The sequence below is a fragment of the Pan troglodytes genome, chromosome 18, assembly GCF_028858775.2.
Source record: "Pan troglodytes isolate AG18354 chromosome 18, NHGRI_mPanTro3-v2.0_pri, whole genome shotgun sequence".
NCBI lineage: Eukaryota > Metazoa > Chordata > Mammalia > Primates > Hominidae > Pan > Pan troglodytes.
The window spans coordinates 5,852,872-5,991,931 of NC_072416.2; the positions used below are offsets into that span (position 1 = coordinate 5,852,872).

Consider the following 139,060-nt stretch of genomic DNA (forward strand, 5'->3'; position numbering starts at 1 on the left):
AATTAGCCAGGCATGGTGGCACGTGCCTGTAGTCCCAGCTACCTGGGAGACTGAGGCAGGAGAATTGCTTGAACCCAGGAGGCAGAGGTTGCAGTGAGGTGAGATAACACCACTGCACTCCAGCTAGGGCGACAGAGACTCTGTCTCAAAACAAACAAACTAGCTTCGAAGGACTCGGGCTGCGCTGACCTGTCAGAGTTGTCTGGATCTCTGATCTTCATCTAAAGTAGGAAAGGGTAGAAACCGATATTTTGGACCAAAAACCGGGCTCGTCCGCGATTTGAACCCGGGACCTCTCGCACCCTAAGCGAGAATCATACCCCTAGACCAACGAGCCACACGCCTTATTTCCTACGGCTTGTCTTTGTGGCCTTCGTGGAGTCCTCGTGGCCAGAAGTGGGGACCCAGCAGAGCAGAGCTAGGAGGAGACTCCGATTTCCTGAAGTCTGGAAGAGACAAGCTCAAGCGCGGGTGGGCGCGGAGAGAGCCCTGAGCCCCCGCTTCTCCCTGCGCCGCACAAAATGGGGAGCATCCCCTGTGCCCCCACAATCCGGGGCCCCCCAGGCCCTCGCCCGCCTCCGCCTCTCAGCCCTGGGCTGGGGATCCGCGCGTCACGCCGCGTCGCGTAGTGAGGAGCTCCAGCTCCGGCGGGACATGGGAACCTCTCAAGAGCTGGCAGCGGCTGCGCTGAGGGTCGGCGAACCGCGACCACTGGACGCCCGCCTTGGAAACGCTGCAGCCCGGCGGCGTGGTGCAGATGGGTGGTCAGTAAAGGCCTCGCGAGTGCACCAGGAACCAGCCACCAGGCCCCCTACCACGACGCGCCCCACGCTTCTCCCGCTCCGGTCCTCCCTTCTCCCCCAGGGAAGCCAAAACCCAGAAGGCGAGCTTCCCACGTGGAACCTCAATTCAAGAGGCTGACACTGAGCGTCGCTTCGCTCCACCAGACCCGCGGCGCCCGCCGGAGTCAGCGATGTACCTCCTTCCCTTTCGCTGGGGGAACTGGCGGAACCTCCGGTCACCAGGACGTGGGGAAGCAGAGGCCCCTTGGGGCAGCAGAGGCCGCGTCCAGGTGTCGGTTCCGGGGCACCTTTTACTGTCACTCTGTCCTTCTCTGTGTCCAAATTTCACCCGGAGCCCGAGAATTCGGCAGGTCTGGACTGAAAACGTCTCCCCATCCCCTCCGGATCCAAGCCTCGAATTTCCTGGCTCAGTGGGAAGGCCTCAGGGTCTGGGCGTGGAGACGGGGCCCGAGACCCCCACCCCGCCAGGGCCCACTAAAGTGCTGCCAGCTGAGCCCCGGCCTTCGCCCCTCCTTCGTCTCTCCCTCATTCCCCTCCCTCTGGCACCCCGCCACATACATTACTCCCCGCAATACCATGCAATTTTAAGCTAGGGTAGGGCTCACCTGAGACTGGAGCTGCCATACCGTCGAACCCTACGAAAAATTTATGCCCGTAAATAAACAAGCCCGGCGCATTCTTCCTTATTCTAAATAACCTCTTCCTGCTGCACGGGGTCGTCGCCTTTAACCACGGCTACCGCAGCTGGTAGTGCTGGATCCCATTTCAGGGTGATGGGATGCTGGATCCCATTTCAGAGTGATAGGACCGACCGCAAGGCGAACGATTCAGGCCCGTCCGTCTGCGTCCCGGGACCCCGGGAGGTCTCCACTGAGGCCCTGCCAACAGCAGCCTACTTCCGCCTTCCTAGTCTCCTGTCCTTGCTGAAAATGCGAAAAGGGGAAAAAGAGAAGGAAAAGGGGGCTCGTCCGGGATTTGAACCCGGGACCTCTCGCACCCAAAGCGAGAATCATACCCCTAGACCAACGAGCCGCCGCTTGCTCTGTTGTTTGTTGTTGTTGTTGTTGTTGTTGTTGTTGTTGTTGGTTGTTGTTGTTGTTGTTGTTGTTGTTGTTGTTTGACACGTCCTTCCGCCTCTGACGCAGAGCGAGACTCTCTCCATAGCCCCAATAGCTCAGTCCTTAGCGCGCGCACCTGCGAATCTGGGCTTGTGGGTTCGCGGCCACCCTCAGATTTGCGAGGCAGGCTTTACTGCTGCTGGATAAACCAACCAGGTTATCCGTTGAGGTTATGAGCTGGTGGTTTCAATGTCGTGCTGATATGAAATATAAGTGCATTTGCCAATTACTAAGGTAAAAGGATTTCCAGGCAGGATAGTGATGTCAGAAATCACAAAGGAAATGTACAGATTTTACCCAAGTTTTTAAAACGGCAAATGGCAATCCAAAGAAAATACAATCTGAATGACAAATCAAGGGCTTATTACTGGGCTTCATAGTTTTCTTTTTTTGTTTTTTGTTTTGTTTGTTTGTTTGTTTGTTTTTTTGTTTTGAGACAGTTTCGCTCTTGTTGCCCAGGCTGGAGTGCAGTGGCACAATCTCGGCTCACTGCAACCTCCGCCTCCTGGGTTCAAGCAATTCTCCTGCCTCAGCCTCCCGAGTAGCTGGAACTACAGGCTTGAGTCACCACACCCAGCTGATTTTTGTATTTTTAGTAGAGACGGGGGTCTCACCACCTTGGCCAGGCTGGTTTTGAACTCCTGACCTCAAGTGATCCACCCACCTCGGCCTCCCAAAGTGCTGGGATTACAGGTGTGAGTTTGAGACCAGCCTGGGCAACATAGTGAGACCTCGTTCGTACAAAAAAATAAAAATAAAAAAATTAGTCGACAAGACATGGCGGCTCACTACTGTAATCCCAGCACTTTGGGAGGCCGAGGTGGGCAGATAACCTGAGGTCAGGAGTTCGAGAGCCGCCTGGCCAATATGGTGAAACCCCATCTCTACAAAAATATGAAAATCAGCCAGACCTGGTGGCAAACAGCTGTAATCCCAGCTACTCAGGAGACTGAGGCAGGAGAATTGCTTGAACCTGAGAGGCGGAGGTTGCAGTGAGCCAAGATCATGCCACTGCATTCCAGCCTAGGCGACAGAGCAAAACTCCGTCTCAAAAAAAAAAAAAAAAAAAAGTTAGTTGAGTGTGGTGGCAATCACCCATAGTCCCAGCTACTCAGGAGGCTGAAGTAGGAGGATCTCTTGAGCCCTGGAGGTGGAGGCTTGCAGTGAGCCATGTTCATGCCACTGTCCTCCAGCCTGGGTGACAAACCCTGTCTCAAAATTATAATAATAATAATAATTTGGATCTTGGATAGAGGCATACACAAAGGGAAGATGGTATGAAGGCCCAGGGAGAAGATGGCTGTCCCCAAGCCAAGGAAGGAGGCCTCAGCACCAACCAACCCTGCCCCTACTTAGTCTCAGACTCCAGCCTCCAGAATAGTGAGAAAATAAATTTCTGTTATTTCATCCACTCAGCCTATGGTACTGTTATGGCGACCCTAGCAAACTAATACAGTATTATTCAATAATACTAAATATTATTCGGTCGTAATTAGGAATGAATTATTGACATATGCAACAAGGATGAACCTTGAATACATTATGTTAAGTGAGAGAAGCCAGACATGAAAGACTGCTATTGTATAATTCCATTTATATCAAATGTAGAGAACAGGCAAATGCGTGGAGACAGAAAGCATACTAGTGGTTGCCAGAAGATTGGAGGAGGGAGGAACAGGGAGGACTGCTAATGGGTACTGCATCTGTTTTGGGCTGATGAAAACATTCTAGAACTAGATAGTAGTGACTGTTGCACAATCTCATGAATATATAAAAACCACTCAATTACACACTTTAGTGAATTTTATGGTATGTGTAGTATATCTCAATTATCAATATACTGAGTCAAAGCATATGCCAAAATTGGAGAATTCTGACATATAGCTATTCCCCACTGGCTTCTGTGGTAAGGCTATGAGATAAACTAGGCCTAGAATGGAATTGATGCAGCGGGCAGTTCAGAAAGTGGGGAAAGAAACTTTGCTAGTGAGGTGAGTGGTTTTTCATGTTTATTGGCCATCTGTGCGTGTCTCTGTGTGTGTGTGTGTGTGTGTGTTTGTTTCCTTTTTCTGTGAATTACCTGTTGGTGTGCAAAGACAGCTGTTTACATGGTTCTCTAGCCAGACTTTCCAGGGCACTTCTTGGCTGTGTGAACTTGAACTAATTCCTTAACCTTTCCAGGGCTCCAGTTGTGTCATCTGTAGACATGAAGATAATGGTGTACTCCTCGTGCATCTGCTGAAAACAACATGAGGCTGGGTGCAATGGCTCACGCCTGTAATCCCAGCACTTTGGGAGGCTGAGGCAGGCGGATCACCTGAGGTCAGGAGTTTGACACCAGCCTGACCAAAACAGAGAAACCCCGCCTCTACTAAAAATACAACAATTAGCCTGGCATGGTGGCACACGCCTGTAATCCCAACTACTCGGGAGGCTGAGGCAGGAGAATCTCTTGAACCCAGGAGGCAGAGGTTGCGGTGAGCCAAGATCATCCCATTGCACTCCAGCCCGGGCAAAAAGAGCAAAACTCCGTCTCAAAAAAAGAAAGAAAGAAAACAGCATGAGTTAGTTCATGGAAACCAGCAGAGTCCAGTCCCTATTCAGTAACTGACGAGAATGAGCAGTTGGAATCTATTCTCAGTTTCCTTTTTTCTTTCTTTCTTTCTTTTTTTTTAGACAGGGTCTCACCCTGTCAGGCTGAAGGGCAGTGGCGCAGTCTCGGCTCACTCTAACCTCCATCTCCCGGGTTCAAGCGATTCTCGTGTCTCAGCTTCCTGAGTAGCTGGGACTACAGGCACGCGCCACCATACCAGGCTGATTTTTGTATTTTTAGTAGAGACAGCGGTCTGGCATGTTGGCCAGGCTGGTTTCGCATTCCTGGCTTCAAGTGATCACCCGCCTTGGCCTCCCAAAGTGCTGGGAATACCGGCGGGAGGTACCGCGCCCAGCCTCCTTCACTTTTCTGTGACTTCCAGAGCAGACAATACATAAGACCCCGGGAGAGATGCCTGCAGGTGAGTAGACAGGGTTCTCCTTGGCTTCCTTTGAGTCTCAAGGAAGTCACTGAAGCAGCGGGCCCAGCTGCCTTTTACGCCTCACGCCAGCCTCCAGACACACTCATTGCACCATGTACTGCTACTTGGCAAACTTTGTCACGGAAATCCAATGTTTCCAGTTTCTGGGTCCCGAAACTCTTCCCATGCAAGCTCTAGGACAATCTCTTTTTCTCCAGTCTCCACTTCAAGGCTCAGTTGTTTTCCACCTACGGCCCTTAGGGCCAGCCCGAGGCTACACTTGCCAGCCAGAGAGGCTGCGGCAAGCAGCGTTTATGCTCCATAGTCCCAGGTAAGGAAGACGAAGCCGTTTCTGTCATAGATCTTCATTTCTTTTCTTAAATGTCTTTTAAAAATATGCCTATGTGATTTTTTAAAGGATTCGAAATCTATGTAGCCCAGTAATAAGCCCTTAGTTTGTAACTTCGATTGTATTTTCTTTGGATTGTCATTTGCCGTTTTAAAACCTTGGATAAAATCTGTGTATTTCCTTTATGATTTCTGACATCACTATCCTGCCTGGAAATCCTTTTACCTTAGTAATAGGCAAATGCACCTATATTTCATAGCAGCACGACATTGAAACCACCAGCTCATAACCTCAGCGGGTAACCTTGTTGGTTTACCCAGCAGGAGTAAAGCCTGCCTCGGAAATCTGAGGGTGGCCGCGAACCCACAAGTCAAGATTCGCAGGTGCGCGCGCTAAGGACTGAGCTATTGGGGCGATGGAGAGAGTCTCGCTCTGCGTCAGGGACGGAAGGACGTGTCCCCCACCAGAAAAAGAAGAAAAAAAAAGAGGAAGCGGCGGCTCGTTGGTCTAGGGGTATGATTCTCGCTTTGGGTGAGAGAGGTCCCGGGTTCAAATCCCGGACGAGCCCCCTTTTCCTTCTCTTTTTTCCCTTTTCGCATTTTCAGCAAGGACAGGAGACTAGGAAGGCGGAGGGAGGCTGCTATTGGCAGGGCCTCAGTGGAGACCTCCCGGGGTCCCGGGACGCAGACGGACGGGCCTGAATCGCTCGCCTTGGTGAAATGGGATCCAGCGCTGCCAACTGCGGCAACTGCGGTTAAAGGAGACGACCCCGTGCAGCAGGAGGAGGTTATTTAGAATAAGGAAGAATGCGCCGGGCTCATTGGTCGCTCCAGGGGCATAAATTTTTTCTAGGATTCCGGAGTATGGCTGCTCCAGTCCCAGGTGAGCCCTCCTCCGCTTAAAATTCCAGTTTATTCGGAGAAGGGGAGAATACTGGAAGCGGGGGAGAAGGGAGGGGAGTGAGTGAGAGGAGGGAGGCGGGGAAGACCGGGCATCCGCGGGCAGCACTTCAGTCGGCCCTGGCGGGGTGGGGGTCTCGGCCCCTGTCCCCACGCCCAGACCCCGGGGCCTTCCCACTGAGAGCGAGGGAGTTCGCGGCTTGGATCTGGAGGGGACAGGGAGCCCCTTTTAGCCCAGATCTGCTGGATTCTCGGGAGTCAGGTGAAATCTGGATACAGGGAAGGGCAGAGTGACAGTAAAGGGTGCCCCGGAACCGACGCCCGACGCCTGCTGCCCCACGGCCTTCATTCTTGCTCCTCCTCACGTCCTGGGGACTGGAGGTCCCGCCAGCTCCCCCCAGTGAAGGGCAAGGGGGCGCATCGCAGAATCGCCCCTGGTGCGCAGGGTAGTTGGTGGCCTAAGCCGTCTTCTCCGAGAGCTCAGCCATCCTGGGCACTTGAGGCCAGGCAGGCGCTGCGGGGCTGGTTCAGTCGATGGAGAAAAGAGACTCTCAGCGTCAGCCTTTAGGGTTCGAGGCCCACGTGGGAAACTCGCTTTCTGGGTTTTGGCTTCCCTGGGGAGAAGGGAGGACCGGAGCCGGAGAAGCGTGAGGTGCGGCGAGGTAGGGTGCCTGGTAGCTGGTGTCTCGTGCACTCCGTCAGGCCTTTATTGAACACCCATTGGTGCCACGCTGAGGGACTGCAGCGTTTCCAAGTCGAGCTTGCAGTGATCGCGGCTCGCAGACCCTCAGCGCAGCCGCTGCCTGCTATTGGGAGGTTCCCATGTCCTGCGGAAGCTGGAGCTCCTCACTGCGCGCCTCGGAGACGCCGAATCCCCAACTCAAGGCCGAGTGGCGGTGGCGGGCGAGGACCCAGGGCCCTTCTGGATTGTGGTAGCGCCAGGGCTGCTCCCCATTTTGTGCGTCGCGGAGGAGGGGCCGGGGATCTGGGCTTCCGCCACACCCATCCGCACTTGAAATTGCCCCTTCCAGGCGGGTCTGAAATAAGATTCTACTCACTGGGTCCTGCTGGGTCCGCCCCAGCCGCCCCCAGGATGCTGGGACGCCCACAAAGACAACCTTAATGCGTAAGTTGTGTGGCTCGTTGGTCTAGGGGTATGATTCTCGCTTAGGGTGCGAGAGGTCCCGGGTTCAAATCCCGGACGAGCCCGGCTTTTGGTGCAGGGTAAAAGTCGTTTCCTGCTCTTTTTTAGATTCGGCTCGACTTACAGACTTCAGCGCAGGACGTGGACGCCCTGCAAAGGTAATTTGTACAAAGGTCTCAAGCTATGTTGACGCCGCCTACTATCCCACTACCTCTTCTTAAAATTCATCTAGAGTCCTGTCACCAGTGTTGCCAGAGCCCTTTTGACAAGCTATTTTTTGTCGTTTGTTCGGTTTTTGGTGGTGTTTTGTTTTGTTTTGTTTTGTTTTGTTTTTTGTTACTTCTGGCAGTGCAAACTCGAGGCACCGAAGAAGAGACAAGTCCCTGTATACAATAAGAGCCGAATCTTCACAGTCAGACGCCTTAAAAGGTCCAGCCTGGGACTCCCACCCACTATCCCTGGTTCTAGCAGTCGCAGTCTTAATGAGAGAGTGAGCCAGGCACTCGAGCAGTGGAGATAGGCTATGGGTGTTTGCGTCTGGGGTCCAGAGACCTCTCCCTCCCCACATCCCGTCACTCCTCACCTGCGTGTAGCCTCTTGGGGCTCCTCTGCTCCCCCGTCCTGGTTTTGGAAGGAGTACGGTCTGAACCCTGGAGCCCGGGTACCCCGTCCTGAGTCCCAGCGCCCACCAGGACTGGGGCCTCCTCTGGTCTACTCTGAGGACAGATTCTATTGGCAGGGACTTCATTTTTGTTTGGGACGCTGGGTTTGAGAACGTGCTATGAACCAAGAATCAAAGAAATTTACAAGGAAAATGGACCCAGCACAAGGAGGCAGGGAGCAGTGGCTCACGCCTGCAATCCCAGCACTTTGGGAGGCTGAGGCAGGTTAATCACCTGATGTCAGGAGTTTGAGACCATCCTGGCCAACATGGTAAAACCCTGTCTCTACTGAAAATACAAAAATTAGTCGGTCATGGTGGCGGGCGCCTGTAATCCCAGGTACTAGGAAGGATGAGGCAGTAGAATCGCTTGAACCCCGGAGATGGGGGTTGCAGTGAGCTGAAATGGCGCCAGTGCACTCCAGCCTGGGTGACAAGGTAAGACTCTATCTAAAAAAAAAAAAAAAGACCGCAAAACAAGGTATCATGAACAACAAGTCATCAACAGTAGGCAACAGACACAAAATTGCAAACATTTTGGATGCAGACTATTAGGAAGTTTGTAATACAATTATCCTTAGGAAAGGCAATAAAGAAAATATCTTTGACAACGGGACCTATGTAAAATGCTCTCCTTTCAACCTTCTAGATTGAAAAAAGAACCAAATAGTTCTAGATATAAAAGCACACAGTAATGGAAACGGAACAGCTACATGCACGTCACAGTAGGTTACAGTGCGGAGCGACACCTGCGAGGGCTTCTGTGAGCTCCCAGTGAGCTTCAGACATTCTGTCTGCAGCTCCAAAGATGGGTTAATTTGCCCGATACACAGCAGAATTCTCCTGTTCCTGTAATTCGAGCGGCCTCCAAAAAGAGGTTGTCGTTGACTCTCTTAGGCGCGTGCAGTGTGGGTATGTTTTTTCTCTTTCTGAAAGGAGGACATTTCAGCGGACCGCAGAGAATACAGATTTATGCCAGCGCCCTGCGGAAGGAGCCTCTGGCGGGTCATCCCCATTTATGGGAGATCGCAGAGTGGTGAGCAAAGTCTTGCACCAGCGGGGATGTCGGGGTGGAACTGAACCTGTTGTAGGGGACCACCAGTGTGCCCTGGTTTCTGGGGCTGATTCATTACGTCACTTAGTTTCTACTATTCTCATGCCACCCCACCAATTACTAGACATAAAATGTTCCCAGGGAAGCCCGGCTAGCTCAGTCGGTAGAGCATGAGACTCTTAATCTCAGGGTCGTGGGTTCGAGCCCCACGTTGGGCGACTTGTTTTCTTCCTTGCTACCTTGGAGTTCTGGAAACAGCCAGCATTTAATGAACACTACCAGGTGCCACATCGCGCTCTGTGATGGTATCCCCTCAATGATTGAATTTTGGTCTCCGCGCGCTCCCAGCAGCAAGGATTGTCAGTGAAATGACCAAAGGCAGCACCGGGACGGGCTGGTTGCCAGCCAGGGGCAGAGGGGCGGGGGCGGGTGAGAACTGAGGGGCCACAGGATGGGTGTGAGGGGTGCAGGGGCCTCTCCCCACTTTGTGCGGTGCGGAGAGGGGCCGGGACGCTGGCCCACCCGCTGAGTCTGCAATCCCGGTCTCCTCTCACTTTGCTTTCGCAGGCTTGAGCTTTATCGCTCCAAGTACTCCACGACTGCCCCAAAGAAAAGTAAAGAGCTTGCTGCTGTGGCTCGTTGGTCTAGGGGTATGATTCTCGCTTAGGGTGCGAGAGGTCCCGGGTTCAAATCCCGGACGAGCCCATCTTCTTAATTTTGAGACAGAGTCTCGCTCGGTCGCCCAGGCTGGAGTGCAGTGGCGCTATCTCAACTCGGTTGAAGCTCCTTTTCCTGGGTTCACGACATTCTCCTGCCTCAGCCTCCTGAGTAGCTGGGACTACAGGTGCCCGTCACCACGCCCGATTAATTTTTTGTATTTTTAGTAGAGATGGGGTTTCACCGTGTTAGCCAGGATGGTCTTGATCTCCTGACCTCGTGATCCGCCCGCCTCGGCCTCCCAAAGTGCGGGGATGACAGGCGTGAGCCACTGCGCCCGGCCAACAGCCATGCACTTTCAAGGGCTCAAGTCCAGGGTTTATTCCAGTGAGACTCAACCCCTCGGTCCTGGATTTCTCTGCTTCAATTTATAAAATATAAAGTTACTGGGGGAATTTAGAATATGGGTTGTATATTAGATCGCCTTGTCGCATGAGTGTCTGAGGTCCCGGAAGCCTCATTGGTGGGATGAGTATCTTGAGCAGCTCCAACACTGCTGAATTTTTACCACTAGGTAAATGACAGTCACAGCGGATTCCAGGGGTCGTGTCCACGATCCCGGGGGGCGTCGGCTTTGAGCAGCCTCAAGGGGAGGGTTTTGTCTGGCTCCTTGCTTCCTCTCGCGCCGAGCCTGGAAAAGCGAGGTGCAGGGTAGAATTTCCCGGGCCGCCTCCGTGTCCCGGACGTTGGCCCAGCTCTGAGTCGCGGCGCTCGGCCCTGGGGTGCGGCGCGGGAGGCTGCTAGGAGGGCGCTGACTTGGGCTTGCAGTTGACCTTCTGGGGGTCCGGTGGGGTGTCTGACTCGCGCCGTCTGCAATCTTCCTCCCAGGTACTGTGCCCTGCGGGATTAAAAAAAAGAGTTTTTTAAAAATTTTTTATCTTTTTTGAAATGGAGTCTTCCTCTGTCGCCCAGGCTGGAATGCAGTGGAGCGATCTCGGCTCACTGCAGCCTCCGCCTCCCAGGTTCAAGCGATTTTCCTGCCTCAGCCTTCCGAGTAGTTGCAGGAGCCGCCACACCCGGCTAATTTTTGTATTTTTAGTAGAGACGGGGTTTCGCCATGTTGGCCAGGCTGGCCTCGAACTCCTGACCTCAAGTGATCCACCGCCTTGGCCTCCCAAAGTGCTGAGATTACTGGCGCGAGCCACCGCGCCTGGCCCCTGCAGGATCTTTTGTCATGCCCTGGACCCCAGGAGGACCTGACCTTTATTAAACACACAGTAGGGCTGTCAAGGGCCTCGCGTCAAGGCTCAGCGCTTCACCGACGCACCCAGCCCGAGTCCCTCCGTTGCTCTCTGACTCCGAAGGAAAATCTAGTTCCTTCGGGCGCCTGGGACTCCTTTCTGGAGGATCAGACGAGTCGGGCTCCGCGAAGCCCATGCGGGCTGGAGGATCGGAAACCACGTGGGAGAGGATAGCGCTGGTGGCGCGAGGACGCAGACTGCGGAGCTCTACGGGAAATGGGAGTTTTCTCTCGTTCACTATGGCGTCCCCGGCGACCCGAATGGAGGCTGCTGCGTTGCAAGAACTCAGCTAAGACTATTTTTTTTGAGACGGGATCTCACTCCCGTCGCCCAGGCTGGAGTGCAGTGGCGCCATCTCGGCTCCCTGCAGCCTCCACTTCCTAGGCTCAAGCGATCCTCCAGCCTCAGCCTCCCAAGTAGATGGGACTGCAGGCGAGCGCAACCACAACCGGCTAATTTTAAAATTTTTGTAGAGACGGGGTCTCGCTATGTTGCTCAAGCTGGCATACTTCCTTGAATAAATGCCCAAACCAATTCTAGGGTCATTTTCTAGCCACCCGCGATAAGTTATTCTGTCTTTTAATATTCTCAGTAGGGCACGTGGTAACTGCCCCAGTGGCCTAATGGATAAGGCACTGGCCTCCTAAGCCAGGGATTGTGGGTTCGAGTCCCACCTGGGGTAAGACAACACCGACCGTAGGTGACTTGGGGTAAGGTATCATGCTTTTTAAAAAGGACAAAGCATGGAGACACATAGGTAGAAAAACGTTGCAAGAATAAGAAGATAACGGCATGAATTTGGAAGAAAAACAGGGCATTAAGACACGCAATCTCCTCTCTCTCTAGGATGAGAAGAGTGAAGATTTTACTTACCTCTCTCCACATCAAAGGGACAAGAAAAAGCAATGTGCAGCTTTTGTATATATCAAAGTGGGAAAATGTTGGAGGCTGGTTTTCTGTTTTGGTTTGTTTGTTTGGTTTGGTTTATCTTTCTGTTTTAGAAAGCACCCCTTGTATACACACCTCTTTGGCCCACACGTTCCATTTCATAGAAATAAAAGTACCATGTATGTACAAAGATGTTTTATTGCAGTAATTTTGTTCAAAAACGGGAAGGGAGATGACCATGAATAGGGGATGAATTGAATACAGTTTGTTTCATTAATGTTGTTCAACCTCAGAAAAGAACGTTCAATCTATCCTGGTTGACTTGGATATCCCCCACGGGAGAGATGTATGACACTTTACAAAACAAGCAGCGACTCTGAGGCCCCAGATGTTTGTGTATGATCAGTGCCAAAGGCTCTTGGCACTCGGGCCAGAGGAGAGGAGGGGAGAAAAAAGAGATTCTAGTAAAATGGAAAAATATGCAGATCAAAAGTAAACAGGAACAGTAGAAAACAGAGGTCTCTTTTGGAATTTAAGGGGGGCACTTGCGGAATTGGAAGTGAGGTGGGCAGATGATCATGTGGACTTAATGTGGTTTATGATCGTGAGTGATTTAGGTCTCGCTATGTTGTTCAGGCTGGTCTGGAACTCCTGGGCTCAAGTTATCTTCCTGCCTCGGCCTCCCAAAATGCTGGGATTACAGGCGTGAGCCACCGCCCTTCTTCTGTGACTTCTGATAGTGACTCCTGGGCATGAAAGACCTCGAGGGTGGAGTCTTGGCATCGGTCCAGGATTTGGGGTCCAGCAAGTGCTGTCCAGATTGGCGTGTCACTCAGTGAGCACTCTGGTGGCGGAAGGCCCCGTGTCCCCCGGAGCACAATGCCAGCCGTGCTCCGGGAAGCGCATCCCGGCCCAGGAGGGTGCTTCTTGCTCAGAGCCCGGGTCCTGGACCCAATCTCAGACCCTGCGCCTCCGGCGCTCTCCCCCCGTTCCTTCCCTTCCTGCCACTACGGAAACAGGAGAGAATCCTCCCTAAAAAGACAGGTAACTCATTGTGCTAATTGCGTTTACTATTAAAAAAAAAAAAAGAAAAGAAAACAGAAAAAAAGGCAAAAAACAAAACAACAAACAAACCAAAAACAGCTACCGCGACTTGTGTGCGGGTTAAACGACGCACTAGCTTCAAATGCGGGCGTCCATCCCAGTGAGAAAGGAAACAGGGCCCGGCGCGGTGGCTCAGAGAGGCAAGGCCGGCAGATTACCTGAGGTCAGGAGTTCGAGACCAGCCTGGCTAACATGGTGAAACCCTGTCTCTACTAAAAATACAAAAATATTAACCGGGCGTGGTAGGGGTGGCCTGTAATCCCAGCTACTCGGGAGGCTGAGGCAAGAGAATCGCTGGAGCCCGGGAGTTGGAGGTTGCAGTGAGCAGAGATCACACCATTGTATTACAAGCCCGGGGGACAGAGTGGAACTCAAAAAAAAAAAAAAAAAAAAAAAAAAAAAAAAAGAAGTGAAGACCAGCAACTGCCTGTGATACAGAATCCATCTTCTTTCTTTTTCTGTTTTGAAAGTCCACTTTGTTAACTGCTATATCCCCAGTGCCTGGCACACAGAGGCACTCAATACATATTTGAGAGCATGAATTACTTTATTGGGCAATGTGGCCCCCAGTACATCTGGGCACCCCTTGGGACTGAGAACATAGGGTGGGATGTACCCTCCCACCTGGGTGCGCAGCCCCACCAGGTGGGTTTGGTCACTGAGCCCCTGCCTGGGGCTTCCAGGACCCCAGAGTCTCTGTGCCACTTGCCAGCAGGACGGGTGGGTCACGTCTCTCCTGGCGGACTTTGTCTTCTCCTGGGAAGGGCAGGACCCAGCGAGCAGTTGGTGGCACTCCCTGATTCATCCTCACGTTCATGTCAAGTGGTGAGCACACACTCCATTATCAGAAAACCTTGCAGTTATGCCCAGCTAGCTCAGCCGGTAGAGCATAAGACTCTTAATCTCAGGGTCGTGGGTTTGAGCCCTGTGTTGAGCACATGTTTCCTTTTCCTTTGCAGCCCTAGGCTGCAGAGAAGGTTGAGACATGGAGTACTCTCAAGTCTTTGCCCAGTGAAAGTTTTTGGATGAAGGTTAGTAACGTTTAGCAAGACTTAGGAGATGCTAATCAGGGCCATTAAAGTTTTAAAGTAAAAATATTATTATTATTATTTTGAGATGGGGTCTCCCTCTGTTGCCCAGGCTGGAGGGCAGTGGTACGATTACAGCTCACTGCATCCTTGACCTCCCAGGCTGAGGATATCTTCCCACCTCAGCCTCCTAAGTAGCTGGGACCACAGGCATGCACTACGACACCCAGCTAATTTTTAAAATTATTTTTGTAGAGATGGGATCTCACTATTGTTGCCCAGGCTGGTCTTGAACTCCTGGGCTCAAGAGATCCCCCTGCGTTGGCCTCCCAAAGTGCCGGGATTACAGATGTAAGCCACCACGACTGGTGGTGAAATTAATCTTTTTTTTTTTTTTTTTTTAATGGAGTTTCGCTCTTGTTGCCCAGGCTGGAGTGCAATGGCGTCCTGCAACCTCCGCGTCCTGGGTTCAAGCAAGCCTCCAGCCTCACCTCAGCCTCCCAAGTAGCTGGGATTACTGGCGCCACCACCATGCCCAGCTATTTTGTTGTTGTTGTTGTTTTGTTTTGTTTCTTTGAGACAGAGTCTCACTCTGTTGACCAGGCTGGAGTGCAGTGGTGCAATCTCAGCTCACTGCAACCTCCGCCTGCCGGCTTCAAGTGATTCTCCTGCCTCAGTCCCCCAAGTAGCTGGGATTACAGGAGTGCGCCACTGCACCTAATTTTTGTATTTTTTTCAGTAGAGACAGAGTTTCACCATGTTGGCCAGGCTAGTCTCGAACTCCTGACCTCAGGTGATCCGCTCTCCTCAGCCTCCCAAAGTGCTGGGATTACAGGCATGAGCCATCACGCCTGGCATTTTCTTTTTTTTTTTTTTTTGTATTTTTAGTAGAGATGGGGTTTCACCATGTTGGCCAGGCTGGTCTGAAACTCTTGATCTCAGGTGTTCCACCTGCCTCGGCCTCCCAAAGTGCTGGGATTACAGGTGTGAGCCACTGTGCCCAGCCCAAAACTAATCTTAATAATACATTTTATTTGAACAAATGTTTTATGTCACAAGTAATCAATATATACATTATCAATGAGATAGGTTATGTTGTTGTTGGTTTTTTTTTCTCTCATTCTAAACCTTCAAACTCTGGCATGCTTTCCTCTAAGGCACATCTCAATTTGGACAGGCCACATGTCAAGGGCTCCAGAGCCACCTGCTGCTGGGGGCCAGTTCCTCAGACAGCGCAGTCCTACATCTGACTACAAGCTTAAATGCAGCTGGGGAGAGAGGGAGAGGGAGCGGGAGAGGGAGAGGGAGAGGGAGAAGGAGAGGGAGAGGGAGAAGGAGAGGGAGAGAGAGAGGGAGAAGGAGAGGGAGAGGGAGAAGCAGAGGGAGAGAGGGAGAAGGAGAGGGAGAGGGAGAAGGAGAGGGAGAGGGAGAAGGAGAGGGAGAGGGAGAAGGAGAGGGAGAGGGAGAAGGAGAGGGAGAGGGAGAAGGAGAGGGAGAGGGAGAAGGAGAGGGAGAGGGAGAAGGAGAGGGAGAGGGAGGGAGAGAGAGACTGAGAGAGAGAGACAGAGAGAGAGATTATAAGGAATTGGCTCACGCAGATGGAGGCTAACAGGTCCCCAAGTATGCAGGGTGAGTTGGCAAACTGGAGACCCAGCAGAGCTGATGGTGTGGTTCTAATCCGGAGGCTAGCAGGCAGGAGGCCCAGGAAGAGCAGGTGTTTTCATTGGATTCTGAAAGCACGAAATAGCTGGTGTGCCATCTGGCTGAGGCAAGTAGGCTGACATGTTTCCCCTGTTGGTGGTGGGGATGACACATGCAGAGAGAGGACAGGCTTAACCCCTTAAGCAGGGGAAATGCTTGATGAACATGGGTGTTTTAGGGGAATCAACACAGTTCTGTACAGATACGCAAGCAGGGACAGGGAACAGGCATCTCTCCTGGGGCTGGTCTATGTTGGACCTGATGGTGGCAGCTGGCAGGAGATGAAAGAAAACAACAGTGAGACTTTGTACTTCAGGTGAAAGGGTAGTGGCGAGGTCCTGCCTGGTAGAAACCATAAGGTCTTCTGACCCTTTTTGTTTACCCTTAAGAAATCACAGCGGTGGACGCGGTGGCTCACGCCTGGAATCCCAGCCCTTTGAGAGGCGAGGCAGGAGGATCACTTGAGCCAGGCGTTCAAGATCAGCTTGAGCAATATGGCAAAACCCCAGCTCTACAAAAAATACAAAAATTAGCTGGGCTTGGAGGCTGTGATGGGAGGATCGCTTGAGCCCAGGAGCTTGAGGCTGCAGTGAGCTGTGTTCACTCCTCGGCACTCCAGCTTAGGTGACAGAGCAAGATCTTGTCACAAAAAACGAAAACAAAAACAAAATCAAAACCCATTAAAGAAGGTGAGGATGGTGGCTCACGCCTATAATCCCAGCACTTCGAGAGGCCAGGGCAGGAGGATCACTTGAGCTCAGGTGTTCCAGACCAGCCTAGGCCACAAGGCGAGATCCTGTCTCTACCAAAAAAAAAAAAAAAAAAATTACCTGAACATAGTGGCATGTGTCTGTAGTCCCAGCTCCTCAGGAGGCTGAGACAGGAGAATCACCTGAGCCTGGAAGGTTGAGACTTCAGTGAGCTGTGTTCATACCACTGCATTCCAGCCTAGGCAACAGAGGGAGACCCTACCTGAAATAATAATAATTATTATGATGATGAAAATAAAAATATATAACAAAAGAGATTAAATAGCTGGGCACAGTGTCTCATGCCTGTAATCCCAGTATTTCAGGAGGCTGAGGTAAGAGGATTGCTTGAGCCCAGGAGTTCAAGACCAGTCGAGACCAGCCTGGGCAACATAATGAGACATCATCTTTACAAAAAATTTAAAAATTAGCCAGGTGTGTTGATGGTGTCACTATGTCGCCCAGGCTGGTCTCAAACTCCTGAGCTGAAGCCATCCTCACACCTTGGCCTCCCAAAGTGCTAGTGTTGACCACTGATATGATACCTTGGTTTGTGTATTCTTGGTTTAAAAGAATTTAAACAAGAGACACACAGCAAAACAAATGCGGCATAGAGTAATTTCTTGCAAAAGAAAAAAGGATATTTCGAAAGTTATGGCTGGTTGCGGTGGCTCACACTTGTAATCTCTCAGCACTTTGAGAGGCCAAGGCAGGCGGATCGCCTGAGGTCAGGAGTTTGAGACCAGCCTGACCAACATAGAGAAACCCCGTCTCTACTAAAAATACCAAATTAGCTGGTCATCGTGGTGCATGCCTGGCAATCCCACCTACTCGGGAGGCTGAGGCAGGAGAATCGCTTGAACCCAGGAGGCGGAGGTTGCGGTGAACCGAGATCATGCCACTGCACTGAACCCTGGGCAACAAGAACAAAACTCCATCTCAAAAAAAAAAAAAGAAGAAGAAGAAAGTTAGGTGCAGAATAGACAGTACACCCTGAGAGAGAGGGAACTGAGGGCAGGCCGCTTGTAAGAATGAGACAGCAAAGATGCACGAGGGAGACTCCCTTTATGGGAGCCTTAAATGGTTATTCATAAGGAGATGAGAGAGGTGTTACTAGTAAGCCTGTTGGGTGGTCTTCTTGTCGGTGCACACGTGCTGTAGCTGCGAATGCTTGTTCATAGGTTGCATGTCTCGTTAGCATCTTAAATCTCCACCCAGGGATATGTTTTTTACTATTAAAATGAGGAAAAAGGCTGGGCATGGTGGCGCATGCCTGTAATCCCACTTTCGGAGGCCGAGAGGGGCGGATCACTTGAGCTCAGGAATTCGAGACCAGCCTGGCCAATATGGTGAAACTCTGTCTCTACTAAAAATACAAAAATTAGCCGGACATGGCAGTGCATGCCTGTAATCCCAACTACTCGGGAGGCTGAGGCAGGAGAATGGCGTGGACCCGGGAGGCAGTGAGCCAAGATTGTGCCACTGCACTCTAGCCTGGGCGACAGAGCAAGACGTCATCTCAAAACAAACAAACAAACAAACAAAAAACGAATAAACAAACAAACAAAGAACCAGGAAAAGGTCAATTTGAAGACAGGTAAGATCAGAATGCACATGCTCTACAGAAGGGAAAGTACCTACTGAAGATAGCTTTGCTTGAATGACCTCAATTACAAGGTGAATGCTGAGGCTTACTGTGTGGACTGTGTGGTCACCACAGTTGCTGTGTCCCAAGAACATGGTCACTTTCTTGACTACCTATCCTGCCTCACTAGGATTACAGGTGTGACCCACCATGCCTGACCAATGGCATTAATTACATTGACAATGTATGCAATAATCACCATTATCTGTTTCCAAAACGTTTTAGTTTCAAACAAATTCTGTAACCATTAAGCAATAACTCCCCACATCCCCTTCCCCAGCTGTTAATAACCTTTAATCTACTTCCTGTCTCTATGGATTTGCCTACTCTAGACATTTCATCTAAGGAGAATAATACATTATGTGTTCTTTTGTGTCTGGCTTCTTTCACTTAGCATAATGTCTCAGGGTTCATCCACATTGTAGTGTCTGTCAGTGCTTCATTCCTTTTTTATGGATGAATGATATTCCATCATAAGGATCTACCACATTTTGTTTATCTATTCATCTGTTGATGGATACTTGTGTTATTTTCACATTTTGGCCATTGTGACTAATGTACAATAATTGTTGTACAAATATCTGTTTGAGTCCCTGTTTTCAATTCTTTTGGGTACAAACCTAGGAATGGAATGGCTGGATTGTATGGTAATTGTATGTTTAGCTCCTGGGGGAACCACCCAACTGTTTTCCCCAGCAGCTGCATCATTTTACATTCTCACCAGCAATGTAGAGCTCTAGTTTCTCTACATCCTTGCCAACACTTGTCATTTTTGTCTGCTTGTTTAATTATTGCCAAATACGTGGAGGAAAAGGTGAATTCCTTATCTCCTCCATTTAGTCCTGGTGACAATGTCCATCACTGGATTCCCGCCTGGAATGGATTGAGTTGATGATCCAGAATGATGAGAGTACCCTGTTCTTCCATGCAGAATGGTTTGTTCAGGTTTGGACACATGACCCACGAAGGGATGATCACAACCTTACCTGGAGTTGAGGTAGGAGACAGGGCTCGGACACTGGACCAAATTGAGGATTAGCTAAAAGAGATGGGGCGGAAGCAGCTTTCCATAAGACATACCCACCAGTGACACCCAGGGGTCACTGCCCCTTTCCATGGCAATGACTCAATGACCCAAACGTTATTACCCCTTCCCTAGAAATTTCTGCATAAACTGCACCTTATTCTACATGTACTTAAAAATGGGTATAAATATGGCTGCAAAACTCCCTAGAGCTGTTACTCTCAGCACACTGCCTATGGGGGAGCCCTCCTCTGCAGGAGCAGTCAGGGAGCTGTAACACTAACTGCTGCTTTAGTAAAGCTGTTTTCTTCAACCACTGGCTCGCCCTTGTATTCTTTCCTGGGCAAAGCCAAGAACCCTTGCAGACTAGGCCTCACTTTGGGGCTCGCTTGTCCTGCATCGGTACAACGTTATTAATAAATAAACATTGGTAGAGGGAAGTTTCATGTGCCCTGTGGCTGCTAGTCTGGAAGGATGTGAATTTGGAGCCACTGTTGGACATCTTGCTGCCACATGAGGAGAGGTAATCTGCAGAATGAAGCTGAGCAGAAGCCAATGCAGTAGTGAGACAGAGAAATACAGGGTCTTGATGTTATTATTCAGCTCCCTGAATTTGGTCTGGCCTGAAACACAAAGGCTTTGCAAGAAGACACCTTGGATTTTGTAATGACGTTAACCTGTCATTTCTCCCTAGGCTGATATGAGTTGGTTTTCTATCGCTTGCAAACAATGTCTTTGCTAATTCAGTGTCCATTCTCCTCCTCCTCCCCAGATCTTTCGTAATTAGCTTTATGGGTTGTTTGTTGTTCTTGTTGTTTGTTTGTTTTTAAGACGAATTCTCGCTCTGTTGCCCAGCCTGGTGGGCATGGTAGTGCACGCCTGTAGTACCTTGCCTGGGCAACAAGAATGAAATTCCATCTCAAAATAATAATAATAATAATAATAATAATAACAATTTAATATCTTTAGCCTTCACCTAGTGGACATGGTCTTAGCCCAGTGCATTGATGAGGTTAAGAGTCACGAGATATTTAACATAAATTACCTAGTTTAGTTATTACAACCCTACAAGGTGAATATTATTTCTCCACTCTATAGATGATGGGAGCTGGTGATTCAGTGGAGGTTACTAGCTTTTCTAAGGCTATACAACTGGTAATGGTGGATCTGGAAATTGAGTGCTGGTCTGTGAAAATCCAAAGGTTATCTTCTTAATCCCAGTACAGCTTCATAGGTATCTCCCAACAAGATCAGCATCCCAGCTGGGTGGGGGATAAAATACAGGGTCATGAGTTTCCTCTAGCAGAAGGATTGTTGCCAATGGTTACCCCTTAGATTGCATCACTTTCAGTGTTGCCAAGTGCTGAGGCAGGAATTACGTATGACAAAGTTTTATCGTCAGTGTTGGACACAAAAGAGCCAAGGAGGGGAAGGGACAATTACTCTCTGCTTTTCTTAATGAGGCTCTCAGGGAATATGACCCTAGTGGCCATGGAGGCTCCTGTAAAGAGCTTGCCCTGTGATTCTTCCAAACATCCTTCCTGCATCAAGGGCTGAGTCTGTGCAGCCCAGCTCCTGATTCATGAGATACTCAGCCTCAAAGCTCCAGTGACGAGTCACCCTCCCTCAGACAAATAACCTCTGGCCAGGTCTGAAAAAGGGAAGCCAACCCAGGACTTCAGGAGACAGTGAGGACTGCTGCTCTTTCTGGGTAAGAGTCAGATCATTGGCCTGGTGTGGTGGCTCACGCCTGTAATCCCAGCACCTTGGGAGGCCAAGGCGGGCGGATCACGAGGTCAAGAGATAGAGACCATCATGGCCAACATGGTGAAACCCTGTCTCTACTAAAAATACAAAAATTAGCTGGGTGTGGTGGCACGTGCCTATAATCCCAGCTACTTGGGAGGCTGAAGCAGGAGAATCACTTGAACTAGGGAGATGAAGGTTGCAGCGAGCCAAGATCTCGCCACTGCACTCTAGCCTGGCGACAGAGCGAGACTCCGTTTAAAAAAAGAAAAAAAAAGAGTCACATCAGTGGGACTTCACTGATAACTGCTTGTCAGGACTTAAAGCCTCAGAGGGACCCTCCTTCCTTTCAATTATGTGGAGCCAGAAAAACAGTCCTGAGCTCAGCAGCAGTCCCTTGCAATCACCCAGTCAGGACCAGCCTCTGTCCCGTCTGTCTGACATCCTGAACTGTGGGGAACAAAAACTGACTGAGTTTCTGCCCAGACCTCTGGGTTGTTCCATTTTAATTTTACAAATTGGACTCAGGGAGCTCCGTGGATATAGCCAAGAAGGCCTGGCTCAGACTTCTGTAAACCTGAGCCCTGAACATAGCAGTAGCAGCCCCAGCAGGGTTGACAGTATTATCATTTACATCCTGCAAGCAAAATTCTACTGCCATTCCTGTGCCCCATCTTAACCAGCATTTTCCAAGCTTTTGCATTTCGTCTTCTTTGTCTGCCTCTGTGTCCAGGATCCCAGGCCCATGAGCGGGACAAACCAGTCCAGTGTCTCCGAGTTCCTCCTCCTGGGACTCTCCAGGCAGCCCCAGCAGCAGCATCTCCTCTTTGTGTTCTTCCTCAGCATGTACCTGGCCACTGTCCTGGGGAACCTGCTCATCATCCTGGCCGTAAGCATAGACTCCCGCCTGCACACCCCCATGTACTTCTTCCTCAGCAACCTGTCCTTTGTGGACATCTGCTTCTCCTCCACCACCGTCCCCAAGATGCTGGCCAATCACATACTCGGGACTCAGACCATCTCCTTCTGTGGCTGTTTCACACAGATGTATTTCGTTTTCATGTTCGTGGACATGGACAATTTCCTCCTAGCTGTGATGGCCTATGACCGCTTTGTCGCCGTGTGCCACCCCTTACATTACACAGCAAAGATGACCCATCAGCTCTGTGCCCTGCTGGTTGCTGGATTATGGGTGGTTGCCAACCTGAATGTCCTTCTGCACACCCTGCTGATGGCTCGACTCTCATTCTGTGCAGACAATGCCATCCCTCACTTCTTCTGCGATGTGACTCCCCTACTGAAACTCTCCTGCTCAGACACACACCTCAATGAGGTCATAATCCTTAGTGAGGGTGCCCTGGTCATGATCACCCCATTTCTTTGCATCCTGGCTTCTTATATGCACATCACCTGCACTGTCCTGAGGGTCCCATCCACAAAGGGAAGGTGGAAAGCCTTCTCCACCTGTGGCTCTCACCTGGCTGTGGTTCTACCTCTTCTATGGCACCATCATTGCTGTGTATTTTAACCCTCTGTCCTCCCACTCAGCAGAGAAAGACACTACGGCTACTGTGTTGTATACAGTAGTGACTCCCATGCTAAACCCTTTCATCTACAGCCTGAGGAACAGGTACTTGAAAGGGGCTCTGAAAAAAGTAGTTGGCAGGGTGGTGGTTTCTGTCTGATGAAATAATCAAGACTGAATCTCATTCCCAAGGAAATTTATTTTTCACCAATTGAGTTTAATGCAGTAGTTGTTTCATTAAATGATGTTCTTGCTAGTGACACACTTAGTAATTATACTAAGTTAAACTATTAATTATAATTTTTTTTTGAGACAGGGTCATGCTCTGTCACCCAGGCTGGAGTGCAGTGCCGTGATCTTGGCTCACTGCACCCTCCATCTCCCAGGCTCAAGTGATCCTCCTGCCTCAGCCTCCTGAGTAGCTGGGACCACAGGTGTGTGCCACATGCCTAGCTAAATTTTTTTTTTTTTTTGAGACGGAGTCTCTCTATGTCGCCCGGCTGGAGTGCTGTTGTGGGAAGTCAGGGACCCCGAACAGAGGGACCAGCTGGAGCTGTGTCAGAGGAACATAAATTGTGAAGATTTCATTTTAATATGGACATGTATCAGTTCCCAAAATTAATACTTTTATAATTTCTTACACCTGTCTTTACTGCAATCTCTGAACATAAGTTGTGAAGATTTCACGGACATTTATCAGTTCCCGAAATTAACACTTTTATAATTTCTCATGCCTGTCTTTACTTTAATCTCTTAATCCTGTTATCTTCGTAAGCTGACGATGTACGTCACCTCAGGACCACTGTGATAATTCTATCTAACTATACAAATTGATTGTAAAACATGTGTGTTTGAACAATATGAAATCAGTGCACCTTGAAAAAGAACAGAATAACAGTGATTTTAGGGAACAAGGGAAGATAATCATAAGGTCTGACTATCTGTGGGGTCGGGCAGAATGGAGCCATATTTTTCTTCTTGCAGAGAGCCTATAAATGGACGTGAAAGTAGGGATATCACTGAATTCTTTTCCTAGCAAGGAATATTAATAATTAAGACCTTGGGAGAGGAATGCATTCCTCGGGGGAGGTCTATAAATGGCTGCTCTGGGAGAGTCTGTCTTATGCAGTTGAGATAAGGATTGAAATATACCCTGGTCTCCTGCAGTACCCTCAGGCGTATTAGTGTGGGGAAAAAACCCCACCCTGGTGAATTTAAGGTCAGACAGATTCTCTGCTCTTGAACCCTGTTTTCTGTTGTTTAAGATGTTTATCAAGACAATATGTGCACAGCTGATCATAGACCCTTATCTGGAGGTTTTGATTTTGTCCTTTGCCTTGTGATCTCTATTGGCTTCAGAGGCATGTGATCTTTGTTCTCCTTTTTGCCCTTTGACACCTGTGATCTCTGTGACCTACTCCCTGTTCATACGCCCCCACCCCTTTTAAAGTCCTTAATAAAAACCTCCTGGTTTTGCGGCTCAGGTGGGTCCTACCAATATGGGATGTCACCCCCAGAGGCCTAGCTGTAAAATTCCTCTCTTTGTACTCTTTCTCTTTATTTCTCAGCTGGCTGACACTTAGGGAAAATAGAAAGAACCTATGTTGAAATATTGGGGGTGGGTTCCCCCAGTCGAGTGCAGTAGAGCCATCTCGGCTTCCTGCAACCTCCACCTCCCAGGTTCTCCTGCCTCAACCACCCGAGTAACTGGGACTACAGGTGTGCACCACCTGTGCAGCCCGGGTGAAGACTCACTGGCCTCATCCTCTTTTTATATGTCCTCTGCAATGGTCAAGCATAAAGGCTGGGTCACAAAAATGCTCAGGCAAAAGAACAGCAGAGTGAGGCTGGGTGTGGTGGCTCATGCCAGTAATCCCAGCAGTTTGGGAGGCTGAGGCAGGTGGATCACCTGAGGTCAGGAGTTCAAGACCAGCCTGGCCAACATGGTGAAACCCTGTCTCTACTAAAAATACAAAAATTAGCTGGGTGTGGTGGCAGGCGCCTGTAATCACAGATACTCAGGGGGATGAGGCAGGAGAATTGCTTAAACTTGGGAGGTGGAGGTTGCAGTGAGCCAAGATCAGGCCATTGCATTCCAGCCTGGGTGAAAGAGCAAGGTTCTGTCAAAAAAGGGAGGGGAAGGGAGGGGAGGGGAGGGGAGGAGAGGGGAGGGGAGGGAAATGGAGGAGAGGGGAGGGGAGGGAAATGGAGGAGAGGGGAGGGGAGGGAAATGGAGGAGGGGGAGGGGAGGGAAATGGAGGAGAGGGGAGGGGAGGGAAATGGAGGAGAGGGGAGGGGAGGGAAATGGAGGAGGGGGAGGGGAGGGGAGGAGAGGGGAGGGGAGAGGAGGGGAGGAGAGGGAAGGGGAGGGGAAGGGAGGGAAGAAAGAAAGAGCGGAGTGAAATGTGAGTACTGCAACGAGTAACAAGCATTTCAGATGAACCTGGGGCCCTGGTCTGCTTGCAGCCCAGGTGGTGCAGAGGTGAAGCGACGCTGAACCTTGGGAACCGGCTAGGAGCACCCTGATTGGCTGCCTGACTTAGGGGGCAGGGTCAGCTGGAGCCAGGTCTTTGACATCAGGGAAACAAATCAACATTTGGTCTTCCCTCCGTCCAGACCAACTGCCTCTGGCTCTCCTCTCAAGTCAGCTCCCACCCACACCTTCAAGAACCAAGTCAATGCCACCTCCTCCTCCATGAAGCCTCCGGATTCACTCTTCCGGCTCTCAGACCTCTGTTTTCCTTTGGTTTATCATTCCCTCTCCACAAGGGCTTTCCGCAGACTACGAGACCTACAGACCCGAATACACACACGACTCACTTTGTATCTCGGTGTCCAGCACTGCTGCTAGACCAAAGGTGATCATCAACTTTAATTGAAAGGAAAAAATATAGGTGAATGCATATTGCCATACATTTTAATTTGGAGAGTGTTACTTTAGAATAAGAAAGAAATAGCAGAGGGAAATGTGAGTACTACAGCAAGTAACAAGCATTTCAGATGAACCTTGGGCCCTGGCCCGCTTGTAGCCCAGGTGGTGCAGATGTGAAGCAACGCTGAACCGTGGGAACTGGCCAGGAGCACGCTGGTTGGCTGCCTGACTTAGGGGGCGGGGTCAAATGACAAAAAATCATTTTGTTATTCGAAAGCTAGTGTCTACGTATGCATTATGGTACACCATAAATCATAAAGAAGAAAATTAAAGTAACCTGTATCCTTGCAGCTCAAAGGTAATCGCAGTTAGGCACTTGGAATATTGTTTTACAAAAGTTGGCTGCAATCGATGCATATAATTTTGAGTTCTGATTTTCCACTTCTTACTTCCCATGTCAGTGGAGCTCTTAGAAACGTGATTTTTTTTTTTTTTTTTTTTTGAGATGGAATCGCGTTCGGTCACCAGGCTGGAGTGCAGTGGCACGACCTTGACTCACTGCAACCTCTGCCTCCTGGATTCAAGCAATTCTCCTGCCTCAGCCTCCCGAGTAGCTGGGACAACAGACACGCACCGCCACGCCCAGCTACTTTTTGTATTTTTAGTAGAGACGGGGTTTCACCATGTTGGCCAGGACTGTCTCCATCTGCTGACCTCGTGATCCACCTGCATCGGCCTCCCAAAGTGCTGGGATTACAGGCATGAGCCACCACGCTCAGCCCAGAAATGTGATTTTTTTTTTTGTTTGTTTGTTTGAGATGGAGTCTCGCTCTGTTGCCCAGGCTGAAGTGCAGTGGCATGATCTCCGCTCACTGCAAGCTCCGCCTCCGGGTTCACACCATTCTCCTGCCTCAGCCTCCGGAGTAGCTTGGGCTATAGGCACCTGCCACCACACCCAGCTAATTTTTTGTATTTTTAGTAAAGATGGGGTTTCACCGTGTTAGGCAGAATGGTCTCGAACTCCTGACCTTGTGATCCGCCCGTCTCGGCCTCCCAAAGTGCTGGGATTACAGGCATGAGCCACTGCGCCTGACCCCAGAAATTTGATTTTAATGGCTGCATAATATTTCATCACAGGGACATGATATAATTCACCCTTTCCCCAACTCTGAACAATTTCAAGTGTTTCTGTACCATAACAAACACTGCTGCACACTTCCTTGTGTGGGAATCATTGTTTGTGTTTATTATTGCCACAGGTAGCCTGAGTGATCTATTTCTTCAACTTGGAGTAAAAATGTCACCTTTCCTTTGTTATTCATAATTTCTGCCTAACTGTACCCTGCCATTACTAGCAGGGGGACCAGCACCTCTCTGTGGGTGTCAAAAAGCACCCCAGGAGTTCACTCAGAGGAGTCAGTCAGGTGGAGAGAGGGAGAGACTGGGGAGCTAGAAGCATCCACTGGCACGATCCTGTGAGTTACTGGCACACAGTGCAGTCCCTGGCCTTCGATGCCTGGTCAGCTGACAGCCTGTGTGCTGCAACATAGATGCCTGTGACCCATCCCTTTGGGGGCCACACTAGGACCCACCTAAGGTTCAGATCACAGCCATCTGTGTTCAAACTCATGTTATTCTCCATTAAAATCTGACTCTGGGCCGGGTATGGTGGCTCCCACCTGTAATTGCAACACTTTTAAAGTCCAAGGTGGGAGGATCATTTGAGCCCAGGAGTTTGAGACCAGCCTGGGCAATATAGTGAGACTCCATCTCTACAAAAAATTAAAATATTAACTGGGCATGGTGGCTCATACCTGTGGTCCCAGCTACTTGGGAGGCTGAGGTGGGAGGATCACTTGAGCCCAGGAAGTTGAGGCTGCAGTGAGCTGCGATCGTGCCACTGCACTCCAGCCTGGGGAACAAAGCATGATCCTGTCTCCAAAAAAAAAAAAAAAATCTGCCTCCGGATGGACACCCACTCCCTGGCCCTGGGGCTTCTAGTCCCACTGTGTCAAACCAGGTTTCCCCAGGAACACCCAGAGCAGATCCAGGCTTATTCCTTTGAGATTCCCTCTGGGTCCTAGGGATCTTTTTATGTGGAAATGACTTCAATATATTTTTTTCTCATGATATAGCTGTAGCTGTAAAATATAATCCAAATAGATCTATATGAAGATTATAATGTTTGAATTCTGACTGCTTATTTATTTAGTTGATTTGCAAAGTCTAATAATTAACATTTCAATTATTTTCTTTCTATATGTTAATAGCTTTTACCTTTTTTTCTTTACAGAATGATTGCAGTAAGCTTTTACTTTTTTTTTTTTTTTACGTCCTTTTTTTTTTTGCGGGGGGGATGAAGTCTCACTCTGTTACCCAGGCTGGAGTGCAGCGGCACGATCTCAGCTCACTGCAACCTCTGCCTCCTGGGTTCAAGTGATTTTCCTGCCTCAGCCTCTTGAGTGGCTGGGATTACAGACATCCACCACGATGCCTGGCTAATTTTTGTATTTTTAGTAGAGATGGGGTTTCACCATGTTGGCTAGGCTGGTCTTGAACTCCTGACCTCAAGTGATCTGCCTACCTTGGCATCCCAAAGTGCTGGAATTACAGGCGTAAGCCACCATGCCGGGTCAGCTTTACTTTTTGATTTGATCTTTGGTTATGGAGGTGATATGGTTTGGCTGTTTGTCTCCACCAAATCTCATGTTGAATGTGATTCTCAGTGTTGGAGGTGGCGCCTGGCAGGTGGTGTTTAGGTCATGGGGGTGGGTCCCTCATGAATGGCTTGGTTCCCCCGACACAGTAATAAGTTACCATGAGCTCTGATTGTTAGAGCCTGGGAGCTTCCCCTTCTCCCTTTTATTCCCTCTCTCTTCATGTGACACACCTGTTTCCACTTCACCTTCTGCCATGATTGGAGACTTCCTGAGGCCTCACCAGAAGTAGGTGCCCACACCATGCTTCTTGTACAGCCTGCAGAACCATGACCCAAAAAAACTTTTCTTTATAAATTACCCAGAGTCAGGTATTCCTTTATAGCAGCGAAAACAGACTAATACAGAAGGCCTGGAGGCTGGTGAATGTTATCCATTCATTATAAATTATATTAAATACCTTCTAGAAATAGAATGATCTTTGTCCTCTTCAATTCTTGTTTCTGCTTAAAGCATACTTTGGTTAATACTAATATTACTCATTCTGCTTTCTTGTGTTTGCTCATTCTCTCAGACTTTCTGAAACAGTTGACTTGGATGAAGGGCTCCTTCCCTCTGTATCAAGATCTTTCTTTTCAAAGCTTTCAGTATGTGAGAAAAAATTAGGGCAGGCAAGGTGGCTCACGCCTGTAATCCCAGCACTTTGGGAGGCCTAGGCTGGTGGATCACGACATCAGGAGATCGAGACCATCCTGGCTAACACGGTGAAACCCCGTCTCTACTAAAAATACAAAAAAATTATCCAGGCATGGTGGTGGGCGCCTGCAGTCCCAGTTACTTGGGAGGCTGAGGCAGGAGAATCACTTGGACCTGGGAGGCGGAGCTTGCAGTGAGCCAAGAACGCGTCACTGCACTCCAGCCTGACCGACAGAGTGAGACTCCGTCTCAAAAAATAAAATAAACAAACAAATTAATTAATTAATTAATTAGGGAAATTTTTAGCCATTATTTTTCCAAAATTTTTTCCTCTCCTTTCTCTCTTCTTCTGGTACTCCCATTGTGTGTATCTGGTGCACTTAATGATGTCCACATTTCTTTGAAGTTATATTCACTTGTCTTTTTTTTTTTTTTTTTTTGAGATGGAGTCTTGCTCTGTCACCCAGGCTGGATCTCCCCTCACTGCGGGTTCAAGAGATTCTCCTGCCTCAGCCTCCCAAGTAGCTGGGACTACAGGCACTCTCACACTGTCATGCTGGAGTCAACCTCCCATTTACTCTGATTTTTTTTGTAAAGAGATGAGCCCAGTGCTTTGGAAGGCCAAGGCAGGGGGATCACTTGGGCCCAGGAGTTTGAGGCCATCATGGACAACATAGCAAGACCCCGTTTCTAGAAAAATAAAAATAAAAAAATTAGCTGGGTGAGGTGGCATGTCCCTGTAGTCCCAGATACTTGGGAGAGTTAGGCGGAAGGATCTCTTGAGTCTACGAGTTCAGGGCTGTAGTGAGCTATGATCACAGCTCTGTACTCCAGTCTGCGCAACAGAGTGAGACCCTGTTTCTTAAAAATAAAAAAAAAAGATGTGGTCTCAGTAAGTTGCTCAGGCTGGTCTCTAACTCCTGGATTCAAGGAATCCTCCCACCTCAGCTTCCAGAGTAGCTGGGACTACACGCACATGCCACCATGCCGTCTTGATAATGTTTTTTAGATTTTAAAAATAATTGTTTTTTGAGATGGTATCTCACTCTATAGCCCAGGCTAGAGTGCAGTGGCACAATCTCGGCTCACTGCAACTCCGCTTCCCGGGTTCAAGCAATCCTCCTTCCTCAGCCTCCTGAGTAGCTGGGACTACAGATATCTGCCACCGCAACTGGCTACTTTTTGTATTATTAGTAGAGATGGGGTTTCACCATGTTGGCCAGGCTGGCCTTGAACTCCTGACCTCAGGTGATCCGCCTGCCTTGGCCTCCCAAAGAGCTGGGATTACAGGCGTTGAGCCACTGCACTCAACCAAATCTTTTTTTTTTTTTTTTTTTTCGTAGACAGGGTCTCACTATGTTGCCCAGGCTGGTCTTGAACTCCTGGCCTCAAGCCATCCTCCTGATTCGGCTTCCCAAAGTGCTGGGATTACAGGCGTGAGCCACTGCGCCTGGCCTATTTTCTGTAGTTACTACCGGAATTGGATCTTTGGTCTCTTACATTTTCCAACTCTCGCTCTATTGGGAAACTGTTCACTGTTGTTTACTTTTTCAATTTAACTGGTGATCAGGCTCCTTAGGTAAGAGAACTTACTCATCCAACAACTTCCCAGGGGCTCTTGCGTTTGGGGGCGGCCCCTGGTCCTGGTTGGGGCGCTCCTCTCATTCCCACTCAGCCTCACTATTGCGGAAGGAAACCCTGCGGCCCATATCCTGCCCTCTGGGACACTGGGTGCTGATTGACGGCAACCCTGACCGTGGGCACCTCCCCATTCCAGGAGATGGTGTGGGTTGTGGTGGCTTCACCCACCTACACTTAAAAAAACAAAAAGCTACTCAGGAAGCTGAGGCAGGAGGATTGCTTGAGCCTAGGAGGCGGATGTTGCAGTGAGCCAAGATCGCCCCACTCCAGCCTTAGCAACAGAGCCAGTCTCAACTAAAGAAAAAAGTGTCTCAGGTACCGTGCCATGGCTTCATGAGAACTGATTTAACACCCGACTCTGGGCAGGGCTGCCAAAGAGTGAGAGAGTGGAGACTCTCTCTCACCACTCACTTCCTGGCAGCTACTTTTCTGGATGCATGGGCAGGTCCCCTGCACATGAGATGGTGTGGGTTGTGGTGGCTTCACCCACCTACACTTAAACAAAAAGCTACTCAAGAGGTTGAGGCAGGAAGATCGCTTGAGCCTAGCAGGCGGGAGGTTGCAGCGAGCCAAGATCACCCCACTCCAGCCTTATCAACAGAGCCAGTCTCAAAGAAAAAATTAACTGTCTCGGGTACTGTGCCATGGCTGCATGAGGACTAATAAAATACCCGACTCTGGGCAGGGGTACCAAAGAGTGAGTGAGTGTAGACTCTCTCTCACCACTCACTGCCTGGCAGCTACTTTTCTGGGTGCACAGGCAGGTCCACTGCACACGGTAACAGCCTGCCGACTCTGGAAACACAGTTCAGGATCCCAGTCCTAGTGCACTGGTCAGACTTTCAAATAAGCGAATAACGTTGTGGGCAGCCTGCTTTGTTCGCTTTGCTGGCTTTACAGGGTACTTCCTGTTGGCCTGAAATACAAGACAGTTTTTCTGTGGCCTTTCTCTGTTGTGGAGGATTTGTTGTTTTTAAATTACGATTCAGGACTGAACTGTATCATAGAATGTCCTTCTTTCAGAATGCTTTGTGCCAAAACAAGAAACCTCAGAATTACATGTTAATAACAACAAACAAAACAAAAAAGACCAATAGGCAGAAGGCAAGAAACAAAACTATTCTTTGTAGATGGTGTCATTTTACCAAAAGTTGTTAACAGAACTAAACCAAGAAACTATTGAAAATTAACAACATTCAGTGAGGTGACTAGTTATACAAATACATAATTAAAAATAACTTTCCCATGTAAAAGCAATAATCAACTATAAAAATATAATGGAAAAAACTACAATAACAAAATTGTGTAAAACAAGTGAAGAAAATTAGAAAAATTTTCACAGGAATATAATACTCTAATAAACAGAAAGGCAAGTTTCTGGATGGGAAACATACACTATAATTTTTCCCAAATAGCTTATAGGATTTCTTTATTCCAATCAAAACACCAATGTATAACTTTTGGAAACCTAAAGCAAGCAAAACTGAAGAATCCCTAAATCACACCACACGATCAGTCCCGTAAAGGCACCGCTGGCCTTGCTTCTAGGCAGAGGACAGGAAGGTATGGATATCAAGAGGCTGAAGACAATTAATACCCACTACAATGAAGACACCTGGAAACCTGTCTCTTGAGAGGCAATGTGAGCTAACCACTGGAGACGTAATTTCTAATCATACAACACTTTGCCTTGTGAGGTAGTGACCACCCCATTGCCAAAGGTCTGATGATGGCATAGAGGGGACCTAAGCATATGGTAAGGTTATTGATGAGACATAGATCCAAGCCAACTTTTTCCTGCCTCCAGATTGACCCTTCCTCTCTGGGTCTTGGGGTTTCCTTCCTAGCACATGATATCTGGGCTCAACAGAGGGACAAGATTCTGAAGAGCTTTTCTAGTGGTGGGGCTGCATGGCCCTGCCTGCGTAATCCAAACTTCTTTTAGCAAGGGAGAGGCATGAGACGGCTGCTGGAGAGATCAACAGCTGAACAAAATACAATAAGAACAGTAGACACCTGAATTATGTTGTGAAAAGGAATCTGTAAAAGTCAGTTTTATCACAAATTGCAAATATTATTGAAATTGATTGCAAATTTAGATCACACACAAATGAGAGTCTGACATTCAACTGTTTTCCTATATTCCAAAGTAAACAATTCCTTTCAACACTCAAGACTTAAACAGGTATTCTTAGAGGGTTATATGAATTGCTATCAGAAGCTGTTGGCTAACAAGCCAGTAGTTTGGTTCTTTCACCAGAACACAGTTCCAGATAAGCATCTTTGCACTATTTCTCAAGTATGAATCCCCATGTGGGGGGAAAATGGATATACTTTCAATAGACACAAGTCACTCTTTGCCTTGCAAGTAAGCAGACTCCAGATTCATCTTCAAAGTGTTGGGAAAGGGGATCTGTGACCTGTACATTATCATATAACTTCAAAAAGGAAAGCTCCTTAGTCCAAAAAGCCTAGATGCTGAGGTATAGCCCTTGAAATGTTTTCTTCCCTGTGAATTTTCTAGCCATTTGAGGTTTTAGCTAAGATGGGCATTTATCCAATTTTGGCAATAATGAGGTTTTTACACATTTGTATCTTTTTAGGCAGCTTGGGAATTCAGAACTACTTATGAAAGCTCTCAGGTTGAGGCAGCACCATCAGACCCAGAAAGGGTTCCCAGTATTACTTCTGCTTTCGGGTCTTATAGGCTGAGTGGGTTTTCTCATGCCGGGTACAGTTTGACAGCCGACCAAATCTTCTCCCACATTTTTTGCAACCATATGGTCTCTCAGCCTCATGACTCTGCAGATGAAGCACAAACTCCTCATTCTTTGGGAAGGTTTTCCCACATTCTGGACACTTAAATATCTTCTCCCTTATATGGATTCCTTCATGACGACTCCGATGAGAATTCTGACGAAAGTTTTTTCCACACTGAGAACAGGAATAAGGTTTCTCTCCTGTATGAATTCGCTCATGTTTATTGAGGTTTGTTTTATGATTGAAGCTTTTCCCACAGTGATTACAGTCATAGGGTTTTTCTCCAGTGTGGGTCCTCTGGTGGGAAATGAGGTAAGAACTTTCATTAAACTGTTTCCCACACAGTGGACAAGTGTACCATCTCCTTGTCCTCCGATTTCGAGTAAGGGCAATAATACTGATGTCTACATATTTTGAGAGTTCCTCTAGAGGAGTATCATTCTCAATGGTAACTAACAGATTTCTCACTTTCCTTTTTTGTGGAATGGATGTATTTAGTTGTTCCTTTTCCTGGTTATCGGGAGGCTGCTGAGAGACCAAGGAAGAATCCATTTCATCATCATCTGAAGACTTTTCTCTATAATCTTCATTTTCTACAGGTTCCCTCTCAGGATCTTCACCTTCAGGATTACTGCCATTGACTGTTGAAACAAAGAGAGAATTTAACAACTTCTGAGAGATATGACAACACCAGGCAGGAAAAAACAAGTCAGGTTTCTTATGCCACAGCCACCTTGAAAGTCAATCTGAGGAGTGATGGATACTGCCATCGCACTCCTTTTCCATACTTATTGAGGGTGGGATACATAACTGATAAATCTTTCCATCTACCACAATGCAAGCACACTTTAAAGAAATAAAATGAGTGGGATTTCACTGAAAGACTTCAAATGTTTGTTCTCTTCATAGGTGTTAATTACTCAACAAGTTCATATTCACCTTATACTCTGTAGAGCACTCAGCTAAGGACTAGGGATGAAGACTATACATCTATACAGGGAACCACTCATCATCTTGAAGGAGTCTGGTAACTGAATAGTAAGACGAACCGCTTATAGGTTTTCACTATATTAAATATTATCACACTATTATAGCACTAAATAATATCATAATGTCTTACAATGAGAAAATTGAAACAATTCCAATAACCAAAATTAAAGAGGGCACAGCATATTCATACAAAAGTTTATTATTGGCCAGGCGTGGTGGCTCACACCTGTAATCCCAGCACTTTGGGAGGTCAAGGCGAGCAGATCACTCAAGGCTGGGAGTTCAAGACCAGCCTGACCATCATGGAGAAACCCTGTCTCTACTAAAAATACAAAATAAGCTGGGCATGGTGGCACATGCCTGTAATCTCAGCTACTAGGGAGGCTGAGGCAGGAGAATCGCTTGAAACCGGGAGGCAGAGGTTGCAGTGAGCCGAGATCACGCCACTGCACTCCAGCCTGGGCAAGAAGAGCGAAACTGTCTCAAAACAGAAAAAAGTTTATTATTTGGCAATTAAAGAGATTACTACAACTAATGAAGCTTTGGGATTAGAAGTCAGTAGTGTTTCTCTTTGTGTAGGAAAGGAAGTAGTGAGTGGGTACAGGGCACAAAAGGGATTTTTGGGATGCTAAGAAAAGTCCATTTTGGGTGGTGCTTAGTGTGTACATTTTGTGAAAACTTGAGCTATATATTTACAATTGGTAGGCTTTTTCTATATTTCTATTATACTTCAGAAAAAAGTCAGTGTAAGCAGATTATAAAGACTGGGTAACAAAGTGAAAAACAAGCATGCTGTGGATATACTTGTGTGACAAGGGACCCCTCAACTCAGGCCTACTGAGAGTCAAGGGTTCAAATCAACCACCAAGACATGGGGCTGATCCTGAAGCTGGAGTTGGAATCTCTGCTGGATTCAGCAGTTTCACACCAATAGATTTTTTTTTTATTTCACTTTTTTTTTTTTGGCAGAGATAGGGTCTTGCTATGTTGCCCAGGCTGGTTTTGCACTCTTCCCAAAGTGCTAGGGATTACAGGTGAAAGCCCCCACACCCAGCCTTAATTATTATTATTTTTTTTTTTTTGACATGGAGTCTCGCTTTGTCACCCAGGTTGGAGTGCAATGGCACCATCTCAGTTCACTGCAAGCTCCGCCTCCTGGGTTCACTCCATTCTCCTACCTGAACCTCCCCAGTAGCTGGGACTACAGACGTCCACCACCGCGCCCGGCTAATTTTTTGTATTTATAGTAGAGAGAGGGTTTCATGGTGTTAGCCAGGATGGTCTCGATGATCTCCTAACCTCGTGATCCACCTGCCTCGGCCTCCCAAAGTGCTGGGATTACAGGCATGAGCCACTGCGCCCGGCCTAATTATTCTTTTTAATCACTCCCTTAGGATAATGAAATGTCAATTTTTACCATAGCTCTTGACATGAACTACCATTCTGCTTTCAAAAGCAGCTCCACTAATTTCATGTGAATATTAACTTTACCTAATCTTGTTAGCATTAAATTTTAAAATATTTAATAGGTATAAAATGGTTTCTCATTGTAGTTTTACTTTGGATTTTCATTATGCAAAATAATCTACTGGATTAAGGCTTTTATAAATGTATATCTTTGTCAATGATTTCTTGTCTAAATAATTTTTAACTGAACTCTTCCTCTTTAACTACACTTGGACTGCTTCCAACCTTGTGTTTTTACAAACAATACCACAGTGAATAATCTTGTTTGTACATCATTTCGAATGTGTTCTGTTGCTATATGTGTAGGTCAGATTCCCAGAATTGAACTGCTGGAACAAAGGATAAGATGGGTAGTTACAGATGCATTTACCCTTATACAGGGACTGTACCATTTTATATGCCTACCAGCAATATACCTGTTTCTCAACAACCTCACCATCGATGTGTTTTTATTTCTATAAATATGAAATACACAAAATGTTAATTCACTAGAGGCTTAATTTGCACTTCTTTTTGCTCCTGTCACGCAGGCTGGAGAGCAGTGGCGCGATCTCGGCTCACTGCAACCTCCACCTCCTGAGTTCAAGTGATTCTCCTTCCTCAGCCTCCCGAGTAGCTGGGATTATAGGCATGCCCCACCACATCCAGCTAATTTTTGTATTTTTAGTAGAGATGGGGTTTTGCCATGTTGTCCAGGCTGGTCTCAAAACTCCTGACCTCAGGTGATCCACCTGCCTCGGCCTCCCAAAGTGCTGGGATTACAGGCGTGAGCCACCATGCCCCAGCCTTTTGTACAATTTGAATCTGTCAATCTTTTCTTTCAAGGCTTCTGGGCTTTTGAGTCTTAATTACAAAAACCTTCCTATCCCATGGTTATAAAGGAATCACTCATATTTTCTAAATGTGCTTTTTATATTTGTTTTAAACATTTAAAATCTTTGATCCATGTAGACTTTTTCTTGGTATGTAAAGTAAGGTACTAATTTATCAAGTGGCTGTCAGTCGTCCTAACACCTTTAATCAAAGTCCCCCTTTATGGTTAGGCTTTGTGTCCTCACCCAAATCTCATCTTAAATTGTAATCCCACATGTCAAGGAGACATCAGGTGAAGGTAACTGAGTCATGGGCGGGGGGGCCTTCCCCCATGCTATTCTCATGATAGTGAGTTCTCATGAGATCTGATGGTTTTATAAGTGGCTCTTCCCCCTTTACTTGTACTTCTCCCTCCTGCTGCCTTGTGAAGAAGATGCCTTGCTTCCCCTTGCCTTTGCCATGATTTTAAGTTTCTGGAGGCCTCCCCAGCCATGCTGAACTGTGAGTCAATTAAACCTGTTTCCTTTATAAATTACCAAGTCTCGGACAATTCTTTATAGCAGTGTGAAAATGGACTAATATACCAACTTTATCACACACTAAACTCCCATGTGTATTTGAGGCTATTTCGGGACTTTCTGAGATCACAGTCTTGTTCCAAGGGAAAAATGCTATTGGTATTGTTGAAAAAAAACACGACATCAAATTAATAAATCAACAAGAGGAGAAATGATCTTTTTATGATATTGTCTCCCTAGCCAAAAACATACTATTTTTTTTTTTTGCTTTTGTTGAAATCTACTCTTGTCCTTTAGCCTTGTTTTAAAGTTTCCTCATAAATTTGCACATTTCTTGAGTTTATTCCTAAGTATTTAAACTTTCATGTTTCTATTCTAATGGGGCCTTCCACTGTATCTTCTAAATGACCCCGTTTATATATGTGAAAGCCAATGATTTCTGTTTATTAACTTTATTTCCCACTACCTTAGTGAATGGTCTCATTTTTTCCCATGAGTAGTTAAGACAAATAAATGTTCTTATTTTTAAGTTTTCTGATTACTCTGTTCTACCTATAAGGAAGTATCTGTTAACTACTATTTTGTTAAATGTTCTTATAAAGGAGAGGCTTCAATTTTGTCAAGTATCTTTTCAGTAACTATACAAGTAAACAAACGATTTTTCTCCTTTATATATAAGAAATATTAATAGATTTGTATTATTTCTATTTTTTTTTGAGATGGAGTCTTGCTCTAGCCCCCAGGCTGGAGTACAATGATGTGATCTCAGCTCATTGCAACCTCTGCCTCCCGGGTTCAAGTGATTCTCCTACCTCAGCCTCCAGAGTAACTGGGATTACAAGCACATGCCACCACACCCAGCTAACTTTTGTATATATTTTTTTTAGTAGAGAGGGGGTTTTGCTATGTTGGACAGGCTGGTCTCAAACTCCTGACCTCAGGTATCACCCGCCTTTGCCTCCCAAAGTGCTGGGATTACAGGCGTGAACCACTGTGCCCAGCATGGGGACTGGATTTCAACACGAGATTTGGAGGGGACAAATATCCAAACTATATCAGCAACCTTGCGTCAGAGGGGTAAAGACAAATTAAAATTGCATATTTTTTCTAGAAAACATTATACAGACCTTCATATTCATAGGTTCTGCATCTGAGGATTCAACCAACCAAGGATTGAAAACATTTGAGAGAAAAAAAAAGGATGGTTTTGTCTGTACATATTCAGTTTTTTTGTCATTCCCTAAACAATTTAGTATAACAACTATTTATGTAGCATTTACTTTGTATTAGGTATTATAATTAATCTAGAAATAAAATATATGGTAGGATATGTGTGGAGTATATGTAAATGCTACACCATTTTATATAATGAATTTGAGCATCCGTGGATTTTGGTATCTGAGTGGGGGTCCTGGAACCAATCCCCCATGAATACCAAGGACAAGTGTATATCAGAATTTATGGTATAACCTAAAGTGATGCTCATAAGAGAGCTCATGGCTGTAAAAACATGTATTAATTTAGAAAAATGAGAATAATAAAGCCTCTGATTCAAAGTTAGAAAAACAATAGGATAAGTTTAAAAGAATGAAGGTATTAATAAATACCAATTAGAAAGTAATGAGTTAAAAATAGAAAAAAACTAGTAAGATTTAAGCAAAAATAAACCAATTTCCATAGAGAAAATTGAAATTATCAAAAAAGACTAGCCACCTACCCAAGAAAAGCATCAGCCTCACACAGTTCCACAGAAAATTCTTCTCAACTTTTAAAAATTAAATAATTCAAACGCTAGGAAAATTTCCAGAGTATAGAAAAAGAAGGTTGGGAGGCCAAGGCGGGCAGATCACAAGGTCAGGAGATTGAGACCATCCTGGCTAACATGGTGAAACCCCGTCTCTACTAAAAATACAAAAAATTAGCCGGACAAGGTGGCAGGCACCTGTAGTCCCAGCTACTCGGGAGGCTGAGGCAGGAGAATGGCATGAACCGCAGGGGGCGGAGACTGCAGGAAGCCAAGATCGCACCACTGCACTCCAGCCTAGGCGACAGCGAGACTCCGTCTCAAAAAAAAAAAAAGAAGGAAACTTCCAAATTCAAACAAGAGCGAAACTCTGTCTCAAAAATAAATAAATAAATAAATAAAGACAGAGAAATCTGAGCCCCAGTGATGGAGGTGGGGCCTAGTCGGAGGTGTCTGCATCATGTGGGTAGATCCCTCATGAATGGCTTGATGCCACCTCAAGATAATAAGTGATTTCTCACTCTTAGTTCACTAACAATGTGGCTGTTTAAAAGAGCCTGGCACCTTCCTACTCTCTTTCTTCCTCTCTTGCCATGTGAAGTCTGCTCTCCTTCAACCGTGAGTAGTTTCTTGAAGCCCTCACCAGAAGCAGACGCTGACGCCATGCTTCTTGTACAGCCTACAGAAAACTGTGAGCCAAATAAACCTCTTTTCTTTATAAATTACCCAGCCTCAGGTATTCTTTTATAGCAGCACAAAATATACTAAGACAGTTGCTTAAGAGTTTTAAATTTTCCAGGTGGAAGGAACTTTAATTTACTGATCTTTATTATTAATTTCTAGTTGTACTGCATTGTGACAGATCCTACTTTATTTCTACTCCTTGGAATCTGAGTCTTTCTTTGTTGCCTAGTATTTAGTCAATTTTCTTCAATCTTGAAAAGGTGTATTCTCCTATCACAGCACACAGTAGCTATAATAAGAATTATCTTACTGAAAATCTGTTTAAGTGTTCTACGTTTTTCCTTATTTTTACGTGGTTCACTTGGCCAACACACACATTCTCTGTTTCCCTAGGTTATCAAGGACTGTTCTTTGATTCCTGCCACCACAATGTTCAATCCGTTATAGTTTTTCCTTTGCAAAAATTGGTTAAATGTTACTGTTTCAATTATCATCACCTATAAACTGATGGCTCCCCAATCCCTATATCCTCACATCTGAACTCCAATCCCCAATTTCCAAATATCTGGAGGATAATCTCATTTTATTTCCCATCATGGATTCAGTCTCATCCAAAATCAATTCCACCTTCTTCACTACTCTGCCCCAGGTCCAAATCGTGCCTCAGTCTTGTGATAGCTCATTATACCTATAAAAATTTCACACTGCTTATCGTTTGATGAATGACTTGTCTTATAAACCAAATTGGAAGGTTACAAAAGGCAGGAATACAGCATCTTCGTAACCTGATGAATACAATTCCAGAACCCAATCCTGCCTGAGGAAAAAACTTGTACATTTATGAAATGCTGGTAAATGACTAAGCTTAAGCCACCAGCTTCAGGGTACGGGTGGAGGAAGCGGGGAACAGAGGGTGAGGATTGGGTCTTAGGGGCCCCAAAGTGCATAGTCGAAGTGATCTTGGAGGCAATATATCCACTAACCAGTCACCCAAAATAAATGCCAGCTCTGCCCAAGACTCAGGAAAAACTCAGTGTTAATAAATCTGATCTTTTTATACTTTTCTCTAAAATAAAGAAGATATCACATAGAGCAACCTGTGGGAAATTAACTACACTCATTACATACCAATACTTCTGACGATACGGTATAATTACAGCTAAGAGTTTGACAGTCATAATGGATTTCTGTCACCCCAGGCAACTTCTAAAACCTATTCTCTGTACAACTTCACCCTCAGAAACAAAAAGCCCTGAAGGCAAAGTAGAAAGTGTCCAGCACTCAGTAAAGACATTTGTGTGGGCCTCTGCCTCTAGGGTTGCAACATTTCTAGAGAAAAGGTAAAGCATCTCTAAGCAAATTATAGAGAGGCTGCTGCTTGATCAGTTCATACACAGCACTGGGGGACACTTGTCAACTATTACTGGGAAATGAGGACAAATAAATAATGCCCCATTCACCAACCATATACTGAATTCACTGACAAAATTATGAGAAATGCATCTAGGAGACAGTACAGCCCTGGGCCATTACTGCAAATTCTGATGTCAGATTCCCTGAGTCCGAATCCCTGTTCCACTGCTTACAACTGTGTGAACTTTAGCAAATTCTGTAACCCCTCTCTGCCTCAGTTCTGTCACCTGTAAGGTGGCAGTAATTTCTATACCACTCAGTATTACTCTGAGAAGTACATGAGACAATAAACACATGAAAAGCATTTGGACTAGTGCCTAGCATGTAACAGCATATAAGTGCTCATTAAGTGTTAAACATTACTTTCACCAATAGTGGAATATATTTTCACTTAGGCTAGTAGTCTTCACATCTATTGAACATCAAAAAGGGGAGGGGGATTACAAGAGTTAGTCATGTGTTCAATGAAAACATTCAAATATACCTGTTGAGAACAGAGTTCAGAAAATGGGTTCAGAACAGTTTCTATATCCACAGTTTCCATGTCTGCAGGTTTTCCCTACCTCTCCCCTCACTACCCCCAAGATACAGGGAAAAATGGCCACCCACCCACAGCTGGAGTTCTGTGGCAAGGCTCTGCTACATTGAATAAAACAAAAATAAAATAAAATGTGTGTGCGCACATAGGCTTACCAGGTGTGAATCGTCCCCCAAAGCTAAAGAGATGAAGGACGTGCTTTTCCCAAAGCAAACAACCTGAACACACAAAGGCTGTGATTTCTTACCCAGTAACATCATTTCCCCGACACTGCTGTCATCTTCCTTCTCTGAGGTGAGTTGTTGAGTAGGATCCAAGCTCACACATTCTTCCTGGCAGTGAAATACATTCAAATCCTCAAAGACCACCAGCTCCTGAAAGAGCAAGAGGCCCCTTTCATCTTAGTAACTGAGGTTCACTGACAGCCCTACTGGTAAGAAAAGCTGACACACAAAGATCAAGGGAAGGGATGGCAAGAGGGACCTATAAATCCCACAGAGATGCAGCAAAGACAGGACAGCCAGGCTGAGAAGGGCTCAAGGAAAAAGCAGAAGAAAAACACCCAAGAAGGCCAACTCCTAAGAATGTGTTTTTACACACAGGTTGGCCAAGCACGGAAGGTGATGGATTCAGGCAGTAAATGGGAAAACCAAACCCACCTCAGGGTTAGCTTTCAAATACAGAGACACTGTCTCTTGTTCCCTTTGGACTCCTTTGGGCAGAAGCTTCACCAAGGGACGAGGATGCACTGGGGAAAGAGGAAGGTTTAGTTAGTGAAAAACTCAGTGACTCTAACACAGAGACTCCCCATACCGTGAGGCCAGGCTGTCCTCATTCCTTTGACAGGTAACTCATGGCCTTTTCTGCTCCTGTGAGCCCTTATAGAGTTCAAGCCATAAACTCTAGGGTCTTGAACCTATGGCATCTCCCTGTTATGAAAAGAATGACTTCTCTAAGCACCTTTCAGAATTTCCCATAGAGTATTACTAAAGGAGAGCTTAGGGCAACGTAAAGTGTGAAGATGCCCAGAAAAAGCACAAAATTTCTAAAATTCCACATCAACCTAACTCAATAATTCATCTGATTTATCCTTAAAAGATATTTCCCTCAGAATGTTTGGGTAAAACTGACACTACAGAAAGATGCACACTGTTTATTCTGTGGCCTTACTCACACCCAGCACTTGAGAAGAACTTCCTCTTTCCAACACTAGAATTGACTCCTTTTCCAATATACACCATCCTAACTTGAATTTATAACTAACACAGAAACCTATCTTAGACTCCAGTACCTCCTCCTCCTCTTCTAGTGAAACAAGCATGTGCTTCTCACCTCTGTTCTGAAGGCTTGAGCTCACATCTTTCATAATAACCAAGGTCTCCTTGACTTTCTGACTGGGCTGGACCAGGCTTGGCTTGGGCAAGAAGGTGAGGAAGTGCTCCAGCACTAGCTGGTGGATGGTCTTGGGCCCATTAGTGGCATCTCGAAGTAGGTCTTGGCCCAGCTTGGAGTCTGGCGGAACTCTCAGTATAAAGGACTGCTTTGGCTTTGGGGGCATAGGAACCACTTTTGCAGCCATCATGCCTTGCAACCACACACCACACTCGTTTCGCGGGGCCTCCAGAGCCACCTCTTACTAGAGGAAATCTGCCAGAGAGCCAAGCTGTAGACAGAGAAACCAGGGATTACCCAAAAGACCAGGCACGGCATTACTGCACTCCAATATGTGGCATGGGTGGTGAGGCTACATGAGATCTAAAGAAAACGACAGCTGGGGTAGGGAAATCATAACTGAAACGCAGTATTTGAACAAGATATGCTTAGGAAGATGTGAAAGGAAGATCCTGAGAATGAAAAACAGAGACTGTGTAAACCTCAAGTCCAAAGGGAAGGGAGTAAGGGTGGAGCGGAGAAGGCCAAGGTCCACCCTCCTGAGAAATACAAAGTGTGGCCAGGCACCAGTGAGTGGCTCACATCTGTAATCCCAGCACTTTGGAAGGCCCTGGCGGGTGGATCGCTTAAGTCCAGGAGTTCAAGACCAGCCTGGGCAACACAGCAAGACACCGACTCCATTAAAAAAAAAAAAAAATTAGCTGGGCGTGGCGACACAAGCCTGTGGTCCCAGCTACTGGTGAGCTGGGAGGATTGCTTGTGCCCAGGAGGTCGAGGCTGCAGTGAACTGTGATCGCGCCACTGCACTGCAGTCTGAGCGACAAAGCAAGACCCTGACTCTAAAAAAAGAAAGGAGAAAGGAAAGAAGGAGGAAAGGAATCAGGGAAGAAAAAGAAAATAAAAGGAAAAAGAAAGAAAAGACAGAAAGAAAGACGGTGTGTAAAACCCACCAGGAAGAGGTTAAATCAGGCTTGGAGAAAGAGCAATGGGCTAGAAGACAGGAAATCTGGGGTCAATACCGAGGACATCTGCCTAAAAGCAGGTTGGTCACTGAATCTGGCCATACTGTACCCCTCGAACCGAAGCTCCCTCCGGTGCCCTTTGGGCGGGGAGGCGGTTGGTGACTCTCCCGGGGAGCAGACGCAAGGCCGAGGAGGTGTCCACACACCGCCTGCCGACTCCTCTCCGCCGTCAAAGCTCTGCTGAGAGCGGCAGGCGACATCCCACTAAGGACCGCCGGGCCAGGCTCACTCTGGGGCCTCTTCCGCTGGTCAAGGAACACCTTTACGGTAAAGCTCAGCGTGCGCCCCTGCCTGAGGCGCTCACCAGGCTCCCTACCCGGCCTTGCTCCCTCAGCAACGGACACGCTCCGCTCCCCAGAGGCGGCCTCAGCCTGGTTCCCGCCCTCACGGAGCCCCTCACCTCTCAGGGCCTCTGCAGCCCCTGAGCGTTTGCTGGGGACGGCTCAGAGACTCAGGCTCCGGGAGAGATAGGAAAACTAGGCGCGAGCGGCCGAGCCCTCCCCTCGCCCTTCCGAGTGCCCTCACAGGTCGCCGGCGACTATTCGTTCGCGCCGCCGCCAGTTGAGAACGGCAGGGACGCGGTGCCTTCTGGGAGGTCGGGCGCTCTGCGGCTGTGACGTCACAACCGGTGCCTTGTTTCCGGTGCAGAAGCCTGGTCTCCCCGTTCGGAGCCGGCAGTCTGCGCTTGAGACGTTAAGGCTTGAGACAGGCCAGAGGAGCTCTCAGGGCCGGAGGGAGGCCAGGACGGCTGTAGCCTCTCTGTGGTTCTGCCTGGAAGACGGAAGGCAGGAGGCTGGCTCTAGCCATCCATGACGGGCTGGCACCTCTCCAGCTGCGGCCAGTCTAACCCCAGGGCCTGCTGGGAAATGTAGTTCGAATGCAAACAACCAATGGACGACCGTCAGGCGCGGCGGTTGGAGCGGGGCAGGCCCCCCCACCCCCCACCCCCCCCACCCCCCCCAGCGCCCGCGCTCCCCCCACCCCCCACCCCCACCCCACCACCCCCCACACCCCAACCCCCCACCCCCAAACCCCACCCTCACCCCAAACCCCACCCCCACCCCAACCCCCACCCCGCCACCCCCCCAACCCCCACCCCCACCCCGCCACCCCCCCAACCCCCACCCCCACCCCGCCACCCCCCAACCCCCACCCCCCCAACCCCCACCCCCCCCACCCCCCACCCCGCCACCCCCCCCACCCCCACCCACCCCCACCCCGAGGCTTAAAGGAAGCAAGCTATCTCTCCGACCGGAAGATCAAGACGCCTCTGCGGTTTCCGCCTTTTACTGCGGTTCTCCAGTAAAAGGACTGCGGAGGCGGACGGGGTGTGGCCGTCATGGGACTCCGCCCCCGCTCTGGTGACTCCCATAGGTTACAGATGGGGCACCTACATTGCCCACTCCAGCTTGCTAACTTCTACACTGCTGTCCGCACCGGCCGTCTTGTTTTTAACGACATCTTAATTGCCCTTCTCCTACAGTCTCGGTTTCCTTTCTCAATTTCAGCTTCCTACGGAGGCCGAACAGAGTTTTGTGTTTGTGCCTTGTATCCATACTCGGTTCGTTCCCCAGTGACGCACTGATCAGGGTTGGGACAACTTGTGGGCAGGGATGGCCTTATTTCTCGATGTAATACCAGCCTCCAGAAAGTTGACAAAAGTAAAAATATAAATGAATGCTTCTTCTTAAAGTTAATTAAACCTGACTAATGGCTGACGATGGCTTAAAATATGTTACAAAGAAACGAGTATGAAAACTGTGTGGCACCAAGACATTCTAGAAAAATAAGGAATATCTGCCTTTTCAGATCAAAATTTACTAAAAAGCCTCCGTTAATCAAAGCATTATGGTTTGAATTATGAGGCAAAACAGATAACTGAGATGCCTTGAAGTAAAATATAAACCTGTGTGATAGTATTTTTTAAGAACTTTTTCTTGACTCTGTTAACAAACAAGAAATAGACTGGAAGATAATTGTAAAGATTAGCTACACAAAAGATTATACATTCCTAAGACGAAATGAACCCCTGCCAACTGACAAAAAGCAAAGGCAATGAGGAGCTCTTCCCGAGAGGAGGAAAACTAATTGGTCATTAACATTTAAAAAGATGCTTAACCACACTACTACTCAAGATTATCACTTTTAAAGGGAACCACATTTTTCACCTATCAAACAATGAAGGTGGAGAAATAGGCACTCCTTTCGCTGGTAGTGTGGTGTGTGAAGTCATCTTGTAATATATATTAAAATTAAAAGTACACGTATGTACCCTTTGACCTTCACAATCTCATCTGTGAATCTGATGTCTACAAATTTCTTGTAGAATTCTTTGTAGTGACAAAAACTAGAAATGACATGCATGTTCACACGTAAGGAAAGGAGTAAATTGGTGTATTCATACTCTGGAAATTACCCAGCTATGAAAAAGAATGGATTGGAACTATATGTACACCTGGAGGGATGGCCATAAAATATTACATGAAAAAGTTTCAGAGCTACATATATTATGCATAATTATATTTTTGGAACAAACAAAACACCTTGTGTATGTTTGTGTTGAGGGATACACAATAGACTATTAAAATGGTTACTCATGGGATGGCCAGGCGCAGTGGCTCATGCCTGTAATCCCAGCACTTTGGGAAGCCAGAGGTGGGCTGATCACTGGAGGTTAGGAGTTCAAGACCAGCCTGGCCAACATGGGGAAACCCCATCTGTACTAAAAATACAAAAATTAGCCGGGCGTGGTGGCGGGTGCCTGTAATCTCATCTACTTGGGAGGAGGCTGAAGCACAAGAATTGCTTGAACCCAGGAGGTGGGGGTGGATGTTACAGTGAGCCAAGATCGCACCACTGCACTCCAGCCTGAGTGACAGGCACACCAGCCTGGGTGACAGAGTAGTAAGACTCTGTCTCTAAATAAATACGTAAAATAAAAATAAAATGGTTACTCATAGGGAGGGAGTGGAAATAGAGAAAAGGGGGAGATTACACTTTTTTTATTGTGTCACTTCATTTAATGAGCACATGTCAATTTGGTAACTAAAAATAATAAAACCTTAAAAAAAATAGAACAATAGGCCGGGCATGGTGGCTCATCCCAGCACTTTTGGAGGCTGAGGTGGGCAGATCATCTGAGGTCAGGAGTTCGAGAGCAGCCTAACATAGTGAAACCCGTCTCTACTAAAAAATACAAAATTAGCCGGGCGTGGTGATGCATGCCTATAATCCCAGCTACTCAGGAGGCTGAGACAGGAGAATCATTTGAACCTGGGAGGCAGAGGTTGCAGTGAGCTGAGATCATGCCACTGCACTCCAGCCTGGGTAACAGAGCAAGATTCCATCTTGTGGGGGCGGGAAAAAAAAGAAAAAAGAACGATAAAGATTTTTTAAAACAATTTGATGGAAAAAAAAAGAACGAAAAAGATTTTTTAAAACAATTTGATGGAATCCTGTTTTTAGAATCTAATCCGTAAAATAAATGACATAAATGGATTTGAAATGATACCATAAATTAAGGGTGTAAACATAATATGTATCTCTATAAATGCCTCTTAACATGAAAAGATGGCTATTGTCACATACAATTAAAGAAATGAAATTTAAAATAATAATTACAAAAACAATATTCAGTATTCTAAAAGCAAATTAATACAATTATTTAAGAGGGCAATATGGCACTTCCTATTTTAAGAAGTAAACTGTTCATAAACTTTGTAATGGTCATTTCTCAACTCATTTTAAAGAAAAACTCACGCCTGTAATCCCAGCACTTTGGGAGGCCGAGGCGGGCGGATCATGAGGTCAGAAGATCAAGACTATCCTGGCCAACATGGTGAAAACCCGTCTCTACTAAAAATACAAAAATTAGCTGGGTGTAGAGGTACACGCCTGTAATCCCAGCTACTTGGGAGGCTGAGGCAGGAGAATAGCTTGAACCAGGGAGTTGGAGGTTGCAGTGAGCCAAGATTGTGCCACTGCACTCCAGCTTGGGTGACAGAAGGAGACTCCATCTCCAAAAAAAAGGTTACATCATGATATGTTTATACAGTGGAAGCCAACGGAACCATTGAAAAGAGATAATTTAAGTGAAAAGGCAAGTTATAAAGCAGTATGTATAATAAGTCGTTCTAAAAATAAAATATTAGGCTTTTTTTTTTTTTGAGATGGAGTCTTGCTCTGTTGCCCAGGCTGGAGTGCAGTGGCATGGTCTCAGCTCACTGCAACCTCCATCTCCCAGGTTCAAGCAATTCTTCTGCCTCAGCCTCCTGAGTAGCTGGGACTACAGGAGCCCGCCACCACACCCAGCTAATTTTTGTATTTTTAGTAGAGACGGGGGTTTCACCATGTTGGCGAGGATGGTCTCAATCTCTCGACCTCGTGATCTGCCCGCCTCGGCCTCCCAAAGTGTTGGGATTACAGGTGTGAGCCACCGCCCCCAGCCTAGGCTTTTTTTTTTTTTTTTTTAAACTGGAGAAATATACAACAACAAGAGTTAACGGTTGCTTTCTAGAAATGTTGGCCGGGGGGAGGGAAAGAGAGTTAATATTGGTTGTCTCTAAGGAGTAGGATTAGAAGGAATTTGTCACTTTTTATGTTTTATAAATCCATACATTTTCAAATAACGAGTGTTCCTTTTGTAGTTGAAAAAAACAACTATTTGAAAGGTGAGTTAATTTAGTATCTGATCATCTAGGAGTAAAACTAAGTGAAGAAAGAATTTCCTATTTAAAAGATCTTGAATGCAAATCAAAACTATAATGAGATACCACTTCACACACACTAGAATTACTATAATAAAAAATACCATAAAAATGTTATTGGTGAGGATGTGGAGAAAATGAAACCCTCCTATATTGCTGGTGGTCCAGCTACTTTGGAAAGGACCTAAAATGGTCCAGCTACTTTGGAAAACAGTTTGGCCGTTTCTTTTTTTTTTTTTTTTGAGATGGAGTCTCGCTCTGTCACCCAGGCTGGAGTGCAGTGGCACCATCTCGGCTCACTGCAAGCTCCGCCTCCTGGATTCACGCCATTCTCCTGCCTCAGCCTCCTCAGTAGCTGGAACTACAGGCGCCCACCACCACGGCCGGCTAATTTTTTTGTATTCTTAGTAGAAACGGGGTTTCACCGTGTTAGCCAGGATGGTCTCGATCTCCTGACCTTGTGATCCGCCTGCCTCAGCCTCCCAAAGTGCTGGGATTACAGGCGTGAGCCACCGCACCCGGGCAGCAGTTTCTTAACATAGTTACCATGTGAACAAGCAGTTCAATTTCAAGGTATAAACTCAAGAGAAATGGAAATGTGTGTTCACACAATAACGTGTTCACACTAGCCTAAAAGTGGAAACAACCCAATGTCCCCTAAGTGATCAGTGGATGAACAAGAAGTGATATATACATGTAATCATATAATAGATTATTCAGTGATAAAACAGGATGAAAGTACTGACACATGCTACAACGTGGATGGACCATGAAAACATACTAAGCAAAAGAATCAGTCACAAAAAACTCACATATTGTATGATTCCACTTAACATCATATGTCCAGAATAGGCAAATCCATAGAGACAGAAAGTAGCTTAGTGGTTTACATGCTCTGGGGAATGGGGGAGAATGGGGAGTGACTGCTAATACATATGATAAAATGTTCTGGTATTAGTGGTGATATTTATACACACAATGCATATACTAAGAAACACTGAATTTTCCACTTTAAAAGGATGCATTGTATGGTATGGATTTAGAGCTCCATGAAATAACCACTAGGCAGAGAAATTTCATCAGACAGATTCAAATGTGTACTACCTAAAACATTTATGTTTTTGTTTTCCTTTTTTAATTTTTTTATTTTTTGAGACAGGGTCTTGTTCTGTTGCCGAGGTTGGAGTGCAGTGGCACAATCTCGGCTTACTGCAGCCTCTGCCTCAAAGGCTCAAGCAATTCTCCTGCCTCAGCTTCCGGAGCAGCTGGGACTACAGGTGCTCACCACCATGCCTGGCTAATTTTTGTATTTTTTGGTAGAGATGAGGTTTTGCCATGTTGCCCAGGCTGGTCTCAAACCCTGGATGCAAACGATCTGCCCACCTCCGGCTCCCAAAGTGTTGGGATTGCAGGCGTGAGCCACCGCACCCAGCCTAAAACATGTGTGAAGAAGTACAGCAAAACACGAAGTTCAATATGTAGATTCCAAATAGCAAGTATTCAAAGGAACTGTACAATTTCCATAGAATGAAGCAAAAAGCAGAAATTCACATGGAAAAATTCACAGCCTCATTAACAGGTAATGAAATAAAACAGAAGTAAGACCTCATTACATCCCTATTAAATCAGCAAAAAAATTTTAAATGGCAGTCATTGCTTTGGGCATGAAATATTTAAAAAATCTTTGCAAAGGATGGTATGGCAACCCGTAGGAAGCATTATCAGATATTTCACATTCAGGAACCATTTTAGGAATAACACAGGAGAAAAAATATGTATATGGTGAGGTGGTGGAAAATATACACAAAGATATTCATGAAAAGCTTATAACAAGGGAGAATCGGGAATAAGACATGACCCACCGCAGGGAACAGCTAAGCTGTAGGTCATGTGAACTGTCCTGGGATGTGGATTACTCTTATAGAATAAAACTCGTGGAGGAAAGCCCAGCAAGTTTACCTGCTCTCATCATAGCCATGGAGTATCTGAGTCCAATCTACACTCTAGTAGTGAAGACAGAGGAGTTGGCATAGGAGTTTGGAATTTAATCTTCATTTGATTTTTTCTTCTTACATCCACTTTTTGGAGACAGGGACTCACTCTGTTGCCCAGGCTGGATTGCCGTAGTGCAGTCTCAGTTCACTGCTGCAGCCTCGATCTCCTGCGCTCAAGCCATCCTCCCACCCCCATCCCTATGGCTAATTTTTGTATTTTTTGTAGAGACGGGTTTTCACCACATTGCCCAGCTGGTCTCAATCCCTGGGCTCGGGCGATCCACCCGCCTTTGCCTCCCAAAATGCTGAGATTACAGATGTGAGTCACCATGCCCGGCCCCTTTACATCTCTTTAAATGAAGGACAAATGCACGGGATGTGTGTGAAGTAGAACCTAATATTCCACAACCCGCAGATTTTCCCATACAAACCAAGACAGAATAATCTGACACTTGGAATACATGCCAAATGTTTTTCCATACAGTAGTCCCATCTGCTTCATGAAATGCAGTCGGGAAATGGGATTCCACAGTGATTGAGTGACAAATGCAAATGACCAGATTTTCTAATTTTTTTATTCATGAGGCCCAGTCAATTCTCTTAAGAATCATGGCCAGGCATGGTGGCTCATGCCTGTAATCCCTGCACTTTGGGAGGCTGAGGTGGGTGGATCACCTGAGGTTGGGAGTTTGAGACCAGCCTGGCCAACATGATGAAACCTCATGTCTACTAAAAATGCAAAAAATTAGCCGGGCATGGTGGCGGGCGCCTGTAATCCCAGCTACTTCGGAGGCTGAGGCAGGAGAATCTTTTGAACCTGGGAGGCGGAGGTTGCAGTGAGCCAAGATTGCACCACTGCACTCCAGCCTGGGCGACAAGAGCAAAACTTTGTCTCAAAAAAAAAAAAAAAAAAGAATCATAGGCCGGGCACGGCGGCTCATGCCTGTAATCCCAGCACTTTGGGAGGCTGAGGCGGGTGGATCACCTGACGTCAGGAGTTCGAGACCAGCCTGGCTAACATGGTGAAACCCCCGTCTCTACTAAAAATACAAGAAAACCAGCCTGGTGTGGTGGCATGCACCTGTAATCCCAGCTGCTCAGGAGGCTGAGGCAGGAGAATCGCTTGAACCTGGGAGGTGGAGGTTGCAGTGAGCTGAGATCGTGCCACTGCACTCCAGCCTGGGCCACAGAGCAAGATTCCCTCTCAAAAAAAAAAAAATCATAGTTCATTAATCCAGGTACACAAATACTTCTATCCCAATCCAGTCTGCTTGCGTTTCTCTAGGCTTCCCATATCCTCAAGACAGAAGCAGAGAGAACAAGGGGACATAGATCCTTGCTGTGGGGTTCTGAGGGAAAATGAGGGCCAAATCTTCTGTTCAGGAGCACCTGAGAGTGCCACTCACCAGGGGCGGATTATGCAACGACTCTGTACTTCCTCCTCTGAAATCCATGGTGTGTCATCAGTACATGTCTTCACCCGGATTGACTAACATGTTCGTTCCTAACTTACCTCTGCTATAATCGGGTAGGCTCCGTGGGCACAGTAACTATTTTGTTATTTTTGTATTTCCCATAGCAGCTAGCACCTAGTCGGCATTCCGTGACTATTGAGTGTGAATGCAAGATACAAGGCCAGAAGCAGGAAGAGAGATGCAGTGTTGGGCATTCAGTCAGGCCCCTGACCACCCACTGGACAGATAGTCAGAGGAGCTGTGTTCTTCCCTCCATCACGTGTCCCAGGGCTGAAGATAGGTTGAAGGGGCCCAGAGAAACAGCAGCTGGCGAATGTATAGATGTGGGATCTGGCTGTCACATTGTAAAAGGAGATGCTTCCAACTCCGTAGTCCACGAAGATGCCCACACGCTTGGGAGGCTCCTTTATTAGCAGGCGGGTTGGGGGAACGCTGGACGCCTGGTACTCATTTTCCTTCATCATTATCACCACCCAGTAGCCATTCTCTGGTGACAGAGTCATGTTCCCTTTCCTGCTTATGGATGTCTTGCAGGCTCCCAGGATCCATGCTGTCTTGTCTCCGACCTCCACCTCCCAGTAACGGCAGCCGGAGAGGAAACTCGGAGAGCCCAGAACAATGATACAGCTGTCAAATCTTTGCGGGCCATCAGGCAGCCTCTCCCACTTGTTTCCAAGTCTAACACTCTTCAGATCATCAGAGAAGATGAGGTTGGGGTAAGCGGTTTCTGCATCCAGAATCACATTAACTGCAAAGAAAATTTGAATACCTAGGTAGGGGTCCATGGGCAACATCCCTACAGGGTTCTCCCCACCTGCAGGAAACAGGGACAGGGTAGTTCTTCTGGAACGTGGTCGGGGAGAGCACAGGGATCCAGCAGGCCAGGGCCACTTGCCTTGATCTGGGCACTTACCAGCATGTGCCTGAGCGCCAATCAGCTCTGGAACTACGGAGAAAAATCAGATAGGGAAAAAAGTCCTGAGCATTAGCATTAAGAGGGGCTAAATTACACTGTCCTGACAACAAGGAAAGACAAGGAACCCCCTGCTTAGGGCCCTGCATGCTATGTTGGGTATAATCCCATTCCTCCCAGGAACCCAGGCCATGTTGGGGACTGTGGTCTAATGAGTCAACTCAGTCAATGAGTCACGCACAGAGCCTGGGGGGCCTGCCATGACCTTTCTCCTACCTTTGCTCCAGGTGTTTGGTGTTTTTTTTTTGTCTTCTAAATAGGGCCCCTCAAGTCAACAGCACAAGGGAACACTGCAACAACCCCAGGCCAGCACACACCATTACCACTGGACTCACCATTGAACATTTCCATTTCTGAACGCAGGGTTTCTAAAATGTGGGAAAGGGAGCAGAGAGAAGCTGGAGTTAGGTCCCTCAGTCAGGGACACATGGAGGAGAGGTTGAAGGCAGGTCAGCAAGACCAGGGGAAGAGGCGGGAAGTGAGGGGCTCTGGGCTATGTGGATCTTAGGGAGGAAGTGAGCATGCACGTCCAATCTTCTCCCAAGCCCATCTACCTGAGAAGTACTTTGTGCTCTTCTCCACAAACTCTGACTTCTGGTGGAGGAGTTGGATCTTTTGTTTTATCTCTTGAGGAGTGGTCCACTGTTCAGGGACACGCACTGTCTTAGCCCTAGAGACAAAAGACTGTTGACCAGAGAAGGCCAGAGCGAGGGGGTGGCCCAAGTACCCGTGAGCTGGAAATGAACTACATTCTCCACAGGACACACCTAGCCCAGACTGAGCTACACAAAGAAAAGTCTTCCTTGGATTCAGAGGTCTAAATGCTGGTCCTCAACTTTGGCCACAGACTGTCATGTACTGGGGTGCTTTAAAGACATGGATATCAAAACCACAAGGAGTTTTCAGAATGGACTTAAAATGACATTGATATTATCTACTAGAATTATCTATGTCAAATTGATTATACACCCCTTTCTTTCTATTGAAATAAAAAGATAATAAATGAAAAAAAACACACACACAACAAAGTATCCCTTCACATCCATTAGAATGGCTATTATAAAAACAGCAACAACAGAAAAAAATAGACCAGGTATGGTGGCTCATGCCTGTAATCCTACCACTTCGGGAGGCCGGGGCAGTGGGATCGCTTGAGCCCAGGAGTTCAAGTCCAGCTTGGGCAACATGGCGAAACCCTGTCTCTATTAAAAATACAAAAAAGTAGCCGGAAGTGGTAGCACATGCCTGTAGTCCCAGCTACTCAGGATGCTGAGGTAGGAGAATCACCCGAGCCCAGGAAGTTGAGCCTGCAGTGAGCCGTGACTGTGCCACTGCTCTCCAGCCTTAGTGATGGGAGTGAGACCTTGTCTCAAGAAGAAAAGAAAGGAAGGAAGGAAGGAAGGAAGGAAGGAAGGAAGGAAGGAAGGAAGGAAGGAAGGAAGGAAGGGAAGGGAAGGAGGGAGGGAGGGAGGGAGGGAAGGAAGGAAAGAGAAATGGCTGGGCACGGTGGCTCACGCCTGTAATCCCAGCGCTTTGGGAGGCCAAGGCGGGTGGATCACTTGAGGTCAGGAGTTTGAGACCAGCCTGGCTAATATGGTGAAACCCTGTCTCTACCAAAAAAATTAGCTGGGCATGGTGGCACGCTCCTGTAGTCCCAGCTACTAGGGAGGCTGAGGTGGGAGAATCCCTTGAACCTGGGAGGCAGAGGTTGCAGTGAGCCAAGATCGCACCACTGCACTCCAGCCTGGATGACAGAGCAAGATGCTGTCTTCAAAAAAAGAGAGAGAGAGAGAGAGAGAAACAGAAGAAAATAAGTGATGGCAAAGATGTGGAGAAACTGGAGCCCCTGTGCGCTGCTGGTGGGAATGTGAAGCGATGCAGCCCCTGTGAGAATTAGGATGGTGGTTCCTCAAAAAAAATTAAACACGGGACAACCACGTGGTCCCGCAGTTCCACTTCTGGGTAGGTACCAAAATAACAAAGCAGGGTCTCAAGCAGATATTTGTACACCGTTGTTCATAGCAACATTATTCACAAACCAAAAGTTAGAAGAAGTCCCGATATCCATGAATGGATAAGCAAAATGTATGAACACACACTGGACTACGATTCAGCCATAAAAAGGAAATAAATTCTGATACACGTTACAACATGGATGAAGCCCGAAGACATTATGCTAAGTGAAGAAGCCAGACACAAAAGGACACCGGGATTTTGTAAAGCTCCCAGGTGATTTTAAGGCTTAGCCTCTTCCTGTCCCTTCCCTCCCCTTCCTGCTGGGCTTAGCCCAGCTCCACTCCAAACAAGCTTCCCAAGGCCACCAGTAGGCCTGAAGGGGCAGTTTTCATCAGATGAACTGCACGGGACACAATGCACTCGGAAGGTTTCTTAGGGAGCCTCCATCTTGTTTCAGCAGGATGGGCTGAATTCACCCTTCCCAGTCTGCAGCTCCACACCCGGCCAGCCTCCCTGCTGACCAGATGCCCTTCTCCCTATCAAATCCAGAGAGGCTTTGGGAAGCTGCAGAAAAAAGGAGGAGTCTGGAATCACAGACCCCGGGGTTGGGAACATCTCCCTCCCAGGTCCCTTCCGGGACTGTCTCCCCCAAATGCTTTCTGCAAGACACCCCAGGGTACACCACAGGACCTCGCTGTACCTGTGCAAGATGTCTCCAATGTCCTAGGAGAAAAAAGAAGGAAACTGTCGGTTACCAGGCTCCTAGTGGCTGGGCTGACTCCTGGCCTCTACTTCTGGGCTCCTGGACTTTTAGCTCCCCGCTGCACTTACCAGGGCTCCCTGCCCTAGGGTGTCAGTGGAAGTGGAGCACCTTTCTTCAATTCTAATCCTAACCATGGGAATTCAGGCATCCCAGGTGGCGAGGCCTGCAATGGAACCGCCCTCAAGCCCTGCTGATCCCTTCTGGGAAATGGCAGGGATCCCATGGATACCAGGCCACCCTGGGCTCCTGAGAGACCTCATCAAAGGGGTCTGGGCACAAGAGGCACTGTGGGTCACCAAGACCAAGTCCTATCCTAGGCCTTAGGGGCTTCACCCATTTGTTCCAGCACAGCTGATGGCAGAGCTGGGAGCCTGAGGCATCCTGATAGGCACAGGGGACCCAAGAAAGCCGGGCCCAGGCACACCCACCTGCAGAAGTTCCCATTCTGACTGGCACTCCTTGGCCTCCAGTTCCCCAATCAGCGCGTCGAGCAGGGCGATGTCCTGGGATACGCGGGTGTCATATGCCTTCCTGATCTGCCCAACCATCTGGCCCACGTCCTCCAGTGAGGCCACAAAGAAATGCTCTTGCTGCTCCAGGAAGTAGTACACCTGCTCCAGCTTCCTCTGCACCCGCTGCTTCAGCGCTTCAGTTTGTTTCTGGGGAGCAGAGGACAGGGAGGTATGGGGGTCTGTGCTGTGGTGGACGTGTATGTCCAGGAACCCCCAGAAGCCCACCTCCTGGAGGTGGATAAGAGGTGGGCTTCTGCTGCCTCTCCAAGGCCTAGATTCCAGAGCAGGAGGCGATATTGTCTGGAACCTTCCAGAAAAGACTGAGCATGGCTGGGGCTAGCTCTGGGAAAATGTCCTTAAACCTGGTGTTAAGGTTTAACTGTGTCCCTTCCAAAATTTACATGTTGAAGCCCTAACCCCCAGTACTCAGCATGTGATCTTATTTGGAGATAGAGTTCTTGCAGATGTAATTAGTTAAGATGTGGTCCTACTGGGATTGGGTGGGTCCCTAATCCAATATAAATGTTGTCTTATAAAATGGGGAAATTTGGGCTGGGTGCATTGGCTCATGTCTGTAATCCCAGCACTTTGGGAGGCTGAGTTGGGCAGATCACTTGAGATCAGGAGTTCGAGACCAGCCTGGCCAACATGGGGAAACTCTGTCTTTACTAAAAATACAAAAATTAGCCAGGAGTGGTGGCATGTGCCTATAGTCCCAGCAACTCGGGAGGCTGAGGCAGAAGAATTGCTTAAACTGGGGAGGTGAAGGTTTGCAGTGAGCCGAGATTGCACCACTGCACCCCAGCCTGGATGATGGAGTGAGATTCCATCTCAAAAAAAAAAAAAAAAAACCCTAAAAAACAAAAAAACCAGCCCAGGCATGATGGCTCACACCTGTAATCCCAGCACTTTGGGAGGCCGAGGCAGGTGGATCACCTGAGGTCAGGAGTTTGAGACCAGCCTGGCCAACACGGTGAAATCCCGTCTCTACTAAAAATACAAAAATTAGCCAGGCGCGGTGGCAGGCGCCTGTAATTCCAGCCACTAAGGAGGCTGAGGCAGGAGAATTGCTTGAACCTGGGAGGTGGAGGTTGGAGCAAGCCAAGATCGTGCCACTGTACTCCAGCCTGGGTGACAGAGCGAGACTCCATCTTGGAAACAAAACAAAAAAACAGAGAGTAAATTTTGAAGTTAAAAGTGTTCTTGGCCGGGCACAGTGGCTCACATCTGTAATCCCAGTACTTTGGGAGGCCAAGGCGGGCGGATCACGAGTTCAGGAGTTCGAGAACAGCCTGACCAACATGGTGAAACCCCATCTCTACTAAAACTACAAAAATTAGCCGGGCATGGTGGCACTCACCTATAATCCCAGCTACTGAGGAGACTGAGGCAGGAGAATCGCTTGAACCCGGGAGGCAGAGGTTGCAGTGAGCCAAGATCACACCACTGCACTACAACCTGGGTGACAGGGCGAGACTCCGTCACAAAAAAAAAAAGTGGCGTTCTCCTCCCTTTTCCTCAATCCCATCTTTCTGCAATAGTCACCGGCATAGGTTGCTCTCTATCATCTTCTGGTGAGTATGAGAAAGCATGACAGGATCCTCAGAGCCTGCTGGGGGTGGTCTCCCTCTACAGGGATGAGCTCACCCTTGGCTGCTGGTTACCCTCTGTCCCCTGAGAGGAGGTGGCCATCCCTGCTGCCCTGTGAACCACAGCAGAATCTCGGGGACCCCTGCTCACTCTTCCCACCCTCCTCCCAGGGACGGATGGGCCATCAGCCACCTCTGACCTTACCAGAAAGCTCACTGCCTTCTCCTCCCCATAGGATCGCTGCTCCTCCCCTGATTTTCTCAGCTTCTTCAGATGCTCCAGCTGCTTCTGAATTTTCTTCTGGAAAAACAGCACTTGTTGAAAAGCTTGAATTTGGCTCCTGCCATCTTTAGCTGGTGCCAACTCTGGAGGGGAACATCTCCTTCTGGTAGCAAGGCTGAGGGTGCTGCTGCCAGCGGCATGGGGAGGGGTGCTCAGGAAAGAGGAGGGAGGAATGGCTGAATTGCCAAAGGCAGCAGAGCTGAGAGGCACTTCCTCTGAGCCTCTGGATTCAGCCATACCTGAAGCCAGCTCCCCTTGGATCTCTGAGCAACATAAACCTGTAGCTCCCCTCTTTGCTGGACTGGTTTATATTGTGTTCTTGCCATTTCCAGCCCAAGAATGCTGGTTAATGCACCAACATCCCAGAGTTGTTGGGAAAATGAAGTAAGGCCCAGTGTGTCTAAGTGCCTGGCAGAGAAGAGCCCACAGGCAGGGAGTGCCTACCTTGTGTTCCAGGGCGACCTCCTCAATGGGGCGCACCCGGTGGCCTTGGTGCTCCTGACTCAGACTGCAGATGAGGCAGATGGGCTCATCGTGATCCTCACAGAAGAGCAGCTGGACCTGCTTCAGGTGGCGCTTACACTGTGGCAGGGGCTGGGGGCTTAGGCTTCCCGGGCTCTTCCTTTCATGGGAGTCCTGGCACCGGGGGCAGCCAGGTGAGCGGCTTCCTGAGGCCTGGGGGTGCCCAGAAACTGCCTCGGGGAAGCTGCAGGAATCACGCACACAGGTACCGCCAACTGGGTCTCCTTCCTGGGCGTGGCAACGGGGACTCGCAGCCGTGTCTGGTGGCCTTCCTGGGGACATGCAGTGGAAAAATCCCCTGAATGGCAAACCCAAGTTGCTTATACAGAGGTATCACAAAGCACAGCGGAGACAGCCCTTGCCTGAGATGTGCGAGTTCTCAGTTAGACTCTGCCCACTTCCTAGCTTGTCCTCCCCCGACTTCCATCCAGTGAGGAAGCAAACAGGCCACTGGGCCTGAGAGCTAAGGGCCAGACCTCAGACATTCCTGAGACTTGGAATTCTTGGGCATTTATCCTAAAGAAAGACCCACGGCCTTGTGCTGTTCCTCCTGCACAGACATAGATCTAGCAGGTGATGCCAAGGAAAGAGACATTCTGACCAGTGTTCCTTTGCCACTTGAACCCATCCCTGGCTGCCCATAACGTGAGTGGAGGCTCCCAGGGGGTGGTGACTTGTGTACCTCGCTCCTAGCTGGATCCCAGCCCCTAGCAGAGTACCTGGCAAATGCAAGCATTTGGAAAATGAGTATTGAATGAAGGAATAAATAGACCACTGCTCACATATGAGTTCAATAACCATTAAATGAAAGCAAAGAAGGGGCTGGGTGGTGGCTCATGCCTATAATCCCAGTGCTTTGGGAGGCCAAGGTGGGAGGACTGCTTAAGCTCAGGAGTTTGAGACCAGCCTGGGCAACATGGCAAGAGCCCACCTCTACAAAAAATTAAAAAATTAGCCAGGTGTGGTGGTGCACACCTCTAATCCCAGCTACTTGGGAGGCTGAGACAGGAGGATTGCTTGAACCTAGGAGGTTAATGCTGCACCACTGCACTCCAGCCTGGGCAACAGAGTAAGATGCCATCTTAAAAGAAAAAGCAAAGAAGGGGGGCATTATAGGGCTAAAGAGTAGAACTCATCATGAAGACGTAACAGTTATGAATAGCTCTACTCCAAGACTCTAATTGCAACTTCATAAGCAGACATGCCACGAGATACAAGAAGAAATAGAAACACAAGGCCGAGCGCAGTGGCTCACGCCTGTAATCCCAGCACTTTGGGAGGCCGAGGAGGGTGGATCATGAGGTCAGGAGTTCAAGACCAGCCTGGCCAAGATGGTGAAACCCCGTCTCTACTAAAAATACAAAAATTAGCCGGACGTGGTGGTGGGCACCTGTAATCCCAGCTACTCGGGAGGCTGAGGCAGGAGAATTGCTTGAACCCGGGAGGCGGAGTTTGCAGTGAGCTGAGATTGCGCCACTGCACTCCAGTCTGGGTGACCAAGAGAGACTCCATCTCAAAAAAAAAAAAAAAATAGAAACACACTCAATCCTTTAGCCCCTGCTACCTCCTCCCACCTCACAGTGTCCCAGAAATTCACAGCACATCTGTAAATGAGACTGCTAGTAGTCACCAGAAATTATTCTCCCTCCTTCTCTCGTGATAGAATTGTCCACATGTTCCCTGTTTCCCTGCCTCCCATTGCTCCCCAAATGCCCTGTATTTCTCAGCCTCCTTTGCAGTTAGGTGTGGCTATTTGACAATAATATGACCAAAGGGATGTAAATGGAGGTGTCACAAGCAGCTTCTAGAAACTTCTAGAACTTTCCCGAGGGATACTATTCCCCTTTGTTCCTCCATCTTGCTGCCTGGCATGAGGACGTCACCTTCTGAGAGCAGAAGCTTGAGGACAAATTTGGTGGGACAGAGCAACAGCAGGACCCCAGGGTCCTGGCCCACGGATCTGCCTGGGACCGCCTGTGTATCATTTATGTGAAGGAGGTACAAACTTCTTTTCTGTTGAGGTTACTGTTATTTGGGTGTCTCTATTATTCACAACCATACATAATTTTAATGACTACCTCAGCAGTAGATAGTTAGGGCTTTAGCCAATAGGCTTTCCTTTCTGCTGAGAGAAAGGCAAATGGTAGAATCTCAACCCCATGATGATGCATTGCTGTGAGGTTATTGTGAGAGGGAGTATTTTTAACCAATCTTCCCCAGATTTTCTACCTGGTGTCCACAAACCCCTTGGATTCTAAAGATGGACTTCAGAGTGTCCAAGAACTACCTGAAATTTGATGTGACATTTGTGAAGCTGTGCATATATGCATTTTTCAGGGTCTAAGCCTGCATCAGATTAACGAAGCGGCCCTAGGAGACACCCAGGAATCCCAATGATATAAATACAGTGGGGACCTGGTGCAGTGGTGCACACCTGTAATCCCAGCAGTTTCGGAGGCAAAGATGGGAGGATTGTTTGAGATCAGGAGTTCGAGACCAACCTGGGCAACATAGCAAGACCCCATATCTGAAAAAAAAATTTTAAAAAATACAGTAGGGATAAAAGAAAATTAGCGGGGAAATACTTTAGTACTTTTCAGGTCACTATTCCTAAGGATGCTAGGTTTTCCAGATCCCAGGGTCCTTTCTCACGGGAAGACCCAGGGACTTCTGGATTTGAAGACTCATGCAGCATACCACATCCTTTCCCCTCCCAGGTCTCAGGGGTCCCTGGACTCCCAATTCTTTTTTTTTTTTTTTGAGACAGAGTTTTGCTCTTGTCGCCCAGGCTAGAGTGCAGTGGCATGATCTTGGCTCACTGCAACCTCTGCCTCCTCGGTTCAAGCAATTCTCCTGCCTCGAAGCCTCCTGAGTAGCTGGGATTATGGACACCCGCCACCACGCCCAGCAAAATTTAGTATTTTTAGTAGAGATGGAGTTTCACCATGTTGGCAGGCTGGTCTCGAACTCCTCACCTCAGGTGATCCGCCCCCACTGGCCTCCCAAAGTGCTGGGATTACAGGTATGAGCCACCGCACCCGGCCTGGACCCCCAATTCTATTTCTCCTCCTTGAGTGCTGTGATTTCTCCTCTCCAGCCAACAATGCATTGGAAAGTGTGTTCCATAGGCTGGGTGTAGTGACTCACACCTGAAATCCTAGCACTTTTAGAGGCTAAGGCAGGGGGATCGCTTGAGCCCAAGAGTTCAAAACCAGCCTGGGTGACATAGACAGTCCTCGTAACTACAAAAAATACACACACACACACACAAAAATTAACCAGGTGTGGTGGTGAGCACCTATAGTGTCAGCTACTTGGAAGGCTGAGGTGGGAGGATCGCTTGAGCCTAGGAGGTTGAGGCTGCAGTAAACTGTGCTCACACTACTGCACTCCAGCATGGGAGACAGACTGAGACTCTGTCTCAAAAAAAAAAAAAAAAAAAAAAGCAAAGTGTGTTTCTGAATGCTGCCCCCACCACGAGCATGGAATTGTCACCTGGACAGCCTCGGTCCCCTCTAAACTGGCGGCATTTTTCTTTTACAGTTTTTCTTTAGTCTCTTTACCTATAGGGACAGCTGCTTAAAAAAATCCAGATGGCCTGGAGCCTCCTGATCCCTTGCCAAAAACCAGAGGAAGTTAAGATCAGAGCAAAACCAGTGCAAACTGGAAGAGGTGACTTCCAGTTACCTTTAGATCATTTACACATTGTTATAAGGCTAAAGGTCCCTCCCCTAAAAGAAGATGGCCAGGGTTTTGTGTCCATGCGATGTAGGAAGAAGCATGCTGGGGACAGCGCCTGCATATATGGAACCCTGCCCTGGGCCTGCTTACCTATCTCCCTTCCCCTCCCCGGACTCTAAAATCCCCCTGCCTCCCATCCCTGGCAAGCAGACGCCTGCAGAGGTGAGCTCCCCTTCTCCATTCTTTGGCCACTGATAACACCTGATTGCCTTTTTCAATTGGACATTCTTCCTTTCTTTTTTTTTCCCCCAAAATGTTTAAGAGACAGGGTCTTGCTGTGTTGCCCAGGCCGGAGTGCAGTGGCACAACCTCAGCTCACTGCAGCCTGGAACTCCCTGGCTCAAGCAATCCTCCTGCCTCAGCTTCCTGAGTGGCTAGAATTACAGGCATGTGCCACCATACCCAGCTAATTTTTTTTTTAGTTTTGTAGAAGTGGAGTCTGGCTACGTTGCTCAGGCTGGTGTGCAGTGGCATGATCTCAGCTCACTGTAGCCTGGAACTCCGCCTGCTCAAGTTAACCCGAGCAGCTGGGACTACAGGCGCGTGCCACTATTGTATTTTGTAGAGATGGGGTCTCACTGTGTTGCCTAGGCTAGTATGGAACTCCTAGGGTCAAGAGATCCTCCCGTGCAGGCCTCTCAACGCTCTGGGATTACAGGCGAGAGCTACCACGCCCTGCCCAACCTTTGGGTTTTTATTTTTTTAATTTTGTTTATAGAGATGGCGGGGGTCTCACTACATTCACCAGGCTGGTCTCAAAGTCTTGGCCTCCAGCAATCCTCCCGCCCTGGCCTCCCAAAGCGCTGGGATTACAGGCATGAGCTATCGTGCCCGGCCAGCCATTCTTTCTCTGCAGCCGATATAAAGTAGGAAAGAACACAATTTACCGGTGACCGAATGTTCTGGATTCCCAGGGCCTTCCTTCAGGTCCGCAGATGCCCCTCCATCCGGAGTGGGCCTTGCCCGGGGTTCTGTTGCCGAGTTCAGATTCGCAGCTGTCGTTTCCTCTAGAGTCAGGAGAATTTCTGGATTTGCGGGCGCCTTCTCCCCTGTAGAAATGGTGACCTCAAGGCTTCTAGGTCGCATCTTTCCCGAGGGCAGATACACTTCGAAGGGCCTGCACTCCTTCCGCCCCGGGGCGCCCCCCGCCAGCCCCTGCAGCCTCCCCGCGGAGCTGGCGTTTCTGCGCAGCCGGACCTCGGCCTGGTCCCCCTCTGGCGCCCTGCAGGGGCCGGGGCTTCTCCCGCCCGGCAGGGCCGGGCTCCGGGTCCGAGGCTTGCCCTGCGCGTCCAGGCCCTCCGAGGCCTTGTCTCTGCGTTTACTCAGGGGCTTCCTCGACAGCCCCCTCCCGGACTCGGGCTGGCTGCGCCGCAGGCTGGCAGCCCCGCCCCCGTACGGCCGAGGGCCGTTCCCCTCGTTCCCCTCGGGGTGGTCTGGAGTCTTCAGGCTCCTGGGCTTGTTCTCCCCCAGGGAGCTGGACGCTGCGGAATCGTCTGTGCCGTTTTCTTGTGTGGAATATTCTGGAAGGACAACCAGATGCAAAATGATGAAGCTGTCCCGCGTTTAGGGCCCAAGATTCAGGGGAGAGGAGAGAGAATCCCCTTGGATATTAAAGTTTAGAAATTGAGGAAAACAACGGGCCGGGCGCGGTGGCTCATGCCTGTATTCCCGGCACTCTGGGAGGCCGAGGCGGGAGAATCACCTGAGATCAGGAGTTCAAGACCAACAGGGTGAAACCCCGTCTCTACTAAAAATACAAAAATAAGCTGAGCGTGGTGGCGCATGCCTGTAATCCCAGCTTCTCCGGAGGCCAAGGTGGGAGGATCATTTGAGGTCAGGAGTTCGAGACCAGCCTGGCCAACATGGCAAAACCCCGTTCCTACTAAAAATAAGAAACTTAGCCAGACGCGGTGGTGCACACCTGTAGTCCCAGCTACTCAGGAGGCTGAGGCATGAGAATCGCTTGAGCCCGGGATGTGGAGGTTGCAGTGAGCTGAGATCGGGCCACTGCACTCCAGCCTGAGTGACAGAGCAAGACTCCATCTCAAAAACAAAAGTTCAGGACTTCCTAGACAATGGCAGTCAATTACCATTCAGTAAGAACATGCTTGATGTTGCTATATATTTCTCTCTCTCTTATTTTATTTTTTGAGACAGGATCTTGCTCTGTTGCCCTGATGTGATCTCAGCTCACTGCAACCTCTGCCTCCCAGGCTCAAGCAATCCTCTCACCTCAGCCTGTTTTCTGTTTTTTCAATAGCTGAAAATACAGGTGTGTGCTACCACGCCTGGCTCATTTTTTTTTTTTGTATTTTTGGTAGAGACAGGGTTTCACCATGTTGCCCAGGCTGGTCTCAAACTCCTGAGCTCTAGCAATCCACCCACCTTAGCCTCCCAAAGTGCTGAGATTATTTATAAGTGTGAGCCACCATGCCTAGTCTATATTTCTCAAATAGTACTTTTCAAACGTTTTAAGCAGGACAACTGTTTCAAATAAGATCTTACACAGGTCAGCAAAACCCAGATTATACGTTTTAAAAATAAAAATAAGCCGGGCACGGTGGCCTATGTCTGAAATCCCAGCACTTTGGGAGGCTGAGGCGGGAGGATCACTTGAGGTCAGGAGTTCGAGACCAGCCTGGCCAACATGGTGAACAGCACTGAGAAGATTCTATACCAACCCCGTTCATATGATTGCATAGCAATCCCTTTTTGCTAACCTAGAGATGTTTGTCTGACATGAGTATTAATCATAAATGTAGTGAAGCAGTCTCAAAGAACAGGTGTTCCAGCTCCTGCCTTTCCTGACCCTGACCTGATTCTTAAAAAACCCATTAGGAGCCTGAAGGAAGTTTACTAACCCAGTTCCAAAGGCCAGAGTGAAGGAAGGGACGTTCCGGAACTAAAGTCATCTGGATTTTGGTAGACCTGAGACTCCCAACCCCCAAGTCAGAGTGAGCTGCTCTGAGCTCCTGGTCCCCTTTCCCACAAAGCAGCCAGCACTCAGCGCTGGATGAGGAGGAGGCCTGGGCCCGCTTACCCTGAATGGCTGCCCTGTGGAGCTCCTCGGCCAGCAGGCGCTGGTTGATGGCCCGCAGGACCTGCAGGGTGAGCTGCACCGCGTACTCTTCCCCATAGTAGGTGACCAGCAGAGTGGCCATCTTCACCGGCCTGGCTCTCTGGATCTGGCTCCGGGGGATCCTGGAGTGCTCCTTCTGCACACTGGTGTTCTGCAGCTTGAACTTGAACTTCTCGAAGTCATAGGGCACCAGCTCCTCCAGGGTGGACAGCAGATGGTCACTAGGGGTCTTAGCCATGGTGCTGAGCAGGAGAGGCTGGAGCCAGCTGTCTGGCTTCTGGTAGGAAAAGAAGCCTCTGTCCTTGGTGAGCAAGAAAAGGCAGGTTGTGAAATAGCGGAAAAGGCGCAGGAAATGCTCTGTGTCTTGGTGGGAACTGAGACTAAGGGTAAGGGTGTGTCCATGCCAGCTGTGTTCTCTTCTTACAGGTTCAGAGGATTTTCCAGCTGGGAGGGCTCCATGCCTTGGCAGACATGTGCCCCCACACCCCTCCCAAACCTTGGACCTCGCCTCCACACTAGACCACAGACAGATGGGCAAGTCTGCAAGGGAAGGTCTGGGATTGGATTCCAGACACCCCCTCCAATCTTCCTTCCTGCCAGGATCTGGGGCTGGCGGAGCGGGTGAGTGGGAACAGAGAGGACTATGCTGAGGGCCCGCCCTGCTGGTCAACTGTTCTCCTCCAGACTCGGGGTTTCACGGACCTTCCAGAGCCAATGGCACAGGACGGGGGAAGGGGTGGGCACTGAATACAGTCCTATGAGCTTTGCCTTTCCTGGCTCAAGAAGGCAAGTGAGGCCAGAAGGGCACTGCCAGGAGATAACTCTTGCCATGCCATCACCCCTGTTGATCCGGTTCCAGTTGACTGGTTCTTCCAGCCACAGGAAGGGCTTGAAAAGCAATGCCTGGACCACCAGCCTGACTCATCTGTTCCCAGAGCTGACTCAGTCCTCGCTCCCTGGAGCCAGAATGCTCTTCCGTGCACATTCATTGAACATTCTAGACAGTGTGCCAAGATGCTGGAGCTACACGGGTGAAAAGGCACGGGTGTCCTTCAGCTCATATGTGGTGCAGGGCCCCAGAGGTGGCTTTGAAGCTAACAGAAGTTACATGTTGGGGGCAGGGCACAGTGGCTAACGCCTGTAATCCCAGCACTTTGGGAGGCCGAGGTGGGTGGATCACCTCAGGTTGGGAGTTCAAGACCAGCCTGGCCAACACGGTAAAACCCCATCTCTACTAAAAATACAAAAATTAGCCAGGCATGGTGGCACGCACCTGTACTCCCAGCTACTCAGGAGGCTGAGGCAGGAGAATCACTTGAACATGGGAGGCAGATGTTGCAGTGAGCCGAGGTTGCGCCATTGTACTCCAGCTTGGGCGACAGAGCGGGACTTTGTCTCAAAAAAAATAAATAAATGAAAAATTACATGTAGGGTGAACTGACTCCTCACTTACCTACTTCTGACCGTTGCATACCCTAATTTTTTTATTTTTTATTTTTAGATAGGGTCTTGCTCAGTCACTCAGGCTGGAGTGCAGTAGTGGGATCTTGGCTCACTGCAACTTCTGCCTCCTGGGCTTGAGCAACCCTCCAACCTCAGCCTCCCAAGTAGCTGAGACTACAGGTGCATTCCACCACATCTGGCCAATTTTTGTATTTTTTATAGAGACAGGGTCTCACTATGTTGCGCAGGCTGGTCTTGAACTCCTGATCTCAAGCGATCCACTCGCTTTGGCCTCCCAAAGGGCTGGGATTACAGGTGTGAGCCACTGTGCCCGGCCAGAAGTTTTGTTAATAATGCAATTTACCCTTCACCAGCACTTCCTCTGCACCAGCCACCACTAGCTTTATAAACACTTCCTCCTAGAATCTCTGCAGCACCCTGCAGGGCTGCATTTATCATCCCCCTGTGCAGCCAAGAATCTGTAGCTTAGTGACTTGCCTAGAGCCAAGATCCAAACGTCAAACCACTTCACAACATCGTCTCCTGCATGACAATAATTTGTGATTTTACTATTAATGACTACCCATGGATGTCACGTTTCCAGCTGACCACTGAGGTCCAGGATGGGTCACTTCCACAGGTCAGTCACAACATTGGGATGCCTAGCTGAACGCCCAGCTCTGGGTGTGAGCTCCTCTGTGTGTGCCCAGCCTGGGATTCAAGGCTTTGATGAGTTCTGGTTGGTTGAATTTAACTTACTGTCCAGCTGGTCCACCTGTTTCCTATTTCACAGAGTATTTGGTGTTTTTGCATTGTTTTCACAGCTGACAACAAACATGCAGTTCGCTAGATCTTTCTGAGCCCAAACCCAACATCTTCCCTAAAAAAAGGGTGAATTGGGCTGGGTGTAGTGGCTCACACCTGCAGTCCCAGCCCTTGGGAGGCTGAGACAGGAGGATTACTTAAGCCCAAGAGTTTGAGATTAGCCTGGGCAACATAAGGAGACCCTGCCTCTACAAAAAATAGAAAAAATATTAGTTGGGTGTGGTGGCACACACTGGTGGTCCCTGCTGCTACTCAGGAGGCTGAGGTGGGAAGATTGCTTGAGCCTAGGTTCAGGCTGCAATGAGCTGTGATTGCACCACTGCTCTCCAGCCTGGGTGACACAGCAAGACACCCTGTCTCAAAAAAAAAAAAAAAAAAAAGTGGATGAAATGCACATTGATGGTGCAGACAGCAGATTTTTGGAATTTTTAGGCTGGGCCAGAAGAAGGGTGTTGAATGGGGTATCACTGGGGCCAGCACCCGTCCCTGACTCTGGACGGTGGCAACCCAGCACCTCCCAGGCAGTCTCCCACTACCAGATGGAGAAAGGATGAGACTGTGCAGTGACGCTGTGGGTGCTGTGTGATCCCATCTCGTCTGGTCAGAAAACTCCTCGGAGCTGAGACCAAAACCCCATGACAGAATTGGGCAGGGAACGATACTTTCTGGTCTAAAGCAGGATATTTTGCAATTGCGGTGACACGTTTTGCAACAGAGGCTGCTCTGAGGCAGGACTTCCGGAAGGCAGTGTTTTGATGCCACTTTGGACTTTCTAGGGCAAGGCAGGCTCACAAAGCTTTTGTTTGGAGGGGTTCCAGTAATTTCTCACAGTGAAAATAGAATTATTGCCCTTCTAACGTCATTTAAGTGTTTAATAATCAAAGTGGAATGGTCATGGGCTGTCTTGTGTGCCCCTGCCATTGGATGTGTGACCTTATTTGGGGTGACATGGCAAATCTAAACCCAACAAAGCTGCTGCAAAGGGTCTACTCTCGGCTATTACTCCTGGGAAATGTGCGGCTCAGACACCACGACCTTCACTCCACTCCTGGTCACCAGGGGTTTCACTTTCTATGGCATTCACTTCTGCACATTTTGGGATTTAAAAAAATGAAGATTGTATTACTTTCGTAATAAGCAAAAAAGATAGCTTTAAAAAGTCTTTCAGACCAGGTGTGGTGGCTCACGCCTGTAATTTCAACGCTTTGGGAGGCCGAGACAGGTGGATCCCTTGAGGTCAGAAGTTCGAGACCAGCCTGGCCAACACGGCAAAACCTCGTCTCTAATGAAAATACAAAAATTAGCCAGGTGAGGTGGCCCGCGCCTGTAATCCCAGGTACTCCGGAGGCTGAGGTAGAATTGCTTGAACCTGGGAGATGGAGGTTTCAGTGAGTCGAGATTGCATCACTGCACTCCAGGTTGGGCAACAGAGCAAGATTCTGTATTTAAAAAAAAAAAAAGTCTTTCAGAATTAGCTTAACTTCTAAGGGAGTATCAGTCCCGTGCCCCTAAACCATCATGATAAAGGAGGTATATAGTATTTACTTATTTATTTACTTGATTTATTTTGAGACAGAGTCTCACTCTTATCACCTGGGCTGGAGTGCAGTGGCAAGATCATGGCCCACTGCAACCTCCGCCTCCCGGGTTCAAGCGATTCTCCTGCCTCTGCCTCCCGAGTAACTGGCATTACAGGTGCCCGCCATTACACCCAGCTAATTTTTTGTATTTTTAGTAGAGACGGGGTTTCACCATGTTGGCCAGGCTGGTCTTGAACTCCTGACCTTGTGATTCGCCCGCCTCAGCCTCCCAAAGTTCTGGGATTACAGGCGTGCGCCACCGTGACCAGCCAACTATTTTTTCATAGATGATGAAATGTAGGCTTACAGGTAGGGTGACCAACACATTTTGTCTAGGAGCAAAACCCAATTTGCCCAGTCTTAGCACTGAAAGCCTAGTTCTGGGAATGACCACAGTCCTGGGAAATTGGGACAATTGCCCACCCTGTTTAGATGGGTTAATTGACATACTGAACACATGTCTAGCTAGGAAGAGGCACCACAGGGCCATTCATTTACTCATGGAGCACCTGCTGTATGCCAGATGCTATTCTAGGTACTACTGATACAGAACTGAACAGAAAAAAACTTCTTGCAGTGCTCACATTCTTTTTTTTCAGATATAAATGCCCTTCAGAAGAGGCCACATTCTTTTTTTTTTTTTCGAGATGGAATTTCACTCAGTCGCCCAGGCTGGAGGGCAGTGGCGCAATCTCGCCACTGCAACCTCTGCCTCCAGTGTTTGAGCGATCCTCCTGCCTCAGCGTCCCAAGTAGTTGGGATTATAGGCACCGACAACCACGCCTGGCTAATTTTTGTATTTTTAGTAGAGACAGGGTTTCACCATGTTGGCCAGGCTGGTCTTGAACTCCCGGCCTCAAGTGATCTACCCACCTCGGCCTCCCAAAGTGCTGGGATTACAGGCGTGAGCCGCTGCGCCTGGCTCAGAAGAGCCCGCATTTTTTTTTTTTTTTTTGGACGGAGTCTAGCTGTATTGCCCAGGCTGGAGTGCAGTGGTGCTATCTCAGCTCACTGCAAGCTCCACCTCCCGGGTTCACGCCATCCTCCTGCCTCAGCCTCCCGAGTAGCTGGAACTACAGGCGCCTGCCACCACGCCCGGCTAATTTTTGTATTTTTAGTAGAGACGGAGTTTCACCGTGTTAGCCAGGATGGTCTCGATCTCCTGACCTTGTGATCTGCCCACCTCGGCCTCCCAAAGTGCTGGGATTACAGGCATGAACCACTGCGCCCAGCCAAGAGCCCACATTCTTATAGGAAAGTGTGAATTGATATAAACAAACAAATACACAATGTATCAGGGAGTGATAAGTTGGGGGAAAAAACAGCAGAATAATAGGGTTAGTGAGTGCAGGGGATTGGTTTCATATTTTTTTATTTTTATTTATTTATTTTGAGACAGAGTCTCACTCTGTCACCCAGGCTGGAGTGCAGTGGTGCTATCTTGGCTCACTGCAACCTCTGCCTCCCGGGTTTAAGCAATTCTCCTGCCTCAGCCTCCCAAGTAGTTGGGATTACAGGCTCACACCACCATGCCAGGCTAATTTTTGTATTTTTAGTAAAGACGGGGTTTCACCATGTTGGCCAGGCCGGTCTCAAACAACTGACCTCAAGTGATCCAACCGCCTTGGCCTCCCAAAGTGCTGTGATTACAGGCATGAGCCACCGTGCCCCCTGGTTTCATATTTTAATAGGGCACTTGAAGAAGGCTTTTGTGCTTGAACAGAGACCCAAAGGAAGAGGAGTAAGCCAGGTATTCATTTTGAGGATGAGCAGTCTTTGCCTATTTACAGAGTGCAAAAGGGGTAACTTTGTGCTTAGTGTTTGAGGAAGAGCGGTGGCTGGAGCAGAGGCAGGGAGGAGGAGTGGATGGAGGGGTTAGAGAGGGAGCTGGAGTCCCCTATCAAGTAGGAGGGCTCCCAGGACACAGCAAGGACTTGGCGCTTACTCTGAGATGAGGGGGCACTGGAAAGTTTGAGCAGAGCAGTGACATGATTGGAGTTACGCTTTAAAAGAAACACTCTGGGCCGGGCACGGTGGCTCACACATATAATCCAGCACTTTGGGAAGCCAAGGCAGGTGGATCACCTGAGGTCAGAAGTTCGAGATCAGCCTGGCCAACATGGTGAAAGCCCGTCTCTACTGAAAATACAAAAATTTGCTGAGTGTGGTGGTGATGTGCGCGTAGTCCCAGCTACTCTGGAGGCTGAGGTGAATCACCTGAACCTGGGAGGCAGAGGTTGCAGTGACCTGTGATCGCACCACTGTACTCTGGCCTGGGTGAAAGAGCGAGACTGTTTCAAAAAAAGAAAGAAAAGAGAACACTCTGGCTTCCATAAGAGACAAGAGATGAGAAAGGTGGAAACAGAGAGGAGAAAGCAATCTATTGTCACAATGCAGGAAAGCGACTGCAGGGCCCTGAACCACTGTGGAGGCAGAAGGGTCAGATTCTGGGTGATTCTGAAAGCAGGGCTGACATGATAAGGATAGACTGGATACTGGCGGGTGTGAAGAGGCATCTAAGATACCTGTTTCTGGCCAGATTTTACAAAGGGCCCTTGTTGCTACCTTAAGGAGTCAGTGTTGAATCCTGCAGCAGCTAAGAGCTTCTGCAGGATCTCCCTCTCAACTTGGACCAACCCACCTGCCTATCCCAGCCCAGATCAATGAGATCTGCTGCCCAGGCCCCTACGCAGATAACCATATTTGTAACTGATCTTTCTGAGGGCACCTCCTGAGCAGCTTGGAAACGGAGGGAGAGGAGAGGAAGCCAGCTTCTCAAAGTGGGGTGTGGCAGGTGGCCTTAACCCTGCTGAAGGGCTGCAGTCATGGGGCTCTGAATAGATCCCCACACCACTCACCAATGAGCTTCATTTGGAAGGCGGTAACGTTAAACAAGAGGGTTTGTAAAAAATGAAGGCCTACACAGATAATTTATTCTGATTATTAAATCTAGGTGGAGAGTACGTGGGTATTCATGTTACTCTCTCAACTTTCTTGTGCTTAAAAATCTTAAAATAAAAACTTTAAAACGCTCTGTCCTACCAATATTTATAGGAACCTGACTAGCAGCCAGGCTTTGGACACGCAATCCCCGGCCACCAAAGGGCTGACAGGCTAGTGAAAGGGGCAGAAAAATAACAAAACTGTGTCTGGAAGGCAGCTACTCCCTTTTTTTGTTTGTTTGTTTTTTGAGACGCAGTCTCACTCTGTCGCCCATGCTGGAGTGCAGTGGCGCGATCTTAGCTCACTACATGTGCCTCCGGGGTTCAGGCGATTCTCCTGCCTCAGCCTCCTGAGTAGCTGGGACTACAGGCGCGCGCCACCACGCCCGACCAATTTTTGTATTTTTTAGTAGAGACAGGGTTTCACCATATTGGTCAGGCTGGTCTCGAACTCCTGACCTCGCGATCCGCCCACCTCGGCCTCCCAAAGTGGTGGGATTACAGGCGTGAGCCACCGCGCCCGGCCCTTTGTTTTCTTACCAACTAAGCAGCAGCACTGACACTGTTTCCTTTGAGGTTCCGTTTGCTGAATCCTGCCCTCTAAGGTGCTCCGCCCTTCCCCTCCCCGCCCCGTGCTGCTGTCATTCCCACGCCTCACCCTGTTTTGCAACTTCTTGTTTATGAGCCTGGAAGCCACGAAGTGGTGGGAAATACGAGATTCAAATATCTGGTGGCCGTGTGACGTGAATAAATTACTCGATTTTTCTCAGTTTCCATTTCCTATCAAATGGGTTGTTCTGGGAATTCGGGGAAGTAACAGTGCCGGGAACCGCGGGAGGAACCGCCAGCTGCGTCCTCCGACGTCCCCAGAGCCCAGGGCGGCGACTGGCACGACTGTCAGGGGCGCGTCTGTTAAGAGGACAGGGGGTCCCGCCCCGGCACAGCTGTCTCCTACAGGACCCCTCCCGCCGACGCCCCGCGGACCCCACGCCCGAGCGGAGGCCGGCGCCACTCCGGGGTCTCCGGACCGGCAGCCCCTCCCTGGCCTGGCGCCCCAAAGGGAAGCGGCCTGGGAGAGGAGACGTGTGGAAAGAGCGGCAGAGAACAAAGAGGAAGTAGCGGTAGAGAATAAAAGGAACTGTCCGCAGTGTGCCCGGACGCGGGGAGGCGCTGGGGTCAAGCGAGACCCGACCTGCACGCAGTTCCCGCCGGGGTCCCGGCCTGCCTGCGGGAGGGAAAGGACCCAGGGGGGCTTCTGCCAAAAGTGCGTCTTCTGCCGAGGGGCCCACATAAGGCGCGACAGACACTCCAGCCCGACCCCGACGCCCTGCCCTCAGGCATGCACATGCGCGGAACACTCCCAGAAACACATCTCCCAGAGCGCCCCGGGAGCACGCGAGCCAATTGGAGGGCGGATTAGCGAGGGCCCACGTCTCCCAGAGGTCTCCGAGTCGCGGCTCTGTTGGTCTGATTGGCAGCCGCAACAGCCTATAGCTGCTTTTCGCCGGAGGGGCCACGCGCCGTTTGCCGGGACTGAGCCGCTGTTGTCGCTGGTATCCCGGGAGCAGCGCCGGCAAGTGGAGTCGTCGTATTCCGGGCGGCCCGCGGCCCACGGGGATGGGACGTCCCGGGGCTGTGCTGACCCCAAAACCCTTCCACCCTTTATTAGCCTGTCGCCCTTCTTTCATGTTTACAGCAAATATTTTCCGAGTGCCTAATGTGTCCCACTTACTGTGCCACGTGCGAGGGTGCACGTGTCAGGCAAGATCGCTGTTCCAAGGAGGCTGAGAACAAGTAAATGGTAATTACCAGTTATGACCAAAGCTGTGAAAGGAACAGATACATCAGCCTAACAGCAGCACTGCCGTTTTCTCCCTTATAATCAGCAGAGGCGGGCTACAGCAAGGATTCTCAAACTCTGCCCCCTCAGAACCCTAGAGTACGGTTGCTGAAACTTCTGTTTTTTCCTTTTGAACAAATCTAGTAACATGCTGTGAGCCAGAGAGGTAATGGTTTGGCTCAAAGAAGGCACATGCATCTGGTTTCTTTCTTTTTTTTTGAGACGGAGTCTCGCTCTGTCGTCCAGGCTGGAGTGCAGTGGCGCCATCTCCGCTCACTGCAAGCTCCGCCTCGCGAGTTCACGCCAGTCTCCTGCCTCAGCCTCCCGAGTAGCTGGGACTACAGGCGCCCGCTACCACGCCCGGCTAATTTTCACGCCCGGCTAATTTTTTGTATTTTTAGTAGAGACGGGGTTTCACCATGTTAGCCAGGATGGTCTCGCTCTCCTGACCTCGTGATCCGCCCGCCTCGGCCTTCCAAAGTGCTGGGATTACAGGCGTGAGCCACCGCGCCCGGCCCAGGTTTCTTATTTCAGGAGCTTCATAGGCATAGACCTCCCTCCTACCCCCTCCCCCCTCTCCCAACTAATGCCAGACCGGCCACTACTTTTTAACTGTTTTACATATTTAACCTTCAAGAAAGATTTCCTTTGATCCAAGTGTATTGCAGCCCACAAAAAAGCTTGGAAACCCAGCTAGATGGTCTGTTTTTCTAGTCCCTACATTGGATTTAAGTCCTACCCATCGAGACTACTGTCTTCAGGTAAGCATATCGAGGCTGTATTCACCTTCATGGTGTTCTCAGGGGCACTTTCTTACACAAATGATGGTAATCATCCTAGATCAATTCCCTGCCTGCCACACTTGCCAGTTAGTTAGAAACTGTAAACCCCTTAAATGTCTGTCACCAGGGCACTGGCTGAATAGCTGAGTAAGTTTTTGTGAATCCATTCCTTGGACTACACTGCATCCACTGAAAACAGTGCGGTGAATTTCTGTGTGCTAATGTGCAAAGATGGTTTATGTATTATTCAGTGGAAAAAGCACATTTGCACTACAGTGCAGATAGCATGATCCCATGTTTGTAAATAAGAGAAAAAATGTTTAAGTATCTGGAGGGAAATGCAAGAAATAAATATGACTACCTTTCAAGAGTAGAATTGGGGGTAGAAGTTGGCCTTTTCCCTCTATGTCATCTATACGTTTTTTATTTTATTTTATTTTTATTTTTTTTGAGACGGAGTCTCACGCTGCTGCCCAGGCTGGAGTGCAGTGGCATGATCTGGGCTTACTGCGACCTCCGCCTCCCGGGTTCAAGCAATTTTCTGTCTCAGCCTCCTGAGTAGCTGGGATTACAAGCGCACGCCACCACGCCCGGCTAATTTTTGTATTTTTAGTTAGAGACGGGGTTTCACCATGTTGGTCAGGCTGGTCTCGAACTTCTGACCTTGTGTTCTGCCCGCCTCAGCCTCCCAAAGTGCTCAGATTACAGGCGTGAACCACTACGCCCGGCGTTCAATGAGCATTTTTAAAGTTTTATGACTCATGAAACATAGTCCACAAATATATGCTTATTGTGAAATAGTAAGGGAAAATAAAATATGGCAAGCTAAATGTTAGAGGAGAAATTTCCTATTTTGCTCCATTACTTTTACAGCAGAAAAATTAAAAAATTTATTAGCTGAGACTTTGTTTCACTGGGGTGCAGAAGATTAGACAAATGATTTTTAAAAGCAGACTCTGCCCATAGAGAAAAAATATTTGAGGTTTCCAAAGTAGAATAAGTTTAAATTAGCAAGTCAAATAAGGAACCTTGAGCCAGTACCGAAGGAAACACGTCCCAGACCTATCTCCAAACACGCGTGCACACACACACACACACACACTGCAGGCATAACATTTATGCAGACAGACTGTTCTTTAGGGCATAATTGTCTTATGTCTTAATTCCTCTGAAGCTCCAGAGCAGAAACTGAAATTTTAAAAATGCAGTTGAGAGAAACTGAAATGACTGACAGGCCATTTGCCAAGAAAAGCTTTGGTTCTTTGGAACAAAGACAGTGCCCATATCCCAGCCAACATCAGGTGGTATTTCTCTTTCTGTCCTGTAGAGGGCATCTTCATGTATGGGCACCAGGGCTGCGGCTGGAACCACAGTGGACACCCCACGCTCCAAGGACAATCCTCTGCAGAAACCAGCAGCTGGAAATAATTCTTAATGCTGCAGGAAGTAGTTAGGAGAAAACGACTGTGTAAGTCAGAGCTAAAACTGGAGTTCAAAAACCACAGAAAATATTTCCAAGGCTGTCTGTGAAGTGGGGATGTCAAAATACCAAAAATTACAGCTTTGGAACTGCAGTGGATGACCTTTAATTGATGCAGTTTATAGGTGCTAAGTATTGTGTGTGCTTTACGTTGCCTCATGTGAGTGCTTGATAGCAGGGTGTGACGCTGGCCAAGTGATATACCTACCCTCTTTGTCCCTGTTTCTATCAACTGTAAAATGGGGGTTCTAGAGTTGTTGTGAAGATTAAATGAGCTAATACACATAAAGCACCAAGAACAATGCTGGATACAAGGTAATAGGTGTTTCTTCCTAGACTTCACTATCCTCATGTGAGGTGGGTATGTTTATTTATTTATTTGGGGACAGGGTCTCGCTCTATCACCCAGACTGGAGTGCAGTGTTGCAATCATGGCTTAGCTCCCTACAGCTTTTTAAATTTAATTATTTATTATTATTATTTTTTTGAGATGGAGTCTCACTCTGTCGCCCAGGCTGGAGTGCAGTGGCACGATCTCTGCTTACTGCAAGCTGGGCCTCCCGGATTCACACCATTCTCCTGCCTCAGCCTCCTGAGTAGCTGGGACTACAGGCGCCTGCCACCACGCCCAGCATATTTTTGTATTTTTAGTAGAGGCGGGGTTTCACCGTGTTAGGATGGTCTCGATCTCCTGACCTCGTGATCTGCCCACCTCGGCCTCCCAAAGTGCTGGGATTACAGGCGTGAGCCACCGTGCCTGGCCTCAGCTCCCTACAGCTTTGACCTCCCCAGCTCAAGTAATGTCCCACTTCAGCCTCCCGAGTAGCTGACACTACAGGAATGCACCACCATGTATACCTGTGGTCCTAGCTACTTGGGAAGCTGAGGTGGAAAGATTGCCCCTGAAATAAGACTCTAGATACAGGTCCCTTTCTCTGAAATTTTTGAAACAAAACGCCTAATTCAAAAAAAGTTATTTTTGGTAGAGACGGGGTCTCACTATGTTTCCCAGGCTGATCTCAAACTTGGGTTCAAGCCATCCTCCCTCCTTGGCCTCCCAAAGTGTTGGGATTATAGGCAGGAGCCACTGTGCCTGTCCAAGGTGGGTGTTGATATATTCAATTTAACACAGAAAACAGGAAGTTTGTACACACCGACTTGCCCAAGGCTACACAACTACAAAGAGTCAGGTAGCCAACATTCAGTCTCAAGGTCTGTGTCTGCAGAGCTCAAGCCCTTTCCCTTTGGCTTTGCTGTCTCTTGGCATCTGGTAGCCTAGCAGTCATCAAGCCAACCCCGTCATGTTGCAGAGGAGGACACAGGCTTCCAGGGGAACTGACTGACTTGAGTTCTACACATCAGTGCAGAGCTGGGACTAGAATTCAGTCCACCTAACTGTATTTGGAAGAAAGTTAAGTGCTATTGACTACATCTAATATCTGAAAGATAAAGGGAGAGGCAGAAGCAAGAATGAATAATGTGGCTGGGCGCGGTGGCTCACGCCTTTAATCCCAGCACTTTGAGAGGCCGAGGCAGGTGGATCACGAGGTCAGGAGTTCAAGACCAGCCTGACCAACATGGTGAAACCCCATTTCTACTAAAAATACAAAAATTAGCCGGGCATGGTAGCGTGCGCCTGTAACCCCAGCTACTAAGTAGGCTGAGGCGGGAGGATCGATTGAACCCGGGAGGTGGAGGTTGCAGTGAGCCGAGATCGCACCATTGCACTCCAGCCTGGGCAACAGAGCGAGACTCTGTCAAAAAAAAAAAAAAATGAATGAATAATTTTTAAAGCAGGCTGTGAAGAACTAAAAACATGAGGACACGGAAATTCAGAAACACCCATTTCAATATGATTCCTTTCGGATAACTTGAAGCCCAAACAGGACGGAAAATCACAGGCCAAAGTCATCTGAAGGAAGGCTGTCACCCATGACAGACAACCGGGATGTTGCTCTCCATTCATCCCAACGGCAGCAAAGTCTGTCCTGGAACATGGAATGGTTTCTTTATACAGACAAGTAAGACTGGCTCCAAGAGAAGAGTTGCTACCACTAACCCCTACATGCTGCCTTGAAAGAGTTGGTGGTAGGTGTTGGAAAATTAATCTGAGTAATTAGGAAACAAAATTTGAAACAAAGAATCCCATGCACAGTAGTAGCAAAACCCATAACCAGACATGATAAGAAATTTGCAAGACCTATAAGAAGAAAAGTATATAGGATTACAGAATTTTAAAAGTCCCAGATCATTGAAGAAATACACCACAGTCGTGGATGGAAGAGTTAATATTACAAATATATCATGCATTCCTAAATTAATCAACAAATTATAAGCAAGCCCAATTGAAATTGTAACAAGATTTTTTTTTTACATTTTTAAAAAAATGAGATGAGATCTTGCTATGTTGCCTGAGCTGGTCTCAACCTTCTAAGCTCACGCGATCTTCCTGCCTTGGCCTCTCAAAATGCTGGCATTACAAGTGTGAGCCACCATGCCCAGCCATAACAAGGCTTTTTTTTCTTTTTTTTTTCAGACTGGGTCTCACTGTTGCCCAGGCTGGAGTGCAGTGGCGCGATCTCAGGTCACTGCAACCTCTGCCTCCCAGGTTCAAGTGATTCTCCTGCCTCAGCCTCCCGAGTAGCTGGGATTACAGGTGCACCCCACCATGCCCAGCTAATTTTTGTATTTTTAGTAGAGATGAGGTTTCGCCATGTTGGCCAGGCTGTTCTGCCCACCTCAGCCTCCCAAAGTGCTGGGATTACAGGCATCAGCCACCGCACCAGGCTGCAAGATGTTTAAGAATGGGCTTTGACAAGTTGATTTTTAAAATTCATAGCCAAAAAAATTGTGAAAAAAATACAGTGGTGTGAGATGTAACAGATATAACAACAAGCTGTGAAAATACAGTAAATTAGAACAGTAATATGTTTTTACAAGAATGGATATAAGGTAAATGGAAACAAGATTCCATAAGACGTGTGTATATGCAAAAGATGGTATTTAAAACCCAAGGGGAAAAGGTGGCCCAACTTTTAAATAGTTTTGGGACTGTTGACAGTTGAGCTGGAAAACATAGACTTATGCCTGACATATATAAAAAATAAACTCCATATATATATATATATATATATATATATATATTTTTTTTTTTTTTTTTTTTTTTTTGAGACGGAATTTCGTTCTTGTTTCCCAGGCTGGAGTGCAATGGTGTGATCTGGGCTCATTGCAACCTCTGCCTCCCAGGTTCAAGTGATTCTCCTGCCTCAGCCTCCCAAGTAGCTGGGATTACAGGCATGTGCCACCACACCCGGCTAATTTTTTGTATTTTTAGTGGAGATGGGTTTTCACCATGTTGCCCAGACTGGTCTCGAACTCCTGACCTCAAGTGATCCACCCGCCTCGGCCTCCCAAAATGCTGGGATTACAACCGTGAGCCACCGCACCTGGCCCAGATGATTTAAAGAAACACGAAGTGTAATATCTGTAAATTTGTTTAAATTTCGCAGTGAGGAAGATCTTTCTTTTTTTTTTATTTTTTATTTTTTTATTGATCATTCTTGGGTGTTTCTCGCAGAGGGGGACTTGGCAGGGCCATAGGACAACAGTGGAGGGAAGGTCAGCAGACAAACAAGTGAACAAAGGTCTCTGGTTTTCCTAGGCAGAGGACCCTGCAGCCTTCTGCAGTGTTTGTGTCCTTGGGTACTTGAGATTAGGGAGTGGTGATGACTCCCAACGAGCATGCTGCCCTCAAGCATCTGTCCAACAAAGCACATCTTGCACCGCCCTTAATCCATTTAACCCTGAGTGGACACAGCACATGTTTCAGAGAGCACAGGGTTGGGGGTAAGGTCACAGATCAACAGGATCCCAAGGCAGAAGAATTTTTCTTAGTACAGAACAAAATGAAAAGTCTCCCATGTCTACTTTTTTCTACACAGACACAGCAACCATCTGATTTCTCAATCTTTTCCCCACCTTTCCCCCTTTTCTATTCCACAAAACCACCATTGTCATCATGGCCCGTTCTCAATGAGCTGTTGGATACACCTCCCAGACGGGGTGGTGGCTGGGCAGAGGGGCTCCTCACTTCCCAGAAGGGGCGGCCGGGCAGAGGCGGCCCCCCACCTCCCGGACGGGGCGGTTGGGCGGGCGGAGGCGCCCCCCAACTCCCTCCCAGACGGGGCGGCTGGCCGGGCAGGGGCTGACCCCCCACCTCTCTCCTGGACGGGGCTGCTGGCCGGGCAGGGGCTGACCCCCCACCTCTCTCCCGGATGGGGCGGCTGGCCGGGCAGGGGCTGACCCCCCACCTCTCTCCCGGACGGGGCGGCTGGCCGGGCGGGGGCTGACAGATCTTTCTAACCAAGACAAAAAAAACTGAAAAAGTTAAAAAATTCAGGTAAATAGAAAAATTAGAAAACTTCAGTATGACAAAAACAGCCATGAATATAGTTAAAAGGCTGGATGCAGTGGCTCATGCCTGTAATCCCTGCACTTTGGGAGGCCAAGGTGGGAGGATTGCTTGAGCCTAGGGGTTTGAGTCTCCACAATGTAGGCAGACCCCATCTCTACCCTCCCTCACAAAATTAACTGGCCATGGTGGTGTGCGCCTGTGGTCCCAGCTACTCAAGAGGCTAAGTTGGAGAGATCGCTTGAGCCTGGGAGGTCAAGGCTGCAGTGAGCTGTGATTGCAACACTGCACTCCAGTCTGGGTGATGGAGCAAAACCCTGTCTTAAAAAATAAAAATAAAAAAGGTGACAGAGAAAATATTTGTACATACGATAATACCTGGAATGTTAAAGCACTACAATTTTTTTAATGCTCAAAGGCTTAAATAGGCAACTCACGGCCGGGCGTGGTGGCTCACACCTGTAATCCCAGCACTTTGGGAGGCTGAGGCGGGTGGATCACGAGGTCAGGAGATCGAGACCATCCTGGCTAACACAGTGAAACCCTGTCTCTACTAAAAATACAAAAAATTAGCCAGGCATGGTGGCACGTGCCTGTAGTCCCAGCTACTCGCGAGGCTGAGGCAGAAGAATTGCTTGAACCCAGGAGGCGGAGATTGCAGTGAGCTGAGATCCTGACACGCACTACAGCCTGGGCAATAGACTGAGACTCCATCTCAAAAAAAAAAAAAAAAAAGGCAACTCAGAGAAGAAATACAAAGTACCACGTGAAAAGATGCCCAATCTCCAAGTAATCAGAAACATGACAGGCAACAAGGGGATATTATTTTTTTTTAAATAGCGGCAGAGTCTTGTTATGTTACCCAGGCTGGTTTAGAACTCCTGGGCTCAAGCAGTCCACCTGCCTTGGCCTTCCTAAAGTGCTGGGATTACAGGCCCTAAGCCACCACACCCGGCTGAGGGGACATAATTTTTCACCCACTATATTATCACAAATTAATACGCTTGCCACAGCCAACTTTAATGAGCATGCAGACATAGAAGCACTTTCACACCTCAGGTTAGGAGTTAAATTTGTGAAGCTTTTTTTTTTTTTTTTTTTTTTGTGATGGAGTCTCACTCTTTCACCCAGGCTGGAATGCAGTGATGCAATCTCGGCTCCCTGCAACCTCCACCTCTGAGGTTCAAGCGATTCTCCCACGTCAGCCTCCTGAGTAGCTGGGATTACAGGCACCCGCCACCATGCCCGGCTAATTTTTGTATTTTTAGTAGAGACGGGGTTTCACCGCGTTGGCCAGGCTGGTGTCAAACCCCTGACTTTAGGTGATCCGCCCGCCTTGGCCTCCCAAAGTGCTAGGATTACAGGTGTCAGCCACTGCTCCAGGCCTGTGAAGCTGTTTTGGAAGGTGATTTGGTGCAAGTTTTCAAATTTAAAAATGCACAAGCCTAGGCCAGGCACGGTGGCTCATGCCTGTAATCACAGTACTTTGGGAGGCCGAGGTGAGCAGATCACTTCAGCCCAGGAGTTTCAGACCAGCCTGACCAACAAAGTGAGACCTCGTTGCTACAAGAAATAAAAAATTAGCTGGGTGGCACATGCCTGTGGTCCCAGCTACTCTGAAGGGTGAGGTGGGGGGACTGCTTGAGCCCAGGAGGTCAAGGATGCAGTGAGCCAAGATTATGCCACTGCACTCCAGCCTGGGTGACACAGGGAGAACATATCTCAAAAAAAAAAAAAATGCACAAGGCTTTTGCTTCAGTGATTCCATTTCTAAGACTATATCCAATGTACCCAAATATGCACGTCTGAGATGTTCATTGGAGTATTGGTTGTTAAAGGAAACAGCTGGAGACAATCTAAATGGGGAGACAGTCAATACAGCTGTGGTATATCCATAGTATGCATGCTCTACAGTTGTTAAGAGTGGCAATGGCCTATTCATCTGGACCTAGATAGATGTCAAAGGCACACTGCTAATATTTAAAAAGAAGATCTGGAAAATATGTATAGCATGATGTATACATATAATTAGCCCATATAGGTACATGAAGTTCCTCAGGAGACTGGGAGGATGCACAGCCAGGTAAACCTGTAGAGCATGGAGACATTAAGTGGGAGGCGATGGAAAAGTCCCTCAGTTTGTTTTTTTTTTTTGAGACAGTCTTGCTCTGTTGCCCAGGCTGGAGTGCAGTGGCATGATCTCAGCTCACTGCAACCTTCACTTCCTAGGTTCAAGCGATTCTCCTACCTCAACCTCCCAAGTAGCTGGGATTACAGGCGCCCGCCACCACGCTCAGCTAATTTTGGTAGTTTTAGTAGAGATGGGGTTTCACCATGTTGGCCAGGCTGGTCTCGAACTCCTGACCTCAAGTGATCCTCCCCGCCTTGGCCTCCCGAAGTGCTGGGATTACAGGTGTGAACCACTGTGCCCAGACCTTCATTTTGTTTGTATACATCTGTATTCATTGAATCTTCTACAAGGTTTATTTATTCATGTATGCCTATTGTTCCGGTTATCTATTGTTGCATGAAAAACACCCCAAAACTTAATAGTGTAAATCAGCAGCCCTTTTATTATGCTCACAACTTGGTGGTCAGATTTCAAGCAAGACCCAGAGGCACAACTCATCTCGTTCCACAGTGGCTGGAGCTTCAGCTGAGGTGGCTCAAATGGCTGGAGAACACTTCCCTGCAGCAGAACCTACAACCTTCTTCCTCCCCTTTCTGGAAAAGATTTGTTTCTGAGGCTGGAGTCAGAGTCTTCAAACCAACAGCCAGAGATAACATTGCTAATTATGCCCCTTTCCTTGGTCTTTATTTGAAATGAAACGGTTCTGTTACCGGTAGAAGGTCTTGATGCAAATTGTCCAGGTTCTTGGCATTTTGAACAAAGAACTGGACAAAACGCACAGCAAAGCAAGGTAAGAATGAAGCAGCAAAAGCAGAGATTTATTGAAAGTACATGCCACAGTGTGGGAGCCGGCCAAGCAGCAGCTTAAACACCCCCTAGAGGTTTCCCACTGGCCACTTGGTGTTCACCCCATGTAAATGAACCAACCTGTCAGTCTGATTGGTTGCAACCAATCAGAGGCTGAAGTGAAGTTACAAAGTTACACTCCTGTACAAACGTCTGATTGCAAAAAGCAGCCAGTCAGAGGTACCTTCAATTTCCCATCTGCCCCTCAGAAAAGGTGGGCATTGGCAAAGGGAGTAGCCTCTGGTCCTTTTGTTACTTATGCGTGGAAAGTTGGGGTTTTTCTTTCGATTTAGTTCTAGGAAGTCAAGGTGAATTGGCCTTCAGTTCCTTGCCTCCAGACCCTATTCTGCCTCAGTTCAAATACACAAAACCTAACAAATACCTATATGACCACCTTCCACAACTAATCAATGGCAGTGTCTATTAGTTTGACTTTGTTTCTATTTCACAAGAAGCAAAAGCACCTTTGGACTCTCCACTAGAGAGCTATGTGCAGCCACTCCAGCATGGTGCTCTCAGGGTAACCAGACTTCTTACGCTAGCTCCAAGTGCAAGTTCTCCTAGCAAACAAGATAGAGGTTGCAAGGCCTTTTATGACCTCACCCTGGAGGTCACACCACATCTGTATTTCATTGTATTTCATTGGTAGCAGTCACAAGCTGCCCAGATACAAGGCAGAGGGACAGATGCCCCACTTCTTGATGGGATGAGTGGCAAAAAAAAATCTGTGACCATGTTTAAAACCCAGAAGATTTGGCTGTTAGAGATCTGTGAAGTTTTTAAAAGTTAAGAATTATTAAAACAAAAATAAAACCCAGGAGACAAGGTAGTGGAAGTGTGTCCCTCCCATTCACTGACCAAGGTGAGGGGACTCTAGTCCTTTGCTGCTGACCTTCAGCCTCCCTTCCTCTTAAAAAGAGGTCCTAGTTGGGGAGCGATGGCTGAAGAGTTACCATAAAATACCAAGTAGGAGCGAGGTGCGGTGGCTCACGTCTTTAATCCCAGCAGTTTGGGAGGACAAGGTGGGAGGATCGCATGAGCCCAGGAGTTCAAGACAAACCTGGGCAACATAGCAAGGCTCTGTCTCTACAAAAAAGGAAAAGAGTACAAAGTAGGGCCATTTAGTATGGTTTCATCTTTATTAAAAGTCTTAAGTTTTAGATTTTTGAAGTTATCACCAATAAAATATCCAGTTGTGGTCTTGTGTTGAGTGAAAATGTTATTTAAATGCAGATATTTAAAATATACTACAATTTTTGTGCTATTTTAATTTTCTAGGAGCCTTAAAAAATGTGTGGCTACTGAAACTGTGCCCCAAAGAGTTAAAGAAATCAGTAACTAACAGAAATTCTTGAGTCTGCAGGATGGCAGATAAGAAACAACTCGCTGGCCAGGTGCAGTGGCTCACACCTGTAATCCCAGCACTTTGAGGGATTGACCCACTGAAGTGGGTGGATTACATGAGGTCAGGAGTTCGAGGCCTGGCAGGTTGGTGGGCACCTGTAGTCCCAGCTGCTTGGGAGGCTGAGGCAGGAAAATCACTTGAACCCGGGAATCGGAAGTTGCAGTGAGCCGAGATCAGGCTATTGCACTCCAGTCTGGGCGTTGCAGCGAAACTCCTACTCAAAAAAAAAAAAAAAAAAAACTTGCTGAAATGCTGAAGAAATGCTGAAACTCCCTCCCTATAAGATAAAAGAAGAACAAGCAGAAATCTGTTGGAACCAATAATGCTGACTGGAGTCTGCACAGAATGAGCTTGCTGACATCACAGCCTGAATTTTCAACACAGGTTTCATGCTGTCCCTGAATTTGTATGAGACCCATTAAGTAGCCTGAAGAGGTAACTGCGAAAGCCCAAGGACTTTCCACATCTCCCCTTTCCTTCCACTAATCACCTACTAATCTCAGAATCCACCGCCTGAACCTTTTCTAATAAAAATAACTGCCTTAAAGCCAACACGGGGAGACAGCCTTGAGCTTGATATTCCTGTCTCCTTGTGAGTCGACTTGCAATACAAAGCTTTTCTTTTTTCAGAACCACAGTGTCATAGTATTAGCTTCTAGGGTATCAGGCTGGAATGCACTGGTGCAATTATGGCTCACTGTAGCCTCAATCTCCTGGACTCATGCAGTCCTCCCACCTCAGCCTCCCAAGCAGCTAGGACCACAGGCACTTGCCACCACGCCTGGCTAATTTTTGTTTTTTTTTGTAGAAATGGGATCTCACTATGTTGTCCAGGCTGGTCCCGTGCTCTTGGGCTCAAGTGATCCTTCTGCCTATGCCTCCCGAAGTGCTAGGAAAAGCCTCCCAAACTGGAAAATATGGGATGGCTTCCCAGTTATTAAAACACCCTGATTTGGGAGCTGATTGCTTATAAACACTAAGAAAAAGCTAAGAGCTGAGTTCACCTTCCCATTCTGTTCTCAGGTTTCTCTCCTTATAGAGAGGTTCTGATCATCTACAAGCTTTGCTAAATCTGGGGTGTTTCTCTACTGATTTCCTAAATGTTTGTAGTCTTTTTTGTAAAATTGATGATTCAATTTTATTCTCCTCTGAAGTAACAATAGATGCAGAGTCTGACATTTCTTCAGCTTTGAAGAATCTGCATTTTCTCTCCTGATCTCAAAACCTGTAAGAAAAAGAAATTGCAGATATCACCCTGTCCAAGGAGAAAGAGAGAGGGGGAAAAAAAGAGTTGTATTAAAGTAGTAGAGAGAAAACAGAAACTGCTAAATAGAATCCCAAAGCCTTTTATTCCAAGTAAGGCTGAATTTTTCTTTTCTTTCTTCCCCTGTTTCTTTCCAGTGAACACTCACCTCTCCTGGAGTCAAGTCATTGTTTCTTTCCTTTGGAATCCTGCTATTCCTGCACCCATGGCTCTTCTCTAGGCTCCAATGGGAAGTACAGGTCAGGGTTTGGGACTAGATATACTGGTCATAAGAAATACAGGAAACATGATAGTCTGGGTCACACTGATTTTTCCTGAGTTGAGGCTCATTTCCAGGACAGATGGCCTCTCCATATTTATTTCCTTCTCAATTAGGATTATTTCACCTGGAGCCTCTAACAGGCAGTTGGCTTTTTTTGAGACAGGGTCTTGCAGTGTCTCCCAGGCTGGACTGCAGTGGCACAATCTCAACTCACTGCAGTCTTGACCTCCCAGGCTCAAGGGATCCTCCCACCTTAGCCTCTGGAGTAGCTGGGACCACAGGCATGTGCTACCATGCCCTGATAATTAAAAAAAAAAATTCTGTAGAGAGAAGGGTTCTCTCTGTTGCCCAGGCTGGTCTTGAACTCCTGGCTCAAGCAATCCTCTTGCCTCAGCCTCCCAAAGTGCTAGGATTACAGGTGTGAGCCACTGTGCCCAGCATAACAGGCAGTTTTTCAACATTAGAACAAAATCTAGGAGTACGAAAGGCGTACTGGAAAAATAATAAACAAACATTAGAACAAAAACAAAATAGGGGGAAGATCCTTTTGTGCTCAATTCAAAGCTATTCTCCTCCAGTCTCTGGGAAGAGGAGTGAATTAATTCTGCTAAAGTCAATGCACTGATTTAGTTTTACCTCATTTTTTGAATATTTTGATAATAAAATTATCTAAGAACCAAAATATCAAGTTAATCTTCCTAAAATTCTGACTATATTAAAACTGAGAACTATTCTCTTATTGAATCCAAGAGAAGAGAGAGGTAAATGTGGTAGTTAAACTATGTCCTGGATTAATTTCAGTTAAGAGACTTTCAAATAAGAATTAGTATCTGAACTGGTTTGGTTGGCAACCAGCAAAAACAATCTTTACATGTTTGTTTTAGCTGAAGCCTAGAAGTAGATTGTCTTGATATTAACCAAAACAAATATCTAAGAGTGTTTCCATCAATCCAGACAATTAGTAAAATGTTCTCCAGTGTGGTCTCCCCTGTGTCCTGCCATGCCTCCCCTCACTGACAAAAGTTTGGGTTGCACCCTCTTTCCAAGTTCTTTCCTCTCCCTCCTCATCTTGACAGTTTATTGGTCTGAAAAAAAAAATAGGTTGGTAAATAGTGATCTAATATGCAAATAGAGGAATATGTCTAAATATTAACATTATCAAACAATATTAGTAAGACAGTTTGGTTAATGTTAATCCAAAGGAAAATTTAAACTCCAGAACATTTAATCAAAATATAAGTGGAGTAAAATGTCTCATTTTATATTTTCATGAGGAAAGGTAATATATTCCATATTAATAAAAATAAAATGCATTTCAAATGAAATGCCATTTAAATTTGCTGTTTTGTTTATGATTGGATTTCAAAGCTAGGAGTAGGATCAAAGAGCATGTGGTTCAGGTAAAAGAAAACCCTAAGTCCAGCGCTTTGGGAGGCCGAGGCGGGTGGATCACCTGAGGTCAGGAGTTCAAGACCAGCCTGGCCGACATGGCAAAACTCCATCTCTACTAAAAATACAAAAATTAGCCAGGCATGGTGGCGTGTGCCTGTAATCCCAGCTACCCGGGAGGCTGAGGCAGGAGAATCGCTGGAACTTGGGCAGAGGCTGCAGTGAGCCTTGATTGCGCCACTGTACTCCAGCCTGGGCGACAGAGCAAGGCTCCGTCTCAGAAAAAAAGAAAACCCTAAGTCATAGATCAAAGGAATGCTGTAGTCAAGTAAAAGAGGGGAGAGACCAAAGCTGGGGGGAGTGGCAAGTAGCAAAGGCTTAGAGTGGCAGAAGCTCCCGGAGGCTGAATGTACCCTAAGATGAAAGACAGGAAAAGCATCGATTTAAAATGACGGCTATGTTGCCCAGGCTGGTCTCAAAACTCCTGGGCTGAAGCAATCCTCCTGCCTCAGCATCCCTAATAGGTGGGGCTACAGTTGCATGTCACCACAACCAGTTAATTTTTAAAAATTTTTTTCTGTAGAGACGAGGTCTTGCCATGTTGCCCAGGCTGGTCTCAAAATCCTGGCCTCAAGTGATTCTTCCACCTCAGCCTCCCAAAGTGCTGGGATTACAGGCGTGAGCCACAGTGCCTGGCCTAGACTTGAAAGTCTTAACACTGTAGATTTCACCAAATGTCACTTTGAAAACCAGGCACAGATAACTGGCCCCTTGAGTACAAAGGAATCTGTAAGAGCTAGTTAGGGAATGAAAGAAGTCCCAGAGACAGAGTCTAGTACCCATGAGACCTAAAACCAGGAGTGGTAAGGGTTCTTTGTCGAAATTCAAATTTATTTTTCTCTGCAACAGTCACGAAGTTACCTGCAGCTGAGGATGAGAAAACACAGTAAGTCCTCACTTAACATCACTAATACGGTAAGTCCTCACTTAACATCATTGATAGGGTCTTGGAAACTGGGACTTAAAGGGAAAAGACATATAATGAAACTAATTTATTTTTGTCATCAACCTTATAACAAAATGTGCTTTCACTTAAGATAACAGTTTCCAACCTATCTAGGACATTGAGGACTTACAGTGTTAAGAAAGTAGAATCTGTACTGGTTTCAAAGGCGCTTACTTCTCTTCACTACTTACTTTTCACCAAAGCCCTAAAGGAGCAGTTCTTAGTCTTTTTTGGTGGTTTTTAGAACTTGATGAAAGCTATGAACCCACTTACTAGAACATACAGATACAAACACACACACACACACACACACACATCCAATTTTGCATACAGTATCAAAAGGTTTACAAATATCTCCAAACCCATCCATGGATCCTCTGGAACTGCATTGGCCAGTATGGTAATACTTGGCAAGACTAACTCCATTTTAAGTGCTCATTGGCTACCATCACAGAAAGTTCTATTGGATAGCACTGCTCCAGACATGGAGGCAGCTTAAGAACCCTGGCCCTGGCCGGGTACAGTGGCTCACGCCTGTAATCCCAGCACTTTGGGAGGCCAAGGTGGGCGGATCACCTGAGGTCAGGAGTTCAAGAGCAGCCTGGCCAACATGGCAAAACTCTGTCTCTACTAAAAATACAAAAATTAGCCGGGTGTGGTGCGTGGTGCCTATAATCCCAGCTACTCGGGAGGCTGAGGCATGAGAATCGCTTGAACCTGGGAGGCGGAGGTTGCAGTGAGCTGAGATCCCACCACTGCACTCCAGCCGGGGCGATAGAGCGAGACTCCATCTCGAAAAAACAACAAAAAACCCCTACAAATCTGCTGGCCTGTTAACACCACTCCTAGTCTAATACCAGCTAGTCTGTTTTCCACATACTGGCAGATCACAAAGAATTGGAGGAGGACTACTACCACCACTGATTTTGAATAACCCTGAAAGTTCATCTTTTTTTAAAAATTAAATTATTATTACTATTTTTTGAGATGCAGTCTTGCTGTCGCCCAGGCTGGAGTGCAGTGGCACAATCTCAGTTCAGTGCAACCTCTGCCTCCCAGGTTCAAGTGATTCTCCTGTCTCAGCCTCCCCAGTAGCTGGAAATACGGGCGTGCGCCACCATGCCCGGCTAATTTTTTTGTATTTTTAGTAGAGACGAGGTTTCACCGTGTTAACCAGGAGATGATCTCGATCTCCTGACCTCGTGATCCGCCTATCTTGGCCTCCCAAAGTGCTGGGATTACAGGCGTGAGCCAGCGCACCTAGCCTAAATTCATCTACTTTTAAGTACCTATAAATAGCATAAAATCAAAAGGACCTTAGATAGAAAATGATTAATCCCTCATTCTCCCTATCTCAAGGTATGTGTAGTTCTGCAAACATTCCCATGCCACAGATTCTGCAATAATAATCTGAGTGGCTTTTCTTTTTTGAGATAAGGCACACATTCAGGAACTTGCTGTGCATGCGTAACAGCTACTATTTATCGGATTCATACTATGTGCCAGGTACTGTTCTAAGCATCCTGTGTAGCTCCGCTCATTTCATCCTAACCCAGTGATATGAGGTGAGGTGCGTATAGTAGTCCCTCAAAACACATGAGGAAACTGAAGTTTGGGGTTTAGTGAGATTACATAATTTGCCTGAGATTACATAGTAAATGTCAGAGAAAAGTGGTTTTGAGGCTAGAGTCTTCTGCAATTGGTTATGAGTCTAGAATCTATGTCTCTTGAAATACGAATGTCTAATGATCGTGCCATTGCACTTCAGCCTGGGGGACAGAGCAAGACCCTATCTCAAAAACAAAAGAACAGGAATGCCTAAAACCACCAGAATGGTCCTAGGGAGCAAACAAGGCTTTCCAAACTGGACCTTGAGTGCTATGGGGTCGCTGGCTCTGCATCTGCCACGACAGCCTGTGGATCTGTCATCTTCCCTGGAATAAAATTAAAAAAAAAGGCCAGGCGTGGTGGCTCACGCCTGTAATCCCAGCACAGTGGGAGGCTAAGGCGGGCAGATCACTCGAGGTGAGGAATTTGAGACCAGCCTGGCCAACATGGTGAAACCCCGTCTCTACTAAAAATACAAAAATTAGCCGGGCGTGGTGGTGGGCGCTTGTAATCCCGGCTACTCAGGAGGCTGAGGCAGGAGAATCGCTTGAACCCGGGAGGGGGAGGTTTCAGTGAGCCGAGACTGCGCCATTGCACTCCAGCCTGGGCAACAAGAGCGAAACTCCGTCTCGGAAAAAAAAGAAAAGAAAAGAAAAAAACTAAAATATCAGTACTCTTTTCACTTAGTCATCCCAAACCGACCTCTTTAATCCCATATTACCCTCTACTATCATGGTAGCCTCACCTTTGACGACAGACTAGCTGTGTGACCCAAGTAAATGACTTCAGTGCCACCACCTGTAGGAAGGGGCTGCTAATAGCATCTGCTTCATAGAAACGTGTTTTCAGGATCGATCTGCATATAAACGCTCAATACACGGTAACTGATTGTCACATTCTATCCCAGGACGCTTCCATTTGCGGATCTCACGGCCCGGAGGACCTGGGCCGCCTCACAACTGGGCAGCCCCGCTCACCGACACAAAGCCCACAACCGCGCCCAATAGGGAATCGGCCCTGCGGCCCTCCTGCCACTCGCCCCCAACTATCACAGTCCACGGCGGAGCTGGAGGCAGATCCCGCCCTTGCAGGGCTGGGTAAGAGACTGAAACTTGGAGAATGAACTGCAGGCGCTGCACATCTCGGGCAGATTTAAAATTCGGTCTAAAATCGGAAGCAGGTGCCGCGAACCCGGACCCAAGCGCTCCTCTGGGACGTCCAGCCGCAGAAGCGAGCCCAAAGCCCAGCAGGGTTCTCCGCGGGACTCGGGGTTTCAGAATCGCCGGGCTCTTGGGCGCTCGCCCAGGGCGCACGCGCAGTCGCGAGGCCGCGCCGCGGACTGCATCTCCCAGCAGGCCCCGCGCCGCAGGCCACGCGGCGCCACTGACTGGGCTGGAGGCTAGCTCCCTGGCCTCCCCGACATGCCGAGGAGCCCCTGGCTTCCGGAGCCGACGGGGCCGCAGGGGCCAATGGGACCATCTTCAGCCAGCCCAGAGTAGCCGAAGCGGGTGGGGCCTGGCTTGGGAAAGGATTCATCGGGGGAAGCTGATTAACAGCCAGCCCAGAGCAGCCGAAGCGGGTGGGGCCTGGCTTGGGAAAGGATTCATCGGGGGAAGCTGATTAACAATTCAGATTTCCGGGTCTCACCCCGACACTGACGCACTGGAGAGCGCGTGGCCCTGGGATCTGCGTTTTCCCAAGCGCTCCGGAGTAATTCTAACCCAGGTTGCCCGCCAGTCACAACGACCTCAGGCTTGTTTTCTTCGCTTGGATGCAGCTGCCCTGCCCCCAGTCACTCCCAGAATTTCAGGGCGCGCCCCGTGGCCCCGCCTCTCGTCTCCAATTGGTCCCTCGCTCGTCCCGTCCCCGCAGGCAAATCTTCCCTTCTCATTGGTAGGTGGTGAGTGTGTGGAGAAACCTGACCTAATGGGCGCTGGAGTTCGCAAAACGTGACCCGGAAATTGGTCACGAGCAGGCGCCGTGGGCTTGTGGACGCCTAACTTGCGCGCTGAGATTTCCGGCGTGGGAGCAGAGGTCTGAGTCTTGCGTGGGTCCTCTATAGGGTGAGAAGCGTGGCGCTCGGTTCCTGCCTCGGGGAAGTCCTGGCGCAGATGGGCCACGGGGCCGGCGTGGCGGCGCCTGGGACCGACTGAGGCCTAGGCACCGGAGCCGGCCGCGCCTGGGCTGGAGCGGGGCTCCTCGGCCTGGACTGGGAGCCCCCGGCCCCGGGCTCCTGCTGGCGCCGTCCAACCTTACATGGGTTCAGGGCGCCTTCGTAGGCGGGCACGGCTGGTTTCGGGCTAAGGCGCTCTGGAGACCTGACGATGGCGTCGGGCCCGGGCTCCCAGGAACGGGAAGGGCTCCTGATAGTGAAGCTGGAGGAGGACTGCGCCTGGAGCCAGGAGCTGCCCCCACCTGACCCAGGACCGAGCCCCGAGGCCTCCCACTTGCGCTTCAGACGGTTCCGCTTCCAAGAGGCAGCTGGTCCCCGGGAAGCCCTCAGCCGGCTCCAAGAGCTTTGCCATGGGTGGCTTCGGCCTGAGATGCGCACGAAGGAGCAGATCTTGGAGCTGCTGGTGCTAGAGCAGTTCCTGACCATCCTGCCCCAGGAGATCCAGAGCAGGGTGCAGGAGCTGCATCCGGAGAGCGGCGAAGAAGCGGTGACCCTTGTGGAGGATATGCAGAGAGAGCTTGGGAGACTGAGACAACAGGTGAGAGAGAGAGAGAGCTGTTTTATCTGTGGTTTGTTTAGCCCTGAGCACTGGGACATTGCGCCCCCGGTCGAATTCAAGTAAATTGCCCTGAGTAGACCTTACGTGGGGAAGAGGACTTGTGATTTAACCTGGAACACTCATCCTCCAGATTTTCCCCCAAATGAACGAAAGCAGTGAAGAGTGCCCTGTTTCCACGCGGAGGCAGTGTCCCTGCAACAGTTAGTGTTAGCCATGGAGTTAGATCGCCAGCGTTAAAATCCTCAATCTGCTAGCACTAGCTTTGTTACTTTGGCAAGTTACTTGATCTCTTTCGGCCTGTTTTCCTATTCGTAAAATGAGGATATTAACGTACTTTCTAGGGCTTAGAGGGAGAGCAGCATGTAAAGTTGTGAACACTACTAGCTTATGAGTGCTTAGTACTTGTTACCTGTTGTTATGTTAGGGTCCACGGTCTGGTCTTCTCTGCAAAGCTGGGCTTCCGTTAATTGTGAACTTTGAAAGATAATTTGGCACCGAGGCCCTGAGGTTATTGGTCCCCAGGGCTACCCCAATTTAGCTTATCCTATAGTGAGGAATAGAAGCACCTAGAAAAGGTGGGGAGAGCAAAAGGGAGTGAGGTGTATCTTAAGAGCTGTGTGGGGAAGGTGTGCTCTGGGAGTGGGCCCTTTCCCTAACCCCTCCCCCTGCACATGGGATCAAAAAAGCCTTTAGTGTAAACCATTTTTCTGTTACCTGGGCCCAAAGGGATCGCCTGAGGTTCTCTGTTGAAGGTTTGCTCTCAGTATCCTATACTAATTTCCTTTCCTCTTGGGCCCTGTTGTGATGATGAGTGATGTGGGTTGGTTCCCAGGTCACAAACCATGGGCGGGGAACAGAAGTGCTTTTGGAGGAGCCTTTGCCTCTGGAAACAGCACGAGAGTCACCGAGCTTCAAGCTGGAGCCAATGGAGACTGAGCGAAGCCCTGGCCCCAGGCTGCAGGAGCTGCTAGGCCCCAGCCCCCAAAGGGACCCCCAGGCTGTAAAGGAGAGGGGTGAGGCACAGTTATCTGGGCAGGTGGGAGGGAGGAGGGGCTTGGGGGTTACCCCCGACACTAGCAGAATGTAGCACTGGTGCGAAGGAGAAGGAATTTCTGAAGTTCAGGTTCTCACCTGTGGAATGAAAGACCTGCAGTTGGTGGTGTGGGTTCTCCTGGGGCTGGGGGAAGGGAAGGGAGTCTCAGTAGAGCCCTTTTTTATGCAGAACAGAGGCGATTTAGAACCACTTGAATGATGCAGGGTTTGGAGTGCTACTCTTGGTATTCCTTCCCTCTGACCCTGTCATTTTGGATATCAGCTTATTAGGCCTCTGTGCAGTTTAGCGTCATCCCCAAAAGCAGAGACTGGGTGTTGGGGAATGGATACTGTGTTTTAATAATCCTTGGGTTGCCAAGAGTTAGGAATGCCATTCTCATTATAATTTCTGTCACCTTCAGCATTATCTGCTCCCTGGCTTTCTCTTTTTCCTCCTGAAGGGAACGTGGAAGACAAGGAGATGACTGGGCCCCAGGTGATGTGGAAGTTTCCATTGTCTCCCCCAGCACCCTTCCTCCCCTGAGTGTTGGGGGTGGGGGTTCTCCATGTGGAAGGTCCTTTGTCCCTTACCACAGCGTCTCCCCCACTGCTTTGTCTATTTCACACCTCACTTGTAGGCCTGATACCCTTCTTCCCCCCTGACGTGTGCTTGGCATCCCTGGATTTTGCCCCTTTAACTCATGACTCTGCTTGAATTGTTCTTGGTGCATCAGGGGCTAAAGGAGATCTTGTGCTGTTTCAGTTGCCTGAGAGCTTAGAGGACGTGGCAATGTACATCTCCCAGGAGGAGTGGGGGCATCAGGATCCTAGTAAGAGGGCCCTCTCCAGGGACACGGTGCAGGAGAGTTATGAGAATGTGGACTCACTGGGTAAGGACTTCTTTTCCAGGGATGATGACTGCGCCATTTCTGACCAGGGTCCTGCCCGTTATTCATTCACCTCCTGGACACAGACTCTGAGTTTTGCCAAGAAGCCTCCACAGGAGACTTCCCTTTGTCTAAAGTCCCCTGTACGAGAGTCATGTATCTGCCAAGTGGCACAGTTGGCACAGGCAGCCTGGGACTGGAGTCCCAGCTGCCAGAGCCTAAGGCGAGTCTGAGCCATGTGCACTTCCTAGGGCAGAGCAAATCCAATGCAGTGACAACCTGCCAGCATCACACACATGCAGTGTCCCAGCATGCTGGGGGGGCTCTAAATGGTTGATTCCTTGCAATTTTCAGATGCTTATTCTTATGAGCTCACCAGTGTTTCCTGTGTTCCGTTAGTGTTTCTAGGCTCGTCCCCAAAGACAAAAATTTCAGGGGTAGCAGGATCAACATTCCAGCCTATCATCTCTCACAGCCCATAAAAATTTAGAAAGTGGGGAGGGTCTTGTGGAAATTTGGAAACAATGTATAGCTCCAAAGTAGGCTAAATCATAAATTAAGATTCACCTATGTCTTGTACTGTACTCAGAGTTTTAAAATTATGCCTACGGAATATGACAGACTGACATATAGTTGGATTTAGGTGGAGGATATGCTTGTATTTATTGTACAATTCCCTCAACTTTTCTGTATGTATGAGAAATTCTTTTAATAAAAAGTTGGGGAAGTCTTAACATAAAACAAGACTGTGTGTACATTATGATTATACCTATGTTGAAACACACCAATAGAAAGACTCACTGGCGTGGTGGTGGTAGTCCCAGTTACTCAGGAGGCTGAGGGGAGAATCACCTGAGCCCAGTAGGTCAAGGCTGCAGTGAGCTATGATGATGCCACTGCACCTCAACCAGGTGACAGAGTGAGACTCTGTTTCAAAACAAACAAGACACACCGCACATTGTTTCCATATATCAGGTTTGCCTAAAAAGTATCACAACTGTACATTTGTTGACACTAATTCTGCAAACGCAATCTCGCTCACTGCAACCTCTGCCTCCCGGGTTCAAATGATTCTCCTGCCTCAGCCTCCAGAGTAGCTGGGATTACAGGCATGCGCCACCACACCCGGCTAATTTTTGTATTTTTAGTAGAGAGAGGATTTCTCCATGTAGGTCAGGCTCATCTTGAATTCCCGACCTCAGGTGATCCACCTGCCTCCCAAAGTGCTGGAATTACAGGCGTGAGCCACCACACCTGGCCTTTTTTTTTTTTGTTTTTTTGAAGTGAGTCTCACTCTGTTGCCCAGGCTGCTCTGGAACTTCTGGGCTCAAGCAGTCTTCCTGCCTCAGTCAGGAAGTGTGCCACTGTACCAGTTTCCATATTACTTTTCACTGCTGTGATGTCCAAAGTTGAACATGGCCCTTTTAGTGAGAGATGCTAAATAGGAGAAGATCAGGTTACAGCTTGTTGGAATTAAACTTCTGTTGGAGTCCATGTTTGCTGGAGGTGGAGGTTTTTGTTTTTCTTTTTGGCACAGCATAGAAATGGCACTTGTGGGTTTTAATCTCATGGTCCTCTTAGAGCCCTGGGTCCTTTTCTGATTGTCTATTATGTTATATTTTCTTTCCCTGGAGTTGTCCGGTCAAATTTAGTTCTATTTTGTATTTATATGTAGACAAGGCCCTTTTATGATATTAAATGGATTATTCAAGGAACTGACCATGTTCATTTTATAGTTATTTTAATTACAGTAGTGTACATTCTCATTGCAAAAAAACATTCCAAGTACCATGAATATTTAAAAAAAAAAAAATTGGCCGGGCGCAGTGGCTCACACCTGTAATCCCAGCACTTTGGGAGGCCGAGGCAGGCAGATCACTTGAAGTCAGGAGTTCGAGACCAGCCTGGCCAACATGGTGAAACTCCATCTCTACTAAAAATACAAAAATTAGCCGGGTGTGGTGGTGCACGCCTGTAATCCCAGCTACTTGGGAGGCTGAGGCAGGAGAATCGCTTGAACCTAGGAGGCAGAGGTTGCAGTGAGCGGAGATCGTGCCACTGCACTCCAGCCTGGGCGACAGAGTGAGACTCTGTCTCAAAAAAAAAAAAAAAGTCTCCCTCCCCTAATTTCTTTCTCTAGAGGTATCCACTGGGAACAGTTTGTGTATATTCCAAGTAACTGCTATCAGATTTATGGAGCATTCTGTATTTATCCACTGAGGGCAGGGAACAAGACTGTTTCCCTACCCTGGTAGACGAAAGTGGCAGTACAGAAATCTGTTTTCTTTCATTGTGAACAGAGTCTCACATTCCCAGTCAGGAGGTCCCAGGCACCCAGGTGGGACAAGGAGGAAAGCTATGGGATCCCAGTGTCCAGAGCTGCAAGGAGGGCCTGAGCCCCAGAGGCCCAGCTCCAGGTAAGGAATGAAGACAAGTGGCCTGTGCAGCAAGCAGCAAGGCTCTTGCAGTTAAGAGTGAGGCATTTTTTTGTTTTGTTTTTGTTTTGAGATGGAGTGGCACTCTTGTTGCCCAGGCTGGAGTGCAACGGTGCGATCTCGGCTCACTGCAAGCTCCGCCTCCTGGGTTCAAGCGGTTCTCCTGCCTCAGCCTCCCGAGTAGCTGGGATTACAGGCATGCGCCACCACGCCCGGCTAATTTTTTGGATTTTTAGTAGAGTCGGGGTTTCTCCATATTGGTCAGGCTGGTCTCCCTGACCTCAGGTGATCCACCCACCTCGGCCTCCCAAAGTGCTGGGATTTACAAGTGTGAGCCACCGCCCCCAGCAGAGTAAGGCATTTGAGGATTTGGGTGCAGGGCCGGCCCAGCACAGCTGCTAGAGAGGTACATTACGTCCTTTGACCCTGCCATTCTCCATCCCAGTGAGGCAAGTGAGGAACCCACGGTGCAGAGTTCAAGGAGGCCCTTATTCTTGAGCTTACTTGTCCCACCCTACTCTCAGCCCTGCTCCATCCCACCCATTCCTGAAGGGCAGAATCGAGAGGCTCAGGTGGAAAGGAAAATTCTAAGACTGGTCTCGGCTCTGATTCCTTGACCAGTGGCCCGACCCTTTATCCTGATGCTTCTCCAGAGTGCTTTACCTTTAGGAGAGGATGGGATTCTGAGGTAGAAGCAGCCCTTCTGGGCTGCTGACCTAACAGGCAGCAGCAGACAGGTGGGATTTTCTTTTCTCCAGCATAGAAATAATGTACGGGTTTGGTTTCTCTCTCTCTCCCAGGAGAAGAGAAATTTGAGAACCTGGAAGGTGTTCCGTCTGTATCCTCTGAGAACATCCACCCTCAGGTGCTGCTTCCTGACCAGGCCCGAGGGGAGGTGCCCTGGAGTCCTGAGCTGGGAAGACCTCGTGACCGGCCGCAAGGGGATTGGGCGCCTCCCCCAGAGGGTGGAATGGAGCAGGCCTTGGCAGGAGCCTCAAGTGGCAGAGAACTGGGGCGACCGAAGGAACTGCAGCCAAAGAAACTCCATTTATGTCCCTTGTGTGGCAAAAATTTCTCTAACAACTCAAACCTAATTAGGCACCAGAGAATACATGCAGCTGAAAGACTGTGTATGGGTGTGGACTGCACTGAAATCTTTGGTGGGAACCCACGTTTCCTGTCACTACACAGAGCACACCTGGGAGAGGAGGCCCACAAGTGCCTTGAATGTGGGAAATGCTTCAGTCAGAACACCCATCTGACTCGCCACCAACGCACCCACACGGGTGAGAAGCCCTATCAGTGCAACATTTGCGGAAAATGTTTCTCCTGCAACTCCAACCTCCACAGGCACCAGAGAACGCACACCGGGGAGAAGCCCTACAAGTGCCCTGAGTGTGGGGAGATCTTTGCTCACAGTTCCAACCTCCTTCGGCACCAGAGAATTCACACTGGAGAGCGACCTTATAAGTGTCCCGAGTGTGGGAAAAGTTTCTCTCGGAGTTCACACCTCGTCATTCACGAAAGAACTCATGAGAGAGAGAGACTTTACCCCTTCTCTGAGTGTGGGGAAGCTGTGAGTGACAGCACCCCCTTTCTTACAAACCATGGAGCCCATAAGGCAGAGAAGAAGCTCTTTGAATGTTTGACTTGTGGGAAAAGCTTCCGGCAGGGCATGCACCTCACCAGACATCAGAGAACACACACAGGAGAGAAACCGTATAAATGTACCCTTTGTGGGGAAAACTTCTCTCATAGATCCAATTTAATCAGGCACCAGAGAATCCACACAGGAGAAAAACCCTATACCTGTCATGAGTGCGGAGACAGTTTCTCTCACAGCTCCAATCGGATTCGCCACCTGAGAACGCATACGGGAGAGAGACCCTATAAATGTTCTGAATGTGGAGAAAGCTTCTCTCGGAGTTCCCGTCTTATGAGTCATCAGAGAACTCACACAGGTTAGTAACAGTGGGGATTCTCTTTGCCCCAGGTGAGGTGGCATATTCAGAGGAGCCTGTTGGCAAGAGCTGGTATTCCTTGCCCAGCCGACCAAATGACCTCTGCATTCTTCAGGTAATGGGGGCTCATTGTGAGGGAGGTGCAGAGGCAGCAGAGGATTGGCATAAAACTGAAAAGGAGTTCTGTCTGCATGAGAAAGGATGGCAAGTCTCTGAGGTGACCTCAGGGTGGAATTCTCTGTTAAGTCCACCCTGCCCCAGGGTGCTCCTACCCTCTTGGTCTTTTTAAAGCCAAGGTGCAATTTGGGCACCTGACTGTCCAGTTTACCTTAACAAGTTTGGGAATCCATGTGATGTTTTTGATACTTGTTCCTCATTTGGGACATTCAGTAGGAGCATTTGGGCTTCTGGGGCCCCTGAGACCAAAGAAGAGGGGCCAAGTGCCCTGGGAAATCAGCTGAAGGTCAACAAAAGACTGGTTGTGAGTTGCAGCTGTCCCGAAGGCCCCAGTTGGGAAGCCATGGGCAGTCCAGATCAAGCCACCACGTGCCCTACGATGGCCTAACAGGAGTGCCCATTGGCAGATCACACATGTAAATGTGACCTCAGACAAAAAGGAACCAGAGGCCCAAGGGCAATAATAAGGTGGAATTTGTAGGTCAGCCCAGGAATTGGCAGAGGAAGTAGGTGTCTGATAACCCTTTGTGGAGAATGAGATTCCCCCCACCTGTTTGAGAAAAATAAACAGCTCTGGAGTCTTGTTCCTGACTCCAGAGGAATGAGAGCATTCCAGGAAAGAGAGATTCCCTGGAAAATTGAAAATGTGAATCCTAGGGGGAAATTGGGGATTGTGTCTTTCCCTGTTGAAAATGTTTGGATGGGAATAAATATCTTCAGGAAACATAAATGTCTGTGAGTCTTCAATGAAAGCCTCTGTCTAGACCCCCGAGTGTTGATCTGTCTCCCCTCTGCCTTGGTCAGAGGCCCTGCTTTCTCATAGACTTACTGGGTTGGTCAGGAAGATGCTGACAAAGGAGGCAGCAGACAGGCAGAGGCAGGTGAGGGCCAGGCTGGGACTGCCATGTGGTAACAAAGGGTCAAGCCAAATGGCTGCTGGGGTGATGCTGTCATAGGGTCTCTAGAAAGTATTCTTTCCTTCTGTGGCCTATAGCAGTAAAAATGTTTTCAATTCTTTGTTTAGAATGTTTACATTCTTATTCAGTAGCTGAGGAAGATCTGACTCTTAGAGAACAGGATATTTTGGTCTTGCAACTGATTTCCAGGGTGGAAGCTAAGATGGTCCCAATATAACTGAGTTATTGATTATTAATGGTAGGAAGATATAGGAGATGGCACAATTATTAAGGGAAAGCATTATATTTATTTTTTGGTAGAGATGGGGTCTCACTATTTGCCCAGGCTGGTCTTGAGTTCCCGAGCTCAAGCGTTCTTCCCATCTTGGCCTCTCAAAGTGCTGGGATTACTAGCATTGCATTTTAGAATGGCATATCAGAAATAGGAATTCTAGTAGTGTGTATCTGTGGGAAACGGGGGAGTATTCTAAGAGTAGGAAATCGGATGCCAGGAAAACACCTCAGGATACAGCCCCGGAGGAAGGTATCCAGCTGTTCTTCGGGTGAAAAAGATGAAGAAACAGTCCTTTGGGAACAGGCTGATGGATATAGCAACTTGAAGTCATGGAAACAGCGCTCCATTGATCCTTCTCTCAGCCCTGCCTCAGTTTAGTATGAGTTTTTCTTTGGTTGTCTGAGCCAGTTTTTTAATATCTCACTATTTCTCATTTCTGTAACTTCCTCTTAATCAGCTTGTTCACAGGAGGAGGGCAGTGGTGGTGTGGGGGTTGAGGGCAGGGAAGTGGAGGGTTAGGATTAGAGAGATCAGAGTAGGATCAACAGTGGTAGGAGCAGGACCACACTCCAGTGGAGCAGTGCAGGGCCAGCCAGGCTGCTGATGTCATGAATTGGATGGAATGTAAAGCTGGTGTTCCTACAAAGCACTCTGGTTAAGATGGCAGTTTATGTGGACAGAGACTGGAAAGCGCCCCTTCCATCTACTCTCCCTCCCTTGGTAACATCACCCATGCAGATCTTATGATGTGGTCCAACTAGTGCTGCTCATACTTGGAACACTGCAGCTTGAAGCTAGAAAATGACTCTCAAGTATTTGCCCTAAAAAGGCATTCCAGTGGAACGCTTCACTTAATCTTCAGTCTAGTTCCCCTTCTAGTAAACTTCACATGCTTAGCTGTTCTTGGCCTATTTTAATGAAATGACATCACAGAAAATAACTACATAAAGCAGCACTATGCCTGGCATGTAAGAAAGTACTCTATTTGTGCCAACTGTCGACAGATGATCCAAAAGAGTTCCTTCTAAGCATCTAACACTGACTGAGGTCACTGAAGACCACACTGGCAGGAATTTCAGGGACTGATGACATCTCCTTCCCTTGTACTCATGTTTGAGAGAGTAGGTCTGATTCCCTTACTGCAGGCCCCCATGAGGTGTGATACGGTTTGGCTCTGTGTCCCCACCCAAATCTCATCTCTAATTGTTATCCCCATGTGTCGAGGGAGGGACCTGGTGGGAAGTGCTTGCATCATGGGGACGGTTTTCCCCTATGCTGTTCTCATGATACTGAATTCTCCCGAGAGCTGATGGTTTTAAAAGTGTAGCAGTTCCCCCTTCACTTGCGTGCTTGTTTGTTCTCTCTTGCCACCTTGTGAAGAAGGGACCTACTTCCCCTTTGCCTTCCGCCATGATTGTAAGTTTCTTGAGGCCTCCCCAGCCACACACAACTGAGTCAATTAAACCTCTTTTGTTTATAAATTACGCAGTCTCTGTATCTTTATAGCAGTGTGAGAACTAGGTCACTGCAAGAGATGTCCAAGTTAGTGCTTTTTCACATTAATACTTTGCCCACTAGGGCTCTTGTAAAAGAAGCCAAAACAGTTTGAGTGGCTTTTATGTCACAGGGAGACTAACCCTGGGACAATAAGGACCTCTAGCCTCTAAGTCCAAATGGGTGCAAAGGGGTCTTGGGAGATGTGGAGTGACCCTGAGCAGCAGCCACACATCCTTAGCAAAGGTAGCACATGAAACCAGCAGGGAGGCTGGTGGGTGAGAACCAGTGCCACATCTAAGCCCTGTGAAAAGGCCTGGCAGCGTCAGGCTGGGGAGCAATGACGACAAAGCCAGAGATGGGACACAGACTGGAAGAAGTGTTTTAAAAGCACTGAATTTTTCAGAAAAATCCATCAGAAGTCACTTTAAAAGTTTTGATGGCTGTAATGAAAGAACTGTTGGGTCTCAGCACCATAATCTGAAATTTCAGGTTTTAGACTCAGCACTTTTTTGTTTTGTTTTGTTTGAGACGGAGTCGCTCTGTCCCCCAGGCTGGAGTGCAGTGGCGCAATCTCGGCTCACTGCAAGCTTCACCTCCCAGGTTCACGCCATTCTCCTGCCTCTGCCTCCCGAGTAGCTGGGACTACAGGCGCCCGCCACCACGCCCGGCTAATTTTTTCTATTTTTAGTAGAGACCGGGTTTCACCATGTTAGCCAGGATGGTCTCGATCTCCTGACCTCGTAATCTGCCCGCCTTGGCCTCCCAAAGTGCTGGGATTACAGCCGTGAGCCACCGCGCCCGGCCAGAAACAGATTCTTGAAGATAATATATGAGAAAGGAAACATTGAATGCCAATAAGAACTAATTATCCAAACAAAGCTTGTTATTTGCAAATATCAACTCACCTGACACCTTATATTAAATAGGGAACACCCATAAAGATACCATTCTTTTGGTTACAAAATTAGCAAAAACTAAGAGCTTAACAATATTCAATGTTGGGATTGGTGCATTGGCATTGGGAGAAGTACTTTCAAAATAATGGCGGGAATGTGAAAGCAATTTAAGAGTGTATATCGAAGCTTTTTCAAAAGTTCATTCTATTTGACCTGGTAGTTCAACTGATACGTTACATCCCCTGGTGGAGTATTAAAAAACCATCAAATGTGAGGTTAAGAGATTTTAATGACCTAAGGGAAACTCTCAGAAATAGTGCAGTATGATGTAACGTTAAAAGCCTGAGCTTTGGCATTAAACAGAATTTAAGTCTCACCTCTGCTGTTTACTAGTTTATGTGACCTTTGTCGATTTACTTAATCTCTCTAAATCTGTTTCCTTATGTATTTGAAAAGGGAAGTCATTATTATGAAGACTAACATATATATACGATCCTATATACTCAATAAATGCTAACTTATTAGTAACAAAACATAAAATATCTTAAGACAGTAAGAGATAAGGTTTTATTTACAATGTAATCTGCCTATTTAAAAAATATATGGCATACACCGAAGTGTTGAGGATATCATTAGTCAATAGAATTGAGTGCTTTTTATCTTTTTTTATATATACCCTATAATCAGCATGTTACTTTCACAGTAAGAGGAAAACAAACACTAAATAGGTAGTAACAGAGTTAAGAAAGCAGAGTGTGTTTTACCATTAAATTGAAAACCTAATTTATCCTTATCTTAAAGCTAACTAGAACTAGTCAGCACAGTTTCTTTGTTATATGATATGATTACAAACTAATGCTTTTCTCAAAGGCATTCCACCTTAGATAATCTGGGACAATACTTCATTATTCAGATCCTTGTGTAAAATTTAAAAAAATGAATTTATGAAACACAAATTTAAATAAATTTAAAGAAACACAAATGTATTATTTTCAAACTGTAAATTTTATAACCATTATATAAATGGGCACTGATATACAAAATAATGTCAGTTGCTAAAACATGACAATTCACAGCTGGCCTACATCATATAATGGCAGAAATCTTTAAACACAAAATCTAATGATTAGAACCAGAAGTTGAAGGCCCACTGAAGGAGTCCTTAATATTATGAGGCCTAGGTTTCAAAAAGCTACCAATTCTAGAATGGATTTTACTCTGGAACTGTTTCTTGACTATTTCTTGTTGCATCTCTTTCAGTGTGAAGTGGAATCTCTGAAACTCAGGTGTGGCATCAACAAAGTCAAGAAGGTAGTCCAAACTCTCTCTTACAGCAGATAATTTAAATTCAGCAGTCTGCTTCTCAGCTTCTCCTCCTTTTTGAACAACTTCCTTTGTTATTCCACCTTTGGTTTTTAGGAGACAACCCTTTTCTTCATCTCCATTTAACCACACCCTATCATCATCCAACTTAGTTTCCAACTCCCCACATTTTTCAAGAATTTCTCTATAATCCCCATGTTCTAAGCCTTGAAAATCATATTCAGGTTCCTTTTTGTAAAGAAGATTTTCCCATGCATTTGCTATGGTTATTTGTTTTACTTCATCCCAACTTTTTGCCCAGTTAAAAATTGCACTTTTTATATTGTAGATTTTAATTTTGGAAACTCCTTTATCTCCTTTCTCTTGCTCATCATCACTTTCTTCAAATATTACAAGACTCTCTTCAAGTTGCTTCCATCTATACAGCCGTTTGCAGCTCAAGATCACACCTTGATTCATTGGTTGAATCAAGGTTGAAGTGTTATGGGGAAAGAACATACATTTTATTCGACCATCCTCACTGGTTAGGGATTCAGAGGAAGGATGAGCTGGGCAACTGTCCAGAAGTAACAATGCCCTGACGTCCTCGTCATGAAATCTTAGAACATTAAGTTGAAAATGTCGGACCTCAGGAACAAAGTTTTGAAAAAACCATTCTGAAAACAATTCTCTGGTGAACCAAACATCTTTACTGGGTTTATATATCACAGGCAATGTACTTGTGTCCTCTTTCACACTTTTGGGCAGTTTTGATTTTCCAATAATGATTGACTTTAATTTATGAGTTCCGTCTGCATTTGCACATAAAAGGGCAGACAACCTTTCTTTGTTTATTTTCTTCCCTGGTAGGCAGATATCTTTCCTACTTGCCTGAGAATTTTCTGGCATTGACTTCCAAAAGAGGTCTGTTTCATCCCCACTGTATAGCTGAGCTAGACACAGTTTCTCCTCTTTGATTATCATGGACAGTTTTTGTCGAAATGGCTCAACATTTTCAGAAACTGAACTTAGGACTTGTTCCCCACATCCTTTTCGGTTCCCAATTGCATGCCGATTTCGAAATCTAAAAAGCCAACCAGTGCTAGCTTTGAAATCTGTTCGCCCAAAACACCGTGCAAATCTCTCTGCAGCAGCCTGAAGCTCCACGCCTCTTACCGGAACACCGGCTGAGCGTTTCTGTTGGTACCACATGTAGACCGCATCATCTACATCACCATATTTGGCTCCCGTTGTCCTCTTTCTCTTCTCAGCCCCTACTAATGGCATGTCCTGCTTCAGTACAAAGTCCAGAATTAACTTCTTATTTTTTTTAATGTCATAAAATGTTGACTTACTGATTCCAAATTCATCCATTACACTTTTAAGTGATCGTCCAGCTTCAATTCTACTTAGAACCTTCATTTTCTCCTCCAAATTCAGTGTTGTATATTTCCCTCTCTTATTCATACTGAATTTAACTCTGAACCACCAACAGGAGAAAACAAAGGGAAAAGCCTTAATGAATTGGCAAAAAAAAACCCCACATTTTTTAAACAAAACTTAGCTGAAAGCCCCAGAAGGCATGGGCATTGTATTGGAGGATAATGGACTGAAGGGGCTAACCATGACTGAAGAGCTAGTCTAGAGGTGGAGGTCTTATGCACTCAGAAAGCTGCCAGTTGCAAAGTCCTGTCTGGCTCTTGCTCCTGCAAGCCATGAGTGATCATTTTTCGGAGTGCCTCCTACCTCTCCTCTCTTTTGACAGATACAACAGCCTCGGTCAGGAATGACAGGAATACCTGCATACTTTCCCTAACTCAATACCGGAAAAGGGACAACATGAAGAGAGGAGGGATGGAGCAAGATGTGCCCACAAGACAGGTGTGATAAGTTTCCATAAAAACTGATGCTTGAGCGTGAAAGACTCAAAGGCAATGACAGAGTAATCTTGTGTGTAGCAGAGATGCAATGTGGCTTCTCCCCTTCCAAAAAGACCTGATTTTACCTCACTGCCAGAAAAGAGAATGGTGCTCAAATTGCTTTGTACATAGTGTTCACTGGGCAGCAGTTCATCTACCTGGATAAGGGCTCCGAGCTACAGGGACCCTGACATTGGGATGTATGGAGAGTTGGAATTCAGGAACAGTTGTACCGAATCTTGAAGTGAAGAAGAAAGTAGTTTCTGTTGTACATATGAATGAAATCCAACTTTTATTACATTCAATATAGTATTGTCAAGCACCGTGCTTTAACTTGAATGTCTCTTGTGTTTGCCAAGGTAATATGTAAGTATGTAAATAATTTATTTGTCAGTGGCACTTTACCATTCTCAGATCTTCTTTCTTGGGAACATCTGATTTATTCTCAAGTGCTATTTTTCACTGAAACTGTTCTCTATTTGAGATATTATCAAGTTTCAGAATCACAGCAATTCTTAGAGATGAGCCCAAAAGTTTTACAAGTATTTGACCATAGTTAAAAATTTTTAAAGATCTGTCCTTTCATTTGTTTTCCTAAACTTACACTATAAGTTACATACTTTTTATATTTGAGACTTTGATTTCTCTTCGGTGTTTATTTTACTTAATTTGAACCAAGACTCAACTTTTCCACAGAAGAAATCTAAAAGGTTTCTCTGCTGCTGTTTCTAATCAATTGTTTCTCATAAATCCTACTGGCAAACTCTTCTGTCCCTCTAGGCCCTCAAATACTCTTTTCAGGTCCTCCTGGTGCTCCCCAAAGCCATTCCAGGTCCTTAGAAATGTCTTAGTCTAGATTAATTTCCTGGTTCTCAGTCCAGATACACAACCTCATGGGAAGAAACAAAAACTGCCACTTTTATCCATTCCAGGTGCTATGAAGAAAGAAAAGTATGTCAGAGAAATAAGGGAAATGGCTGGTATCTCAGTTATTCTTCCTCTTCTTTAGGGCAGAATCTGACTGGCCCATTCATTCCTCAACTACATAGAATTCTCTTTTTTTTTTTTTTGAGACAGTCTTGCTCTGTCACCCAGGCTGGAGTGCGATGCCGCCATCTCGGCTCACTGAAACCTCTGCCTCCCGGGTTCAAGCAATTCTCCTGCCTCAGCTTCCTGAGTAGCTGGGACTACAGGTGTGTGCCACCACACCCAGCTAATTTTTGTATTTTTTTGGTAAAGAGGATTTCACTATGTTGGCCGGGCTGGTCTCGAACTCCTGAACTCGTGATCCGCCCGCCTCAGCCTCCCAAAGTGCTGGAATTACAGGCGTGAGCCACCACACCTGGCCCATAGAATTCTCTTAGGTCTCTCATCTAAAAACCCAGAAGAGTCAGACCACTGGTTTTCCTGTAACATTCATTGCAAGAAATGCCAACTATGAGTTATAGAGCATGGAGAAGATTACAAGAGAATATGGTAGTAATTAGGGTGTGGAGCCAATGGCAGGCTACGATCAAGCAACTTTCTAAATGAGGCAACTATAATTAAGGCAGTTAGTAAGTGATAACTCAGAGATAAATCTTGGTTTATCTCTTTCACTTATAAATGGAAAAACAAAAAAGTATTTGCTAGCCAATAGCAGCACCATTAACTCAAGCTAGTCACCTAGCAAAAATATTCAGGCCACTATGACAGTTGTGTAGGTGTCTCAGAATTAATATATTTGCTTTCAATGCTTCTCAGCTGTGCCGTCGTCTTTTTTTTTTTTTTTTTTGAGATGGGGTCTGGTTCTGTCGCCCAGGCTGGAGTGCAGTGGCACAATCTCGGCTCACTGCAACCTCTGCCTCCAGGGTTCAAGCCATTCTCGTGCCTCAGCCTCCCAAGTAGCTGGGATTACAGGCACACACCACCATGCCCCGCTAATTTTTATATTTTTAGTAGAGACAAGGTTTTGCCATGTTGGCCAGGCTGGTCTCGAACTCCTGACCTCAAGTGATCCACCCACCTAGGCCTCCCAAAGTGCTGGGATTACAGGTGTAAGCCACTGCGCCCAGCCACAGTCATCATTTCTAAAACAGTGCCCAAGCAAGGGGAGGTGAAACCAAAAGGAAAGGCTCAAGGAACGTTTGTGGGCTTCAAAGGATAAGCCACTATGGCAGCAAACCTCACACAATGAAAATCATCAGTGCCTCTTATTCACTATTCACAATTTGTGCCTTGCTGCCTCTTTTTCCCATGAATCCCTTTTCCCTTTAACCAACTTCCTATGTTATGAATCAGGCCTGTCAATGATATCCAAGGGCACTGCTTAGCACTGCTAGCAGAAATTCACTTATTCAACTTAATAAATTCTAATTATATATTCAGCATTGGGCCAGGTGATGAGAATCTTAATGCTGATGGCGTTACTGTCCACTGGTTCTGATAGACTGAGAATATTTACTGCTGATGAAGTCCCAACCTGGCTGAGATTTTAAGGAAATGAACCTACTTAGACACAAATTCAAGTGACTTAGGCAGATGCTCATTATTAAATCTGTTTATCTTTCTCTCTCACTTAAAAAGGATCAAGATCTATGCCTAAGAGGAGTTACATACCATCCCATCCAAAAGCAAAAATAGCATAATGGCCTGGTAATGGCCTCTCATCTTCATTCTCACCTTAAACTTACCTTAGATGAACTGCCATAGAAAGCAGCTCAGTCAAAAACGCTCAAATGGTGTTCCAGGATTTACTTTTTTGTTGTTTTTTTGTGTTTTTTTTTTTGAGACGGAGTCTCGCTCTGTCGCCCAGGCTGGAGTGCAGTGGCGTGAACTCAGCTCACTGCAAGCTCCGCCTCCCGGGTTCACGCCATTCTCCTGCCTCAGCCTCCCGAGTAGCTGGGGCTACAGGCGCCCACCACCACGCCCGGCTAATTTTTTTATGTATTTTTTAGTAGAGACGGGGTTTCACCATGTTAGCCAGGATGGTCTCGATCTCCTGACCTCATGATCCGCCCGCCTCGGCCTCCCAAAGTGCTGGGATTACAGGCGTGAGCCACCGCGCCCGGCCAGGATTTACTTTCTTAAATGCACTCTTTTCATTCCCATTCAAAGGACTCCAGTATAAGTGCCACATAAACTCGTTTTCTAACTTTTAAAACTCTTCCTCTAAATGCAGCCCAACTCAGTAAAAACGTACCTAAGATCTCACAGTCTAATGTTTCCAGCTTTTAAAGCCTTTACTCCTACCCTTCCCTCTGCCTGGAATGTGTCTCCATTCCCTGCTGTGGACAAAATCCCTCAAGGTCTTTTATAATTTCCCCCAACCCCAAATCAACTTGGATTTTCTTGGAGTTCTCACAGCATTCAGTTTATGTCCTATTCTTACCTTGTGTTACTGATATTCACGAAATTGCTCAGTCCTTTCAAGAGATTGCTTAAGGACAAAGACTTCTTACTCAACTCTGCAATACTGGCTACACATAGCTGACTTAATAAGTAGTCCCTTGACTGGTATAAGCTGACGTTACAAAAACTGGTAATTCCGAAACCACTCATACTGGACTTATTAAATAATCCCTCAACTGGTAGACTGACATTACAAAAACGGATTAATTCAGAGATCACCGAACACCCAAAACACTCAGATTCTTATAACTATGATTCAGTAAATATGTGTGGAATGCCTATCTTACCAGGTGACTATGTTAGGCGCTGCATGAGATATAAGATGAAAACAAGGTTCCCATTTTCCAGGGAAGAATACTGGAGTGGAAAACGCAGAGGATACCACAACAGGAGAGCTATTTCCGATTAGCGGCCGCCACTGCTGAGCTATGTGACCCTGAGCAAGTCACTTCTTAGGTCTCCGTTTCTCTGTCAAGGAGAGATAGAAAAAGAACCTATTTCACCGGTTCAAACCTACCTCAAGAAAAAATAGTTGTGGGGAATGCGTCACGAGACCTAGAAAACGGTACAAAACCCTCGGGGGGCCGTTGTTTCTGACCTGGCGAGTGGCCCGACCCGGACAAAATGCCTCTTCCTCGAGGAGGCGGCGACGAGCCCAGCAACAGCTCGAGCACGGCCGGCCGGGCCGCGGGAAGCCCGAGGACGCGGCGCGCGCAGCTGGGAGGCGACCCTTACCCGGCGAGGCTCCCGGGACCAAGCGCCGCCCGACAGCCACGCAGAACAGACGTGGCAGTGCGACGCCTCCCCCACTGGGGACACGAGACAGCGACAGCCACGCGGTGAGCCGGTACAAGGCCCTCTAGGCTTCGGCGGGTCTGGATACTCGGTGGCATTAACCCTTCCCTACCGCCGGGGCAGACGGCAGTTTCTCTGGCGAGGAAGTAGGCCGGGCTCAGGCGCCTTAGCCAGAGGGCGGGCCTGCGCGCACCCTCGGAAAGCGTCACTTCCACTTCCGGCCTGCGCTCGGGCTCTGTACCTGGACAGGGCAGCGGTAGGGCAGCGGCAGGCCAGCGGTGGGCTGGCGGTTGCGCTCCTCAGATCGGCGGCCTTCCGGGCGGTGGCTTGCGTTTGAGCCTCAGAAAGCGAGGAGCGGCCTCCACGGAAGCCAAGCTGGCCGAGGTAACCGAGAAGCGGCTTCCCCTATGGCTTCGACCCTGGAGCCGCTGGAGCGGCGGCGGCCGCAGGGAGGAGCCATTTTCCGTAGGCGGTGGCCGCGGCGCTTCCGGGCCGCGCGGCTGGAGCCTGAGGCGGAGCCACCGTCGGGCACGAGAAACCATTCTCTCCCCGCTTTTCGCAGCTGTATCCCAGAGGTGCGGCCGAAGCTCGCTGGGACACTGCCCGCTTGCCCAGTGCCCACGGGCACGCCTGTCGCAGACACAGGCTGTGGCGAATCCGAGTGCTGGCGGGCAGCAGTGCCTGCAGCTGCGCCCGCAGACCCTTTCCCGCCTCCGCCGGCATTTCCGTGTCCGGCCGATGTCATGCGGTCGGTTGAGCCTCAGGGCTAGCAGCTTCTACTGATGCAAAAACATAGGAAGTGTCTCTTTGCTTCTGGCACCGGGGTGGGCAGCAAGGAGCTGGCCACTTCTTTGAATACCGGTGGCATCCTGGGCAGAATTTCGGTGCCGTTTCTGCTGGCTCACTTCAGGAAAAGTGAGGCTCACGGCTCTCCTCAGCCCCCCTTAGAAGTCTGAATGACCGTTGGAGAAATACAAAGTCAGCAGAAAGTTTCACTTTCATTGTCACCAACTCCTGTTGGAGTTGATATTTCATAAACATCAGCGACAGAAAGAAAATACGACTTGATATTTTGTAAATAAAATATCCTTTTTTACAAGTTGATATTTTGTAAACACAGGTCAACTGTAATTTTTTCCAGATCAAGTAAGCACACTTAAAAATTCATATAGGCCTGGCGCGGTGTTTGACGCCTGTAATCCCAGCACTTTGGGAGGCCAAGATGGGTGGATCACGAGGTCAGGAGTTCGAGACCACCCTTGCCAAGATGGTGAAACCCTGTCTCTACTAAAAACACAAAAATTAGCCGGGCGTGGTGGCACGCGCCTGTAATCCCAGCTAGTCGGGAGGCTGAGGCAGGAGAATGGCTTCAACCGGGGAGGTGGAAGTTGCAGTGAGCTGAGATCACGCCACTGCACTCCAGCCTGAGTGACAGGGCGAGACTCCATCTCAAGAAAAAAAAAATTCGTATAAATCATCTGCATGGCACCCTTTATGTGTCTTGCAAAGAAGAATGATGAGCATCTTGTTGCTTGCTTGGGAGACATTGTCTGAAAATAGGCTACTTTTTTACCTTCTGTAGTACCCCCTCCCCCCACTGTATCTGGGTTTCACTTACCCGCTGTCAACTGCCATCCAAAAAATATTAAATGGAAAACTCCAGAAATAAACAGTTCATAAGTTTTAAATAACTTTTTTTTTTTTTTTGGAGATGGAATCTCACTTTGCTGCCCTGGCTGGAGTGCCGTGGCACGGTCTGAGCTCACTGCAGCCTCCGCCTCCCGGGTTCAAACAATTTTCCTGCCTCAGCCTCCTGGGTAGCTGGGACTACAGGCGCGCACTACCACACCTGGCTAATTTTTGTGTTTACAGTAGAGAAGGTTTCACCATTTTGGCCAGGCTAGTCTTGAAGTCCTGGTCTCAGGTGATCCACCCACGTCAGGCCTCCCAAAGTGCTGGGATTACAGGCATGAGCCATGGCGTCCTGCCAGTTTTAAATAACTCTTACTACAGTGTTTTATTGTTAATCTCTTATTGTACCTAATTTATAAATTAAAGTATCATAGCTATGTATACATAGAGAAAATAGTATAATGCAGTTAGATGCTGTTGGGGGTTTTAGGTATTCACAGAATGTACTGGAACTTACCCCCCTTGCAGAAGGGATACTACTGTATTTTGAGCTCACCGTCTCAGCTCTTTTGCCAGTATTCCTACAATGGAAAATCTAAAATGTTGTTTTTTAAGGTGCCTTTATTTTTAGTTTTTAAATTAGAGACAAAGTCTTGCTCTAACTCCCAGGCTGGAGTGCAGTGATGAGGTCATGGCTCACTGCAACCTTGAATTCCTGGGCTCAAGCGACTCTCCCACCTCAGCCTCCTGAGCTAGAACTACTGGTGTGCTCTACCATCCTGGCTATTTTTTTTTTTTTTTTTTCAAATTTTGTGTTTTGTAGAGACGGGGTCTCGCTATGTTGCTCAGGCTGGTGTGAAACTCCTGGCTCAAGTGATCCTCCCACCTTGGTCTCCAAAAGTGCTGGGAATATAGGCATGAGCCACTGCACCTGGCCTAAAATATTTTTAAAGCGAAGGCTTTCATCTTCACAAGAGGATGAAGGGTCATAAAAGTTGTACTCCCCTTACTAGAGACAGACTGGGATGATCTGTTGAAATTTAAGAGAATCTCAGAATGTTTTCCTAATCTTATTTTCTCCTATTCTTTTCTTATGGGGAAGATGGGATAGGAGGCACACCAGTTAAATCCTTGGAAAATCCCAAAATACCTTTCAGCCAGTGGGTGCCAATTTTCTTACCCACCAATCTTTCCTAAATTGTTTTCTTTTTTATAAAAAAGACAGTTGTCCACTGACATTTGTGTGTTTTGTGCTGTGCTTCAGCTGAATAATAGAAAAGGAGAAAAACAAAGGGCCTGCTAGTTGATTTTGAAGGGAAGACAGGACACCTTTTCTGTTCTTTTTTCTCTCATAAGTCGCAAGTGATGAGGTTCATGTGAGTTTCTTATTGATACATACTTTTCTTTTTCTTGTCCTCAGTGCTTTTAGGAAGAAGATCCTTTTATTGCTTTTGTACAAGACCAGACGGGATCTCATTTGTCAAACGTGGTACCAATTGGGTGTCTTAACACAGGAGCAGAACTTCCTAGAGCAGAATGATGATGGTAGATCTGAAAGTGGCTGCGTACTTGGACCCTCAGATCAGGGCTTTGTGGGAGACCAAGGGGCCTGCAAGAGAGAGCTCCGGTCAGAGTAAAAAATCTCAAATGGACAGTCTCGATCCTAAGAGCTCTTGCTGGCACTTCCGGAACTTCACCTATGATGAAGCAGGTGGACCCCGTGAGGCTGTCAGCAAACTTCAAGAATTATGTCATCTATGGCTGAAGCCAGAGATCCACTCAAAAGAGCAGATACTGGAACTGCTGGTGCTGGAGCAGTTCCTGACTATTCTGCCCAGGGAGACACAGACCCAGATGCAGAAGCACCATCCACAGAGCATTGAGGAGGCTGTGGCTCTGGTAGAACACTTGCAGAGGGAATCTGGTCACACATGGAATGGGGTGAGAAGAAAGATTCCTGACATGTACACTGAAATAGGATGCAGGTGGATATAGTAGAGATGGTGGCAGTTAGTTGAGAAATTAGATGGATTAGGTCGTTGTTTTTTTTTTTTAAGGACAGTTAAGGTGGGACTTGAAACTACAGGCCCACAGAAAAGTTCACAGGTTTCAGAGATTGTGGTAGATACTTCCCTGGCCTTAGAGAAAGAGAGTTGCTTTTGCCCTCTTTGGAGCCAGGGTGAATTGAGGGTGATGGGCCTAGTCTGGCTTGTCCAAGGAGACAGGACTTAAGTACTTAGAAACAGAATAAAAGGTAATAAAGAGTCAGGGAGGCTGGATGCAGTGGCTCACACCTGTAATCTCAGCACTTTAGGAGGCTGAGGCGGGTAGATCACCTGAGGTCAGGAGTTCAAGACCAGCCTGGACAGCATGGTGGAACCCTCTCTCTACAAAAATAAACAAATTAGCTGGGCATGATGACGGGTGCCTGTAATCCCAGCTATCCTCGAGGCTGAGGAGGGAGAATCATTTGAACCTGGGAGGTTGCAGTGAGCCGAGATTGCACCATTGCACTCCAGCCTGGGCAACACAGCAAGACTCCATCTCACACACACACAAAAAAAACGAGGGGCCGGGTGCAGTGACTCACACCTGTAATTCCAGCACTTTGAGAGGCCAAGGCAGACGGATCCCCTGAGCCCAGCCTGGGCAACATGGTGAAACCCCGTCTCTACAAAAAACATGAAAATTAGCCAGGCATGGTGGCACACACCTGTGGTCCCAGTTACTTGGGAGGCTGAGTCAGGAGAATCACCTGAGCCCAGGAGGTGGAGTTTGCAGTGAGCTGAGATCGCACCATTGCACTCCCTTGGGTGACAGAGTGAGAACCTGTCAAAAAAAAAAAAAAAAAGGGCAGATCCACAAGGAGAACACAGGAAAACAAGGTCATTTAAAGAAAAGGAGAAATTGGCCAGGTTTGGTGGCTCATGCTTATATTTCGAACACTTTAGGGGGTCGCGGTGGGAGGACTGCTTGAGACCAGCCTGGGGAACATAGTGTGACCTTGTTGCTATGAAAAAGAAAAAAGAAAAGAAGCCAGGCTGATGGCACATGCCTGTAGTCCCAGCTTCACAAGAGGTTGAGGTGAGAGAATTGCTTGACCCAGAAGTTTGAGGCTACAGTGAGTTATTATTGCAGCATTGTACTCTGGCCTGGGCAACAGAGTGAGACCTTGTCTCTTAAAAAAAAAATGTTTTAGGCCAGGCGTGGTGGCTCCCATCTGTAATCTCAGCACTTTGGGAGGCTGAGGCGGGCGGATCACAAGGTCAGGAGTTCGAAACCAGCCTGACCAACATGCTGAAACCCTGTCTCTACTAAAAATACATAAACTAGCTGAGCATGGTGGCGTGTGCCCGTAATCCCAGCTACTCAGAAGGCTGAGGCAGGAGAATGGCTTGAACTCGGGAGGCAGAGGTTGCAGTGAGCTGAGATTGCACCACTGCACTCCAGCCAGGGCAACTGAGCGAGACTCCATGTGAAAAAAAAATGTTTTTAAAAATTAGGAAAAATCCAGCCTGGGCAACATGGTGAAGCTCCGTCTCTACAAAAAATACAAAAATCAGCTGGGCATGGTGGTGTGTGCCTGTAGTCCCAGCCACTCGGGAGGCTGAGGTGGGAGGATCACCTGAGCCTGGGGAGGATGAGACTGCAGTGAGCCATGATTGCACCACTGTACCCCAGCCTGGGTGACAGAGTGAGACCCCCGTCTCAAAACAAAACAAAAAAAAACAACTAGGGGAAGACTGCACAAGAAAAGAAAACATAGAAAAAAGGGAAACAAAGATTTGGAAAAAAGAAAAATCCCAACAGAATAGCCAAGGACAGGAAATGCACTGATGGGTAATGTCCTCCCTATAGTAGATGAAAGTCTCTACTGCCTTCCCTTAATGCTTGTTCCTTGGCTCTGCTGACAAGTTGGGAGCCAGGGTATGAACTTGGTGGGTGGCGACACATCTGCTGACCTCGGGTCTGCTGGGAAGAATACAGGGCAGGACCTATGTTTGGTGTCAGAATCATCTGGAGGTAGGTTGGAGCCTCTCCCCTTTTTTCTCTATTCTATCCCCATTCTCTGAAAACCTTCGCTGGCTATAGGGATAATCAGGCTGACAGGAAAACTTTTAAATTCATTTATTTGAATTTTAGAGAAAACTAGAAGATGGAAAACCACAACTGTGGGATTGAAGTCCACAGAAAAGGCCTGACAGGACAGTATTAGAATGAGTGGCCTGCCTGGCTGGGCACAATGGCTCACACCTATAATCCCAGCACTTTGGGAGGCTGAGGTGGGCAGATCACCTGAGTTTGGGAGTTTGAGACCAGCTTGACCAACATGGAGAAACCCCGTCTCTACTAAAAATGCAAAAATTAGCCGGGCGTGGTGGTGCATACCTGTAATCCCAGCTACTCGGAAGGCTGAGGCAGGAGAATCACTTGAACCCAGGAGGCAGAGGTAGCAGTGAGCCGAGATTATGCCTTTGCACCCCAGCCTGGGCAACAAGAGCAAAACTCATCTCAAAAAAAAAAAAAAAAAAATGAGTGGCCTGCCCAACCCTGCCAGTGGCCTGACCTAGACCGTATACAGAGGAGTAGAAGCTGCTGTGTTAAAGGGCTGGCAGGCACCACAGTTTGTTTCCTTTCACCCTAGTTTTCTCATATTTGTGTATAGTCATTTGTGGAGCATTGGTGGCCCAGTATCTCTTTAAGCCTTTTTTTGTCATTTTTTTTAGTGTCTTATACTACCCACAATGTGGGCTGTACACCTGTTGCTCTGCCTCCACCCCCACAAACCAAAAGTAAGTTCTGTGGTAACAAGGATGGGAATTATTTCTAGGTTGCAGTCCATGAGCTGGGAAAGGAGGCAGTGCTCTTGGGAGAAACAGCAGAGGCCTCAAGTTTCGGGCTGAAGCCAACAGAGTCCCAACCAGTGGGCGTATCCCAAGATGAAGAATTTTGGAATACATACCAGGGTCTGCAAGAACAGCTCAGCAGGAATACTCATAAAGACACTGAGCCTGTGTATGAGAGGGGTAAGGAGCTTCATGATAATTTCCTTCTCCTGGGAGCTGTGATAATAGTTTATTCACCCAAAATGTCATGGGCATTTTTTGAATACCCTGCTCTGTGGATTTGTAAAACCAGCCTTGATAGCAACTATGATGTCCTTCCAGGCAGCAGTAGAAATGCCAACTGTGGATGAAAGTGGGAGTTGGCCTAGGGAACAGAAATGTCTAAACCACAGAACTCTTGGTAATAACAGTGTGAACTCTGTTCCTTAGACTAGAGGAGAGGAAGGAAAGAAATGGAGTGGGAAGGCTTGGGGCCACTTCATCCTTGTAAAATACAGAAGGAATTGAGATCAGATGGGCTGTTAGTGGCAGAATGTGAAAACAATTGTGTACCAGGAAAAACAATAAAAGACAAAAAACTTCATCTCCTACCATACAGTGGAGTCCCTGAGTACTTCATTTTAAGATATCTTTAATTTTCGCCTAACTCAGAAAAATATGAGAGGAAAAAGGGATTTCCCTTTTATTTCTCTGATGAAAACTGAGGAAACATTTAATTGGGGAACTAGTTCTAGGGGCTGGTGGATATTTGATTCTTATTTATGAAGAGACTGCTTCAGACATCACACACACCACACGTGTAAAGGTGTCCCATCTGTACTTAAAAAGTCAGGATCAGTGTTTTAGAAATGAGCTCAGGATGTTTATAGATAAAAGAGATTTCTTCTGGCTCTTTTCCCCCCACAGCTGTGCCTACTCAACAGATTCTAGCTTTTCCTGAGCAAACAAACACCAAAGACTGGACAGTGACACCTGAGCACGTCTTGCCTGAGTCCCAGGTGAGCTGTGCTTTCCAGCTGTTTAGGGCTACCTTTCTCTGCTATGTATGATTCATACTGTCCAGGAGGGGTTCAGAGGTGTGTTAGTCCCGGGTGTTCTCTGGGCAACTGGGTACCTCCCAGGCTGTGGGCTGACGCCTTGGCTCCTTTTTTTCTGCCTTCTCACTTAAAAAAAAATCATGTTCTGTTAATTCCTTTATCGCCTGGCCGATTCATAGCCAGGTGGCTAGGCTGCTTCTGTACAGTGGCAGGTTCTGAGCTGAAGTCCATTCTCTTCTTTAGAGCTTGTTGACATTTGAAGAAGTGGCCATGTATTTTTCCCAGGAAGAATGGGAGTTATTGGATCCCACTCAGAAGGCCCTCTACAATGATGTAATGCAGGAAAACTATGAGACTGTCATCTCTCTAGGTAAAGATTTTCCCTTCCCTTTATGTAGTTGAGTACTCTATTCTTGGCTTACTGAGAAGGAACCCCAGTGAAGGGTGTCTCACTGTTCCAGGAGCTGGTTGATTCTCATCTAGATGGTGTAGGGGAGGGTGTAGGTAGTGTATCCAGATCACCTGTGGAGCTTTTTCCAAATGTACATGCCGATTGCTTATCCTACATTAAGTTCTTTATCCTTTCCTTCTCTTTTCCACCAAACTTCCTCTTCTATGTCTTTCTTATCTCACTCAGTAAGGGGCACATTCATTATCCAGTGGCTCAAGGCATACAAAGTAACAGTTTTCCTTTATTCTGATCTTGTCATCATACCCCACTGTTAATTCATTAGCAAGTTTTCTTAGCCTTACTTTGACATATCCTGACTGCAACAATGTCTCAGCTTCTTGCACTGTTAGCATCCTGGTGTAAGCCAGTGTCATCTTGAACCAGGCATACATGAGTAGCTTTTTAACAGGTGCCCCTGCATCTCCTTGTGCCCTTCCACAGTCTGTTTTCTATACAGAAGCTAGATTGATCTTTTAAAAACCTAATCAGATCATGACATTTCCTTTCCTCAAAAGCATGTGGTCACTTACATTCAGAAAAAAAGGTCTGATATTACCAGGGCTCCAGTACACTCTACAGTCTGGTTCCTGCTCATCTGTCTGCCCTCATCTGCTACTGAAGCCCTTGCTCAGTCCTCACCAGCCACTTAGCTAGTCTCCTTGCTGTTAATTGAATTTGTCAAGTTCATTTTTACCCTCTTGTTTCATTTTATTTGGCACACTGGGCTTCCTGAGTACTTCATTTTCAAATTGAGTACATCTAAGTTTTGCTCAACTCAGAAAAATGTATATCATGCAAGGGGAAAAAACGCTATATATATATACTTTTTATTAACTTTCCTCATGAAAACTGAGGATAATCATCTGGGGAACCGGTTCTAGGGGCTGGTAGACACTTGGTTCTAATTTACAAAGAACCAAGTGGTTACCATACACACTCTTAAAAAGGTGTTCTATCTTTCCAGAAAGAATCAGGATCTTCTGTATTTTAGAAATGAGCTAAGGATGATCATAGAAACAAGAGAAATACCCTCTGGCTCTTTTCCACCCACAGCTGTGCCTGCTCAACAGATTTTAGTCTTTCCTGAGCAGACAAACACCAAAGACTGGACAGTGGCACCTGAGCTCCTCTTGCCTCAGTCCCAGTTGAGCTGTGCTTTCCAGCAGTGTAGGGCTACCTGAGCATGACCTTATCTGCCTTTCCCTGCTGCCCAAGACCCACACTGCCCAGCATGTGCCCTGAGGCATGTTAGCCCCAGAGGTTCTACCCTGGACAATTAGGCTTGGCCCAGAGGGAACTGGGTACCTCCTAGGCTGTTTGCTGATCCCTTGGCTCCTTTTCTTCTGCCTTCGCCCCCGCGGGCCCCCACCTTTTTTTTTCTTAAATCGTATTCTGTTAATTTCTTTAGCACCTGGCCTACCATGCAGTTCATACCCAGTTAGGCTGCTTCTGCAGTGGCAAGTTCGGAGCTGAAGTCCATTCTCTTCTTTAGAGCTCGTTGACATTTGAAGAAGTGGCCATATGTTTTTCTCAGGAAGAATTGGAGTTACTGGATTACACTCAGAAGGCCCTCTACAATGATGTAATGCAGGAAAACTGTAAGACTGTCATTTCTCTAGGTAAAGATTCTCCCTTCTTTTTGTGTAGAAGTTGAGCAATCTGTTCTCAGTTTACTGAGAATGAACCTCTGTGAGAGGGTCTCAGTGTTCCAGGAGCTGGTTGATTCTCAACTAGATAGTGTAGGGGAGGGTGTAGGTGGTGTATCCAGATCACCTGGGGAGCTTTTCCAAATGTACATGCTCATTCCTTGTCCTACATGGAGATCTTGATCCCTTCCCTTTCCCTTTCCCCAAACCTTCTCCATCATGTTTTTCCCATCTCAGTAAGGGGCATCAGCATTATCCAGTTGCTCAGGGCAAACAAAGTACTGTCATGTTTTTTTGTTTTTTTGTTTTTTTTTTCTTGAGATGGAGCCTCGCTCTGTCGCCCAGGCTGGAGTGCAGTGGTGCGATCTCAGCTCAGTATAAGCTCTGCCTCCCGGGTTCACGCCATTCTCCTGCGTCAGCCTCCCAAGTAGCTGGGACTACAGGTGCCCGCCACCATGCCCAGCTAATTTTTTTGTATTTTTTTAGTAGAGACAGGGTTTCATCATGTTAACCAGGATGGTCTCCATCTCCTGACCTTGTGATCCGCCTGCCTTGGCCTCCCAAAGTGCTGGGATTATAGGCGTGAGCCACCGTGCCTAGCTAGTACTGTCATCTTTTACCCTGATCTTGCCATCATACCCCACTGTTAATTCATTAGCAAGTTTTCTTAGCTCTACTTTGACATATCCTGACTGCAACCATGTTTCAGCCCCTTGCACTGCCAGCATCCTGATCTAAGCCAGTGTCATCTTGAAGCAGATCAATGTCAGTAGCTTTCTAACAGGTCCCCCTGTCTTCGCTCTCGTCCTCCCACAGTCTGTTTTCTACACAGAACCCCAATTGATTTTTTGAAAACCTAATCAGATCCTTGCATTTCCTTGTTTCAGAAGCCTGTGGTTACTTCTCAACCGTATTTGGAGAAAAATCTAAACTTCTTACCAAGGCCTCAGGACCCTCCATGGTCTGGCTCCTATGGAGTTCTTTGCACATGTGTCCTGCTACTGGTGCACTTGTGCACTCAGTCCTTAGCCACACTGGTTGTCTTTCTGTTACTTGAACTCGCCAGGCTCATTTCTACTTTTCCTTTGCCTTGCATACTTTTCTGCCATGTGACAAAACTCACTTTCAGGTTTCTGCTCAAGTATTACTTTCTCAAAGAGGTGTCCCACAGGACCTTATCTGAAATAGCTTTACAGGAGCAGAATCTTAAATACTCTTTACCGTGATTTAATTTTCTTTAAAACATTTATCACTCCCTGACATTATTTTGTTTATTGATTGATTGTGCCATCCCTCTACTATAATGTAAAGTCTGTGAAATCAGGGGTCTTCTTCACTACTATATCCCTAGCCCTCGAGCAGTGCCGAACACACCATAGCCACTCAATACATGTTTGTTGAATGAATGAGTGACAGAGTTTCATACCTTGTAATCCGTAATTAAAGAGAAACTTCACCAAGTGATTTTGGTCTATTTCTTCTACCTGCATATGAACCAGTAATCTATAGGAATGGTAGAAATCTATCCTAGTTGAGGGCCAGTGGCTAAGGAATAAATGCTAAATAAAAAGTAACTGTAATTATAATAGTAATCACTTGTGCTTATGATACTCAAGTCAGCGTCCTTCACATTGGCTTTGCCATACCTGGTCTTATCCAGGCTGAGTCCTTCTGAAGAGTTAATAAGACCAGCTTATATTCCCTGTAACTTCTGGAGCTTGGTTCCCCCTTGGTTGGATATAGGGTATTGATGGCAAAAGAGAGAGAACATGTACTGGATTCCCATTCCCTATATCCTTTTCATTGATCCACCGTAGGTTTATTTCTTAGTCTCTGCTTTGCATAGCTACCTATAAGTATAGCGTAGTATAAACGTGATACTAAATCTTGGAGTCTATCCATTTAACCATTTGGAGTAACAAATTGTAAAATGTCTTTGGTCATCCTGAAACAGTCTGGGATTAGTGGACCAGTTCACTGTTAAGTTACCAGTCCTTGACCTCATTTTGTCCATTTGACAGCATTGTTTGTGCTCCCCAAACCTAAAGTGATCTCCTGTCTAGAGCAAGGGGAAGAGCCATGGGTTCAAGTATCCCCGGAGTTTAAGGATAGTGCCGGAAAATCTCCTACAGGTAAATATACCATGGGAAGTGGAGAAATGTGCCTTGATATGAACTTTTGCAAGGGCTTAACATTTTAAGATTTTGTTCCTTTTTTTTTTAATCATTGAATTTTTCTTTTTATTCCTGTGATTTGCTTGTTCTGGGATACAGATGTATGATTATGTTTATTCCAACAGGGTTAAAGCTCAAAAACGACACTGAAAATCGTCAGCCTGTATCTCTTTCTGACTTAGAAATACAAGCATCAGCAGGCGTCATATCAAAAAAGGCCAAGGTAAAACTTCCACAGAAAACAGCAGGCAAAGAAAATCATTTTGATATGCACAGAGTGGGAAAATGGCACCAAGATTTTCCAGTGAAGAAAAGAAAGAAACTTTCAACCTGGAAACAAGAGCTGCTCAAACTTATGGATCGTCACAAGAAAGACTGTGCAAGAGAGAAGCCTTTTAAATGTCAGGAATGTGGGAAAACCTTCAGAGTTAGCTCTGACCTTATTAAGCACCAAAGAATTCACACTGAAGAGAAACCCTATAAATGTCAACAGTGTGATAAGAGGTTTAGATGGAGTTCAGATCTTAATAAGCACTTAACAACACACCAAGGAATAAAACCGTATAAATGTTCATGGTGTGGGAAAAGCTTCAGTCAAAATACAAATTTACATACACACCAAAGAACTCATACAGGAGAAAAGCCCTTCACATGTCATGAATGTGGAAAAAAATTCAGTCAGAACTCCCACCTTATTAAACACCGGAGAACCCACACAGGTGAGCAGCCATATACTTGTAGCATATGCAGGAGAAACTTCAGCAGGCGATCAAGCCTTCTTAGACACCAGAAACTCCACCTGTGAAGAGAAGCTTGTCCAGTGTCCTTATTCTGAAGACATTCACCAAATGGAGCTTGGCACTAAAATTTATGTAAAAGAAAAATCACAAACCTTGAAAAATTTTACATCAGAAAATGGGATAAACATACGTTTCACAGAAAATAATCAAGACTTGCTCTGCAGCCACTCAGTAGTCTTCTGTGGTCACAGAAGTAAACATTGTTGGTTTTGTATTGATCTCTCCAGTCATTTTTGAACACATCCAATAGAAACATTGGCAGCATGGTCTTCCAAAACAAAAAGCAGTAACATGGATGTTTAATTGCATACCATTCTCTTCACAGTAGCAGGCTTACCAATTTCCATAGTCTCATGAGGCAGAAATAAATTACAATGTAAAGTGTTCCAAGAACCAAATTGGATTTTCTTTCTTTTGTCATTGGACACGGTTTGCAAAGTTGAACATCATTTGAGTTCCTTCTTAAACTTTTCGGCAACTTCTCTTGGATCCTGTTATCACAGTTTTTTACTGTGATGAAATCTTGTTAACCACGACTAGGGAATCTCCAGATGAACTATTAATGCACTGTCTTATGCCTCTCATTGGTGATGTTTGGAAAATAGAAGACATCTCTAATGGAATAATGGGGGAAACGGGTTGGAATTTGTAGCCATGGAATATATATTAGATGTAAAGAATTTTCTGCAATAAAAGAAACTGGACTTGTTAATCCCTGCCTTGCAATGTCAGTAGGATAAAGCAGCTATAAAAATTAGTACTTGCCCAAGGCCTGAAAGAGAATTAGTGGGAATTAAGATCAACTTCTCAGTTTTGTTTGTTTACTTTTTAATTGGCTTTTCTTTGTTGTTAAGAATGAGAGACTTAATTTGCATGGGAGTTGGAGTGTGTGTGCTGCAGGCAGGATCCTGTGGCTTATTTGGCATGGAGACCTGGACATGTAGTTAGCAGGAGACGGTTCCCTAAATAAAAGATTTGGGCACTGGTGCTAAGTGTTGGGCGAGGATGAGCAAATCTACATCCATGTTGTTCTGTCCTATCCTGTAAGCTCTACCTGTCTTTGTTCTTTCCAGCACAGCATTTAACAGCAGCCTCAGGTGATAAATTTGATGGATTGCCAAAAGTCTGTATAGCCTATGGATTTTCTTACAACTTGCTTGTTTTGCTACAGCAGTGACTCAGGTGCATTCCTTTTAGAGCTCTTAGGTATATCAGGAAAGGGGTTAAATAACTGACCTCTTCCAAACCTCTTATTTTATTTTATTTATTTATTTATTTTTTTGAGACAGAGTTTCGCTCTTGTCACCCAGGCTGGAGTGCAATGATGTGATCTCAGCTCATTGCATCCTCCGCCTCCCAGATTCAAGCAATTCTCCTGCCTCAGCCTCCAGAGTAGCTGGGATTACAGGCACCCACCACGATGCCTGGCTAATTTTTTGTATTTTTAGTAGAGACGGGGTTTCACCATGTTGAGCAGGCTGGTCTCAAACTCCTGACCTCAAGTGATCCACCCGCCTCGGCCTCCCAAAGTGCTGGGATTACATGCATGAGCCACTGTGCCCAGCCTATACTAATTGTTTCTTAAGTACAGCCAACTCTGGAGCTCTGGTCTACATAGCTCTTACCCAGCACCACCTTAACTTAAGACCTCCAGGATTCTGTTTCTTCTCCCAGATCATGTGTGGCTTTCTTTCTGGCCCTACATTCATTCATTCTGTTCAATTTAATGAAGGCCTATGATGTGTCAGGCACTGTCCTATACTCTGAGGACACAGGAGTGGCCAAGAGACAAAATTCCATCCCCTCATGGAACTTGTATTCCAGTGAACAGTAAGAAGAATGGTTTTGCCTTCCTGCTCCTTGCTCTAAGACGGGTATGAGATAGTTTTGGTCAATAAGTTGTGAGCAGAAGAAGCCTCACTTCTGGCTGAAGCTTTTCTTTTCTTTTTTTTTTTTTTTTTTTTTTTTGCTGGTACAAGGCCAGTGCTCTCCTTTCCTGCCTTAATCATGCAACCACATACAGAGAGAGCAGCCATGAAATCAAAGCAGTCCAGAACACTGAGCCACTGCATGGAGGGCGGCTATTCCCAAGAGTCTCCAGACCTATAATGGACTTTGTGAGAACAAGAAATAAACATTTGTTCTGTTAAGCCACAGAGACATTGGTGCTATGTGTTTCTGTAGCATAACCTGCACTATGTTTTTTTTTTTTCTTGAGACGGAGTCTCGCTCTGTTGCCCAGGCTGGAGTGCAGTGGCGCAATGTCGGCTCACTGCAAGCTCTGCCTCCCGGGTTCATGCCATTCTCCTGCCTCAGCTTCCCAAGTTGCTGGGACTACAGGTACCTGCCACCACGCCTGGCTAATTTTTGTATTTTTAGTAGAGACGGGGTTTCACCTTGTTAGCCAGGATGGTCTTGGTCTCCTGACCTCATGATCCACCCGCCTCGGCCTCCCAAAGTCCTGGGATTACAGGTGTGAGCCACCGCACCTGGCCAACCTGGCCTATCTTAATAGAGCTTGGGAAAGGGCAGCTGGGGGAGTGACTGTTTTGCTGGAGCTCTGGAACCTTTCCGTTTTCATTCTGCCTAGCCTTTGGCCCTCAAAAGAGATCTGGCTTCCCATGGATGCTAAACTGAGCTGATGCAACACTAATGGGACCACTTAGGACCTCCCAAGACTGTAGATGATAGGGAAGAAAGACATTGCTGTCTCGGACAAATCTTATGGGAGGTCAGTTCAAGGGGACAAGGCAACCCTCCTTCCCTATCTGGCCTTATTCCACTTCCCTTATTCTTTGTCTCCCTGCGCGTTGCCTCATGCACAAAACAGGCATTTCTATTGATGAATGGGCTATGGTGGGGGTTAGGGGGTAGGGATTGCCTTCCTCATATGAATGCAGGAGATTTCAAAGAATGGTTTGTTAACTACCTCTGTTGTATCTTCAGTGAGTTGTGCCTCACAAAACAGATGAGATATAGGGCAAAAGCAAATTTGTCCAGATCAGTGTAGACAGTAAGGTGGCTATCTTCCTGGACTAAGGGATGACAGACAACTGGGGAGAAACTTGGGCAGGGAGGCAGGAGCAAGCCAGTTCCACTTGTGGAGTGAGAATCCTCCAGGGGAAAGTCGTAGCTTAGCCAGTACCCAGCTGCTGCACATAACATGATGTCTCATAACAACCTTGGAATTTGTGGGGTGGGGAGTGGAAGAAGGGATTTCTGTAGCTTGAGATGAGATTGGATTACTAAAATGATATCAGATGATATGAGAACAGATTACTTAAGCCATGATATTAAAATCTATTGAGGCTTGCTTTAAAAATGAAATGAGAGACACATAATCCTAGGTTTAGCCTTAAACATTAGTACTAAATGCACTAATTAGTACTAAATGCACAAATATGTCCTCCATAAACTGGCAGATGAATTCCAGGAAACAAGAAGGATGCTTTATTTTAGCATGTTCAGATAGCAGCCTTACCATGGCTTCACGGTTATTTCAGAGAACTGTATCGTTGACCCCGTCTAGTCTCCTGACCTGTCCCCTGCACTAGTCTAAGTTCAGTGCTGGGACCATCCCAGACCTAGAGTTCTCCCTGCCGTTAAGCAGACTGAACCTTGAGCTCACCTTGAGAACCTCAGCTATATTTTATTTTTGAGACAAGGGTCTCTGTTGCCCAGACTGGGGCTCACCACAGCCTCGATCTCCCAGTCTCAAGCAATCCTCCCACCTCAGCCTTCTGAGTATCTGGGACTCCAGGCACGTGCCACCATGCCTGGGTTATTATTTTTTACTTTTAGTAGAGATGAGGTCTTGCTATGTTGCCCAGGCTGATCTTGAACTCCTAAGCTCAAGTGATCCTCCTGCATTGGCCTCCCGAAGTACTGGGATTACAGGCATGAGCCACCATGCCCAACCTCAGATATCTTTTAACTGGAGGGGAAGAACAGGAGGGGCTTAGAATCAAACTAAATCTCAAAACTAAAACTCCTAGGGTTTCTGTTAACTTTTGGAACTACTGAGAACAGTGTTTAATTTCCCAGGTAAGTTTGAGGAAGAACGCCCAGCAGCCTCTTTTATCCAAATGGACAATTGGTAACAAAAGATGGGAGTTCATAAAGGATTTTCCAAATATTTGTTGAGACAAGCCACTGAAGCATTTACTCCAGCATTTCCTGGTCACTCCTCCCTGTCGTGTGTGATGAAGGCTGCCCTGTTACTCTTCTCTTGGAGGTTTTCTAGTGCATAAATACTTGCTGAAGCTCTCCCCATATTCTTTCTGTGGACTGAATTCTCTCCTGTGTAGACTCTCTGAAGTCCCCTCAAGTGGGAAACAAAGTTTTGCCCATACTTCACGTTTCTACTGTTTGTCCCAGTAGAAATCCACCCAAACAAAAAGCATACTTTTGTTTCTGAATCTTTTCTACACCTGTCACTTTTTCTTGTGTGAGTTCACTGGGGACCGAGATGAGGGCACTGTTTGAAACATCAACAAAATTTGCTACATGCCTAGGTTTCCTTCATGTGTTAATCTTCCACTGGGCAATGGTAGTTGGGCTGTACTGAAATGCCTTCTTCAGTCAAGCATCTGTAAGGCTTTTCTCCTGTACGATTCACCCAAATCTGATAATGTGTGTACTTTGCCTAAAGCAGTTCGCCTAGTCTGAATCCCTCCTGTGAAAGGAATTAAGCAAGCTACCTTTTGCATTGCATTTCAGATTTAAGAAAACTATCTGAATCACTTTTCATTTCTGCCACAGTTCAGATAATGAATCTTGAGTTGCACCAATCTTAGCGCTGACATTAAAAATCAAGCTTTACAGTGTTTGGATATGATGCACCTTTTAGGAGAAACTAAGAAAGCTTACTGTTGAAATTTTTTTTTTTGACAAGTTAACATTTATTTTTGGGCCTTTCTTCCTATGTGTATTTCAAGTCTTTTTCAAAACAAGGACCCAGGAATCTCCAGATTGAATTATGTCCCTGGGCTTGGTCGACTGCTCCCGGAGTCTTAGGAAGCCTTGTAGAAATGCTAGAGTTACTCATTTACCAACATTAAGCCCTAGGATAGAAGATTCAACAAAGCAGGACTCCTTCCGCCGACAAGGAGGCAGCCAATGTAGAAAATGCTGGAATTTTTCCTTGGAACTGGACTGTGATGAGAGGTACTTGCCATGAACATAAGCTACTGTCTTTTTTTTTAACCCTTCCTTTCCAGTTTTTGAAGATAAAGCAGGAAATAGTCTCTGAAGATACTTGATAAAAAAAAATCTCAAAAAAACAAAAACACATGCTTCCACTTCATTGATAAAAATTTACTGCAGTTTGGCACCTGGGTCTAGTTCAGCTGGCAGATGAGCTGATTGATGCATTCACCCCGATAGCCAGATGTGCCCATCTCCTTGAGGAAGCCCACTGTATTTTTGGTAGCATGATGGACCACTGAGAGGTGGAAAGGGCAAAAGAACCATGAGATCTCCTGGAAATGCTTCCCTGGGAGGCAATTTCATGAATGAGGTCTTCCAAGCAAATGACACCAAACTTCCCCAGGTGCTCCTCAATCACTGTGTTGTCTGTCAGAGGGATGGTGTTCTTATTGACCTTGGCTTGTCCATGTTTCAGAATGAATTCCCGGACAGACTTCAGATTTGGAAATCCCCAGATCACATAAGGTTCCACTATACGCAGCATTTTTAGGTTCTGGGGGGTGACTTTTACAAAGACACCACTAAAAATTTTCTTAAGATGAAGTCTTGCAATGGCTGTCTGCACCAGTAGACTCATGCCAACAATCCTTTTGCTGCATACAACAAAGGCCAAGGAATGTTTATCTGGCAATTCCAAGGCACGAGGTTTCATTTCTAGTCATCTGAGACACACCTTGTCACATTTCTGCCACCAGGAATTATGTAGGAATGATTCCAGTCCCTTAAACCTGAGCCCTTTTCCTTTCCGCTGCTCCTTCTTTGCCAAAAGTGCCTGCCTTGTCTGAGTGGCTTTGAGGACTTGATAAGCCTTCCTCTTTTTCAGGAGATTTTCTGGAACCAAAGGGATTTTTCTTTGCTTTTGCTCTGCCATCTTTCTAGTGTTGTAGCTGCTGATCCTTACTGTTGAATTTTTAAAACCAATAGATATACTTCCAACATAATTTTCACACTAAGCATTCGCCCATGATTTGTACAATCAACTGAATGATTTCAAAGCATTTGAAACAATCAAAAAGTAAAAGATCTTTACTGTTCACAAAGACAAAATTAAACATTTGTAGCATTAGAAAAATTCCTAAAATATTTAGTAGCATAGGAAACAACAGCTTGTTACACAGAAGAGTTAGGAAAAAATTTTTTTTATTTTATTTTTTGGAGACAGAGCCTCACTCTATCCCCCAGGCTGGAGTGCAATTGCCCGGTCTCAGCTCACTGCAACCTCCACCTCCCCAGTTCAAGCAATTCTCGGGCCTCATGCTTCCCAAGTAGCTGGCACCACAGGTGTGCACCACCACACCTGGCTAATTTTTTGTGTTTTAATAGAGATAGGGTTTCAACGTGTTTCCCAGGCTGGTCTCGAACTCCTGAGCTCAGGCAATTCACCTGCATAGCAGAGTTAATAGATGGGCAAAGGCCATTGAGTTGAAGAAAGCACATTATGATGCATCAGCCTCATGTTCTGGGACCAAATCAAAGTACTCACTCTACTGAATTGACCAAGCAACCATGAGAAAAATATCTAACTAAACTGCTCAGTGTTGTAATGGATTTCTCTCTATGTATGTTTGTTTTATAAATATGTTAGAGATGGGAGTCTTGCTATGTTGCCCAGGCTGGCCTCGAACTCCTGGACTCAAGTGATCCTCCTGCCTAAACCTCCCCAAATCTGGGACTACAGGTGCATGCCATCACACCTAGCTCCTACACACACACACACGTATATATATATATATAATATATATATATACATACATATACATACCTACATATACATATATATGCTTACCTCAAATATATTGCAGGTTTGGTTCCAGGCCCATGCAATAACATGAATATCAGAATGAAGTGAGTCACACAAATTTTTTGGTTTCCCAGTACATATAAAAAAATTATATTTACACTGTACTGTAGTCTTTTTTATTTTTCAGTTTTGTATTGTATTGTATTGTGTTTTATGTTTTGAGACAGAGCCTCACTCTGTCACCCAGACTGGAGTGCAATGGCATGATCTCATTCCCTGCAACCTCTGCCTCCCAGGTTCAAGTGATTCTTTTGTCTCAGCCTCTGAAGTAGCTGGGATTACAGGCACCTGCCACCACGCCCAGCTAATTTTTTTATTTTTAGTAGAGATGGGGTTTCACCATGTTGGCCAGGCTGGTCTTGAACTCCTGGCCTCAACCGATTAGCCACCCTCAGCCTCCCAATGTGCTGGTATTACAGGCCTGAGCCACTGTGCCCAGCCTATTTACTTATTTTTTAATAGAGATAGGGGTCTTACTATGTTGCCCAGGCTGGTCTCAAACTCGTGGGCTTAAGTGATCCTCCTGCCTTGGCTTCCCAAAGTGCTGGGATTACAAGTGTGAGCCATCACACCTGGCCTGTAGTATAGTCTTTAAGGGTGTAATTGCATTATGTCTAAAAAAATCTATCTATCTATCTATCTATCTATCTATCTATCTATATACAACTTAATTTAAAAATACTGGCATGGAGATACGAAGTGAGTGTGTGCTGTTGGAAAAATGGCAGCGATAGACTTGCTCAACACAGGCTTGCCACAAACCTTCAATTCATAAAAAATACAATATCTGTGAAGTGTCACAAAGTAAGGCACAATAAAATAAGGTATGCCTGTATATTAATACATATGTGAATACACTCTATGGATACCTATATTTCATATAGGTAGATATCTTAAGTGTATATATTTTTAAATATTAAGATGTTTTTCACTATGTTTTTGCTTTGTTGGTGTAAAAGGGAGAAAATGTAAAAATATAAAATATTTCTCAAATTGCCATGCTAAACGAGGCATGTAGGTGCCTGATGTGAGTATTAGTGATGGAGATTATCTCCAAAGCATGGAGGTATTATACTGCAAGAGTGCTCAAGTGCATTCTTTTTTTTTTTTTTTTTTTTAGGCAGAGTCTCACTCTGTTGCCCAGGCTGGAGTGCAGTGGTGCGATCTCGGCTCACTGCAAGCTCTGCCTCCTGGGTTCAAGCAATTCTCCTGCCTCAGTCTCCTGAGTAGCTGGGATTACAGATGCGCGCCACCAAGCCTGGCTAATTTTTTTATTTTTAGTAGAAACAGGGTTTCACCATGTTGGTCAGGCTGGTCTTAAACTCCAGACCTCATGATTGGCCTGCCTCGGCCTCCCAAAGTGCTGGGATTACAGGCGTGAGCCACCGTGCCTGGCTCAAGCGCATTCTTATGATGACAGCCTGGGACGCCGAGAACAAACCCAGCACTCACCCTACACCAGGCAAAATGATGTCTTTCTTTCGGAAGTAAATACACTCTCCAAAATGAAGCACATTACCCTCTCAAAACCATTCCCGTCCACACCAGACACTGCCTTAAGGAAATCTTCCACTTCTACAGACCATCCAGGTCCCTGATCTCTGACCACAGATTCACAGCTCTATTGCAGTTTTAGAAGATACGGTTCAGTGCCCTCTGTTCTATTCTACTAGAAGCTTTACACATGGGGAGTGTGGCAGACATTTGTTGACTGCCTCCTAATATCCGTTTCACCCTTTTTCCTCTCTGTCAATCCTGATTCCATTTGGAGATCTGAGAGGTTCCTGATCCTGGTTTCCAGGAATGGAGAATGTGACCTAACCTCAGTAAGAGAAAGATTCTACCTCCTTGGTTAGACAATGGCTCAGGGTTAGGCATATGGCCTTAAGCTGGTCCTATTGGGACTTTTCTTGGAGATGCTAGAACAAATCCAGCTCTTGCCGGATGACGCATGTAACCCAGTAGCTGTTCACAATCTTCTTGAAACTGGGAGATAGATGAGCCTTAGGATGAAACCAGCATCATAGAAAGCAGAATAGAGTGATAGAAATTCAGTCCTTGGTAACATCATTGAGCTATAGGATCAAGCATCACCTCATACCTAGAACTGCCCAGTACTTTTCAGCTACGTGAATCTATACATTCCTTTTATTGTTTAAGCCAATGTGAATTGGGGTTTCTGTTAATTGTAACCGAAATAATTCTAATAAATACATAGAGTAATAACTGATTTAAAATAATATATATAGGAAATGGACAATCCTTTTATATGTACCCACTTACAGGTTTTTCTTATGGAAGTTATCAAACATATATATAATTATAAAGAGAATAGTATCATGAACCCCCTCCAGGCCTTAAAAATCACCAACATTTTGCCAATCTTGTTTCATTTATCCCCTCCAGTTTTTTTATTTTTTGCATTTAGAGGGTTGTTGGTTTGCTTTGGAGTATTTTAAAGTAAATCTCAGACATTCTAACATTTCACCCTTAAATAGTTCAGTTCATAAGAGATAATTCTTGACAATCTCTGCCCTAAACCATCTTTGAGGAACAGTTCCTACTCAGTGGAGGACCTCTCTCCCATAGGAGCAAAGCTCATTGAGAACACAGGAGCTGCCTTTCCCTTCCCCAGAGGGTGACCAAAAAACTTTACTGACAACTTCTCAAGATGGCTTTGTAAGAGGACCCTCTTGACCTCCTCCCTGGAGTATCCATTTATGAGAACACCAGGCATCCCAGATGCCTCGTAAAGAGAGTGGTCGGGAAGGGATACTAGATGCCTGTAATGATCCCTGGAGCTAGTTATTAGTAACTTGAAACTAAGTAATCTACTCCTGCACTGTTAACAAGCCCCAGAGTGCTTCATTCATTAAGAGTTCAGTGGCATCAGTTAATTGTTGGTTTCCTGAAAGCCTACTGAACAAAAAACTAATAATAATTACACCAGGCATCTCCCCAGGGGTTCAAAGTGCCCTCAGAAGAGTTTCTCATTTACTCACTTGCATTGGCTTTAATTTCTTTTTCTTGAAACAATGTGTAAATAAATATTCAAAGCATTAAAATTTCATTATAGTTCACCTCCCTCTTAGTAAACCTGCTTGATTTTATTTCGTTTTAATTAGCATTTGACCATCCCATTTGGGTAACTTCTAAGAAGCAAAATGGACCTCAAAATTTAATATCCCTATTCTACTTTCTTCCTCATTTGTTATCATGCTTCCTTGTAATGAGGAATTTTCTCTCCTTTCCCCTGGTTAGTGTTCCTTCCTTACCTTGATCCTCTGTCTGGAGTTTTTCTAAAGTAGTTACTCTATACTTGAACACCCAGTGTCCTGATAGTCAAGAAGTGTGCTACAAACTGCTGTGAAAGATCCTTTATGGCCAGTTAATACTTGCCATAATTTATCAGTGTGGTCTTATAAAAACATACTTAGCCAAACAAGAGTTCTTTGCAACCAGAATTCCTCGTGCCATAAGCTACTGTTTATTACCTTCTGCAATTCTCAAATCAACACTTAAATTAACCTGCTGACAAAAATTCATTCTGTTCTTATCTCTGCCTAAGGATTACTCCGCCTAAGTTTATTCCCTAAAACTTTTCGAGAATTATGTACTCTGTGTGCTCATTCATTCATTCAACATTGGGAAGATATTTATTGGTCACTTTTTATGTATCAGCCTGTCAAAACTGTGAGGCAGGAAAAACAACCAAAAACCTAGCACCTGTCTCCTGGGAGGACAATGTAAGCTTGGGTAGGTAGCCAGACTAGGATGGAGAGCAGAAAATAACTGGTGTAGGAAATTGGCTCCCCTTTGGGGTTCTGTGCTCACCCTCCCTCTCCTTATCCCAGCAACTGTCTTGAAAAGAACATACCCAAACCAGAAGTATACCACGTTAACTGAAGGCAGGGTCCCTGGTGGAGCAATGACAAACAGGGTTGACAAATAGGAAGAGTTCAAGCCTAGAGAGTGTTGCCAGAAGTACTATGCTCTGAGGGTGTTGCCCCACGCCCTGTCTAAACTTGCCTGGTGGAGAACAGCCAGGGCCTGACCTTTGGTCTTTCCTTCACTTACTTTATCACCAAGGTAGCTGAAGTGCACAGGGAATAGTAAACACAACACATGAAATAAAACAGTTGGGCGGACTAGGAAAATTAATTAATTAATTAATTAATTTGAGGCAGGGTCTCACTTTGTCACCCAGGCAGGAGTACAATGGCATGATCTTGGCTCACTGACGGAGCCAAAGGATACAGTCAAATAAGGAATCAGTAAGCAGAAAGATCAGAAAGAGGAACACCTCTAGAAGGCATCAGGAAGGGATGGGAGGGAAGACACACACACACACACACACACACACACACACACACACACACACACACACACAGCTTAGCTATGGAGCGGGAAGAAGAAATGGAAACATTCTGCCTGCATTTGTGTGAGAAGGAGTATCAGAAGGAGAGAAAAACGAACAATAATTAATATAGAAAATATCTGAAGAATGACCAAGAATGTCCCAGGATTAAAGACAAAAGAACACCATGAAAAGAATTTATAGGATAGATAAGAATAAAGGCCAAAAAGGGGGGAAAACATGCATACCTAGAAACATTAAATTATTATTATTATTATTTTGAGACAGAGTCTCGCTCTGTCGCCCAGGCTGGAGTGCAGTGGTGCGATCTCAGCTCACTGCAAGCTCCGCCTCCCAGGTTCACGCCATTCTCCTGCCTCAGCCTCCTGAGTAGCTGGGACTACAGATGCCCGCGACCACACCCGGCTAATTTTTTGTATTTTTAGTAGAGATGGGGTTTCACTGTGTTAGCCAGGATGGTCTCGATCTCGTGACCTCATGATCCACTCACCTCGGCCTCCCAAAGTGCTGGGATTACAGGCATCAGCCACGGCGCCCGGCCTTTTTTTTTTTTTTTTTTTTTTTTTGAGGTGTAGTCTCACTCTGTTGCCCAGGCTGGAGTGCAGTGGCGCAATCTCAGCTCACTGCAACGTCTGCTTCCCAGGTTCAAGTGATTCCCCTGCCTCAACCTCCTGAGTAGCTGGGATTACAGGTGCCCGCCACCATGCCTGGCTAATTTTTGTATTTTTAGTAGAGATGGGGTTTCACCATATTGACCATGCTGGTCTCAAACTCTTGACCTTGTGATCTGCCTACTTCGGCCTCCCAAAGTGCTGGGATTACAGGCATGAGCCACCGCGCCTGGCCTTAAAATTTAACAACATCAAAGAAAAAGTGTGTTTGTTTTTGTTTTTTTGTTTTGTTTTGTTTGTTTGCTTTGTTTTGAGATGGAGTCTCGCTCTGTTGCCCAGGCTGGAGTGCAGTGGTGAGATCTCGGCCCACTGCAAGCTCTGCCTTCCCGGTTCATGCCATTCTCCTGCCTCAACCTCCAGAGTAGCTGGGACTATAGGCGCCCACCACCACACCCAGCTAATTTTTTGTATTTTTTTTCTTTTTTAGTAGAGACGGGGTTTCATCGTGTTATCCAGGATGGTTTTGATCTCCTGACCTCGTGATCCACCCGCCTCAGACTCCCAAAGTGCTGGGATTACAGACGTGAGCCACCATGCCCGGCCGATTATAAGACTTTTTCTAAAGCTACATTAATCAAAACAGTGTGGTATTTGTAAAGGGATAGACACATAGATCAATGGAACAGAATGGAGAGTCCAGAAATAGACCCGCATAGATATAGCCAATGAGTTTTACATAGGTAACTTTTTTTTGCCTTGTGAACCATCATAATCTTAATTTTTTTATTGATACATAATATATGTATGTATGTGATGATTGAATACATTCATATAATGTGTAAACATCAAATGAGAGTAATTAGTATATCTATCACATTAAATATTTATCTTTTCTTTATGCTAAGAACATTTGAATTATTCTCTTCTAGCTATTTATTTTTATTTTTTAGAGACAGAGTCTTATTTTGTAGCCCAGGCTGCACGCAGTGGCACAGTCACAGCTCACTGCCATTTCAAATTCCTGGGCTCAAGAGATCATCCTGCCTCAACCTCCTGAGTGGCTAGGACTACAGGTGTGCACCACTAGGCCCAGATAATTTGTAATTAAAAAAAATTTTTTTCTAGTTCTAGATCCCTGAGGAATCGCCACACTAACTTCCACAATGGTTGAACTAGTTTACAGTCCCACCAACAGTGTAAAATTGTTGCTATTTCTCCACATCCTCTCCAGCACCTGTTGTTTCCTGATTTTTTAATGATTGCCATTCTAACTGGTGTGAGATGGTATCTCATTGTGGTTTTGATTTGCATTTCTCTGATGGCCAGTGATGGTGAGCATTTTTTCATGTGTGTTTCGGCTGCATAAATGTCTTCTTTTGAGAAGTGTCTGTTCATGTCCTTCGCCCACTTTTTGATGGGGTTGTTTGTTTTTTTCTTGTAAATTTGTTTGGGTTCATTGTAGATTCTGGATATCTGCCCTTTGTCAGATGAGTAGGTTGCGAAAATTTTCTCCCATTTTGTAGGTTGCCTGTTCACTCTGATGGTAGTTTCTTTTGCTGTGCAGAAGCTCTTTGGTTTAATTAGATCCCATTTGTCAATTTTGGCTTTGGTTGCCATTGCTTTTGGTGTTTTAGACATGAAGTCCTTGCCCATGCCTATGTCCTGAATGGTAATGCCTAGGTTTTCTTCTAGGGTTTTTATGGTTTTAGGTCTAACGTTTAAGTCTTTAATCCATCTTGAATTGATTTTTGTATAAGGTGTAAGGAAGGGATCCAGTTTCAGCTTTCTCCATATGGCTAGCCAGTTTTCCCAGCACCATTTATTAAGTAGGGAATCCTTTCCCCATTGCTTGTTTTTCTCAGGTTTGTCAAAGATCAGATAGTTGTAGTTTGACCCAGCCATCCCATTACTGGGTATATTCCCAAGGGACTATAAATCATGCTGCTATAAAGACACATGCACACGTATGTTTATTGCGGCATTATTCACAATAGCAAAGACTTGGAACCAACCCAAATGTCCAACAATGATAGACTGGATTAAGAAAATGTGGCACATATACATCATGGAATACTATGCAGCCATAAAAAATGATGAGTTCACATCCTTTGTAGGGACATGGATGAAATTGGAAATCATCATTCTCAGTAAACTATCATAAGAGCAAAAAACCAAACACTGCATATTTTCACTCATAGGTGGGAATTGAACAATGAGAACACAAGGACACAGGAAGGGGAACATCACACTCTGGGGCCTGTTGTGGGGTGGGGGGAGGGGGGAGGGATAGCACTGGGAGATACACCTAATGCTAGATTACGAGTTAGTGGGTGCAGTGCACCAGCATGGCACATGTATACATATGTAACTAACCTGCACATTGTGCACATGTACCCTAAAACTTAAAGTATAATAATAATCAATTTAAAAAAATAAATAAAAAATAAAATAAAAATTTTCGAGTAAAAAAAAATTTTTTTTCTGTAGAGACAGGTCTTGCCATATTGCCCAGGATGGTCTTGAATTCCTGGACTCAAGTCATCCTCCTGACTCAGCCACCCAAAGCGCTGGGATTACAGACATTCTTCTAGCTATTTTGAAAAGTGTAATAGATTATTGTTGACTATAGTCACCTTAGTGACCTATTGAACACTAGTTCTTCTTTTTTCTACCTAACTGTATATTTGTACCAATTAATCAACCTCTTTTTATCCTCCCCCGCACTACCCTTCCTGGCCTCTGCTAACCTTCTCAGGCTTCATGAGATTCCCTTTATTAGCTCCCACATGTGAGTGAAAACGTGTGATATTTGTGTTTCTGTGCTTGACTTATTTCACTTAAAGTAATGACTTTCAGTTCCATCTGTGATGCTACAAATGACAAGATTTTTGTTCTTTTTATGGCTGAATAATAATATTCTATTGCATATATATATATATATATATGCACATATACATACACCACATTTTCTTTATCCATTCATCCATTGATGGACACTTAGGTCTGTTTCACATTTTGGCTTTTATGAATAGTGTTGCAATAAACATGGGAATTCAGATATCTCTTCAATATATTGACTTCCTTTCTTTTGAATATATATCCAGTAGTGGAATTGCTAGATCACATGGTAGTTCTATTTTTAGTTTTTTTGAGGAACTTCCAACAGTTTTCCATACTGGCTGTACTAATTTACATTCCCAACAACAGCGTACAAGGGTTCACCTTTCTCCACATCCTCGCCAGCAGCTGTTATTTTCTGTCTTTTTAAATTAAAGCCATTTTTAACTGGGGTGAGATATATCTCATTGTGGTTTTGATTTGCATTTCTCTGATGATTGATGATATTGAACATTTTTTCATATGCCTGTAGGCCATATTTATGTCTTCATTTGAGAAATGTGTATTCGGATCTTTTGCCCATTTTTTAATTGTTTTTTTTTTTTTTTTTTTTTTTTTTTTGCTATTGAGTTGTTTGAGTGCCTTATATTATTGGTTTTTAGTTTCTTGTCAGAGGGAGAGTTTACAAATATTTTCTTTTTTTATTTTATTTTATTTTTTTTGAGACGGAGTCTCCCTCTGTTGCCCAGGCTGGAGTGCAGTGGCACGATCTCGGCTCACTGCAAGCTCCGCCTCCCGGGTTCGCGCCATTCTCCTGCCTCAGCCTCCCCAGTAGCTGGTACTACAGGCACCCACCACCGCGCCTGGCTAGTTTTTTGTATTTTTAGTAGAGACGGGGTTTCACTGTGTTAGCCAGGATGGTCTCAATCTCCTGACCTCGTGATCCGCCCGGCTCGGCCTCCCAAAGTGCTGGGATTACAGGCGTGGGCCACTGTGCCC

At 46.8% G+C, this 139,060-nt stretch overlaps 7 protein-coding genes, 7 non-coding genes and 1 pseudogene across 52 annotated transcripts; 9 read left to right on the forward strand and 6 right to left on the reverse strand.

Moving 5' to 3' along the window:
* Positions 1-265: 265 nt before the first annotated feature.
* Positions 266-337, reverse strand: TRNAP-AGG (transfer RNA proline (anticodon AGG)). Its single transcript has one exon. It is a non-coding gene; the product is annotated as a tRNA-Pro (tRNA).
* Positions 338-1,763: 1,426 nt separating this feature from the next.
* On the reverse strand, positions 1,764-1,835 carry TRNAP-UGG (transfer RNA proline (anticodon UGG)). Its single transcript has one exon. It is a non-coding gene; the product is annotated as a tRNA-Pro (tRNA).
* A 3,945-nt stretch (positions 1,836-5,780) lies between these two features.
* Positions 5,781-5,852, forward strand: TRNAP-UGG (transfer RNA proline (anticodon UGG)). Its single transcript has one exon. It is a non-coding gene; the product is annotated as a tRNA-Pro (tRNA).
* A 1,468-nt stretch (positions 5,853-7,320) lies between these two features.
* On the forward strand, positions 7,321-7,392 carry TRNAP-AGG (transfer RNA proline (anticodon AGG)). The gene has a single exon. It is a non-coding gene; the product is annotated as a tRNA-Pro (tRNA).
* A 1,795-nt stretch (positions 7,393-9,187) lies between these two features.
* Positions 9,188-9,260, forward strand: TRNAK-CUU (transfer RNA lysine (anticodon CUU)). The gene has a single exon. It is a non-coding gene; the product is annotated as a tRNA-Lys (tRNA).
* A 415-nt stretch (positions 9,261-9,675) lies between these two features.
* On the forward strand, positions 9,676-9,747 carry TRNAP-AGG (transfer RNA proline (anticodon AGG)). The gene has a single exon. It is a non-coding gene; the product is annotated as a tRNA-Pro (tRNA).
* Positions 9,748-11,609: 1,862 nt separating this feature from the next.
* Positions 11,610-11,682, forward strand: TRNAR-CCU (transfer RNA arginine (anticodon CCU)). The gene has a single exon. It is a non-coding gene; the product is annotated as a tRNA-Arg (tRNA).
* An 8,403-nt stretch (positions 11,683-20,085) lies between these two features.
* LOC467885 (olfactory receptor 1F1) lies at positions 20,086-22,657 on the forward strand. Its single transcript, XM_063796517.1, is given in 2 exon segments — positions 20,086-22,377; positions 22,379-22,657. Coding segments are annotated over 2 exon segments (939 nt in total). The 5' UTR covers positions 20,086-21,630; the 3' UTR covers positions 22,571-22,657.
* Positions 22,658-31,380: 8,723 nt separating this feature from the next.
* Positions 31,381-45,137, reverse strand: ZNF200 (zinc finger protein 200). Of its 10 annotated transcripts, none has more exons than XM_054668773.2 (6): positions 44,870-45,137; positions 43,667-44,473; positions 42,536-42,866; positions 41,863-41,951; positions 41,451-41,577; positions 31,381-33,677 (listed from the first exon to the last, which is right to left on the reverse strand). In XM_054668773.2, exons 3-6 carry the CDS (start codon positions 42,783-42,785, stop codon positions 32,959-32,961), a joined length of 1,185 nt encoding a protein of 394 aa, XP_054524748.1. In that variant the 5' UTR covers positions 42,786-42,866; positions 43,667-44,473; positions 44,870-45,137; the 3' UTR covers positions 31,381-32,958. The 10 variants fall into 10 exon arrangements, with proteins under 10 accessions (XP_054524748.1, XP_063652585.1, XP_054524749.1 ...); XM_063796515.1 differs by having other exon boundaries at positions 44,143-44,388; positions 44,870-45,133; XM_054668774.2 differs by having other exon boundaries at positions 44,018-44,388; positions 44,870-45,133.
* A 5,737-nt stretch (positions 45,138-50,874) lies between these two features.
* Positions 50,875-66,585, reverse strand: MEFV (MEFV innate immunity regulator, pyrin). 3 transcript variants are annotated; one of them, XM_016946682.4, is made up of 10 exons: positions 65,172-65,544; positions 63,019-63,651; positions 58,313-58,662; positions 57,791-57,886; positions 55,913-56,143; positions 55,422-55,444; positions 53,320-53,435; positions 53,101-53,133; positions 52,706-52,738; positions 50,875-52,540 (listed from the first exon to the last, which is right to left on the reverse strand). In XM_016946682.4, the coding sequence occupies exons 1-10, from the start codon at positions 65,446-65,448 to the stop codon at positions 51,987-51,989; spliced, it is 2,346 nt and encodes a 781-aa protein (XP_016802171.2). In that variant the 5' UTR covers positions 65,449-65,544; the 3' UTR covers positions 50,875-51,986. The 3 variants fall into 3 exon arrangements, with proteins under 3 accessions (XP_016802171.2, XP_063652580.1, XP_016802170.2); XM_063796510.1 differs by adding an exon at positions 66,484-66,585 and having other exon boundaries at positions 51,894-52,738; positions 65,172-65,511; XM_016946681.4 differs by having other exon boundaries at positions 51,894-52,738.
* Positions 66,586-71,637: 5,052 nt separating this feature from the next.
* On the forward strand, positions 71,638-76,408 carry LOC750221 (uncharacterized). Its single transcript, XM_016929287.4, has 2 exons — positions 71,638-74,601; positions 75,950-76,408. Exon 1 carries the CDS (start codon positions 72,681-72,683, stop codon positions 73,716-73,718), a length of 1,038 nt encoding a protein of 345 aa, XP_016784776.1. The 5' UTR covers positions 71,638-72,680; the 3' UTR covers positions 73,719-74,601; positions 75,950-76,408.
* Positions 76,409-91,789: 15,381 nt separating this feature from the next.
* ZNF263 (zinc finger protein 263) lies at positions 91,790-106,786 on the forward strand. Of its 14 annotated transcripts, none has more exons than XM_054668775.2 (8): positions 91,790-93,135; positions 93,989-94,169; positions 94,611-94,684; positions 94,952-95,078; positions 97,376-97,492; positions 98,311-99,471; positions 104,493-104,543; positions 106,300-106,786. In XM_054668775.2, exons 1-7 carry the CDS (start codon positions 92,749-92,751, stop codon positions 104,495-104,497), a joined length of 2,052 nt encoding a protein of 683 aa, XP_054524750.1. In that variant the 5' UTR covers positions 91,790-92,748; the 3' UTR covers positions 104,498-104,543; positions 106,300-106,786. The 14 variants fall into 14 exon arrangements, with proteins under 14 accessions (XP_054524750.1, XP_009428456.2, XP_063652591.1 ...); XM_063796519.1 differs by having other exon boundaries at positions 92,423-93,135; positions 94,650-94,684; XM_009430181.5 differs by lacking the exon at positions 104,493-104,543.
* On the reverse strand, positions 104,222-110,800 carry TIGD7 (tigger transposable element derived 7). Its single transcript, XM_054668777.2, has 2 exons — positions 110,579-110,800; positions 104,222-106,014 (listed from the first exon to the last, which is right to left on the reverse strand). The coding sequence occupies exons 1-2, from the start codon at positions 110,734-110,736 to the stop codon at positions 104,352-104,354; spliced, it is 1,821 nt and encodes a 606-aa protein (XP_054524752.1). The 5' UTR covers positions 110,737-110,800; the 3' UTR covers positions 104,222-104,351.
* Positions 110,519-123,937, forward strand: ZNF75A (zinc finger protein 75a). 15 transcript variants are annotated; one of them, XM_054668778.1, is made up of 7 exons: positions 110,519-110,682; positions 113,691-114,211; positions 117,102-117,297; positions 118,024-118,115; positions 118,398-118,524; positions 122,273-122,383; positions 122,551-123,937. In XM_054668778.1, the coding sequence occupies exons 2-7, from the start codon at positions 113,807-113,809 to the stop codon at positions 123,228-123,230; spliced, it is 1,611 nt and encodes a 536-aa protein (XP_054524753.1). In that variant the 5' UTR covers positions 110,519-110,682; positions 113,691-113,806; the 3' UTR covers positions 123,231-123,937. The 15 variants fall into 14 exon arrangements, 13 of the variants coding, with proteins under 13 accessions (XP_054524753.1, XP_054524754.1, XP_054524759.1 ...); XM_016929288.3 differs by having other exon boundaries at positions 110,663-111,022; XR_001710195.4 differs by lacking the exons at positions 110,519-110,682; positions 118,398-118,524 and adding an exon at positions 110,889-111,022.
* Positions 123,938-128,564: 4,627 nt separating this feature from the next.
* On the reverse strand, positions 128,565-129,307 carry LOC129137383 (large ribosomal subunit protein uL30-like 1; annotated as a pseudogene).
* Positions 129,308-139,060: the final 9,753 nt, after the last annotated feature.

What these genes read in the sequence shown, in the direction of transcription:
- MEFV (XM_063796510.1), bottom strand. Translation starts at nt 65,448, where the DNA reads ATGGCTAAGACCCCTAGTGACCATCTGCTGTCCACCCTGGAGGAGCTG. An exon ending in AGGTCGCCCTGGAACACAAG is followed by an intron (nt 57,887 to 58,312) that starts GTAGGCACTCCC and finishes CTGTTTTTCCAG; the next exon opens with AAGAAAATTCAGAAGCAGCT. An exon ending in CAGAATGGGAACTTCTGCAG is followed by an intron (nt 55,445 to 55,912) that starts GTGGGTGTGCCT and finishes TTTTTCTCCTAG; the next exon opens with GACATTGGAGACATCTTGCA.
- ZNF75A (XM_054668778.1), top strand. Translation starts at nt 113,807, where the DNA reads ATGATGATGGTAGATCTGAAAGTGGCTGCGTACTTGGACCCTCAGATC. An exon ending in CTGGTCACACATGGAATGGG is followed by an intron (nt 114,212 to 117,101) that starts GTGAGAAGAAAG and finishes AATTATTTCTAG; the next exon opens with GTTGCAGTCCATGAGCTGGG. An exon ending in ACGTCTTGCCTGAGTCCCAG is followed by an intron (nt 118,116 to 118,397) that starts GTGAGCTGTGCT and finishes TCTCTTCTTTAG; the next exon opens with AGCTTGTTGACATTTGAAGA.
- LOC750221 (XM_016929287.4), top strand. Translation starts at nt 72,681, where the DNA reads ATGAGCCTGGAAGCCACGAAGTGGTGGGAAATACGAGATTCAAATATC.
- TIGD7 (XM_054668777.2), bottom strand. Translation starts at nt 110,736, where the DNA reads ATGCCACCGAGTATCCAGACCCGCCGAAGCCTAGAGGGCCTTGTACCG. An exon ending in GGTCCCGGGAGCCTCGCCGG is followed by an intron (nt 106,015 to 110,578) that starts GTAAGGGTCGCC and finishes TTGGTGGTTCAG; the next exon opens with AGTTAAATTCAGTATGAATA.
- ZNF200 (XM_054668773.2), bottom strand. Translation starts at nt 42,785, where the DNA reads ATGATGGCTGCAAAAGTGGTTCCTATGCCCCCAAAGCCAAAGCAGTCC. An exon ending in ATTTGAAAGCTAACCCTGAG is followed by an intron (nt 41,578 to 41,862) that starts GTGGGTTTGGTT and finishes TTGCTCTTTCAG; the next exon opens with GAGCTGGTGGTCTTTGAGGA. An exon ending in CGGGGAAATGATGTTACTGG is followed by an intron (nt 33,678 to 41,450) that starts GTAAGAAATCAC and finishes TTGTTTCAACAG; the next exon opens with TCAATGGCAGTAATCCTGAA.
- ZNF263 (XM_009430181.5), top strand. Translation starts at nt 92,749, where the DNA reads ATGGCGTCGGGCCCGGGCTCCCAGGAACGGGAAGGGCTCCTGATAGTG. An exon ending in TGAGAATGTGGACTCACTGG is followed by an intron (nt 95,079 to 97,375) that starts GTAAGGACTTCT and finishes CATTGTGAACAG; the next exon opens with AGTCTCACATTCCCAGTCAG. An exon ending in CCCCAGAGGCCCAGCTCCAG is followed by an intron (nt 97,493 to 98,310) that starts GTAAGGAATGAA and finishes TCTCTCTCCCAG; the next exon opens with GAGAAGAGAAATTTGAGAAC.